This window comes from Dryobates pubescens, chromosome 2, assembly GCF_014839835.1.
Source record: "Dryobates pubescens isolate bDryPub1 chromosome 2, bDryPub1.pri, whole genome shotgun sequence".
Lineage (NCBI taxonomy): Eukaryota > Metazoa > Chordata > Aves > Piciformes > Picidae > Dryobates > Dryobates pubescens.
The window spans coordinates 43433141-43555036 of NC_071613.1; the positions used below are offsets into that span (position 1 = coordinate 43433141).

The 121896-nt window shown below is 44.4% G+C and overlaps 1 protein-coding gene across 2 annotated transcripts; it reads left to right on the plus strand.

The window, feature by feature from the left end:
* The first annotated feature begins 56741 nt into the window (after positions 1–56741).
* Positions 56742–98027, plus strand: SLC15A2 (solute carrier family 15 member 2). Of its 2 annotated transcripts, XM_009911133.2 has the most exons (22): positions 56742–57061; positions 60350–60437; positions 61057–61198; positions 62951–63043; positions 64194–64293; positions 69746–69836; positions 71950–72027; positions 74710–74792; positions 76201–76287; positions 76617–76706; positions 77055–77099; positions 79283–79315; positions 80387–80475; positions 82664–82745; positions 84656–84781; positions 85557–85721; positions 88856–88902; positions 90579–90689; positions 92030–92126; positions 94497–94643; positions 95647–95751; positions 96860–98027. In XM_009911133.2, exons 1-22 carry the CDS (start codon positions 56930–56932, stop codon positions 97034–97036), a joined length of 2208 nt encoding a protein of 735 aa, XP_009909435.1. In that variant the 5' UTR covers positions 56742–56929; the 3' UTR covers positions 97037–98027. The 2 variants fall into 2 exon arrangements, with proteins under 2 accessions (XP_009909435.1, XP_054032269.1); XM_054176294.1 differs by lacking the exon at positions 79283–79315.
* The last annotated feature ends 23869 nt before the right edge of the window (positions 98028–121896 follow it).

A 121896-nucleotide genomic window follows, 5' to 3' on the forward strand; every position in this document is an offset into this window, starting at 1 on the left:
TTGTCTTTTATTACTTATTGCATCAAAGGAAAAAGGGTAGAGGTCACCAGCACAGGGGGAATTGCTTTTGAGGACTACTTAATTCGCTGGAAAATACAGCTTTGCAGAATGCAAAGGGAATCTGGGTTGAGTTCAGTGAATTGTTTGGGCCAAAAAAGAAGAGGGAGAACTTCTCCAAGGAAGGTTTTGTTCTGACAGGCTCAGAATAAAATGTGACACATTTTGTCAAAAGTGTGGCTCACTTAAATCACCACAATTTCTAGAGAGGAAAATGAGATATTTTATGTGACATGGAGAAGTGAAAGGCTCAGTGTTGACTGTAAAAAGCCTCAAACTGAGGTCAGCCTGCTTTATCGATTATGACAGTTTTTTGGTGGTTTTTTTTGCCCCCTCCTTTTTTCTCAGCCATCATCCAAAGCTCCAGGTTCTTGTCATGATAATCCAGGATTGATGAAAGGACTCCCTGACACTTTTCTTATCTCAGAGTTACAGTGTGCAGCAGCTCTCACCTGCAGGAATAATTTGGCTTGTGCTTTGGTGAGGAACGCAGAGCGGAGTGGTAGCGATTTCTAGCCAAAGAACTACTTGAAACTGGTGGCTGTACCCTACAGCTCCTCAGCTGTATGGGCTGTAAGATACTGAGGCATTCCCCATCAGGGCTGCCCACTTTGCTTTTCCTCTAGAGTAGAAAGTGCTCATCCTCTTCCTCTACATACCTGTTCTGACACAGAGCTTTGTGTAACTTGAATGACCCTGGGAGGGAGACCTGCTTTCTAAGACAAACAGTGCAAGCTTGAAACTGTTTCCAGTTAAAATAAGATGTGTTGTATTCATGCTGTGTTCTAAACTGTTTGAATTGCAGCTAGATTTTCTTACAAAAAGACTCCTAACAGGAATATCCTGTCTATCTGTTAGTTTGGTGGTGAGCCCTAAAACCCTGGAGGAAGAGGGAGAAAATGCTGCAACTATTCCCCAAGATTTGGTGGTGACTGTGAGGTCTCTATGTTGGGAAATGCTGCTTTTGTTTTGGTTTGGTTTTGGTGTTTGTTTTTTTTTAAACTGAGGGAGAGTGCTTGGTTACTATGTCTGAGTGTGCTGATGAGGAAATTGAGGCATCCTTCTGTTAGGATCAAGAGTGATAAAATGTCTGAAAAAACATGTATGACATCATCTTCAAAGCCCGGATTATCTGTCAAATTGTGGATGTCCATGAAGAAGGAGTCTCTCTTGCATGCTGTATTGCACTCCTGTATGCCCCTGATGTGGCAGTGACTGATGATGAGCACATCTGTCACACCACTGCTGCAGTGGGCAGGTGCAAGGTTGGTGGAGCACATGCCAGTCCCCAGGCTGGCCATGCAGTGGCACTGAAAGCAAAGCTAAATCCAAGACATCAGCTTTGCAAAGGTGTGTGCTGGCTACAAGGGAGGTGCTGGGCAGGCTTTCTTGTTCTGCAGGGCTGGAGGGGATCAGCTGCAGTTTGCGGAGCACAGGGTGACATGCTCAGCCCTGTACCATTTGGGACTTTACTCTGTTAACCCAATTGCTCACAATATCCTTCTGCACTCCTGGCTGGCTTTCTGGGGCAGGATTTCACCAAGGCTGTTACCAAAAGAAAGAGAGAGTCTTTGCTGTATACTCGGTTTGCCCTGTAGAGTGACAGAGACTTCAACTTTTCCTTCTGCAAGAGAGATGTGTTTTCAGCCCTCTTTTTTGTTCTGCCTCATCTTTCCCATAAATGAGATGCTGACTTTGCTCACCAGGGTATCCGCAAAGTGCATGGAAGCAAAGAGAAGCCGAAGGCAGAACTGTTGTTAAAAGCACATAGAAAGAAGAAGGGTGTGTCTGCAGCAGCAGTTTCTTACTATAACTAGCAACAGAGGCAAAGATTACTTATTGATTTCCTAAATTGCACGGTATGCACAATGCAACAAATGGGTTTGAGCTGTTGCACTTGAAATGGCTGAAAATATTTTGACAAAATGGTTTTGCTCAGAAAACACTTCTCAAAAGAGAGGTGGTTTTGATTAAACTCTGGATCGAGGACATACAGAGAAACAATTACGTGCTCTACGGCAGTGCATAGCATGGGAGTTGCAGCATTCATCTGTGTGGCAGGAGCTGTGAGACACTGTGCATGTGAGCCTGGATGAATGTATCCCAACATCATGTACCGGGTTTGATACCAAAATTTCAGAAAACCTCCTGAGATTGGGTTTGGGGTACCAGGAGGAGGAGGTACTCTTTCTTTATTGCAGCTCTGGGCACACACACAAAGAGTTTAACAAAGGTGAGTGCACCTTATTCCAAAGTCAAGCACTTTATATAGAGAATCATTATACATATTCAGTAGATTTCCCAAGGTTTCATTAGCATAGTTACATAACTTTCTTCAAGTAATTAATATATTCATTAGTATGACAACACATGCTCCATTCTATAGTCCAAAATGAGCTGGTGATCCACTGGTGGTCTCTAGTGGCAAATTATAGTCTTCCTCACAATGTCCTGCAGTAAACCTTGGCCCTGTGCGTGCTCTTTGCATCCACTGGTTGATTACTGAAGCATAAACTGGTTCTAACTTGCTCCGGGCCACAGTCCTTTTGCTTTGGTGCCATCCATCCTCCCGCAAAAGTGCTCCAAACATCCTGTTATCTCTTGCTGAATATCGTTCAGTTCTGTGATTCTGGCAGCTATGTTCCTAAAACAATATATGCAGCACCTAAAAGTACCTAAAAGTTAAACTGTGAGCAAAGGCTCTATTTAATGTCAGTGGTTTTATTCAGAATCAGGTTCATGAATATTTTGGGACAGGTTTTAATCAACTTGTTCTATTGAGACTATTTCATTTTGTAGAAAAGAAGTATTTATTAGCCCTGAGAAAGCTGGGTTCAAGTCATGGTTTGGCTGAAGCTGTGATATTTATGGAGTGCAGTGAAGTTCCAGCAGCAGATAGGGTGGCATGCATGGTAACCTACTTGCATGAGAACTGCTGAGAAGTCAACCTGGACTTGAAGAGTCTCACCCTGTCCCAGCTGATAGCCACCTAGCTGCTGGGCTATATGTGCATTTCTTTCCAGAAAGGATTTGAGAGGCCTTGTTTTTATTCTAAAATAGGATTTTTCAAAGTTGCAAAAATCCCTGTGGGTTGAGAACCCATTTCCTGCACAGTGCTTGTTTCAGTAGAGCAGCCACAGGAGTGAAACACAAGATTTACTGTACAATGTGTTCACATGCATTCAGTAGCTAATGCAATAGGACAATTAAACTCCAACTCAAAAGGTTTCTTTAGTTTCCAGATAAGTTCTAAATTGGGAGCATTGCCCAGAAGACTTGCTGGAAATCTTTGAAAATAAATGAGCATAAGTTCACTTTCAAACTGAATTAGGTATTATCTGTTAAAGAGCTGGGTGAGCACGGAGCAGGCTGAACCCCTGACCTGCTCAAATTAAACAGTTCCCTCTGGGTGAATCTGAATTAAAATAATCCCACTGGATGAGAAGACTCCTTTTCTGCTTTGGCTCTGCAGATCAAACACTTTGAAAACAAAGGATCTCTCCAATCTTGTGACCTTTTTCAGAGCATCACTTTCCTTGTTCTCACACAATATCTTCCGCACTGGCCATGTGTAGGGAGGGAAAGGGTGGTGGAGTAGTGCAGATACAGTGTGGATTGCCAGTTGACTCCGTTGACAGATAACCTAGTACCCCAGACTGTCAAGAGTTCACATGCAATATTGTTCAGGATGTGCTTACTGCAACACTGGTTTATCATGTGCTTGCCTGTCTTTGGTTGCCTCAAAGTACTGTTGTTTTGTCAAGGTGTCTTTAAAGAATGCAGCTATTGCAACTTGACTCCCTCCTTTTTTCCAACCTCTGAACAAGAAAATAAATCTTTTTACCTTGGTGAATTTGGCCTTTAAATTGGTGAAGGAATCACAAGGCTTTTAGTTAGCAGTGGTCTGCACTCTGTGTCTACCACCTCTGCAGCAGTGAGGGGCTGTGGGATGCAGGTAGACCTGGGAGAAGCCTCTTTGGCTGGTGAGGTCCTGTGATTTTATGTAAGCAGCAGGTAAAGTCCCTGAGACAGGAAGGGATGGAACCAAATGGACTGTCCAAAAATATAAGCCAGTTTTGCTTGGGATGCAAAATGCTCTTTTTCTTCTGTCTTTGCAGCTAGCTACCATGCCTCTTGCTAGGCTGGAATGTACAGGCACAAGCCTCAGGTGCTGCCTGTGCCTTACATCAGCATTCCCCTCACCTAGCAGGTATATTTCTTTCCTCCTCTGCTGTCTGGCTCTGATTGATGCTGTCATTTTTGTACTGAGACAACCAGAACCTATAAATCCTTCCAAATACCCTATTATTAAAAAGAGATATCACCTTCAAGTTTGGGGTGGTGAGAAGGGCTCATTATGCTTCTGTTTGTTAGCTGTGCTTATGCAGCCAGTGTCTCTTGGGGCCAGAGATAATGCTCAGATGTGTGGTGTAATGTGGTCAGTGAGTAGGTTGCATCTGTCAAAAGGTATCTTGAGGGCAGGCAGAGATTTCAAAGCAGCAGTCTGCAGAGACTGAGATTTTTACAGCTGCACTGTGAGGGCTGGTGATGTGGGGATGGGCATTTGTGACTTCCAAGTGACAGCTCTCTCCAGGCGGTTCTGAGTGGTACCACCAGCCCAAAGACCCTTTGTTGCTTCCATACATATGGATGATGGTGGTGATGGGTATAAGACCAGAGGCCCTGCTTGGTGAGTAGTAAGCCTGACTCACAGGGCCTGGTGCAGTGCTATTCTGAGGGGGCAGAAACAGCCACTGTGTGAGCAAAGCAGGCATTATACTGACCCAATGAGAGGCTTCTCACCCTGCTTTCTTCCTGTTTCCTGGGTATCTCCTTTCCACAGGGGAGGGCAGGCATTGACCAGCTGTGCCCCAAGCCTCACCTACAGGCAGACTATAGGCATCTATGAGAAGAGTCATCCATGCACAGGTTTGGCAGTGTTGAGTGTCCACATCATCGCCGCAAAACAAACGCTGAGGTAAATGTCAACTGGATTGAGTTGTCCTCTGTTCTGGAGATTTCTTCCCCATTTTTTATTATTTTGCCTCAGGCTGAAGGGTCTGTTTTAGGGCCGGTGTAATAACTGTCATAACTTTGTTAGGCTGATGCATCAGTATGGTGCCAATCACAGTTATAGAGATCCTGGGACCACTTCATCACAGCAGTTTCACTCCAAGGCTCCTTTTAATCCTTCCTAATAAAATTTAAATGACAGTAGCTGTTCCAGTCATGAACCAAGAAAAGCCTCTCATATTATTTCCTCCTTTTTTTTCCCCCTTTTTTTTTCCACCCCTGGTGTTGGGTTGTCCCATTTTATAGTGACTAGTTTATATGAGAGCTGACATCTTCCAGAGCCAGCTATGTGTGTCTGAAACAAGTGGCACACCTGTTTAGTGACTGTCTTCTCAGCAGATGGGGTGTTTCCAGAGTGATGTTGGGCCATTGCCATCCTCATCAGAATCCAGGCTGAATTTCCTGATGCTTATGAGTGGGTTTGCCCAGGAGCTGTTATTGAGCTTGGATAGAGATTTGCTGCAGGTTCTTCTAACCAGCCATTAGAGATTTGACCCATGATGGTACTGAGCCTGTCTTTTGGTCCTACGTTTAATGAGGAGAGACAGTGGTTCTTCACTTTTCTCCTCTCCCCAGCAGAAGACAGTAGGAGGAGAACTTAAAAAAAGCTACACAACCTTTTCACTTGAAGCATGAGTGGCATTAAATGGCCTGCCTTGCTGGGAAATCAGCCTCACACTTGCAAGGGGAGGTTGGGTGGTTTGCAGCAGCTTTTAGGTCCTGCAGGCTGCATAGTCCACAGACTTGGACCAGACCCTGAGAAAAAAAAGTCTTTGGCAATAAGAGTCAAGCCACAAAAGCCAGTCTCAGCTTTCCTGAAGTGTGAGGGGTCAGGGAGCTGTTTGGAAATCCTGTGGCTTGAACCTCAGTCTGAGCTATTTCTAGCATTGAACACACTGGAACTGGAGCAATTATTTGGATGATGCCCATGTCTTTTGCTTATTTCCTTTAACCTGCTGATGGCTGCTGTCTTACATTGCTTTTCAGACCTACTGAGAGCAACTGCTTGTGACTGCATCAGTGTGAAAGGATGGTTATGTCTGATCCCTTGATATTTGCAGAATGCCAAACATCCCACTTAGCTTGGTTCAAACAGTTTCTTTTTTTTGTGTGTGTTTGTTTGTTTGTTTTGTTTGTTTGTTTGTTTGTTTTTTTCCTGTGCTGTTTCTCAATCTGCCTTTAGCAGAAAGCTGGGGAATGAACAGAATCACTGAGACTCTCAGGGTCTTGGTAGGAAAGGTGCTGGCACAGGGGTGGTGTCAGTCTGGTGGGGTGGATGCCATCCTTGGCCAATAAGCTTGTGCATTGGGGTTTTGTGCTATGGATGGTTTGGTGCAAGATTGCTGACCCAGACTCCAGGCATACTTAGGTTCCTTTCATGTCATTCATAGGTTGTGAAGCTGGTGATAAGGCAGGAGACTGAGCTGGTAACAGGAAGTCAAAGTGCTGTGGCACAGAGGTGGGTGACTAATGTCATGTACCGTCTCAGATAACCTCTTCATCCTGTGAATTTGCACTGGTCTGCTATGGGGAAGACCTACTCCATCTACTGCACCAGCAGAGACCTCCCCTTTGGCCTCAAGACCTCATTTCTTTCTTCTAGCAGTTGGGTAAGTCATATGTGAGGAAAGGAGCAGTGAATTATTATCAAGACATCTTCCATCTCCTTTCAGAATGTGTATCAGAGAAGGTGATTTCTGGGGCCTTATTTATACCACAGCGGTGAAATGTCGCCGACTCTGTGGCACAGGGAGGTTTTGATTTACATGAATGTAATAGAGATCAGACTGAGATCTTCAGACTTCAGTGTCAAAGGCCTGCAGGGTTGTATTACATTTTCTTTCCTGCTGAGGAAAATGAAGTCCTGGGGGAAATGAGTGGTTTGGTCTCATCTGAATTCTTTCTGGAGTAATGCTGCCTTCAGAAACTCTAGCTGGCAGTCAGTGCCTCTCTTCTTGGCAGTCTTATCTGGAAAAACAAGGAGTAAGTGGTCTGGGAACAGTATTTTTGGCATCCCTCAACCATCTGTGTTATCTCATTTAGCTACAAGAGGGATTGTTACCAGCAACATCTGTTTGTCATGTCTGGGTGGAGAGTGAGATAACACTTAGAAGACACACTATGCTTCTGAATCTTTCTTACTTTCTAGAGCTAATACCAACCAAACCATCTTTGAAGGACATGATGTCATTGGTTACTCTTTGGTTACATTATGTCTTTGTCTTTACTCAATACCCAGTGCCCTTCCATCAGCCTACACCTTTCTGCTCTTTGGCTCATACCCACTGGCATCGTTGCCCTCTTGTGCTGATACCTTTCCAGCATGCTTTGCTGGAGGTCTGGCCCTTTAGCAAGACTGCTTGTTCTTGGGAGATGTTACCTTGAATAGCTTCTGGCCAAAAGGTACCGATCTCAAGAGTTGGATGTTAGAGGGCACCATCAGCTCTTTCTATCCTAAGCTGATTGCAGTTGTCTCACTTGGAAAACACTGCCTAGATTGGCATTTACTTTACTGACTGTTTTCAGTACTTAGTACTTCTCAAATTTTAGAAAGTGTGGGGGAAAGTGAGCTAAGGGATCCTAACATGAAGTAAGGTATCCTAATCCTTTGGCCTGTGAAACCTGTATAAAGACGAGGGCTCTGTTTGCTGCTGCTGCAGGAGATGGGTGAAAAGACCCTGTATGTGGGTGCCTGGTGGCTGGACAGGCTTGGGCTTCCTTTTTCCCTGTATACCAGGTGGTTCTCACCTATTTCATATTACAGTGGTCCTTTTGGGTCCCATTTATCCTCACTTCCCTTCTGTAAGAAAGGGAAACTATGAAATTGTGGGGAAATTTGGACTGTTTTGTTTTTTTTCTCTCTTTCCAGGGGTGTGTCCTTCCAGAGTATAAGCACTTGTCCCATTCTAAATGCCAAATACCTCCTAAGGGTTATCTCCCCAAGGACAATCTTCTTGCCACTGTGGCAGAAACAAAGGTACACATGTCATACTGATTTCTGACAGCAGGCAATCTGAGTAGTTCGGGGACTGTTTTCAGGGTGGGTGAGGACCTTGCTTTTCATTTTCAGGGGACCAAACTCATCTCAGTCTAACCCATGTAAAGACTGCACAAAGTATTGAGGGCTTGCTGCAGACTAATGTCATCCAGAGACACTTTCTGCAGTCTATTGCTCTTTGGTGGATCTCTGAAGAGCATCATAAACCATCAGTTTTGAAGCCAAACCGACCCCTAGGGGGTTATTGAGGCTCAAAGAGTTACAGTAACTCTGGTGTCATCTTTTTAAATACCTTTCAAATGTTTTAAATCTTGTGCCCCTATTTCATTATTTTTGCATGTACCAATTTGTGCAGTTTCAGGTAGAGAGCACCCAAAGTTCTGTTTATGGGGGACTTGCCTATGAATTATTACTTGCATAGCTTGCAGTCAAGTAGTGGGTTATAGTACTAATTAAGGCAAATGTCATAGCAAGAGCATGCTGACGTTGTTGGAATTAATGGCCCAGAGCATTACTACTTAGCACACCTTTTGAAGTTAATGGAATCATATTAATTGGGATCTTGGAGGGACTGAGGGACACAGAGTACATCGCTCCTGAGCAGCACCTCTGTTATTACATTAGGGCTGGAACAGCATCCAAATTCTTCCTGCCTTCTGTGCCCCTTTTGCACAGCATTTCACAAATGGATGGCTTTGAGAAGGCCTGGGAGAAGGTTGTTTGGTCCCAGGGTAAAAGGTGAAAAAGTCTGTCCCAGCTGTGATTGTCAAGAATCACTGCTCCAGAAAATAGCGTTGAGAATTGCCAAACTGCTTCTGGCACAACCCTGAAGGAACAAGGAGGTGTGTTCAAAAACATTGTGTACCCTTGTCTCTGGGTCTGGTTCTGCAAGTTCAGCTGCCCTTCGCAGAGCCTGTCCTGATGAGCAGAGCCTGGCGTATTGGTGTGAGGCGCAGCGTCACAGCATTGAAAACATGACTGTCAGTGATATCATGCACTAGCTAGCTGTGGTAGCACAGGGACTGGTGCAGTGTGTGGTTTAGGCCAAGAAAATTTTAGTTCTGACATAGTAAAAAGCAACTCATGGAGGGCATCTGCTTTCTTTGGAAAAAAAACCCAAGCAAACAAACAATAGAGAGAATTGATAGAACTGATAGAAAACCAAACCTCACAACTTTTAATACAGTGTTTTGCACAGTTGAGGAGAAAGAGAAAAAAAAAAACCCATCAGTTTTCTACTGAGAATTTTGATTGCAAACCAGAATGTTCTCATTTTCATCCAAGTTTTCCACATGGGGGAAATAATTTTCAAGCATCTCTCATGTAAAGTAATTAACTATAGACAAGGAATGGATGGCTTCAGAAGAACAGGAACACATACTATCTTTAGATAAAAATACTAAATCCATTGTGCAAAGGGATAGAAGTTTTAATGGTAATGTAAATTTGCTGTGCCTTTTTATCCTTGTTGAGTCCAGATTAAAAAAACCCCCAACAAAACCTTAGCTATTATGTAGCATCTTTTCAGTATTAAGAGGAGTACAATTATTAATTATCCTTTGCAGTATTAACAGAATGTATGTTCATAATTACCACTGACTAAGTTTGTATACTTACACATTATTTCCTGGGGAGGTGTTCATATTTGCTCTAAATGATGATGATTTCATGTCAACTAAATCGCTCACTGTATGGAAGTTGAAACAACAGCATGGTTGAGTGGGTGCTGTCTGCGTGGGAAGCTGCTTGTCAGCCTCATGTTTACTTCTTCTCCTACCTTGAGCACTTTGGAGGCATGTCTACATTTAGCCCATCACTGGGGCTGAACTATAGCAGTTGCTCTATCACCTGATGACCCCTCCCCAGCAGAGAAGAGGGATCAGGAAAAGGGAAGGACATCCATGTGTTGAAATGAAAAATGATTTAAGGAGGAGGAGCACAGTAACAACAACTCTGCCCTCAACAAATGTCCCCCTGCATAACATTCGTGGTATGGGATGCCCCTATGAGCCAACTCAGATCAGGTGCCCTGGCTGACTCAGAGGTGTTAATGGCCTGCATCCCATGGCTGGCCTATGGTTTTACCCCAGTGAAACGAGGATATAGCAGTATGGAGAGCTCATCACATAAAGCACTGCTCAGCTGGTCAAGAGCTGGAGCATGTGAGCCCTAGTCCTGCTACAGACTTACTGCATCATGTTGAACACATCATGGCCTTACTGCTGGGTCTGCTGTGCAGCTGCCTGTGACTGGCTTCAAGGGACAGGCAAGATTTGCCAGAAAAACAAAAGAAGTCCTTTTGTTCAGGGCAGTTTCTCTCAGGGCTTGTTACCCTGACCTTAGCCTGCAGAACTGCTTTGCTCTCCAGTGCTTCTGACTGTTTAAATCTATTGCAGTTCTGTTTGGATTGAAAGATTCTTCTGTTCCTCAGCGGAGTGTGTTGTAAAACAATCAGTGACATTTGTTAAATGGAGAACACATAGGGCGAGGGCTCCATCAGCTCTGAGGAGACAGTGAGTAATGGTTTCTTAATGTCTGAGAGCTTTAGAGCTACTATAATATTCTTCAAAGTCAAGATAGTGCAGTGGGGCTCCACATTGCTGTCCCATGTTGAGGGGCAAGGTGGTCGCTGAGCACGTTGCCAGCCACTATTCTTCAGCAGCATCTATGTGGAGGGGAAGGAAATAGTTGCTGTGCAACGTGCATCACAGATGAGACAGATTTATTATTTACTTGCAAGTGTTGCTGTATCACCCATCACTCAGCTGCTTACCTGTGTCTGCTAAATACTGCTTTGCACGTCTGGTGGTGTCTGCTCTGCCCTCTCCCCAACACAAATCAATATGCTAAGCCTCAGTGCATTTTGGAAGGAAGTAAATAAAAGTTGTACAGCCATCACCACCAAAAGGGGAAGTGTATGTCTCTGCTTGAATGGAAACTTGCAGCACAGCTGGACACGAGTGGCCTTGTTTTGGATCCCTCTGACTGGTGGTGCAGTGATTTCTCTCCTAGGGATTTGTCGTACCCATTGGGCAAGGTCCTTTCTCCGGAGGGCTTAGAAGAAAAGGCAGGACAGTAAGTTCATTCCGAGTCCCGTACTGGGTTTGGGTTAAACTGAGTGTCTCTTGCTCTCATGTGCATAGCCCTTGAGCTGAGGGGAGCAGTTTAGCAGGAGAAGCTGTGCTCAGCACACATGAGACCTGCGAAGGCTCTCTACCAGCTATCAGTGCTGCTTCTGCCCTGCACAGCACAGGGTTGAACTCGCTGACCTCATCTCTCACCAGCACATGAAGATGCATATTAATGCTGTTTGAAACTTGGCTGAGTAGCAACTATGTGGTAATGAGCTGTGCATTTTTAGCTTCAGAGTCTCTGGGACAGACGGATGGGAGCAGAGGGATGATTTATAATCCTCAAACCTGTTATTTACAAGCAGTCATGTTCCTCATCTTCCTGTAGACAAATTGAAAGACTTGTAAGTTTGCCATGAACAGTCCCTTGAGCTGATGCTTAGGGGAGATGTAATTTAAAACATTAATTTGTCCTGCAGAACTGATCCTGAACAACATTGCCACAGAAATAGGTGCAAAACCTGAAGATAGGTGGATGGTCTCCACACAGTCCTTACTATGAAGTGTTTATTGTCCATATAGACACAACAGCAGAAGTCCAAGGGAAATAGTATCTCCTGAGTGGCAGTTCACCGTATTAATCACTGCCAGCAGTGACTAGTTATGGACTAATTAAGGGCTAACTGTGGGTTGTGAGAAATGAAGTAGCTACCAAATAGTCACTGCAGTATTGGGCATTTATTCCCCAACTGACCATACAGACCTGAAAAGGCACCCCTGTTTATAGTGGGACTGCTGACATTTTAGAATTGATCTGGAAAACAATTCTGTCTTGTTTATAAGGAAGAATCTTGAGTGATTTTTGTGTCTGGAGGAATATAGCCATTGTGGCAGATAAGGTACAGAGTGGCAGAAGGGGGTCAGGCCTTAGAATATTTGCACTTTCTTTCTGAACATTTTTATGAGGGCAGGGTTGTTCAGTGGGACTCACCCCTAGCGAAAGCAGGGGTGGCAAAGGACTATTCCTTTGCAGATGTCCAGTGTTTTAAGTATTGTCACTCCCCAGTGCCTGTCACTTACCACCCAGCATCCTGAGTTTAGGGAAAAGGTGAAATGAAGCCTAACACTGACAAGTCCTTGACTAAACCATATCCCTAAGTGTTAACATCTACACAACCTTTAAATACCTCCACAGATGAGGACTCCACCATGTCCCTGGGCAAGCTGTTCCAATGCCCAATAGCCCTTTCAGTGAAGAAATTCTTCCTAGTATCCCATCTAAACTTCCCTTTGCCCAACTTGAGGCCTATCACTTATTGGTTGAATAGACTGACCCCTACACCTCTTCAACCTTCTTTTAGGTAGTTGTGGAGAAAGGTAAGGTCTCCCCTGAGCCTTCTCTTTTCCAAACCAAACAACCCCAGCTTTCTCAGCCACCCCTCATAAGACTTGTTCTCTAGACCCTTCAGCAGCTTCATTGCCCTAAGACTTTACTATTTGTCCAGGGCTACCTTAAGTTAATATTACAAGCAGATTGCCAATTTCCTGACTGCTCCTGAGTGCTTCTGTCTTTCTTCCTGTGTCTGCATGGATCAACTGTACCTAGGAGATCTGCAATGCATGGTGAAATGGGGCTTCACTGGGTAACTGCACTAGTCTCATAGTCCTGGGGCTGTCAGGGCATCTGCTTGCCTCCCTGTTCCCTCAGTCCTGCTTGGCTATCTCAGTGCTGTGTTAATACAGTAGCAATATTCCAGTACTAATCAAAATACATTTGCCATTGTCTTCCTTTGCTAGCACTGCCAGATGTTTTAAAATAGCTTCCTTAGACCTGATTTCCTGCACAGGGGCTAGGTGTGTTTTCTCTTTGAACTGGGTGCTTCATGTATCTGGCAATGGTGAATGCCCTATATTTTCCCAAACCACTTTTGCTGCTATCTGCACATTATCTATCCTTCGCTCTCTCAGAGATATAGTCCCTGTCATGGCATTGGGTCCTCCCTTCTCCACAAAAAGGCAGAAGGAAAAAAAAAATTGCTTCATAAATTCCCCCATTTCATTGCCTGCTGACTCCAGTTCACCCCTATAATTTTTACCGGAGTAATCATCTTGTTTACTTTTTGTCTGGTACAGACTTGCCCGCAGCGCATTATGCTGCCTGGGAACCTCTTGGTAGGTCTGATACTCAATATCTCTTTCTGGTTCTTTAATAATCCTCCTAACTCACTTCGTAGGTCTTCTAGTCTCCATGCTAGATAGTTCTTATCTTTAATATGTTTCTCTTTATTGTTTGTACTCTTTTTTACCTTCTGGCCTAAACACTTTGGCCTCTAATGCCTTGGGTTTTGCTCCTAGTCCAGACTCTTGTAATTAGCACTGAGCCCACAGCTGGTAATTTTACAGAGCTGCCCACGGACCTGTGTGTGAGAGAGGGTATCCAGGGGCGGAGGCAGGTTTCTCTGCTCTCCAAAAAGCCTCTGCCCCTGGAGCTCCAAAGCCTCATCTTAGGTGGTGCTATTCCTTTCCTTTTCTGGGGCCTCTTCTAATTTCAGGTACTAACTTTGTCTTCTTTTATGGCTGTTTGGCATTTACCATAGTGGAGCAGGGCATGGAGATGTCTCTCACTTGCAGATAAGGAAGATAGCCCCCTGGTAGTACCAATAGGGCTGTTAACTCTCGTGTATGTGCTTGTACCTGCAGAGAGCACAGTGCTATCTCAGTGGAAGTGGAGGGGCGGATTTCACTGTGTGCTCTAAGGCATGTGGAAATTAATATCGGTCTCTCTGCATGGGCACTTTTCAAACCCTACATGTGTAACTTAGAAAAAAATCTGAGGATATCCCAGCATTGCACTGAAGATGGGAAGAACTCAGGAATTTCATGACTGATGGAAATGGATAATTATAATGATAGTCCATTCTGCTTCTGGACACTGATTATATGTGCAAGACTGGTGTTAGACAGCTGTAACTAGTCCCCACTTGGGTAATCTGAATCTGGTAATTTGAATCATAGTAGCGTGTTCCTCCTTTTGCTCCAGTATCAGAAACAATTCAAGCAAGGTTTCACCCCATATCCCAGTTTTCAGCCTGTTCCCATGTCAGAACTGATTCCGTCACTCCCTATGAACTGCAGCCCTGATTCACTAGCACACAGGCTGGGGTCCTGTCTCATGTAGTGTGTCCTGGGGACACTGACAGTGGATAAACGACCAAAAAAGACCTTCATCCAGTTCAGCATCATACCCACTGCCATCTGCAGGCTCTTCACAGCAAGCTGTGCAAAAAAGAGAATAAAGACCACAGATGAACTTTCTCCTAATTCCAGACAGAAAAGTTTTCCTTTGATCATTACATAGTCTCATCACCACATGCAATGCAGAAATTCCTCAGATGGACACAGGACTGCTAGCAGGAAAGGAACATCTCTACAGGCAACATGTTAACAAAGTGAAAATACAAATCCTTTCTCCTGGACATTGCTGAGATAAAATGTAGTGCTTTCCATGACCCTGACCTGTCACCTGCTTGCCTTTTTGTCGGTGGTGGTAATGGTGATAAGTGATCCAGCGGGATGACTTTCTTTTGAAGCCCCAAGAAAGGCTGGATAGCTCAAACATTAAGAGGTTACTGAGAGAAGCAAAGATCTTGAAGAACAATTACACCTTTTTTAATGCAAAAGAGCTGTGCCAGTATGACTTCATCTTCCTGGTGCACAGAAGCTGCAGATGTGCTTTTAATGCCCTACAAGTGTTGGCATGTGCATAGCACGTCTTGTGCCTAGTATGGCTCTGCTTTGTCGCTGGAATTTTGAAACACGAAAGCCTGTGCTAAAGTGGAGGAGACCAAGTAAGACACAAACTCATCATAGTGGAGCAGTCATGATTTTGGCATAATAAGAGGCAGTGAGGACTTAGGCTTTGGAGAGTAGAGTGGTGCTGAGAACTCCTTGGTTCTTTTGTTTGCAGAACCAAAGTACAGCTAGTAAACCTTGCCTTTTTTTTCCTGGATACCATTACAAAACTTAATGGGTATAGGGTAAGAATGCTGTGTGTGGAATACAGCAAAGGATTAGAGACACTGTTTCATGAGATGTTACAAGCAACATTTATTTCGGGTGTCTGGGACATAAATGGTAGCCCAAGGCTTTAGGGACACATTTTGGATGGCTAGAACGTGAAGTGTATACTAATGTCTCAGAGTGGAGTGTGGGTGTGATTTTCTATCCTTGATTATTTATATGTATGTTTACTTTGTCTTGCTGGAAGACTTGAAAACAGAAGTGGGAAGAATTCTGAATAGTTCCCAAAGCTTGGGCTTCAGCAGGATTTTGGCACATGGCATCTTGAATCTTCTGGGGTAGGGATCCTCTCTGCTGCCTGCAGACCACAGGCTGATAAGACTTATCTCCTCTTAAAGAAAGGGCTGGGGATGGCCAGATGAATTGTCTACCAGAAGAGTTGGTCTTCCTCTCGTGACTAGAGGGGCCTGATCTCAGTGAGTAAATTATACTACAAGTGTCACTTCTGCATGGCTGAAGGTAGGTGAGAGATATCTCCCATCTGTGGTCACACCAGCAGATGTATTTAGTGGGAATTACCTAACTGTCTCTATACTTAAAATTCTTGTATCCTGTAGGCAACACCTTGAAGTGCAGCAGGATTTATCTATATCTTCTGAGTACTGGAGAAAAAAAGTGCTTTCTATTTTTTAGTATCTGGGGAATAAAGTGGTAAGATAAAATTTCACCATTCCTGTTTCCCTGTTGGTCTCCATCTTCTGCTGTCAAGCATGTTCTGAAGTCAGCCATGAGAACTGCTGCCTGCAGAGTTAATGCTGCATAGTGCCTTGGAACAGAGTACACCAGCATTCCTGTGCTGCCTCTCTTTTGAGGATTTGTAAGAATATTAGCTGGACCTGAGGTGTGGTCTGGGAGGGAAAGCAAGACAGGTATCACAGAGAGATTGTCCTTACTGAAATGATTATTTTCTTTACTTCATTTGCTATCTCCAAATCATCCACGTTGTCTTCCATTCCCAATTCCTCATCAGTTTCAGGACACACTTAATTAAAAGGTTATATTCATCTGTGCTCTAGACAGCTTGTGCTTCCACTTTCACAAGAAGCTAAGATTCCCTAGTGAAGATAAATGGGGAAAGTATTAGATCAAATTGGGTAGATACAGTTTTTGTGGAATACAGGAAGAAGGAAAGCATATGTAGGAATCACATCTGACAAGACTGCTCAGGCAAGGCATTAGTCACAGGCTGGGAGTCAAATGGCTTCCTGAATAACGCCAGGAAACAGCAGCTATCATCAAATGACACATTGCAGTATGATACTTTGGGGCAAATTGCTAGATGCATATGCATTTCAGCTTAACTCACTGTGAAATAAGGACAACGTAAGTGTTCACTCATCCCCAAAAGTAAACATGTGGGGAAGGTAATAAGTTCGCTGGATATTCGTGTCATGGAATGATACATCAGGGTGTCCTGTGCACTGAAGCTTAGGCACAGCTGCCTGTTCTTGAAAAAACATGCCATTTCACATGGCATTATCTAGAAGCATCTACTTAATCTTCCTGATCTGGAGAGGCTTCACCAGTGTCCTGTGGGGTGGGGAGTACTGTCCTCTTTGTGAGAACTGCTCCTACCCTCTGACTCAGGTCAATGAAATTTGTGTGCCAGCACTCTGAATGTCATATGCACATTTTTCCATGCATGCCCTCATGTACATGCATGGTGGAAAACTAAACAGGCTCCATTCTCTTACCCCTTAAGCAGAAAGTTATTAAAATATGAACTTCATGGTTAACAACTTGTATCACCAGTTTCATAACTGATGGGGCAGTGTGGCAGGAACACCTGACCCAAATGGGACAGGGGGCCAGATTTCTAAAGCCAGCCTGAGCTGGTCACCATTTTTCAAAAGCACTGAAGGACCTGATGTCTCCTCTGAATAATGGGGAGAATTCAAGTATAGGAAACCTGGTCAGAGGGAGAGCTGTTGGTATTTGTGTCGATTTGAAGAAGGCATTTTTATGACCCTAAAGCTATTTTAATTTTCTGTTTAGGTTGGCTTATATAATGAAAGCTATCTCTTCTATCTACAAACCTTCTCTCATCAAGAGCCTTAGACCACAGCTATCAAGACAGTCACACCTGAAGTCCTTGCAGTCCTCACAGCAAAAGTCCCCTGGATTAGCAATCACGGTTGTATGGGGAATCTGCCAGGACACTGGAGACATAAATATCTTGCTTGTAATATTCCTTTTCCTAATAGATTCTGCTTCAGCTAAAAGCCCACTCTAGCCTGGAAACGTAAACATGTTTATGTCGGGATACTTCAGAACATGTTTTAGAAGTTTCCTTTAGGTGGCAGCAGGAGCACAAGAATATTCATGCCAGCTGCTGCAGTGGGACGGCTTGGTGCTGAACATAAACCCAGTTTTGCAGCCCTTTCACAGTGTAACACACATGAGGTTTTATTTCTGTTATTAGAGTAACTTGCTGATGAGCTGAAGTCATGACCCCTTCACCTGTCTGGGCAGTCCTTTAGTCTCTCTGTGTAACTGGTGTGGCAGTCTCAGCCTAGAGGTTCCAAGTCTGGACTCAGTATTGATAGGTAACACTGTGATGGAGTGGAAAAGGCAAGGAGCTGGGGAGAAGAATGCTCAGGATTACTGTGGTGGTTGTTCACCTCTTTTATGAGCCAAGGCAAAACTATCAATAGTCTAAACACAATTGCAGTAGAGCAAACTTTGCAGAATTCCCCATCTCTGAGACAGACCTCTTGCTTGCTTATCTGCAGGGAGGCTGAAAAATACTTCTCTATTCCTCCATTCATTTTCAGTCTCTTTCTTCCTTCAAGTTTGTTAGCTTTGGAAGGAAATCCCCAGCTGATATGTCCATCACATTGCCTGGGAAATGCTTTGAAGCTTGTGGTCTGCTTGTGAGACAAGGAAGCCTGCAAAGCTCTTTCCCTTTGGATACTAGTATGTCTATGGGTCTCTCAGGAAGAGGAACAGGGATCTGCAAGTGTCACCTCTGAACTCCACAGGATGTTATTCAGGCACTTCGATCCAGTTGGAAATGAGCCACTAGCTCTCAGTACTGCTGAGGAGGACCAGCCTCAGGTTGGACTGGGCTCAGACTCATGGGAAGCAAGGTAGAGGCTGAATTGTGGCTATCATCTCTCCTTCACCATTAAGTACTGATGTGGGATCTAATTAGGTGCCCATAGTTGGGGGCCTCAAGTGGTTGCTCATATGCTGCTGTATGAAAGTCTGCTCTGCTTCAGGGCCTTCCGCCTTCTGAGCTTCCTGACCTCAGACTTCCCATTTCCAAGTGCTGCTCCAAAGAAGAAGTCATGTTTTTCCTATGTGTTGGGCTCCTGCCTTGTCAGGAGGGCATTGAAGTGGCATCATCTTTCTGAAGAGCAAGCAGATAGGCCTGGTCTATACATTGCAGTCACTTGTGGAGGCTGCTGGATAGCTGATGTTGTGTCAAGCACTCCAGGTCTTGGCACTCTGTCACACTGGAACCTCCTTCCATTCATCTGTCAATGAACAACTGCTGTTGCCTCACACTCTCCTGGAGCCTGGCCATTTATCTGGCTTTTGTGGTGATGCTCAGTTATATGTCTGGAAATAAGGTTCTGTACAAATTCCTCAGGCAATCAATACACAGAGTCATTTTATGTTAGAAATAGCTTGTTCCAAATGGCCATATATATATATCTATCTTTATTATACTGTGAATTCTCACACTGCCACTGGAAGCCACATATGCCTTACTATGCAGCTTTGGTTGCAGAGCAAACTCCATCCTTCCTTCTCTGATCTCCTTCTCTCTCCTCCTGTCCCCTTGGTTCAGGGCTTATGAATTAACTGACCTCTTCAGTGCATTGCACAATCTCCTTTCTTTCCTGAGAGAAAAGTGTCCTCTTCAGATTTTTATCTTCCCTTTAAGACCCCACTTAATTTGTTTCCCAAAAAAACCCAAATCAGGCTTTGAAAGTCTTTGTCCTGTAGCCTTACTGTTTTGTTTTCTCTGTCAAAATTATTTCTCTGGAAAAATCCTTGAGAGCTCCCAGCCAGCACGGTTCCCTGGTTTTGTCAGGTCCCAGTCCTTTAGTCATCTTGAACCTCTATTTTCACCAGAGGTCATCTGCTTTCTCTGGTTAAGGTCTATCCAGATCTGGGGACTAAGTTGAAAGATAAAGCTCTGGGACCTGGGTGATCAGATAAAGTGAGAACCATTCTGGTCACATCATGGAATACAAAATGCATTGGCATTGCAGAGCAGATGTGTGCTTATGGCTCCTCAACAGCTTCAGGGCTGTTTCACAGTCCTGTGCTTTAGCTAGAAAATCACTGGCAGTGTCACAGGAGGCGGGGCTGGTAGCTGTGAGCCTTCTCTGTGGGGAAAATGTACAAAAAATCAGGCAAGAAGCAGAGAGTGGTGATACTTGCAGATGGAGAAAGAGAGCCCTTGAATACAGGCAGAGTTGACCCTCTTGGAGCACTCCCATTCTCTTTGCTGAGATGGTGAAAGTGATTTGCAGGGTTAAAGTTACAGGCATTGGAGACTGCAAAATCAAGAATGATGTCTTGCAGAGAAGACAGGAAAAGAGGCATGGTTGAGCCCTGGGAACAGTTACTGCTTGCTTGGCATGGCTTGCTGCCGTACGCCAGCTCAGAGCGAGTCCCACGTTCAGATTCTGAATTACTTTAGGGGAGGTATTTCTCTTTTGTTCTATTAGTACAACTGTGCCCAAAGAAAGTGGGCAGGACTTGTCCTGCTTGGCACATCTACATCAAAGCTCTAGCTAAGTGAGAGCCAGAGACTGCCACAGAAGAGAGGGATGGTGCTAGCAGGGGTGAGGAGCGTGGGTTGTAGTTTACTGGGGGCTCTGCTAAGCTCAGAAGAAAGACACTTCATTGTAAATCCATCATGTTTCAGCAGAAGTCCTGAGGAGCCAGCTAAAATGCCTCACTGGGAAACCATCTTTCTTTTTTTCAGGATGAGAGTGGATAATCAGGTGCATCCACATTGCAGGGTTGGGCCTGAGTGAGAGGACCAAAACATTGCCTATAGGTCTTGCATCAAGAAGTTTCTTCCCACACAATAACAGCTCACACTGAAATAAGCGTATTTCTCTAAGTCAGGGGCTTGTGCTCTGCTTAGCACAGAGATGCCCACATATTCAGCTGTGGAGTTGTGGCCAAGCCCTGACCTAGGGCTGGGGCTCCCAGGGGAGACTTGCTGTCATCTCCATGACCTGACAGAGAAAGGACAAGTGAAGTTGCTCATCATGGTAATGTGACATGTTTGGGAAGGCTTTTAGTAAAATACAGCCAGGAGGACTTGCTTCAGCCCCCTGGGACAAGGTCTGCACCTCCATGAGCATCACCTCCCTGTGCTAGACAAGGTGTGAAACCCCACCACAGTTGCCTTGAAGGTCATCACTGGTTGTGTGGGGAGGCAGAGCTCTGCTGAAAAAGCCAACCTAATCCTGCAAAACTAAGTCACAGCTGGAGGCAACAGCCACGTCCTTTGCTGCCGTAAATCACTGCAACCTGATTGATTTCTGGGCCAGCCTTGGTATTGAAGATGCTGCAAAAAGTTCTTTCGAAGGAGTCTTTGGAGAAATGCTTCCCCCTTGGTCTCCTGTTAACTTCCCTGTGATAATACATCTGCAGCACGCTATCAGTGTGGCGCTTGCTCACAAGAAAAAGAAGGAGAAAGACTGCTGTTCATCTTATTGACTGCTTATTCACTTCTTTAAAAGCAATTAGGAGTTTAATCACAGTTTCTATGGATTTTTGGGGGAATCTGTAATTAAAATCTGTGCAGTCTTCTTGCATTATATACTTAACTTTTTCCCAGAGCTGTTCATGTTTCTTTAATATTCTCACTTCCTTTAATGGAAACTGTCAAGTACCCCAGTATAAAAACAAACAGTAAACAAAACTGCTGCAATAGGCCACCAAACTGCAGCCCCTAACAGGTTATTGCTGTTAGGCAGGGTCTGATCTGTGATAACAGCCCAGGATGCAGGTTAGGAGGCCCAACTGAGTCCAAGCCGCTTTTTCTCTCATGAATGGAGATGTTTCTTTTCGTTGGTGTAAAGAGCGCAGTGTATGGAGAGGGGGAAGGGAAGGAGAAGAGAAAAAGCTGTCTCACTGTGAAGGGATGGAGCCAGTCTCTTGATAAGCTTTCAATTAAGAGCAGATTAAAATGAGGTTTATCTTCTCCTGAAAATGGCAATGACGGTAATACAATAATACAATGTAATAACTTAATAGCTCAAGTGGGAGTGACTCATCCACATTGCAAAGATCACAATTTTGCTGCCCAATTCTGAGAAGGTTAAGGGTGCTGGTCCCTTATTCCTGTGGGCATTCAGGCACATGTGGGTAGAGGAAAAGCTGGACAGCAACTCATGGCCTGGCTGCTTCTCTGCCCTGGCAGGTCCTCTCTGGTTGGATCACCTACCTTCCAGGCTGCTGGGAGATGGGAGTGGGGTCGATTGTGGCTGGGGAGATGATTAAAGGCTCTGATTTCCTTTGAATCACAAACCTCCTGATGATTATTGTGTTGCTGGAGGAATATCTTCACCTGCTGGCAGGCTTTGCATTTGGAGCGCAGCCAGGCTTAGTCCAGCTCTCTCTCAGTGGCAGACATATAGTGCTTGCTTCTTCATTAGCCACTATGTGGTGGGAGGATCCTGTGTGCTTGGCCCAGGAAGCCAGCAAGGAATCAGTGTCATCCAATAGTCCCAAGGAATGGTGAGACTTGGGTCTAAGCCACGGAAAAGAAGAATGTTTTTATCCCTGTGAGATGCAGTGTTTGGAGCAGCTGGTGCCCATGTGCAGCCAAGTGTCACCACTGCTCCCTTACATGTAGCCCAACACATGAGCACAGCTCTAGCATGTGGCTTTGTTCAGGCTGTCTCACGCGTTGCCTGGGAAAACCATTGAGATCTGGTGTCCTTGTCTCCTTTGTCTTCCAATCTGCTCTAATTTTGATTGAACTGCTTTTTGTGCATTGTTTTGAGTTCCTTGGTGCCATTCTCCACAGCTTAAGGTGATGGAGGTCTTTGTGCACACGTGTCTGAGTTCGCATTCAGATACTGAACTGCATTCAAGTCATCCAGTAAGACCAGGAAAGCTGGTGCTAAGCCAGCAGTTTTGGAGGTGTATGTTGAATCTGTGCTGACTTGGGTCACTGCTTCAGATCTGCTCCCCAACAATTTCTCTTTGACTGCTTTCTGTGTGCCACTGACTTCTCCCTGTTTCTGAATCCTGCCTGGTCCTGGAGGAGTACTTTGTTGTTATTTTACTCTCATGGTGCACAGAGGTGTGAGCAGAGCCCAAGGCTCCTTTATTCTAGCTACTCCATTACTATGCTCGTACTCCCAAGTAGTTTGGTGTGACTGGCAAAAGAGATTTGAGGTGCAGAGACACATGTGTAGAAACAACTGTTGAAGGTCAACAAGAATCCTCACTGCTTATTTAATCCCATTGTTCTACCAGGGAAAGGACAAGGTCCTAGAGCGTTGAGGTGTAGCAGCATCTGGCATTGCTAGGAAAAGATCCAGGAATCAAACATCCACATCCAGTTGTTCTCTACTTCTCAGTCCAGCACATCAGATGCATTAAGGACTATGAAATCTGCTGGCCTTAGAGGGAGTTTATCTTCTCTATTCAGGTAAAGGAAATAGATTTCCTTTGCCACAGGAGAGTGTTAGTGAAGGCTGCCCTGTACAGTGTTTGCTGCCCTGAGCTCAGGTATTGACCCTTTCAGTTAACCCAGACTGTCACCTGGGAAGAGTCTGATTGAATTGGTGTCATGGGAGAATGCAGCTGCTCATTCAGCTCATGTCTGGATGAGGCTGAATGATCTCAGATATAGCTTTGGTTTCAGGGAACAAAGCTTGTTCCTACAATCCAGCCAAGGTAACATTTTTCTGCTCTTCCTGGACAGAGACTGCATTGATTTATTTATGTCTGGGAAAAGCATGGTCTACTATTTCATAATGACCCCCTACTTGAGATCATAGCAGTCCACTTCACTTCTAATGTCTGTAATGCATTGAATGCAGGACGCATGCCTGGTTTACAGCTCTTACAACCTCTAACCCCACTGCAGAGTCAGGCCTGCTCCTGCAATAAGCTCCAAGTCCTCTGCTTATAAACTGTGTGGCTTTGTATTAAATCCCTGTGAGGCCCAGAAATCAGCCTTCCAAGGGCTTGTTTTCCAGAGCAAACCTTTGTAGGATCTTCTTCTATGAGGGCCCATTAGCTGCAATCAGCCCTGATGCTTGCCGTCTGTTTGATGCCATGGATTGCTGGTTGTCGTGCCCAAAGAGTTTTACTGTTTACATCTTCTGTTTTGTTGTCAGACGTGAGACAATGCTTACTGCCCCTTTGGAAGGCTGCTTGTGTTCTGCACACCCCGTGCAGTGATTTGGCTGATTTCTCACCATCCTTTGGCAGAGGTGACTGGTGCAAGACGCTAACACCGTACCTGGTGCTTAGCCTTCCAAGAACTTCAATGTGTCCAGAGAAGGGCAATGAGGCTGGTGAGAGGCCTTGAGCATATGCCCTATGCTGAAGGAGCTGGGGTTGTTTAGCCTGGAGGAGAGGAGGCTCAGGGGAGACCTTACTGCTGTCTACAACTGCCTGAAGGGAGGTTGTAGCCAGGAGGGGTTGGTCTCTTCTCCCAAGCAACCAGCACCAGAACAAGAGGACACAGTCTCAAGCTGCACCAGGGGAAGTTCAGGCTTGAGAGGTGAGGAGTAAGTTCTGCACAGAGAGAGTTGTTAGCCATTGGAATGTGCTGCCCAGGGAGTTGGTGGCATCACCATCCCTGGAGGTGTTCAAGAGAGGATTGGACGTGGCACTTGGTGCCATGGTTTAGTAGTCATGAAGTCTTGGATGACAGGTTGGACTTTATGATCTTTGAGGTCTCTTCCAACTTATCAATTCTATGATTTTATGATTCTAAGCTGAGATGACCAGCCTTGAAGGGAATGGCAGAAATGAGCTTCCAATGCCTGTGCTGGAAGGGGATGAGATAGCTTTATTGGTGACATTCATGGCTAAACCTTTCAGCCTCTGCAGTACTATTTGACTGTTCTTCTTCAGTTGTTTGAGATAATGAAGGCAGCAGTTTCTTGTTTGGATTTACACTGCTTTAGAAGGTTAAGGTGTGGGCTGCTTTCAGGTACTTCTGTGTCCCATCACCCATGACCCATGACAGCAGATTGGGTAAATGCTTGTTTAGCTGCATTTCTCTCCAGGTACTTACCAGTAGGACAGCTGAATAGATTTGTTTCAGGGGAGAAGGAAAAACACATGGGATATTTTGCATCAGGAGCCTGATTTTTATTGTAGCAATGATACAGGCTATTTTCTTGAGCTTTGGTCTGTATTAGTTTGGCATGATTCTGAAGTACTTGGGGTTTTTTATAGTTTTCTTTTGACTGCCACAAGAAGCTGCTTGTAAAATTGTAATGGAGAAATTCAAATGTTGCACTCTGTAGAAAAGTAAGACATTCATGTTATGCATCATAAACAGGAAAATTTAGCCTTTGACAGCAAAGAACAAGCTCAGCTGACTGTGGATGTTTCTGAGGATGCTTTCTAGCTTTGTTTCCTCTCAACAGAACTGGACCTCCTATGTGGGTGTGTTAAAGGTCCTTGTCTTTATTCTTGAGCAGCCAGGGCTAGCTAACATTAATAACTGTGTTCAGTGTTTGATAAACTGTGTTTATTGTTGTTGGGAAAAAGTAATTCCTCTTCTGGCAGTGAAGAAGGTGTGATTTGTAAATAGAAGTCTGGGAGTGGTGCTGTGACTGCAGATAGGGTGAGGGTTTGGCAGAAAGGCAGCAGAGCTGGATTACATGTGCATCAGAACAGCCCTGTCAGAATGCAGGCTCTGCTTGCCAGAACCACTGCCCTGGATGAGACCCTGCAGAACACAGATACTGTACAGCATGGTTTGTGCACCATAACAGTATCACAGTATCACCAAGGTTGGAAGAGACCTCAAAGATCATTGAGTCCAACCTGTCACCACAGACCTCATGACTAGACCATGGCAACAGTATCACAGTAATAATTCCCAGCCACGCTTACTAAGGGGTAGTTCTCCAAATTATCTGAGACTGGGAATTTGTACCTAACAGCTTCAGCTGACGTAGTTTCAAACATTAAATATGTTTGAGAAAAGTATCTTACATTGGCCATGCTGTAGATCTGGAGAAGCCTCCTAAGGCTTGTTGCAGAGGTCATAGCTGTTCTCCTTTAAACAGATGCTACCACTTGTGTATAGACATCCTGTTCTTGCAGAGGATCTCCACTCGCCTGGTATGCTTCTCCCAGTTTAAGCAGTAATGCTGCAGGAGAAGCCTCCCTTTCCCAAGGAGAGAATTCTCACAGTAACTGCTGGATGGATCCAGATAATGCTGCATGTGTGCATCTGCCTCCCTATCCTTGGCCTGGCCACTACTTAGTCAGGATATAGATGTTTAGTCTGTTTTAATTAGCTTCTCACAAATCAACCTCCCAGAAGCCTCCCAGCCATCTCTGCTGCCTTTTTCCAACTCCAGGACACTGGGAAATACCTGTTGCTAGGGATTAAACAATTTATATATGTGTTTTAAAACAAGAGGTTCCCTGCACTAAGCTCTTGGAGAACAGCAACTGAAAGTTGTGTGCATGGGGGTGGACAAGAGAGGGGAAGCTGGAAAAAGGAGGATGATCCACCAGGATGCTTGTTGTCTCTCCCTGACCCCATTGGGGACCTGCTTGGAGCCCATGCCTCATTTTGAGTCTGTCACCTCAGTCATCAGGAAGCTGCTGGAACAGGCTGGGAACAGGCTGTGCTGGTGCCAATGGTGCTACACAAAAAGGCATTCACAAATAATGAAGCTCTGAAATACCCTGAGCAAAAGTGTCAGCAGTTTGAATTTGGGTCAGTTGTGCTGTGGAGAAAAGCAGATTAGGCTAGGGGAGCAGAGAAGAGACCTCTCTTCTTCTGCCTGGCTGGGGGAAGGGTCCTCCAAGGCAGTAGGGACCAAACCTATTCCTGCTGACTGTCTGTAGGCAGTCTGGGCTCTGGCAGGGGTCTTCCAACCCTGCTGTGGATCAGGGTCTGCTCACCCTGGTATTCTTCAGGCCTCAAGTAGATACTCAAAAAAGCACCCTCCTAGCCACAGAGCCTGGCTTTCTGGGGCTGCTATAGGCAGACAGGTGCTGGCCACAGACTGGCAGTTCATGCAGACTGCTGACTACAATGCCCTCAGCAGCCACGGACAAGTTGCCGCTTTGCGCTGTACCTCAGTTTCCCCTTTTATATGAGGATAATAATGCTGATCTACCAAGGGGAGGGAGAAGGTGAGCAAGAATATTTGTGTCTTATGGCTGTCCCTTCCTGAGGGGCTGCTGCTCCCAGAGAGTGAAAAGAGTTTTTTTCTGAGACCAAGGCAGAAAGATACTTGTCCAGTGTCTGGCTCTGGCCACACTATGAAACATCTTCATGCTGTTTCCTTAAAATGGGAAGGCAGATCCCATCAGGTCTAAGCATCCCCAAGGGTTTTTTAAGCTTAGTTCTGTACCAGTCAGTCCCCATGCCTCTGGCTAAAGGAGGCTCTTCAAGTTGTAAAGACCCACCACAGCAAAACATTGGTTTTCCATGTGAATCTACTCCATGAATTAACTTTGAAGGAAGAATGAGATTTTTAAAGCTGTGCTGAGTGGGAGCAAAGCCTGCCTCTGACTCCCCAGCAACTAAGCTGCTAAAGGACTTTGCCAGCAAACTTTCTCTTCAATCTTGTTCCTAGGGTTGAGCCACCAGTCCTACCTGCTCTGAAGACATGAGATGCAGGCCTGAGGACATGTGGGATATAGAATAGAATAGAATAGAATAGAATAGAATAGAATAGAATAGAATAGAATAGAATAGAATAGAATAGACCAGGTTGGAAGAGACCTTCAAGATCATCGCATCCAACCCATCAACTAATCCAGCCCACCTAATCAACTAACCCATGGCACCAAGCACCCCATCAAGTCTCCTCCTGAACACCTCCAATGATGGTGACTCCACCACCTCCCCGGGCAGCCCATTCCAATGGGCAATCACTCTCTGTTCCCCATACTAGAATGATTAATGTGTATGCAGATACCAGCTGAATGTGTCTTCAGGGTTATTGCAAGCACAATCACCAAATGCTGTCTCTTGAAACCCTGGGGCTCCTTTGCAGCATATTCAACAAGAGAGCAGAAGTCCATATGCTATTTCACTGGTCAGAGAGGGGACAACAAATTAAAGTGCCTGTCTTAGCTCAGTGTGACAGCTGTGCTCTTCTCAAGGCAATTCCTGAGAAGACACCTATCCATACTTAATGGAGGGGAAAGCATCTGCCCAAGCAACAGCCAGTTAACCAGAAGCGGAGGGGCTGTTTAATGCGTGCTACTGAGGAAATCTTTGGATGACAGCTTGACAAAGACCAAGGGGCAGATGCAAGTCCCAAACACCCCCTGCTAAGCAGTGTCAGGTGCCTTTCATGGGACAGATGAGAAGGGACTATGATCTACACAGTGGGGCTTTTGGGGGCTCAATGGCAGTGAAGGAGAGGTGTTCAGGGAGGTTTGTTCCCTGTTGGATGTGACTCTCAGTTCCTATCAGCAGAATGAACCTGAGGAAGGTGTTGCAGGAGCACACTTCAGCTGCTTCCCTTGCAAAGGCAGGCAGCTACTTAAAGAGCCTGTTGTGTTTTTTCAACAGTTGGACATATTATGTATATCGTGTTGCCGTTCAGTCTTGGTGCACTCTGAAAACGTCTGGCATCCTTATTCTTTTGTTAGCAAAATGAGGTTTGGGAAGTTTAAGTGACCAGAATCCCAATACATTTCTGCATGAGGGGAAAATGGAAAGCTGGGAGTGTTGTGACACCTTACCACAGGCATTGGAAGTGATAATCAGATGCTCTTAACCATGTTTGGTCTTTATTTCTAACAGCTTTCATAATAGAAACAAAATCACAAGTTAGAAAAAATGTCACTTCAGTGTTACTAGATCACAGGAACCAAGTCAAGGAGGTAATCTCTCCCTGTACAAGCACATAGAAAATGATGGGTGTGTTTAACTGTTCCAGTGCCTGGAATACTGTAGGGGGATTCTCCATACTTTCTTTTAATCCCTTTCTTACAGTGTTTTATATTTCATATGAGATGATTGAGTACAATGAAACCCACCAAATCTAGGCTGGAATTTCCTTAGGTGGTATTTAGGGCTTTACACTTTGGAATAAGCTCAGCCTGTGATTAGCATGGGGTTTGGGTGCTCCTGGGCTATTCCTATGTGGGCCACAGCTGAGAAAAGTTGTTTTGTAATCAAGAGACTTTAGTTTGCCAAGCAGCACCTACCTGTCTCCTGAAAAAGTTCTTATGAATCCACAAGCAGTAAAAGTTTGCAAATGACTGTTAAAAAAGGCTGTCTACTCTGAAACAAAAGAATAGTTCCTGTCCTTTTCCAGGTGAAAACTTGTCCCAAAGATGAAGTGATTTGCTGAAGGTCTCTCAAAAAAATGTGAAACAGAGGCAGGAGATAAACCCAAGTCAAATGACATCCTATTTGATGCTCTCTTAACCAAACTGCCTGCCTGCATTATGGGAAACTCAGCAAGAAACATGGGTAATGAAGCTGCTCAGCTGACTGGAAGAATAACTGCTGCTATACAGCAGGTAATCCTTTAGATTTAAGAAATGGCATAAGTTGTAAGGAGGAAGTTTACAAAATATGTCATCTGAAGACACTGCCATGTTTAATGCATTTGGTAGCAATGATTTGCTTTCCCTTGCTATACTGTTTACAGAGCAGCTGGTGCAGAGCTGTTGAGCTTGCTATTGAAGATGAAAGGCTGGTTGTTTTTCAAAGCCCTTTGTGCCTCTTTGCTCCTAACTGGAGCTGTCAGTGCAGATGCTTTTTATTTCCTTTATCACTGGAGGTCTGAAGTCCCTTTTCTAAAGATTTCCTCAATTCAAAGGAAGATTTCTTTTGCTTGTAGTCCCAAAGGACCTGGAGGGTCTTTGCTCTTTTGTTTAGGCTGAAGACTCCACAGGCAATGCAGTGCTGGACTGCTGAAAACCTTTAACCCCCAGACAGCCAATGTCCCAGCTGAAGTCCTTTGATGAAGGCGTGAGGAATTCAGTCTGTTCTGCTCATTTCTCTGGCCTGGGAAGGAGAACACCCCTCTCCAACTATACAGAAGCAGTGAAAATTTTTCAGCAATTATTAATTAGAGATGTTTACAATGATACATGGAGGATGGAGCTTCTCCCCTCAAAAAAAGCCACAGAGGGCATGTGCTGAGAACTGTACAGATGCTCACTGAAGTAGTTGAAAATCCAGGTGATCAAGGCAACAGAATCTTCCCCATTTCAAAACTAAAGCACTGAAGCTGTGGGAGGTCAAGTAATTTGCCCAAGATCATGACAGAAAGAGGAGACATGGCTGAGAACTGAAGCCAAGGTGCTTCTTTGGTACCTTAACACCTGATTTTCCTTGTGTGCCATCTCTCATGCACTGATACAGGATTTTCTCTTTCATGTAGTCTGTCAGCTGGTGGTTCTGTTACTTTGGTGGGAGACCTGTCTTAGAAATCTCTGCAATCAGTCATTAAATCTGCATGATCTCACTTTCATGGAAATGTTCTAGCCAATGAGTTTCTCTCAGAGCTGATCTTATTTGTCTTTAAGTGGCAGACTGACGAGCAGTCTCTGCAATGCCCTTTCCAAGAACGCAGCCTTCCCGCCCTGCCTGCACCAGCAGGGTTATCTGTCAGTCAAACCAGTGCTCCTAAACGGCTACATTGCCCAACACTGGTTACACTGCAGTCTATCCTAATCTCATAACAAAGCTGTACTGAAAAAAACCTGGGTCCTGAGTGTTCTCCAAAGCTCTCCCCATCAGTGTGTTCAAGTGACTTCTCACTGATGAAATGCTCTTCAGCTAAATGTGCTTTATATCTGTAAAAGTGTTTCTGTAAATGAGTCAGAGAAGTGATTCCAAATCGTGTTTTTTCAAGTTGCCCTGTAGCCCTGCTGCCAGCACACCCCTTGCAATGTACACCATAATAACCCTGGAGGGGAGCTGCAGCTGAGCTGCTTGGGAGTTGTGTGGGGCTGAAAAGCCCATAGCCAAGCCACTCTCAGATGCAGTAGTCACAGATCTTGCTCTCCTTGCTGAGCAGTTTGAACACTGAGCGAAAGGGTGAATTGATACTAAGTATGCTGAAACCAAAGGAGGAATATCTGTAGATATATTAACACCTACCAGAAAATTATCTGGTTGCTGGGAGATCCAAGCAGCTATCCCCTTGTTCACATAAAATATTTTCTTCCTGTTTTATTTCTTGGGATAGTGTTTGCATAGCTAACCATGTGCAGAATGCACAAAAACTTCCTCCTGTGCATCCACACACAAGCTACTTCTTTGCTGTAAGTGATTAGCCATTACAGAATTGAGATTAGAAGTGCATGAGTGTCAGGAGGGCAGCATCACTGCCAAAGACAACTTGAGTGTCTTGCACCTCAAGTGTCAGGGAACCGGAGAACTGTGTAAAGAGTCATCACAATGAATATGGCTACCACTGAAGGTGACTGCCTCTTAGTAGGGATTGTAGGCCTTCCTTTCTCTACTTGGCCAAATTGCACATTGTCAGTGCAAAAAACCATTCCCCCACCCAAAGAGGAATAGCTTCAGTCACGCCAGAAATCTGTACAGAACTGGAAAGTTAATGTGACTCTTTTAAATCCTAGACCATTGCCCTCACTTCGCTTTCTCAAACTGCACAAGGGCACAAATTCTCTACTGATTCTGTTACCAACTTTGCTGGTTTCTATTTTACAAAGATTTTGTTGATTATTACTTTGCAAATGTTAACCTCTTCACATAACATCCTAAGTGCACTAAAGATGTGATCTCTTGCCACCGAACCTGTTTGGCTTAATAATTAAGAGATCGATCACCGCCGGCAGCAGGCATGGGAGTTTAAACTGTACATAACTGGTCTCTGTATTAAGGCAATAAAAGTGGGGTTACTTTTACAGTGGCAATTTTAACAGCCATCTAAATCAACACCCTCTTGATGATCAGACAAATCTGCCTTTAAAGAAAAATGCAGCGCAAGTGAGCTAGTTAGTATTATGGGCACATTATTGTCTTTACTTTCTGCAATCAACTTTTATTCATGCTTTTACAATAGGTGTAAATTTTTATATTTCCTAAGGCAAGCAGAAGAATGAGCTGAACTTCTAGAAAATTGCCTAAAATGGGCTGTGGTGATAAGAAATAGACAGTCCCACACAATGTGTGAAAGGTCAGTGGATTAGAGTGCTGAGTTCTGTAAATGGGCAGCCCTGCTATGCTGGGGCTGGCAGTTAGGCAGCTGGAAAGGAAAAGCTTGACCGAGGGGCTGTTTGAAGTGAGGTGCCTGGTGTTTCCTGTATGGATGTGTGTTAGGGAATTCGGGGGGATTAGGGAGAGGGGGAGTGATGGGGGGAAATCTCAGTTGTATGAAGTCACACCCAGTGGGTGAATTGTGTCTGAAAGAGGAATCAAGTTTGAGGTTGGAGGACTCGCTCCTGTAATACACCTGCGCTCCCTCAGCTGTGCCTTGTCCTTGTCCCTCAGCCATGGGGTAGAAGAAATGAGGGAGACCAGGGAAGTGTCTTTGTAGACAAACACTGTCCAGAGAGAAGGGCAACTCTAGAAAGCTTTGGGTTTGATGCTCTAAAGCGGTACCAAAAATGTAGGGTAGCCAATTTTAGTTTCCCATTTTCTTGACAATGTTGCTTTTAAAAATGGAAAGAAATCACTGAGATACTGCTGGCCTAAAGCTTAGTGAGTGCTCATGGCATGGAAAAGCTTGTTGCTCCACATGATTGTCTTCTCAAGCTGCACTGGTTCAGACAAAAACCATGGTGGCAGCTTACGCTTGCATTGCTTCAAAGCACAGAGTTTTTGTTTTACCTCTTTTCTAGGTCCAGCCAAAGAAGCCTGGGTCAGTCATGGGATGCCCAGCATGCTTCTCTCTGGAAATCGAGGTGGGTTTATGGTAGAATAGAATAGAATAGAATAGAATAGAATAGAATAGAGTAGAATAGAGTAGAATAGAATTAACCAGGTTGGAAGAGACCTTTGAGATCATCATGTCCAACCTATCATCCAACACTATCTAATCAACTAAACCATGGCACCAAGCACCCCATCCAGTCTCTTCCTAAACACCTCCAGTGATGGTGACTCCACCACCTCCCTGGGCAGCACATTCCAATGGCAAATCACTCTTTCTATGAAGAACTTCTTCTTAACATCCAGCCTAAACCTCCCCTGGCAACATGAGGATCACTAACATCAGGAATGCAGTTCCTTTTGGCTGTAACACATCTAGATAGGTGTGTTGTTATCCTTCTGCTCCTTTAATGTGATTGTTATCCTTAAAGGATACTCCCTGGCCAACCTCTTTTAAAACAAGGCCACCTTTGAATCACTTTGCTACATGCAATGTGTTGCTCCCACCTGACTAGGGACAGCTGTGCTGTGAGCTTGGCTGCATGATAGAAAATGCTGAGGACCTGAGGCTGACCTGTCTCAAATAGGGGTCACTGCCCTGTGTTTTCCTTTCTATAATCTTTCAAATGCCCTCTTATCTGCCTGCTGTTTTGCAAACTCTCATGAAAGTTGGCTGCAAAGTGCTATCATTGCACTTTTCGAGCATAAGGAGAGAAATGCTGGTGGCAGATTCAGTGCGGTATAATTGAAGGCAGCGACATACGTTACATTACAGTTGGCCTTTTAATCTCTGGTCCTTTCCATTTTTTATGAGTAGCAAGATGACAGTAAGTCAGCTTAGGTTGACTGCACCTTGCCTGAAGGACCGTATCAGTGCATCAAGAGATAGCTGTGTGATGGCCTCTCAGACAATTCCAGTGTTAAGCCTTGTATGTTCGCTAGTCTGAAAGATTCCTCGTTAAAGCAGCTCTTATCAGTGCAAATTCAGATCCTAAGGTAGCAACAGCTTCCTTTGCAAACAACAGAGGCAGGCTGAGCCATGGCCTGGTTATAGGTCTGATCAGGTGCACCTGTTTCCCTAGTCAGAAGTTGGCTGCACCTTTGCCATTTGCATAGTCAATTTGTTTCACTTAACAATGGTACGATGAGTATAGCAGTCTGGCTTCCTTTGTCCTGGAGAGCTGTGTCTGCAGGGACTTGAATCAGTGGCTCATTTCAGATGGGCTGCTGGAGAGCTGCTGAATGGCAGTGCAATTGGTTTTTTTATACCAATAGGGAAATCCAGGGCTGGTTACCCTATTCATTAGGCCTAGAATGAGCACAGAGACTTCCATAGCTGATAGAAAGGGAAAAGACCATGAACGGAGAGTCTGTGGCTCAACTGACTTCTACATATTGAATAACTGAGAAGCAAATCCATCTATCAGCTGATAGTGATAGTCCATCACCATGGTTCTGGAATGACTTGGAGGACCAGAACTGCATACTGGAAGCAGAAGGTTCAATGAAGTGAGCTTCTGTTGCAGGCTCTGAAGCCAAAGAACATTTGTTTCAGGAACAAAGCAATCCTAGCAGTGACCTTTCATATCATATCGTTTGGAGCAGGTGCTTGTCTCTGGTGCTCTATGTAAGCCAATCCTATGGCTTGATGTTTGCTTTCCTTTGCCTTCCCATTTATCTCAGCTTGGTTCATCACATATCCAATTACTTTGATCCTTGCTGCCTACCAGGGTGAGGCATGGGCCAAAAATGCAGTAGAGCAGAAGGTATCACATGCATATCCTGCTTTCACTGGCCAGATACAGCTGTGCAGGCCAAGCCTCTGATGCCAAAGCTCTTTTCTTAGCCCATGGGTAGGGAGCCTATTGCCTTCAATGGCTCTTTTGCCTATAAAACACTTTGTGACCGTCTTACAGTAAGATGTTAAGTGATGCAGACCTGCCTCTCTCCAGGCCATCCATCTAGCCTCTGATGGAGAAGTAGAGCTGCTCACTTTGCTGTCTAAGCTGGTTTTGGCCATCCTGCTATTTGGGCAGACCTGCTGCCCAACCCTGGTTTACTCGTCAATATCAACTGCCTCAGGCATCCACCCAATGAGTCTGCCACAGCTTTTGAAAGCAGTCACAGCTTTCACTGGCATGGCCAGAATCCTCTGTACTGCATGAATGGGTCTGATCAGCAGTGACAAATCTCTGCACCACTGGGATCTGTTGTAAAGAGGGGGACTGAGTACTCTAATAGCACGACTATATTGCAAGATTTAGTCACTTAAGCTATGGCTTTGCCCTGACGTGGTTGCCTTTGAGCTAGAATGAGCTAGGCTCCTTTCCTATTAAAAGAGGCTAATGGCATCCTGGCCTGTATCAGGAGTAGTGTGGCCAGTAGGAGCAGGGAAGTCATTCTGCCCCTGTACTCAGCACTGGTTAGGCTGCATCTCAAGTACTGTGTCCAGTTTTGGGCCCCACAGTTTAGGAAAGATGTTGAGTTGCTGGAACGTGTCCAGAGAAGGGCAACAAAGCTGGGAAGAGGCTGAGGGAGCTGGAATTGTTTAGCCTGGAGAAGTGGAGGCTCAGAGCAGACCTTATTGCTGTCTATAACTACCTGAAGGGAGGTTGTAGCCAGGTCGGGGTTGGTCTCTTCTCCCAGGCAACCAGCACCAGAACAAGAGGACACAGTCTCAAGCTGCACCAAGGGAGGTTTAGGCTGGATGTTAGGAAGAAGTTCTTCCCAGAAAGATGATTGGCCATTGGAATGGGCTGCCCAGGGAGGTGGCAGAGTCACCATCACTGGAAGTGTTTAAGAAGAGACTGTATGAAGCACTTGGTGCCATAGTTTAGTTGATCAGATAGTGTTGGGTGATAGATTGGACTTGATGATCTTGAAGGTCTTTTCCAACCTGGTCTATTCTATTCTATTCTATTCTATTCTATTCTATTCTATTCTATTCTATTCTATTCTATTCTATTCTATTCTATTCTATTCTATTCTATTCTATTCTATACCACCTGAACCCAGTGTCTGGCAGAGTCACAAGATCTGTCACACAGATGCTTTCTTGGGTGCCCATGGCTTTAGCTTCAGTGATGAGTACTCTCTCCACTGAGAAGTTTACTCTGGGAGCTCGCACATAGCTGAGATATCTGAGAATCTGCCCCAGTAAGGTAGGGCTGGATGGAGTAGATAGGTGTGGAGATCTGGCCAGTGCAGATGGTGAGTAGCCATCTTATTTGTTCTGCCCTTCACTAACAGCAAGCACAACCCCTAAGCTTGTCCTCTTTGGCTGGCTGGTAAATGACCCATGTTACTGTAGAGGCAACCAAAGCAGTGCAAACCTGTGTAGCCACTCACCAGCAATAACCTGCCTCACTAGATGTGCTTTGTCTGTGCCAGTGCCCGATCAGCAAGGTGGAGAAGTAGCAGGAGAGTGCACTGACAGTGGTCTGGCTCTAGAAGATCTGGGAATCCAATGATCTTAGAAAGCCAGGAGATGCACATTTCCAACCTGCTAGAGTATATATAAGATTTAGAAAGTCTTCCTATTCTGAAGCAGAACAAGCTGCCTGCATTTTGAAATGTACAAAGATGTGAAAAATGTGGCCTAAGCCAGTCCAAATGGTTTTGACATGTTTTATTTCAATTGTGAGCTTTTACTATGTGTTTGCAGGTTTCTTAAAGTTAATGGCTAAAATCTTGGGAATGACATACTAGAGTAATTTGCAAATTTTTTTTTCTGTCTCTCCTTTCTTATATAATCTTCTCAGTTCCTTTCCCCTGCAAGCCCACATTTTTTACCAGTCTAAGTGAATCCCTGCTTCTTGCCCTGCCCCCAAACTCCAAAAGAATCAGTTTGTGTAATCTAAATCTGCTTGATTCAATTAGGAAGAGCTTTTGTGGAGCTGCAAAGTCAAGGAGTTTATCTGTCAAATGCTGGATGCTGGCAAAGAGGTCACCACTGGGCATAAAATTAACCTCAGAACCAATTTTCCCTGGCTTCTAGCTCAGTTTTAAATACTGGTAATTCTGTCTTTGGTTTGAGTCAGAAAATTGCAGTAAGAAGCCTCATAAAGGACCTAGGAGTTACTTGATAGTGAAACACTAAACGAACAGAGATGTGCAGCCATATGTTTTACAGTCCTAATTGCAAGTGAAGACATTAGCTACTCATTCACTGGCAGTTGATTCCACATCCCTGCAGAAGGCTTTAAGAAAACGTATGTTCTTGAGTTTTACCCTCAGCTAAGCCTCCCCTCAGTACTACTTGACTAATAATATGAGGCACAAGGGCACGAGCCACTGAACAGCTTAGCACCACTGTAAATCTCCTGTATTGGCTTTTAGCTAGAATTTGCTCCAGCTCAGCATCCCCAGCACACAGAACTGTCTTGATGGTGACAACCCACTGAAATCAGTGGAGTTACACTCTAATATCAGTGCATCTGGTCCTCTAGGCTCCTCTTGGTCATGCCATAACTTCATCCTGTTGTGCAGCCTGCCCCTGGGCAGGACAATGCCTCCTCCAATGCTGGCAATATTAAAATGTCTGGATGTATGCATACTTGTATGTACTTTGATCATACATGATACCTGTAATTGTTTTAACAGTTCAGCCTGAGGAGGGTTGAACTGACGTGCAAAGAAATCAACCCTGTCTAGCCAAGATACAGCAGAGGAAATCTCTGCCACAACCAGTGATGATCAACCACACCAATTACTCAATTAAAGCTAAACCCATTTTTGATCAAGACAGCGAATTTAAGAGGCCCTTGGGGTTTTTTGAGGAGGAACTCCTAATCAGTGCAAAGGGAATTGTTCCTATTTATTCCAAGGCTGAAGTTGCCCCTAAATTTGGAGATGCAAATTTTGAAAAAGAGAATAAATAATCAGTTTTTAATAAAGAACTTGCTGGTTGGCATGTGGGTGGAGGGACTGAAAGCATTTCCCCATATGGTTTAGAGTTCATTAGTGCACTGATCAGGGAAAGTGTGCAAGAAAAGTGCAGTCAGATGAATATTCCATATTTAACCTCCAACCAGTAATTCAGAAAAAAAGCAATTTCTTCTAAATCTGAGTTTCAAGTGACTGCCTTTTATCTGAAATCCACTAAATTATTCCCCTTCTAAATTCTCATGAAATAGGCTATTTGCTTCAGCAGCCATTGACTCCCTGAGATCATTTTGAAATGAAAACATTCTGGGTTTATTAGTAATGATCTGTCTTCCACCCTGATGAGATGAGGGGCTTGAGGAAGGTGTTTACACCTAGGTAGCAACTTTCTATACTGAATCCCTGTTTCTTCACTGATACAGGGACAGGCTGGGTGAGCTGGTTCTTGCTTATGTCCTTGGCTGTGGGTAGCACTGAGGTGCAGTGAAAAGACATGAGAGAATAGAATAGAATAGAATAGAATAGAATAGAATAGAATAGAATAGAATAGAATAGACCAGGTTGGAAGAGACCTTCAAGATCATCATGTCCAACCCATCAACCAATCCAGCCCACCTAAACAACTAAGCCATGGTACCAAGCATCACATCAAGTCTCCTCCTGAACACCTCCAATGATGGTGACTCCACCACCTCCCTGGGCAGCCCATTCCAATGGGCAATCACTCTCTCTGTATAGAACTTCTTCCTAACATCCAGCCTAAACTTCCCCTGGCGCAGCCTGAGACTGTGTCCTCTTGTTCTGGTACTGGCTGCCTGGGAGAAGAGACCATCATCCCCCTTTCTGCAACCTCCCTTCAGGTAGTTGTAGACAGCAATAAGGTCACCCCTGAGTCTCCTCTTCTCCAGGCTAAGCAACCCCAGCTCCCTCAGCCTCTCCTCGTAGGGCTTGTGTTCCAAAGCCCTCACCAACTTTGTTGCCCTTCTCCGGACTCGTTCCAGCAAGTCAACATCCTTCCTAAACTGAGGGGCCCAGAACTGGACACAGTACTCGAGGTGTGGCCTAACCAGTGCAGTGTACAGGGGCAGAATGACCTCCCTGCTCCTGCTGGCCACACTGTTCCTGATGCAGGCCAGGATGCCATTGGCCCTCTTGGCTGCCTGGGCACACTGCAGGCTCATGTTCAGTCTACTGTCGACCAGTACCCCTAGGTCCCTCTCAGCCTGACTGCTCTCCAGCCACTCTGACCCCAGCCTGTAGCTCTGCATGGGGTTGCTGTGGCTAATGTGTAGAACCTGGCACTTGAATGTGTTAAATCTCATGCCGATGGACTCTGCCCATCTGTATCTGGCAGAGGTGCTACTTCCAACCAAGTCCAAAGGCAGTGTCCTTGGTCTCACTACACAAGCTTCTAGCTAGATGTCTCTTGCCCTCATTCCCACTGCAGTGTCTCAGCAAGGTCTCCTCTCTTCAGTCTCAGTTACAATAATTTCTTCTTTCCTTGATTGCTCCATGCTATTAATCCCCAGGATTTATTGCTGTGTGGCAACCACCAGACATAATTTTTCTACAGTCTCCTGTTTATTCTGGACATACACACTGCAAGTTTCCTACCCTGCTCTTTTAAAAATCAAATCTATTTGATTTTACTGACTCTGGTCAAAGTGGTTGTTCTGAAATACCATTGGGATAGAGCATTATAGGCAGACAGATGTGATGAGCTGTGGCTGTTCCACATACCAAATGCAGGTGGCTGAAAATAGCCTTGGCTTTTTTAATAAGCTGAAGTATTGCCCAGCCCTATTTTCAATGACCTGACATATAAATGTGCTGAGGGAAATGGGCAGGAGAACTACCTCAGCATTTCCCAGGTGATGTTTACTTGGGGCATGTTTGCCTTGACAGATTTCTTCCCATGCATGAATGCTGAGGCAGAATGAATCATTTATAAAGATTGTTATATGTTTATGGTTTATATGGCAAAGGTAGCTCCCCTCATATTGTATTGCTTCTCTTCCTTCCTCTCCTTGGTGAACTCACAGCCACCAGTGCCTGAATTCCTGCCTTTGTATACCTCATTTTAACTCTCCACTGTTTCTGAGGAAGGTTCCATATCCATGACCCAGTTTGACAGCAGTTACTGGGGTCTGAAGGGCAGCTCACATGGCTTGAGCAGACTCATGCCTATCTAGGTGTGTAGAAGACCCCAGAAATCTGGAGTTCCTTGACAGGAACAGCAATGGCAACTCCAGGTTTTTCGTTGGACTTTCAGGTTCCTGCTTCCATACCAGAGAGCCTGGAAACCTCCAGATCCCAAGGTTTTGCAGGGTCTTTGCTGTGGAAATGAGTTGTGTTCCCTGGGCAGCCAGGTGGTATTGAAATCTGGGGACCCAGAGATCCTCACTCCAGTGCAGTTCTGCCAGCCCCCAAGGAGGAGATTCTTACTGTCAAACCATTTTACTGCAGGTTTAGTTCCACAGACAATGCAGCTCCTCCTGCTTCTCAACAAAATAGGTGAGAGTGTGATAATCAGGGGTTTAATCTCAAGGGATCCAATGGCATCTTATCACAGAATCACAGAACAGTAGAGGTTGGAATGTACCTCTGGAGATCATCTAGTCCACCCCCCTGCTATAGCAGGTTGGCCTAGATCAGGTTAGAGAAGAATGCATTCCAGCATGTTTTGAAAGTTTCCAGAGAAGGAGACTCCACAATCTCTCTGGGAAGCCTGTTCCAGAGCTCTGTCCCCCTCAAGGTAAAGAATTTTCTCCTTAAGTTCAAGTGAAGCCTCCTGTGTTTTAGTTTGTGCCCATTGCCCTTTGTCCTATCAGTGGGCATTACTGAAAAGAGCCCAGCCCCATCCTCTTGACTCTCATGCTTTAGATATTTATAAGCATTGGTAAGATCCCATCTTACCAATGCCTCTCCTCATAAGATCCATGGTTCAGTCCCCTTACCACCTCTTTGGCCCTCTGGACTCTCTCACATAGTTACTTGTCTTTCTTGAACTGGGGAACCCAGAACTGGATACATTCCTCCAGTTGTGGCCTCAGTAGGGCAGAGCAGAGGGGCAGAAGAACCTCCCTCAACCTGCTGGTGAGACTCCTCTTAATGCACACTCGGAGACCATTTGCCTTCTTGGCAATGACAGCACGTTGCTGGCTCATGGTGAACTTGCTGTCCACCAGGACTCACAGGTTCTCCTTTGCAGAGCTGCTATCATATTGTTTGAACTATTCTGTCACAAGCATCTTGAAAGTCTGGTTTGTATCCTCTAAAATGATCGGCACACTGGTCATCAATCAGCCTTATTTAACAACTAACGTGCCACAGGTGTTTTAGTAACCTGAGCATTTGGGCTGAAATAATTGCATTCTCTGGAGCCTGAAGAGGTTTGGTGACTGTGAAGATGGGAGCACAGGGTGCCTGGGTGGATAGCCAGCCAGACACATGTGCCAGGCCTTGTCTCTTTGTAGCATACCAACCCTTGGGAGCATCAAATTTCATTTTTACACTGTATTATGACAGCAAGGTTGAAGAAAGTAAAAACTTATCTCTTTCTTGAGCAATTAATGAATTCAGGTTATTTTGCCTTAGGAGTACAGCTATACCTGCCTGGCTTGCTCCTTCTTCACTTCAAGCTGCACTTCAATGGCAAAGTGATTATTACATGTGTAGAAAGTGGGGCCACTTAGGAAGTATTCAGCACGTAGAGGAGGACCAGCTTTTAGAAGAAGCTGAGTGGTCAGTACAGTTACAGTGAGTTTCCCTCCTGTTTGCCATTCACCAAAGCCTAAATCTGATTTTAAGCATTAAGCTGAATATGAACTCTTGAAAATGTGTGGCATCAATGCTCATTGCTGATCAGTTTTGGTGAGTTAACTTGGTACAGCCACATCCTTTGAGTTGCTCTCCATTCCACAACAAAGAATGTGAAGAAAGGAGGAAGCCCTAGGGCTGAGAAAGACCAGGTCTAGCCAAGCTAGTTTCGACAAGATTCCTTGTTTAGCTGTCTATCCTCCCTGTAGGCCCAGGTGCTTCTACATCTCTGCTCTGTAGCACATGCAAGTCAGAAAGAGACCACACCAATTACTCTACATTTAGAAAGGCATTGCGTGGTGCAGAAAATATGAAAGACTCCCCTGAAATACATGAAAAGAGTTAATGAATCCTCAAGAAGCTCTAAATTTGCACACAGAAGTGAGAGAGGGGAGGTTCACCAGTACATTTCTCTGGCCAAACCCACTGATGAAGATTAACTGAAAGCCTTCAGGGACAACAAGCAGAACAATGTTCCTGTGAGACCAAGAGCTTATTTCGCCATTTGTCCTCTGGATGTCACTTGCATGGAATGCAAGTGCTGCTGCGGGTACAAGAATAAACAACTTCCATGCATTCATCTCAGATACCTCCTGAAGTTTGAACAGTTCATAGGCACTCCTGTCTTTTGCTTTGGAACACTTTACTGCTTCCTCCATGGAAATCCCTCTACCTAGGGACGCCCCACCAACATCTTTCCTTGAGACCTGCAGTAAGTATTTCCGTAAGTAACCTGCTTTGATCGTGTTTCTGTTTGTTCTGTGTTCCCTGGCTGGGAGTGCTCCAGCAGACAGACATTGTGTGAGGAACGTTTGTGGGAGTGGGCTGTCTTGAGACAGTTGTCCAAAATATCCATGAAAAAGCTTCAGCATGACAGTTCTGCAAATCTGCACTTGGAACCTGTTTCTAAGGTGTGTGCTCATCCAAATAAAAAACCCTCTGAAGTGCACAATGTAACCTATGTGTCCTGTTGTCCCTCCTTATATTGCACATCACTGATGCTATCCAAGTACCTGGAACTGTTTGCAGAAACTATGTGACAAATAGCTCTGAAAACCCAAATAAACCTAAGAAAAAAGAAGGGGAAAAAATAAGCACCTCTGTTCATTGGGGGGGTGGGGGGAAGCAAAAGGCAGAAAATGAGCAAGCTGCTTTTATCTTCTGTGAATTAATTACCCATCTCCAGATCTGAGAAAATAACGCGGGAGGCTGGAGTCTCTTTTAGCTCTATTCTCAGTCAGTGATGGAAGCCAAACTACCAGAAACCTCTCTGTAAAGCCTGTTCTGATGAGATCTCCAGTCAGTTTCATGAATCAAGGTGGTTTGGATTAACTGTGAATAAGCCCTTGGGCAGAACTAGCAAATCATGGGTTCATTGATCACAGACACTTTTGTGTACGGGGTCTGACCCAACACTCAATAAAGGCAATGAGAAAGCTACTGGGGCATCTTATCTGATAGCTGTGAAGCCTCTTTGTGGTTCTTTCTAAAGCAGCTGGAGTCAGCTGTTCCCAGACACTGGAAACTGGATGAGGGTGAATGTTAATTATGGTCCATTCACCCAATTTATGGGGTTTTCATCAGGCCTGGGCACAAGTTCACTGTACACTGCTCATTTCAAAACCTGGTGTAGCAGATGAGAGAAGCAAGCTCACCACTTTCTCCTGCTGCTATGATGGCTAATTTCCCAGCAGTAATTAGCAGGGATGGATACCTACTTCTGCTGGGATTGTTTAACTGTGGGGACAGTTGCAGGGCTGTCCCTGGAGGCTGTCTCCACAAGTAACATGTTTTTTAAGTTATGTGCCTGTATTGATCTGCTGTCTGAACAATTTGCAGTGGTGTTTGCTCTGAACCCAAAGGTGTCTGCAATCAAACCCGTAACGATATTCAAGGAGAGTACTGCTTTAAAAGGCTGCCTGTCCTGAAGCGTGCTGTGTGTTTGAAATGTGACAGGCTACATGAGAGAACCTGAAACAGGGACCTGTGAGAATGCTTGGGGACTTTTAATCCTTGAGTTTGAGCCCAGCCTTACTTTCTGACTTTGTTTTTGGAGCCTCTGATTCAATCACAGCGTTTTTTGGCATCCAAGCCTGGAGCAGATTCCATGTCCCCTTTTTGGTCCAGAGGAGGCCAGAAGTCTAAAAAAAAAATCAAATTCTATCAGAAGCTTTTTGCCTCAAAATGAGTTCTCCAAGAGGGTAAGAATGACTGATCTTGTGAGATTTCACCGCGGTGGAAGTCTTGTGAGGTTGTCCCCGACCTTGCTTTGAAATGCCCTCTGTGCTTGGGTTGTCCTGTGTCCCCTAATCCCAGTCTCAGTCTCAACTAAGCAGAAAGTTGCAGCCACTGCTTCAAGTCGTGGATAAAACCTTTCAAACTGCTCTGTGTCTTAAGGGTATTTCAAAAACAGAAGAAGAGCTATGATCTGAGATGAGGAAACGTGTGAGTTAATGAGGTTTGGGTCTTCACAAAGTGATTGTGGGATAATTAATTTAACGAGATACATCTGTTAACCCAGCTGATCTGTACATGAATGGTGAAAGGCAATTTAAAAGACAATGTGTCCTACACATCTACTTGAGCAGTGTTGCTGTGGGGCTTGGATTTGCTGGGCATTCCTCAAGGGTGATGCATCAACCTTATGGGACAGGGGTTAGCAGCTGTTTCTCAGGTTTGCATGTAGCACAAGAGTGCTGTTGTACTGTGACTGCAACATGCATAAGAACTGCTTGCTTTCTACCTGCTTCTTATTACCCTGTTGCCCTCCAGCTTGTATTTGCTGTGCTGCCCTTGAATGCAAATACTGTGAATTCTCAGTGGACAGGGAATCCTGTGGGGATTTTGGGCTTATGAGTAAAGCTGGGGTGTGTTTGAAGGGCTAGTTTGTATCATAAAGGGGGAGAAAATGCAGGTTCTAGATTCCCCTTGTATCACATCTTGACAACCTATCCGTGCTTTGTAGGAATGGAGAGGAAAGCTCTCCTGCTTCTGAGGAATGGAAGAGTTAATGGATTCTCCAGCATCTTTATCATTCCTGCAGAACAATCACTGTTTTAAAGATGCTTGCCTTTATATTATCATCTAACACTCTGCCTGACTAAACCCTAAAAATCTGGTGGCTGGTAGATAAAAATCATTAAAGAACAGTCGTTTCATTTGAGTCATCAATAATACCAATAAATTCAGCTGCTGTTAGGGCAGCAGCTCGGTTTTTCAGATAATGGCAAAGAAATTTGTGTGAAGTGGCTCACTTTGCTTGCCCTGCAAACTCCAGCTGAGGCTCCTGGAGGTCAGATTTTCTGGAGGCGGAAATCCAGTGTTGAGCGTCTGATGGGGTATCAGGGATACCAATCCTGCTTGTGAGGCTGTAAGAAAAGGTAATGTGCGTGTTGAAAAGTAAAAGCAATGACTGAATGATCATTTAGGAACTGTTTGTGTAGCTGGCTTTCTGTACAATCTTGGGACAGTTTGCTGCTTCTCCTTGCCCTTACATCGACTCAATTGCCGGACCAGTCTTGCAGTAGGTGGGAGAGAGCAGGAGAGGTCAGACCTCCCATCTGCTTCTTCAAGCAATTTGGACAGCCCCACATCTGGCAGGATTTCTGTCTGGAGTCAACCAAAAGCCAAGACAGCAAGGCACTATGATCTCTGTCTCCATGTGGGCTGTTGCTGTGCTCCTGAGCAGCTGTAGCACCAAACTGTTCTTATGGGTCCAGATGTTGTGGTGGAGATGGGACTTGCAGGGAGCATCCTCACAGCACTGGTTTTCCTTCAGGGCTTTTCTTTTAGAAGGTGGATAGTCCTCTGTCACTTCTTGCCAGCCTGGTGGCAAAGTTACTTGGGCTGGCAGCCCTCAGTTTGGAGTCTGATGCTGCTGCTATTACCATAGGGACAGTTATCTGGTGGGGGGAGTTATGAATAGACAGCAGGACATCTCTCTCTCTCTCTTTCTAATTTTCCTTTCCTCCCTGTTACTTAGGAAAACTACTGAGAGGAAGGCTGAATTTACTTTACTTTTATCTTTAATTCTTCAACTGCAGTAAAAGCCAATATTGCAGAAGTCACCGAGTATAGAACTGGTTCTGTAATAACAATAATAACTTGTTTTCCTTCTTTGAAAATAAATATAGTCTTTAGTAAAAAGATGTACCCATTGCTGGCAGTCAATCAGACAGGACAATCTGGGCTCTGAGTACTTGATTAGAATAAGGAAAATTGCCTTCCTGAATCAAGTGAGGATCCATTAACCTGATGAAATGGGGTTTGCTTATCTGCAAGGTTAAGACTCAAAACACAGCCTGGGCTGCATTAGATGAGGCCTCTTTTAGACTGGCATAAAGACAGAAAGTAATAAAAACACCATCTGTCATGTCTAGTCAATCAGATCTAGTGTAACAAAGGAATTATTCCTCTGACTTTGCCATTATAAGATCATCTGTTTGTTAACAATGGGAAGCATCAGAAATGCTGAAAACTGGTTTTATTCCCTCAAATTATTCCTAGCTGTCTTTGTCCTGAAGAGAATTAATATTAATCTGAGTTTATACAGCAAAAAAGTATTTCTAGATGAGTACAATGTGGAGGCATTCTGTGGTGAATCTCTTTAGTTGTTTATTGTTAGAGGTAAAAGTGAATGGGAGATGGAGGAAAAGTGCCATGTACACTTTGCTTCTGAAAGGGATTATTTCTATAAAAAATCTTTGCAAGCTGCTGAGCACTCAAAGGTTCTTTCAGGCCAATTGAATATATACCTCTTGAGTGGCCCTTTGCATCTTAAAGGACTGGCATGGCTAGATCTAGCTGGATTTCTTGGAAAAGGTGACTGGGGTTTTTTGGCATGGATTTATTTAAGCTAATAAATGTTGGCATGAATGGATTTCTCTGTCAATGAGTACCAGTGTGCTCTCCTCTGTTTACTGAGGGCTATACAGGCGCACTCGGAGACATCTAAAGGCCGAATGCCAAACAACAAAGGCATGCCAGCTGTGGGCATGGGAGATGAAAGGGGTGGTGGAAAGCCTATAGCAGCATACTCCTGGCGCTGCTGTTCATCAGCTGGGGTGGGAACATCATCTCTCCTTGTCACACATTGCAGATGAGGCTGCAGTGGATGTAGTAACTGACCAGAATGGGCACATCATCATCTTCTAGCAACTTTTACTGTAGCTAGTATGTGCATATGCTGTCTCACAATCCATCTGCATCATTTGCTTCTTGCTTTTGCAGCTTTTCCTATTTGCCAGGCAGACATCCTGTCCAGGGCAATAGGTTTAGTAGAGGAAGTGCTGGAATGAGTGAAGCCTCTGCTAGATCTGGGCATTCTGCTTTGCTCAGACAGAGACGGTATTGGCTGCTGGTAGGAAGGACCAGATCAATAGCTGGTAGCTACTGGAAGATACTGGAAATCTGCAGAGGGTTTGTACCCTTACAGTGTTTAAGGAACTGATGAGAAATAGCTTAGGAAATCAGAAGAGCTGGAAGTGAGTATAGTAGCCTGAATAGTGAATGTGGTTTCATTTGACTGAGTTAAGCCTCCTGCTGTTGGGTAGGACTTGTGCTCTGAGGCTCTGTCTGCAATCACTCAGAATGCATGCAGCCGGCTCTGCTCCTGGGGAAGCCAGCACAGCTCTGGTGGCCTGCAGGTGCAGTAAGAGTGACATACCCCATTGCCTGCTGCTTGGGCATGTGCTGTGCTGCGCTGCAGCCCTGCATGTTCAGCACTGCTCTATAGCTTCTGTAACGCCACAAGCTGAAAAACACCAGATGTGAGTTTTGTGTGCTTGTGGCAAAAGCATTTCTGTGTTCTACGGGCAACTGACTTCACAGGCTGCCGAGACATGACCAGATGACTCATCCTTAATTGGCCTTGCTTGGTGTGCAGAGATCACTGCTGTTTGCCCAAGTGAAGCATGGAGAGTGTTTACAGGTGTGCAATGCAGGGCTTGCCTGTTGTGTGATAGGCACAACTCCATGCAAGATCCCAGAAGGAAGGAGACAGTTTGAGGACAGTAGAGATTTAGAGCATAGCCAGAAGATGTGCTCCAGATAAGTTACTGAAACACGAAAGGTTATTTCTGGGGGAAAAGTCATCTTGAGCAGTGGGAAGTGAATATGGGTGGCATCTGGGAAAGGCTGAACACCCCTGGTCCCACTGATGTCAGGTGGATCAGATGCCACTCGGCTCCTAGGAAAAGCAGATCTCTTTGGGGGAAGGCAGTGGGTTTACACCGCACAGAGCTTGGAAATTTACCCCAAGGAGTAAATTCCCACACTACAGAGAATTTGGAAATAAAATGAAATTATTAGTTACAAACCCAAACTAAATATAAAGAGCATAAAAGGTAATAAACATATACAAAAATATATTTACATATAAAATTGGACAATGGCCCAGCTAAACCTCCCTCCTCAATAGCTCTAGCCCCTTGTACAAATCCTGCAGCCTGAAGGCCATGCTGCCTTACCTCCCCCACCGCACTACTGCAGTCTCAAGCTGTGCCAGGGGAAGTTTAGGCTCGAGGTGAGGAGAAAGTTCTTCACTGAGAGAGTCATTGGTCATTGGAATGGGCTGCCCAGGGAGGTGGTGGAGTCACCATCCCTGGAGGTGTTCAAGAGGGGATTGGATGTGGCACTTGGTGCTATGGGGGTCTGTGGAAACAGGTTGGACTTGATGATCTTTGAGGTCTCTTCCAACCTTACTGATACTGTGATACTGTGATAATAGCCTAAACAATTTGTCAGCGCAGAAGAAAAACAAAGGCAAAGGCCAGAAAAGTAGCAAAAGAGGGGGAAACAGGAGAAGAGAGAAAGAGTGTTCCCAGACTGTATAGACATTTCCAGCACCAATGACATGGAATCAATGTATCTTTCTATATTCTGTTCAGCCCCTGTAAAGAGTCCATGCCACTTGGACTGGAATTCTCTGGAAAAACTTATTTACAATTAGGAAACTAGGCCCTTAAACCTGTAACAGGGACTTAGCCTAATGAGCAAGAGGAACAGATGAGTGTAACCTTTCTCCCTGACAAACCCAGAGGGGATTTGCCGCAATTGCCACGAGAGAGCAGACTGCCCAAGATGACCAGGACAAAACAAATTGTGCTGCAAAGTGCCAGGGTCTCTGGAGACCCAAAAGCTGTATGTGTAGATCAACATTTTTAAAAAAGAAAAGTCTGTAATTTTGTGCCTGTTCCTCTGGGACCTGATGAAAAGAAAACCCACATGACTGTGCTTCCCCCTGGAGCTGGTGAGAGATACATTCACCGTGTTAGCAAATTGATCCCCATGGTCACTGTAGGGGGAGTGGGGCTGAAAAGAATGGATGTCACTGCAAGCTTGTTATGAGAACGCAGGGAAACGGAGTTAGTGAATCTTGGATGAGCTCCTGATCTGTCTGTGCCTTGGTGTGGCAGTGGAGGGAGATGGTCAGGGAGGATCTGATCGACATCTCAGTGGAAATGACAGTCCCTAGAATGCAGACAGTTGTATCGTCTATCTATGCTTGCATCTGGGAGAGGGCACTGCTGAGAGATGAGATCTCTCTGGATTAGATTTGCAAGTTCTTTTTATCAGAACAGAGGTATTTCGGGGATTTACATGTTCTCTGTCCCTGGCAGCTTGCCCTGATGAAATACTGATTACACAACTGCAATCTAGCTTAAGATGTAGTCAAAACCTCAGCTGTGTGCTGGGATATGGCGAGACTGCTCTCTCTGTGATAGCAAAGATTTGGAATTGTGCAGTGCATTGTGTCTTCTGACACAGAGGAGCTTGCCAAGAATAAAACAATCAGAATGTGGGTGCATGGAAAAGAATGGAAAAGATGAAATTAATGTCTTTTCTAAGATTCTCCTGGTCCTGCAGCTGGATTAATAGAATAACCCATTTGCCCCAGATGTACAGGAGATTAGCACTGCTTGACTCTCATTTTGTGGCCAGTGGAGTTAAGGTTAGGAAACTTGAAATATACGCTCAAGGTGCCTAACAGTAGTCAGACTTGAACCCTGGGGTCCTGATGCCACATCCTGTAGCTGTGACCCCTCCTTCACTACCCCATAGATCTCTGGCATCCCTGTGAGCTGTCTGCAAGGAAATAGGATAGTTACAGGATTCCTTCTTTCTTATTACCAGCTACCTCTTGGTGAAGGAGAGGCTAGCAGTGAATAAAAGCAGCTTTTTACTCCAGGGCTGGATGGGAGAGGGTATTGGACTCACCACCAAAAAGGAATTACTGACCAGCCAAGGATTCAGTGCAGAAGGAGAAGTTCTCAAGGCAATATCTGTCCCAGAGGCTGGAAGTGAGCATGGAGAGGTGGGCAGTGCACCCAAGGGATGACTGAAGCACTGCATGAGACTGTCTTCAGCATTCCTCCAGATCCAAGGCTGCTGCAAGCTGTGGCGTCTTCCAGAACTGAGCTATCCTTCAGAACCTGTGGAATAATAAATCAGTAACTGTTTTTCTGTTGCTGTGATAATACTACAAGCAGAGCACCTTAATGGATAGACTACTGGGCTGGCATGCAAGAGGTTTCAGTGATGTCCGCCTTCATCAGGATGGGTTTTCCCTCTTTTGCTCGTCTCTGAAATGGAGATACTGATAGCTGCTCAGTGAAATGCCCCAAGACCTGCTGCTGAAAGGCAGTTTGTAAGATCCTGCTTCTGATACTGCTAGGGAAAAAAATGTGCTTGGGACATCAAATGATCTTCGAGTGCTTTACCTAAGTCCTTCCACATTACATCCATCTTTATTCCAGCTTCAGGGATCTCCCGCCTTCTCACTCCATGAAAGGGAGAACCCAGCCTCAGCCCCAGGCAAGTGGACCAGGTAAACCTTCGGGTTTTTCTGTTTCCAGGATCTCTGTTATGTGGATGTTTTGAGCACTTATGCCTGAATCAGACAGCTGTGGAGTTGGGTGTCTGAGAACCTAGCACACCTTGTTTTTCGGGGACATAAAAAGACATTCAGAACGGATCGGTCGCTTACACCCTTGCAAGTCAAACAGCGCTGACTAGCGTGATAGAAACTGAGCTCATGCTCCCTTTAACACCTACCTCAGCTCTCCCCTTCTGGATTTGTGGTTTTGTTTTTTCAGAGTATTCTTTCTGTTGCTGATTCTACACACATTTGTCCATAGTAAAACTATATGTTGTTTTAACTAGGCTCTTGTTTCTAAGAAGTGGGCTACATTCATAAAATGCTTTAAATAATAGGATGTAAATCGCTGTGATGGAGAGACAAAGACTAAGCAATAGGGCACAACATAGAAACATCCCAGGGACTGGACGTGTTCCCAGGGCTTCAGATTGCCTGGGGCACCTGGATGACCATTTTCTCTGTCTTGAACTTACTGAAACCAGTGCTACCAGTCAGCACTGGGGCAGGGTACAGTACCTTATCATATAGCATTAAGTACAAGTTAGAACTGGAGGGGGTAATAGCTAGAAAGGAATTGAAAAGGTCACTTAACCTGTCTCCTTACTGACAGTCTGAATAGCTAAGTAATTCCTGATTTTCTGTACGATATATAGCTTCCTTGGTATCCGCTTGCTGTTAATCAACACTTTGTTCTGAAAGAGCAGCAGTTTTATTCTGGAGCTGACTTCCAATTTTTTGCAGTGATTTTGTGGTACTCCCATCATGAGACTCTACAAGGTAATTTAAATTTGTGCTTGTGTTTTGTGCTGAATTGTCTTCATTTCTTGCCTCAGCTGATCAGCTCTATCTTTTCCTCGCTTTTGCCAGGACACTCCCTCCAATGAAGAGAAAAACCTTATTTTTTTTCCCATGCTATGGCAGTCTCTTTTAAAGTTCTTCAGAGAGGAAAGTCCTTTCCTGCTGTGCTTTATTCCTCCTAATCTTCCAGCAGAAGTCACAAGCATTACTAAGTAAAGCTTTTTATTCTTCCCAACAACTGTTCTCCCTCCAGCTTTTCTTCCCTATTGCATTGTCTGGCCTGCAGTGCTGGTACTTCTTTTCTACTTGTTTTTCACAGTGCTTGCCCAGAGTCTCATACTGTTAGCTTTACCGTGCTGTGCTTTGTACTTATCTGTGCTACATCTTCTTACAATATGACTAAGGCTCCCTGGATCCTGGCCATACATCCTACATTCTGGATTTAAATCCTTCTTACCACCTATCTCTAATGCATCTTGTGTGAATAGGTTTCTCTTTTGTATCCATAATTAAAGTTTTGCTTCAGTCCTCCTTCCCCAAGTCACTAACAATTTACCATAATCTTTTTGTAGTTGTTTGTGCTGTTCTTCCTTGTGCATCTCTTGTTGCTCAATCAAATGACTCAGCACCTGTAGGAATTTATTCCTCATTTCATTTTGGAATTTGATCTGTGATTTGCTTAGGCTGCTCACTATTGCACATATAAATAGCTATTGCTGCCTGTATTTCTTCACTAGAGTTTGGATGTCTCTCGGTGCTTTCCTAGTGCATCATTCCACTCCTCCTGTCCAGTTCCACTGGGACAACTTTTGTTCAGCTAATAGCAGAGTTCAGCAGTAACTATACATCTGTTTGTGGCCTTGACTGTATATTTTGTGTGTTATGAGGTGATGATGAGAGATACAGGGCCATGAAGCAGGTGAGACTGGGATTTCAGTGCAATGAACAGGTGAAGATTGCAGGTGGCTTCAGAGCCATGACTTGTGCTGATGGAGACCCCATTTTGCTTTGCTGCTGCACATGCAAGAATTCACTCTGAGACATTCCTGTGAAGAAAATATCTGGGGTTTTCCCCTGTGTGAAAGAAATGCCTTAGAGCCTCTCTGAAAGGAAGTCACACCAGTTTAGAGGAGGTTATGTGGAGAAAGCTGAAAGAAGTAAACAGCAGGAGAGTGGCAGAAAAAATTGTTGATCCTCTTCAGGCAGCTCATGGCTTTATAATGAAAAAGGGTTTGGGAGAATGACATGGCAATGTTATGTCTGCATTCTTGTGTGGCACATGAAGAACCAGGAATTGAAGCCAGTCCTGTCAAAGGTGCTGAAACTGTCTTACAAGCTTAACTACTAAAGGATGTGTATCGTTAAGGCCAGCTCTGTAGCTGGTGTGCAGTGTTTGGATTTATGTCCAACTGTAAATTTTGTCTAGTCACAAGTCCAGTCCTTTCTCATCCAGAAGTAGTAATTTTATTGAAAGATAGTGTGGCTGCAGCACAAAGTCATTGATTCTGAACATCCATGAAAGATGCCATGCAGCCTGTATTCAACGAGAAAGGCAGATTCCCTAGGACATTTGCGAGCTGATCAGAGATGACTTCAATTTCACTTCAAGATCAAAAATAAATGAAAGTTTAACTGGTTTTTTTAATGGCCAAAGGACTTCTCTGGTGAAGTGAAACATTAACAACCGAGTGAGAGCGAGCCATGACTGCTTAACGAGGCTCATCTTCAGGCTCCTCTTCAGGCACAACAGATCTGGAGTCATCCAATGCGCAGGAAGCAGCAGACATGGCAGAGGGGGAGAGCAGGCTGCAGGCTGCAAAGAAAGCCCAGGATGGTGAGAGGAGTGAAAAAATATTTCTGCTTGCTAATCATAGAAGAAACTGAAGGCAAAAAAGCAACAGGGAAAGACAAGAAGTTTCTCTGATTATTATATGTTGACTTGGGACCAGATGACAGACACTTAAATACAGATTAGGCACTTGATATTGTTAATGGTACTAATGTAAATACCTTGACCAGTTTGAGTCTGTAAGGGCTGGTGTGTAGAGCAGAGATGCAGGTCTGAAGACTTCTAGCATATTTTTCAGGTTGCTTTAGTGATTTGATACATAATTTTCTTAAATTACTTTGAAGTTTGGGAGAAGTCTGCAGGCAATGGAACCCAGTCTTGATCTGTCTAAATCAGTTAAGCCATGCTCTTTCCTGTAATTAAAGAATGGAAGAAAATAAGCCAGAAGAGACCTGGAGAGGTTATCTCGCTCATCCAGGGCCAAGTCATTAAGCTCAAGGTATTGCTGGCACACATTTATCTAGCTTCTTATAACTTACCTTGGAAAGAGAGAAAGAGGAGAGAAACAGAAACATGGTAAAAGGGCTATAAAAATATGGCCAGTGTAGATGATTTCAAAACAAGAATCATTATTAAGAGACCAGTGTGTGCCTGAGCTGAAAACCAAGAAGGGATTTTGCCACGAGATGAATGGAGATAAAAATGAAGAGATTAGTTGAGTATAAACAGATTAATGTGCACAGTACTACAGCAGGAAGCAGCGAGAATGCGAGGATTCTAAATGCAAAGGGAAAATGCAGATTGTCTTCCTGTGGATGTGGGAGCCAGAAAAAATTAAATTTATGAAATGGAAGTCATAGAAAAATGTATTCATGGGAACTTCTGCATATACAAGGCAGCTAAATATTGCATTTAAGCATGAATCATCCTGCAGATTTGCCACTTGCATAAAGAATAACTCAGAAAAGAGGAAATTTTGCAGAAAGTAGTCCTTGCTTTTAGGCTCAGAAGTTGAAATTGTTTAATACATGGTTTTCAGAGAAATTCAAGAGGGTCCCTCATCCATCTGCCTTCTCTGGGACAGGAGCTGATATTTTGCCAGTGTGTAATCTGTTTTTATGTAACAGACACTAGAGATTGCCCAAATCATGCAGGCCCAGCCACACTGTCTGTGTTCCAGTGCTCACCTGTCCTTGCAGAAAGGGAATTTGGCCAAAACCCAGCCCCAAATACATTTTTTGTTGAAAAGAGTCAGTTATTTTTCTTACTCCCAGAGAAAGCAGAGAATAGGTGGTCTCTGGGGGTGCTTTTCCTGTCATTGGGTAAGGGTACCATTTGGTAGCATCCTTTTCTTCATTCCAGAGCTGCAAAGTGGTTTCTCTCATTCAGCAGTATCATTTTGAGTTCATAACCCTGTTCTCCCTCAGGCCCACTCCATCCTGGTTTCAGACACAGACATGAGGAGCATGTTAGCTGTGTGATGTTCTCTTTGCTCATGGAAAAGCTCAACACCTGCATGTTTCACATCCTTCTAATCTGATAGAAAATAACTTATAGCTGCTTTTGGAGGGATTTCCCAGTTGCCCACTGTGTATGTGGGTATTTCATCTGGACCTTCTTTTCATTGAGACACTGGGGCTAGGATACATGACATTGTCAGCTGCTCTAGCCTTCACACCACACTCTGTTGCCAAAGAATAAATCAATCTGGTTTGAGAGCATTTTTTTTCTAATCCAAAATGGCTGTTTTGTAATCCTTATTCTCTTTTTGGTGCTCTCTGATTATGGAGGAGCACATCTGTCTTCTCCTAACTTGCCTTTTTAAAGGCAATGGTGATGCTTGTCCTGCTTCTGCAGGGAAGTAATTCAATATACTACATTCAGCACTTGAAGGTGAACTTTATCAGGCTCTAATGATTTGAGCACATTTGTGGTATCCAAATATTCTTTAAGTGGTTTTTGTCTCATTTCACCCATATTCCTCCTGGGTCATTTTAGTGATGTTAGGTATCTTGTTGCAATTTAGTTTTTTTAGCAAAGACAGACAAAAGGGACACAACTTTCCTGGCTTCTCTGGATAAGCTTTTGTTTGCTCGTTTTCTAGTTTAAATAACAGACTTTCATTTTCCCTCCTCTTTCTCCAATATTGACAGCATTTCTAACACCTTTTCTTATTGCCTTTTGTGTCCCCCTGCTAGCTGTAATTCATTTTGTGCCTTTGCTCTGCAGCCTCTATTGCTCCATGCTTGATCTGTTTGTTTATACTTGTCTTCAGAAATGTCACCCTATTTCCAATTGTGGTACAATTCCTTCCTGATTTTCAGCCTGGCTGCACAGGTCTCCTTCTATTGAGTCTTATTCTGAATTCATTTGTATCTGAGGTGCTTGTAGATTCACTCTCTTTAACTTGTTCTTGCTGCTTGCCATGAGTTGCCATTTATTACCAGGCATTTGAATTCCTTTTCTCCCTTTCATTTTCAGAAAATCTTCTGGCAGCTAATGGCCTAAACATCTCTGCAGTGTATTTGACAAGTAGTACGTTAATCCCATCAACTGATATGGTTCTGCATGCTGGTATTAAACAAACGAACAAACAAAATTCATTTAGCTTATGTGACACACAGGGCTATGTACACACTCAGGAAATTTAGCTGTGGGATGCTGCAAATCTTAAGGCATCACATTACAGCAGTGTGAGGCCTCTGCACAAGGGATGATGAAACCTTTTCTCCCTTTTTGCATTGCTCCTTTAATAACGTTGCTGCTGTGTTTGCTCTGCCCACCTGTGAATGGCAGATTACACAGATTTTTACCAGGAGTTTTCTAGAGACACCTGGGGCAGTAAGAGACACCACCAGAGGGTTCAGAAATTCCGGCTGCCTCTAGCACAGGGTTGGACTTGCAGGACATTTATGCTGTCCCCATTGCTGGGTATGCTTTTGAGTCACTCTTGCTCATGAAATGGGCTTAAACCCCCAGTGTCTGTGGCACTAGAAGTGACCCAGGTGAAAAGCAAAGTTACAAGTGTGTGCCAGTTACTGGAAGGGCTGAAGATGAGGACCTGGTCTGTAGCAGTGTGGGGGAAGTACTGAACTGTTGCTTTGTCATTGCCATTGACGTCTGGGCTTCATGTTTAGGTGCCCATTTACCAAGACTGAAACAAGATCCCTGGGGATCTTCAGAGGAAGCAATACCCAGAGCATGAGGGAATGAGGAGGGTAATCATGCTTCCTGTCTGCACTCTGTCACATTTGAGTCCCTTATCTAAATATTCTCCATGTCTTGTTAGCAATAACTGATGCCAAATGAAGAACCTGTGGTGTGAGCAAAGGCCCCTTTCCTGATCTGCCAACTGCAAATCTGGCTCCTGTGATATCCAAGCACTAGCAGCAACTTGGTACTGGAACTAGGGATGCGTTTGTGGAGACTCCTTGCAGCAGCTGTAGATTCTGGGTGTGATCTGTACTTTTGCTGATAAAGGTGAAATAATTGAGCAAATTCTTTGAACATTTGTCTTTTGTAGAAGCCAAATGTAAGGGGAAGACAAGACCCCTGCACTGTATCGAGAATACTGCAGAGCCATACCCACTGAGGATAGTTTATGGGAAGGTTGTGAATTTTACTCTGTAGTTGAAACTGGTACTGGAATAATACTGAGGAACTCTGTTACCATAGGAAGGGCATGAGAAGAGGGACAGTAGAGTACTTGCAGGGATCTGAGCCCACCTAGCTGCAGGGGAATCCACAGGCTTCCACCACAGCATATGGTGTGTCTGCTACATAAGGCCTCCTAACGTGGCCTTTTGGGTAATAGGAGGTAGAGACTGAGCTAGGGCTACTTCTGGGTGCTGTCTGTGCCCTCTGGATTTAACTATCCCACAGGAAAGGGCAAGGTCATTACAGTGAATTGGTGCAAGAATGAACCCTGGGTCACTTCACTCCTGAGACAGCAAAGAAATGATTTAACACAGTGCAGACAACCGTGACATCCAGCGCCTGAAGGTTTGGCTTGATGAGCATTTTAGTAGTTATGACTTGGGATTAATTTGTGGCTTTTCAGTGGAATGGGATGCCTGCAAAGTAAACCTGTGATTGCCACATAAGTAGGGAGATGCACACTCTGCTCTTAAATCTGCAGGCTGTAGGGGTATCTGGGACCTGGGATTCTTATTCAGCTCACATCTGTTCAGCATACAGTGCTGTGCTGGGCTGGTGCATGTACAATAGCTGGGGGCATGCCAAACAAATAGGAGGTCTGTGCCACAAAGTGCCCACAGCTCCAACCTGTGAAAGATTTAGACTGTGTTCCCTAACTCTTGTTGAACTCTGGAGCTGGTCTTTCCTGGTTGCATCTCCCTCCCCTTTCTGCACTGGCTGCACAAATGTGCTTAATTAGGGTTAACTCAAACTGAATCAAACTTCATGCCTGAGGTTGGAAATCTTCCCAGTCAACTCACCACAGCCTCATAGCATGGTGGGAGACAAGGCGAGAGGGGAGATGAACGCTTTTCAGAGAAACGAATCCAAGGAAACTTTGTTCACTTTTATTTCTGCAGGAGATGATCCTCCCAAAGGAGATTTCCCTGCTCAGAAAAAATCCCCGGTGAGTGTTACAGCTGGTTGCCTTTTTTCTGCTTTCTGCTCAGCTTGCTCTAAACATTTCAAGATCTCTCTGTTCTTTCCTCTGTTGTGCTCTGGCTAGAGACAAACACCCTTTCTTGCAGAGGGTTGAAATGAGCATTAACAACTGAAGGCAAAAATCCCTCCACTAACCTGATTAAGTTAAGAAAGTGCAGCTTAAAGGGAATAAATGAACTGTCTGAATGTTTGGGGAAAAGGGTAAGAGTTTTGTTTGCTGCCTTTTTCCTCAACACTACTTTCCTTGTCAGAAAGGACCTTGCTGAAGTGTAGGAGGATGTTGTGCATGGGAAGGAGGGAGCTGACCTGTACATTTGCTTAGTTGGATGAAGCTCCCCAGGGCAGGGTCCCCAGATGCTGCAAAGCAGAAGGAAGAACAGGGTTTGAGGACAGGTCACTGCTGTGTGTTACAGAGCCCAACTGTAGTGCCAGAGCCTCTAGTTCACATATTTGTCTCTGATTTATAGCCAGATTCAGGTCAATATTTTTGCCTTGCAATTTTGATGTTTGTGCAGGTTTTCAGGCTAATTCAGGTTGAGTGTTTGACCCCGAAAATCTATACTTGATATTGACTTCAGAGAGAACAGGACTTGTATTGCACCTGCTTTGAATTGCAGGACAATATGGTAATACTTGCTCTTAAAGCTCACAGCTGTGACATTAGCAAACCAACTATTTAACTCTCAGTTTTAAGTACTGTGCACTCATTAACTATTGGATATCCAGAGTCTTGGATATCTTTGTTCCATTTTGCAGCTAATGGTCAAGAAGGAGAAGTGAAAACAAATGTCTCCAGTAGCTGGCACTTTAAATGACATTTCTTTTTCCCAAAGACACAAATTATCAACTTCCACAGTATCTTTAAGAGCTCTCTAATCCTGCAGATCCAAGGCTTGCAGTGGTAGTTAAGCACAGCAGACTATCTGTATGCTCATGAATCCAGACTTAGCCTCTTTGCTTTTGCTGGGGCTCTCTGCTGAGCAAGGTCCTCCTCTGCAAAAGCAAGTAGACTGCATCTGGCTCTCTGCATGGATGAAAGCTGCCCACTTTTGGATGTCCAGGCTGAAGACAGGCAGGTCAGTGTTACAATGGAGAGAATGCATGAGGGTTTCTTCATGTGCTGATGCCATCTCATGACATACAAGCCAGATGGGAGTACCCCTGCTTGTAAGTCTTTGCTATATGTTTATGAGCACTTACTAGCTTAAGCATCCGGGGGAAAGTGTTTAGATGGGAAGTCACAGCCTCCTGCTCACCCCTGCTCATGTGCAGGAGGTTCCCTTCCCAGGATAGGTGTGAATGAAATGGGTCACTGCCAGGTTTTCTGTCACTGCAGGTTGCAGTGTAGCAGTGTGATACCTTACAGTGCTGCAGCTAAATCCAGCATCAGGTGCTGAGGGGTGTGCTCAGGCAGCAGGGTTCCCACACCTGTCTGTCTGAGATTGAACATGGTCTGCAAATCCATCAACTGTTATTAAATCTCATGAGTACTGATAGCTAGGTCTGTTGGAAGAGAGGAAGAAAAATATCCCTGTTATTATACAATTTCACTTCCAAGTTGAGAAAATGCCTCCAAGGACCCACAGGAAACATAATTTGCTGCTTGTGGCTTTTCTTTTTTATTATGAAAAAACTGTTGGAGAAAGGTATTCTATATGTGTGTGTGTGTCTCTCTCTGTGCATTTACAACTTGTGTCACCATTTTTAGGCTAGTCTAAAAGCAGTAGGCCCCAGTGTGGTTGCCAAGGGAGCCCACTCTGTCTTACAAGCCATATGCTAAGCATGATGGTTGCAGAGTGAATAATAAATGAAATGGATTATTACACACTGACTTCAGTAAAGCAAAGAGGCCAAGGGTTTCTTAATAAACACTGACCCATTTATAGTGAGAGAAATATATATTAAGAAGAAGAAATGTCTTTAGAGACACTTGGTTAAGTAATGGAAAGGACATTTTGGTGGTTGGTTGGTGTTTTGTTTGTGTCTTCTCTTTTTTTTCACTGTTGTATAATGTTGAACAGGACAGCATCATTAAGCTAGACTCTTCTAAATTTGATGCCATTTCTTTGAGAATCTAAATAAGCTCAGGTCTCTTGGTGGGTGAGATAAACCTGAATAAACACATCTATTTTGGTATCTGTATTTGCATTTGGGACTCTGGGAAGAAATACAGGAATTCATTATTTCTGACACGAGACACAGAAATGCATGTGAAGAGTTCACCTCACTTCACTGGCCCATGCCATGGCTGTTTAAAACCATAGGTAGAAATGCAGCTGTTAATATCACACTCTCCCCATCTCTCACCAAGTGCAGGGCCAGCCCCTCTCTCCCACTTATTGGCAGAGGCTGAGTAGTGCTATGCAAACCTGCTTTCCCTGTTGTGAGGCAGTGGAGCTAAGCAGCTGGAAGCTGCTGGAAGCTGCTTAGCTCGGACCACAGTGGGGTATCAAGAGGCCCACATTAGGTCGTGCCAAAACTCATCTGTTTATATACCTTATGTTTTACTTGGAAACCACTGATTTCAGCCAGAGTAAAGTCATGTTCAGTGAAAAAGTGAACATGCTCAAGCAGGTTTTACAGTGCCATTGCTGTTTTGATTAATAAATTGAATTATCCATAGCTATGCCAGCATTCCTGGAATATGAAATGGATGCCGTGCCTGAGGGAGTGCAGGGCACAGGGCTGGTGCTCCACTTCAGTGAACACAGTGGCACAGTTCTGTGCAAGTGAGGTAGAGGGATTGAGGGCAGTTGTCACACAGGAAGGGAGCAGCATCACATGGAAGCAGACAGCCGCTCCCTGGAGTTCCCTGGCTGCTGAGGCAAGGCCTAATACTAGGAGAGGGAGCAGTTTTGAAGCAGGGCAGTGGCTTTATGTGAAGTGTATAAGAAAAGACATCCAAATGTGTTTTTCCATCTTGGTGTGCTTTTGCATTGCAGCAAAGAGGTGATAGGGCACTTGTACTGGAGCTCCTCCTGGAGCTGCAAGTTTTGAGGGGCTGCTGACAGCCCTCAGATCCCCATGGCATTTCTAACTGGGCCAATGTGGCCAGGATGATTCACTGGGGGGCCTCAATTAAAGTAAGAAAGTGTGGGATCCCCTTCTTCCTTTGAGTCTGACCTACAAGTCAAGCAGCAATGGGTTTCTGAATTTTGGACTGGACTCCTTTGCACTGCCCAGGCACTGAGATGATGTGTTGCTGGCATGAAGGCTTTCACATAGCTGATACATTCCTGTTTGTCTCCTGCAGAAACTCTGTGGCTCCAACTACCCCATAAGCATTGCCTTTATTGTGGTGAATGAGTTCTGTGAGCGCTTCTCCTACTATGGCATGAGAGGTATGTGGCCTGTGTCTTGGGGATGTCTTTCCCATCCCTGGGTTTCTGTACACACTGGTCTGGTGTCCCAGGGCTGTGCTGTATGTGGTGTCAGCTGTCTTTCAAAATAAATTGGCATTTTGGATTGCAAGTATGAGCAATGTGCCCTCACACTGATGCTATAATTGCTGTGAGCAGAAGCTGGGACTAGAGAGCTCCAAATGTACCTTCCAGTTTAAATTTGTCTACGATTCTCTGTATCAGAGCTGGTTTCCCAGCGTGTGACTGCTTTCATAGTTGTGCACGATTGGTGTGTTTGGGAATTGAATCATACAGGCACCTAATTTGCAAATAGAAAATGTGCATTAACAGAACTACAGGTTACAGTAAGATAAGCTAGAAAATATTTTTTTCCAGCTGAACATAAATGTTTATGAGCACAGAACTTCTGATACTCATATATCTCATTTTAGCTTTCCCTGTGTTGAAGGTTGTGAGGAACAGATCTCAAAGCACAGACCTTTCCACTGCGGTGTTCTTAGCTGCTGGGCAAATCAGTGATTTTTCTTGCTTCCCCAATCCTGCTTACCTGCAGAGATACACATTAATTATCTGATGTAATTTGTTTGTTTCCTTTTAGCTGTCCTGACACTGTATTTTTTAAGCTTCTTCCACTGGGATGAGAATCTCTCCACTGCTGTGTACCATGCCTTTTCTGCGCTGTGTTATTTCACACCTGTCATTGGAGCCATTATGGCAGACTCCTGGCTGGGGAAATACAAGTAAGTGAAGAGATCTCTCTAATTCAGACAGCATACATCTACACCGTGCAGCCTGTGCAAAGGCAGTGCTGTGTGTGCTCCCAGTTTTGAGCTAGCTCAGACTGCAGCAAAGCTACGCTTGCCAAGGTCAGCTCCTCTCTGTTAACGGATGAACAGCTGATCTGTTTGCTCATGCTGTTCTGTGCTCGTCTTTCACCCAAGGGCCAATGCGCAGCAAAATTGGAGCACATTAAATGTCACAAGCACACTTTTCCTCCACAGTCCTTCCTCACCCACCTTGAGGAAGATGAGGGTCAGGGTGATTAAATCTAAGCTTGCCAAGATCTGCTTCTGAGGAGGATTCCAAGATGGTGTGGAAGTGGTGTCATCCTCTAGATCTCACGGTTTCACACAAAATCAATCACAGAAATGTCACTAACTGTACTATATTTATGCATTCACAGCATAGGAAATGTGTGACCACACACATTTTTGTGCCAGGGAAATGTGGGTTCACTCAAAACACATAAGCAGGTAAACTCTCCCTAAGTTAGGCAGTCTTCCTTTCCACCAATAAGTTGTGGGGCCATCATCTGCTCCAGAATGGTGGTGAGCAACTTTGCTTGGCAGTTTGTTCATTGTCTGAGGTGGTTTGGGTGTCAGAATGATAAAGTGCAGCTGAACTCCTCTCTAGGGCTAAGCACATCTGGCAGAAGAGTCTCAACAGGCGAAAAAAAAACAACAAACAGCTGCCATATGCCTTGCCAGCAGAAAGTTCTTGAGGAGATATCAATGTTCTTTATTGTTTGTGCTCAATTTTAGTCATTCTCTTGTCTCTTTGAATGAAAAAAGTAACAGTGGAGGTTTATTAGCTTCATTATTCCAGGTCATCTAGCAATGTTCATTGGTATTTGAGGATATCTGTTTTGCAGTGTGATGTTGTGAGAAGATAAATCCTTATGCAGGCTTTTGTGTGATAGGCTGGAGACTTTCCTTGGAGTAATCCCTATAACTTAATGGGAGGTGGCATTTGCTGTAGTTGCTGGACCTCAGCCAATACCAAGGACAGGAACACCGATTAGAGGGGCTTTTAGATATGATCTAATGTGACTCTAAATTAGCTGTTGCAACCAGGACTTGGATGTGTTGAGGACTGCTTCTGTACTGAAAGCTCACAGGGCTTCTTGTAGTGCCTCTGTCCTAACAAGTCCTTCCATTCCTTCTGTATGTGTCTAGCCTACACATAAATCTGTTATTTCTTAATCCTGAATGTAAAAAAGGAACAAAATACAGTCAAAAGCTTGATGCTCCTAGTTATATTTCTTCTGCCTCACCAAGACATTGGGAGGGGTGGGTCGAATGTAGACAGCAGCCTCTATAGACATCTTCCAGTCAAGGGGTTAGGCCTATGCTACAAAATGCCAGTTTGTATTGATCTGGAAACTGTGTTGGATCTGAACAGTACTCTTCCATTTGCAATCTTTCAGGCATGACAAGACTGGAGCAATTTTATTTTATTTTGCTCAGCAAATCTGCAAGGAAAGCAGGGGCTATCCCTCCTTAATCTGAACCCATTTGCCTGTCTCTTTCTTCCAGTGCGCTCAGTGTTGACACAAAAGACTTGTTGCTGCCTGCTGTAGCAGCCGTATGAGCAAAGCAGTTCCCTGTGTGTCTGCCAAGTGGACCTGCCGTATCAGGAAGCACAGACACGCTCTGTTTTTGGATTGTACGTCACCCAGCACCTTCAGTCACTACTGTTTGCTTTCCTCACAGGACCATCATCTACCTCTCCATTGTGTATGTGGTTGGCCATCTGATAAAGTCAGTCGGTGCAATTCCATCCCTAGGCAACCAGGCGGTTCATGTGTAAGTAGCTGTTGAAGCTGCAGTGCTGTAGTAGGTTGTGGTGGTAGTTGGTCTGCCCAGTACTGTTACTTGTTTCACCTGCATCAGGTCAGCAGTTTGGGGCTGTGCATGGGTTGCTTTTATTAGGGAAGGATTTGGGATATCTGAGTAAGAACAGAAGGGCAGAGTGAATGCACCGGAGAGAGCTGAAAACTACCACAAAGACTCTAAGCCCTTTGAGGTAGGGACCTCTGATCACCCCTCTCTGCTGTACAATGCTCCTGGAGTTTGGTCTCCTCCATCTAATAGCCTGCATTTCTCCCTCATTTCCTCCTCATCATAGCTGCCCAGCTCAGCAAGGTTCCCATGTACACATGTGAACACAAAGAGACTTTTTCTGATGCGATAGAGTAAGGCTCTGTCTTTCCACAGGGTACAACACTTCTTGCCCTCTGGATTCTGAACTGTTAGGCTTGTCAGAATAGTTTCCCAAACTGGCATCTCTGAAACCACCAAGGTTTTTTTTTCCTAGGTGGCCTCTGCTCTAAAAATATGCACATGCAAGCAGGAGCACATTTCATTTACAGAACAGTTTTCTTTAGTTGCAGATTTGGCAAGTCCTATTCCCTACAGACATAATCTGTTGGGCCAACAATAGTATTTTGAGGAGTGCTGGGAGGTAGAAACCATCCAAGAATCAGCCTAATTCAAACAGTTTCTCTGCACTTAGCCAGGCTGGAAGGCTATAGAAAAAGGCACTTTAAAATTATTTTTTAATCCCTTCCCCCCTTTTCCCCCCTTTTTTTTTGTTTTTTCTTGTCACCTTTTGTGTTGGTCTTGGTTTTTCTTTTTTCCCCCTTCCCCTCAAATGATCTCTGCAAACTTTTGTTCTCGTATGAGAGAAAAATAATCCCACGGATCTTTGATCTTGAGTACGTCCATTGGGCCTCAGAACAGCAAGAATCTGACAAAAGTACTTTGGTTAATTGACTGGTACTGACTGCAGAAATTAGGATAATTAATTTGTTTTTCATGCTTTTCTGGCTCATCATCACTACCCATGTGCAAATGACAGTGATACCAGAGGAATCATGGTTGGGTGGCACTCTAAAATGCTCTCATAAGCACCAAAAAGGTTCTGCAATGGTGATATTTTTGTTCTTGCATGAAGGATCCTGTCTATGGTTGGTCTGTTTTTGATCGCCCTTGGAACGGGAGGTATCAAGCCCTGTGTCTCTGCATTTGGTGGGGACCAGTTTGAAGAGGAACATGTAAGATTTCTTTTCTTTCCTAAAATCTGCAGTGTCTGCTTACTTTATGAGGATATTTACATGATCAAATCCTACCATACTAGAATAAAGGCCAGTTTGCTAGGAGAAGATGTAGTAAGATCTGAAGTAGGATGATATGCATAAGACTTGAGACAGTCTGGATGCTTCAGGAAAGGAAAATGACAACAGAGCAGGACTGATATTAGGAAGGATAGATCCTAATTGCATGAAATCATCTAAATGTTAATTAGATGTCAGAGTAGTTGGAAAATCCTGTATCATGGAACTGTAGTCATGTCTGAACCATCTTAACAGGGATGCTTATAATGTGCTGCGATGGAATAAAGCGAATGAAAGAGAAAATCCTATTACTGGACTATGTTTCCTTGGGAATTTCAGCTCAAATCAGTCATAGTCTGTCAGGTGTTGTTCAGACACTCCCATTATGCAGCATGATGGCTCAACCAGGGATAAGGTGGGGCTTTAAAAAGCGAAGCAGGTCGGGAAGTACTAATCCACAGGCAAAACGTGTAATTTTCAAATTGACCTGAAATAAAGCACTTGGATTTATGCTGACCTAACACACAAATAAAACCCTCAGTTTTCTCAATGGCACCATTCAAATCAGCAACTTCTGTGCGTGGCTTAAGCCCTTAAATATGCAGAAAGCCACTGCTACATGAAAAAAAAAAAAAAGTAGTAAGTATTTGGATCTGTGATGAATAGTCTTAAATTCAAGGAGGATTTATTAGGGCTGGCAGGGAGGAAAATTTTTCCAGACACAGATATAGAGATGTGCTGTAAAACATTAGGATCTTTGGGAGATGGTAATTCCCATCGATGGAGACCCTGAAGAAGGACTTTAGCTAATGGCCTGTCAGGACAGGTGCTGGTAGCGCTGGATAAGGGATGACCCCTTGGCCTTAGACAAGGGATGAGAGCTCCATAAGGCAGTTTGCTGTCTGTCTTTTGCAGTGTTCCTGCATGCAGCTTTATTATTAATTCATTAAATTCTAGAGTGCTTTATTTTAAAATTTTGGGAGGACTTGTGCTTTCTGCACAGGAACTTTGTGGTGTTCAAGTGATGTCGCTCATGGTTATTAAGTAGTTTAAAACACAGTATGTTTCATGATCACTTGTTCAAAACAAATCCTTCTGCAGACACATCCATCCTGTGCTGTTGGTTGGACCTGATGCTTTAGAGGATGCTGCAGAAGAGGGAGCAGCAATCACCTGGTGCTCACCAGCCTCCCCAGGCTGGCAGTACAGCATGTGTGGGAATAGTCAGCATGCATACCAGCATGTGGGCATCCCAGCTTGCAGTGCCGGTAGTTGTCCCAAAAGGATTCTAACAGGTGTCACAGCAGCATTTTCAGAAGTGCTACTTCTATGAATATTAATGATTAATAATGTTTATCCAGCATCTTTCAATTACCACCTAATTACAGTATGATAATATGTACCACTTATCTTCAGAGTGGTTTATAGACTTCAGCTAATGAATCTCAGCACCTCAGTCAGGAACAGACATACTATTTCTCCTAAAATTACAACCACAGCTGAGTCACAGAGGAAGAACTTGAATTGCTTGTGGTTCTGTGGGCCCATGCCCATTCTCCAGCACTCAGACTACACCTTCCCAACAAATCTATCAAATACTAAGGCTCAAACATTCACCTGTATGTTGCCTTCAAGAGAAAAAACTAATTTAGAGAAAGGAAACTGTAAAATGCATTCTGAAAAGGACAATGCATTCTGCCCTATTTATTCTTTTCAGAATTGAAAGTTTTGTGTTTTACCATTTTGAAATGACTTGGCCTTTCAGAAAGAAAAAGAGAAAAGGTTTGATGCTATGTGATAGGAAATTTAAGTCTTCAAAACTGGAATGAGAAGTTTTGATTTTTGTAAGGAATGAAAGGTTTGGGGCCAGTCAGAATATTTCACCCCTCTGGAGTGGTGTCTGAGAAGACTTCTCCCTCCACCACTCCCCCCCCCCCCCCCCCCCCCCCCCCAGGTAGAATAAAATTCCTAATGCAATGAAGCATTTGATTTCCCCTTCATTTTCAGGATACTAAAAAACTTCCTCTGAGTCCCTAAGGACATAGGCTTAGTTGTTCCACCTGGAAACTAGGGATGTGGTAGTTCTGTATATAAAATGAATAAATTGTCCCTGCTGTTCCCATATGCAGACAAATTGGTGTTTGGGGGTAAATGCACACCATTGGTGTGGTTTTCTCTTAAGTACTTTATGAGTATGGTGGTCTTGGATCTGCCACTTTGAGAACAGTACTATTCAGTGAATCAGCATGAGTTCAGATATGGAAAGCAGATTTATCTGCAGGAGATTTCCAAGCATCTTTGTCTGTGGGATTAGGAGTCTAAACTAAAAATGCCTGAATAAAATGATATTTATGATATGTTATATGAATGCAAAGGTTCCTGTGCATGTTAATTAAGGCCCAAAGCTTCTTTCAGTGTGATGTGGTGTTTAAGGTACTAAGTAGCTTGCTTTTTGTTTCTTTATTTTCTGGTTGCCAAGGAGATCAAATTAGCTAATCCAAATCATGTTGCTAATGTATGTCTGCTCCAGAAATTAAGAAAATTGGGAAGGAATTATTATTTTCTTTCTCCCAATCCATATAACTTGCAAGTTGCTGGGTCATTATTTTTGTGTTCACTTCTGCTTTTCTTTGAACATTTTTTTTCCATCACTCAAACTTGAAAATGTGTGAAATAGGATACTCCAAATTCTTTTTGCATCATTACTCTCTTCTCTTACCAGCACATTCCTTTGGTAATTGTTGCTCTAGACTTTATCATGTCAAGAGCTGTATGTCCGAGTGTTTCTCAGCTCTCACACATTCTGAGTTGCTCAGATGCAAAGGGTTAAAGGTATGTCATGGGAATTTGACTAGGAGAGGGCAGGACAGGAATAGAATAGAATAGAATAGAATAGAATAGAATAGAATAGAATAGAATAGAATAGAATAGAATAGAATAGAATAGACCAGGTTGGAAGAGACCCTTGAGATCATTGTGTCCAACCCATCATCCAACGCCATCTAATCAACTAACCCATGGCACCAAGCACCCCATCAAGTCTCCTTCTAAACACCTCCAATAATGGCGACTCCACCACCTCCCTGGGCAGCCCATTCCAATGAGCAATCACTCTCTCTATGAAGAATTTCTTCCTAACGTCCAGCCTAAACCTCCCCTGGTGCAGCCTGAGACTGTGTGCTCTTGTTCTGGTGCTGGTTGCCTGGGAGAAGAGACCAGCCCCCACCTGTCTACAACCTCCCTTCAGGTAGTTGTAGGGAGCAATAAGGTCACCCCTGAGCCTCCTCTTCTCCAGACTAAGCAACCCCAGCTCTCTCAGCCTCTCCTGATAGGGCTTGTGCTCCAAACCCCTCCCCAGCTTTGTTGCCCTTCTCTGGACACATTCCAGTAAGTCAACATCTCTCCTAAACTGAGGGGCCCAGAGCTGGACACAGTATTCAAGGTGTGGCCTAAGCAGTGCAGTATACAGGGGTAGAATGACCTAGGGCTACTCTGGGTTTGGGAAAGAGTGCTGAGGCTACCCATTTATCTAGATTTCCTTATGGTGACAAATAACTAGTCACAAAGGTAGAATGAAGAAGAATATACACTTTTTCTAGCTTAGCAGTAGAAAGTTCCAGGTAATCAAAAATGCTGGTAAGGAGGGGAGTATAAGAGATAGTGAAGCCCAGTGCTGTTTGTTCTTTCCTATGGGAAAAAGCTATAGAGATGACTATTATAAGGCTTAAGAATCCTTTAATGCAGGATAAATAATTTATGAGTAATGTATGGATTAGATTGCCTGGGACACAGTAAGAAATAAAATTGTAAAAGAGCTGAAGTTGATGGGGTGGTCATTACTGTACTGGGGCAAGGCAAAAAGCCTTTAATCCAAGTGAGGAGACACTCAGACTCCTTGAGGGGTAGCAGTGGAAGGCAATGGGTGTCACACCCTCACCCTCCCAGTACCTACTTTTAAAGGGAACATAAAGAAAAGCCCTCCTACCTGCCTGCCTTCCCTGCAGTAATCCCTAAGAAGCTTCTTGCCATATGAAGTAGCAATATTTTCTGTTGGCTGCACCATCAGTCACAGAAAGATTGGTTGTATTTTGGATCCCAGGTTTCATTCCTTAAGAGCTGTCCTCTTTTAGCTGCCTGCAATTTTTCACATTTTCATCTGTTTTCTAGCCTTGTGAATATTGTTTTTCCAGGGAGCAGGAAGAAGCAGGACATATTAGAAGGAGAGGGAACAGAACCGGGTCCCCAAGGAGCTTCCTCAACTCAGTTAAAAGATTTACATTCAAATGATGCTCAGTTCATAATGATGCGGCTCAAGGTGCCCTAAGGACTTCTCTGCCCGGCACCAAGCTGTGTCTCAAGCAACATTCCCACTACCTTTACAGGCCCTGGTGACAGCTGGGAGCAAAACCTAAATATGTATGGAATTCATTGGCTTCCTGGGCTTGGGCTATCCTTAAATGCTGATTTCCCTTACTCAAGTGTCTCATAGTTGGTGACACAGATGAGTGTGGGGTAGGCCAGGTAACCTGCTCTTCTTTCTCCTCTCTGCTGTCCCAGCCCGGCACAGGGAGATGGTTTAGAGATCTGTCTGTGCATGCAGCTGTGCGTGTGTCTCCCCCACAATCAAAGAGAGACTGCTCCCAGTTGAATGCCTTCACACATCACTCCTACAAAGAGACCATACTCTGCATGAAGGTCTTGATTCCTTCCAGATTATGAATGATGCAGGAAGAAAGGTGATCAACAGGAATCTAGTGACTGTATGAGCTATGTGTTACAACATCAGTTAACTTCTGAACTCTTTCTCTTAGAGCTTGTTTCTCCATCAGGCTCTTGAAATTGCTCCTGGAGATTTAATTTACTGTATTAGTTCAAGGTTGACTTGCCTTGGTTTAGTAAACTCCTGTCTCATGTATACCTCTTATTTGATGGCATTCTGTCATCTATGCTGCTATTACTAGCTCCTCAAAATACACAGGTTTCCTTTTGTATTTCTGCAGAGGAGAGGAGGAAAAAAGAGCTCAGACATGGGAAGAAATTATGAGCTTGTCAAACCATGTCAAATTGGATTGAATTAGGTGACAGAGCATCTGAATCATACTACTTGTTCTGAATAAGTAAATTCTCTCCTGTCCTTCCAGTCTCACAACACCTTGGAAGCAGTGGCTTTTCCTCTGAAATGCCTAAAAGCCCCAAAGCACTTCCCAAGTAACTTGAGCTGATTTGTGTGAGCATTTACCGTCACCTGAACTAAAGCTTGTTTACTTAACATTTTATGCTGTGTGTGTCAATATTTAGCCAGCCTTCCTAACAAGAGAATTGATAGTGCTCAATTTGCAAGCCCAATGCTGTGCATTAGCTGTGACATTGATATTGTCTTCTCTTGTTTTAGACCTCAGAGAGAAGCAAGTTTTTTTCCATCTTCTATTTATCCATTAATGCTGGAAGTTTGATCTCCACGTTTGTAACTCCTGTGTTAAGAGGTCAGTGCTCAATTGGAATAAAACAATAAATTAGCTGCCCTCTGACTACTTTGCTGTGCATAGTTAGGCTCTTATGACAACTGAATGACAGAAATTACAGATCTGTGGAGTGGCCAGTGTATTGCATTTACGCCTTGTTAATCCTGCCATAGCAAGCATAACAGATTTATAGTAGTAGCAGACAAGTCACAGAAACTATATTCTTGGTTGTATTTCAAAGCCAATCTGAACTGCTGAATTTAAATGAGAAAGGTGGAAGGACCTATATGGTTGTCTAATCCTCCTTGCCAGTGAAAGATTATTCCCCTGTCTTGCCTGCAGGTAACCTGTGGATGGGAACTGATCTCTGCTGTCCTGTGCAGATGTCAGGGCCAAAAAAATTGGCAGAGCTGGTTTTGAAGTCCTGCTGTCCCCCTCCCACAGGGTGCTGCCAGCTTCTGGAGGGCTCTGTCCTGTCACTCAGGCATGTCTTCATGGGTCTGCTTGCAAGATTGTTGCCCTGAACATCTAGTCTTGGAAACAAAGAACAGGCCTATGTCCCACTTAAGACCTACTTTGCATTCTACCCAGTTTGCACAATCCCTTTTAGTTCCTCAGTCTTGCTGCACTTACTTCACTGTATTGCAGCGCCTAGAAGCCGAGGGGATTGGCACACTCTAAATACAGGCACAGAGGCAGAGCTGCAGGCCATAAGCAATGGGGACAGGGACAAGGTAGCCTTCACACTCAGTAACACTTTTTTTTTCACTATGTCCCATCGCCTCCAGGAAGCTTTCTTTGTTCAGAGAGCGTATTCCAACAGGCCATTCATTCCACAAGTGTGCTTGTTTCAGATTTACATCATGTGTACGAGAAAGAAAAAACACTGTATCTCTTCCTTTTTTCTCTTGCTGGTGTCCCTAGCTCGGCATTCTGTTGAGAAGGGGCTTTTGCTCATTGCAGTCAATGCACAAATGAAAATCCAGTCCCCTTCAAACATCAAAACCTGTGGCAATATAGCCTTGCAATAAACTACTTGCAAGGTGGAAATGAGGTGGAGAGGATGGGGAAAGAGTAAAATTGCTGCCAAGTGTGAAAGCCTGTCATGCAAGAGCAAGAAGTGCAGTTTATAAACATTTTGCAGAAATTTGGAAGGCATACTTTTAGGTGGAGAAGTCCAGCTCGTTTTGCATGTCACAAGTTCAGTGTGCCCATAGTGTCTCACTGCCAGCTTTGTGGGATGTCAGCTAATTTGCTGAAAATAAGTGAATAAAAACTATGCACGCACAGGGCTATGTAGCTGACCATGACTGCACAGGGATATCAAACAGGAAAAAATGAAGGCTTCATGAGTTGGTTTGCTGTTAACTAGGTTGGCTTGGTTTAGCCTTTTTGTTATTACCCCATGTAAGAATGCAGTAATTTGTAGCCACTGGCATACAAACACAGACCCCACTGCAGGCTTGCTGTTTGCAACTGGACCTCTAAATTCATGTGGTGTGAGAACTGACCAGGTCCAAGAGGCACAGTTTCAGCAAACCATAGCTCAGATTGATCAAAGCCATGCTGTGACAAACTTGGCTTTCTGATGTGTAATTGCAAGACTGTTTGGAGCAGACTACCTTCAGTAAGATTGGGAAGGTGGTGAGAAAGAGAACTGGAGTTTTAAGAGTAAGCATGTGACCCCATTTTTATAGTAGGGGTATTGGCTTCTATTTTGTCCACTGTAGGTTGCTATGAAACCAGATTCAGGTTTGCAGCTCTCACAAATAGTGTGGAAACACAGTATTGGTTATTTAGATCTAGGCAAATACAGAATATCTTCAGTTTATTTTTAGCTTCGTGAGGTTTTACCCCCAGCTGCAGTTTCTACTACTTCTTTCCACCTATTATGTCTATCTCCTCCCTTCTATCATTCCCATCAATATCCTATTATCAGCTGCTTTTGCTAACCCTGCCTCCAAATTGTTATCATCAAGGGAGGACAACTGTTTCAAGGAGATTCAGTTCATGGTGTCAAGCACCAACAAAGATTTAAAGCCAAGGGAAGTGACTGATTTAGGGAAAGCAAGTCAAAGGCTTCAGCAACATAACTCTGACTGTAATGAGGTGCTTTTACTTCTGACTTTTTCAGGGGATGTGAAATGTTTTGGAGAGGACTGTTACGCACTGGCTTTTGGTGTCCCAGCAGCACTAATGGTGTTGGCACTTGGTGAGTGGAAACAATAATGCTTGTAACAGGAGTTACCGTTTTTGAATCCATGGATAGATGAGAAAATGCACAAATTCACTAGCTCTGAAGGGGTGCTGCAATGGGAAACCCAAGGGTTCAAGGTCATCCAACAATTCCACAGTTCAGAGCAACAAGGAAAAAAAATCCCTTCTTCACTTAGCCATGGGCAGACCATGGTTTTATTGCAATCCTTTGTTTTGAAACTGATAGGAGGGTAGTCTGGTGGGTGTTTCACAATGCACTTGCCTTGCTCTATAAAGCACAAGAAGGCAGCAAAATGCTTCTCCTAATGGCTTGCAGCTTTGTCTATGAACTGTGGTCTACACAGCCTTCACAGTTCCCCAGCTTATAGAAGAGAAACTTAGGATGCCACTTCTAGCCTTTACACAGGTGCTTTGCAGCCTGGGGCCGTCTTTAATGGCTCAGACCTTTGCATCAGAATCAATGCACTACAGAAATCGCAGAAGGAGCTGAATGAGATGTTACTTTATTTTGTTATGTCTCACTTAGCTTGGGTGAAGTAATGCCCACAATTACAGTGACAACTTATTATGTTGCAACAAAAAGCCCTTACTGTCCAAATGTCAGGAGACAGCTGCAATCGCCCTCCTTCCTAAAGCTTGCATCTTAGCCCTATTAATGTACTTGTCAAGATTTCTTCTTCAACCCTTATAAAATACTTCACATTCTTACTTCTTCTTTGCCAATACAGAGGACACCCCATTAGCTTTAGTTTCACAGATGTAAGCTGCTGAGTGGAACATTCCCCTTATTACACTACATTCAAGAGTATTTGGCACAGCATGGGGTGACTTCTTATTCAGCTTGTTAGCTTAATTGAGAGACCAAGCAATTGTGTGATTTCACCACAGCATCTGTGATTTGAAAAGTTCATCCCCCAGAGAATGTGGATGTTGCTCTCTCCCCTCAAACTTCCATCAGAGACAAAAATCAAGACACTGGAGAAACATCATTGGGCCACAGCTGATGTTACAGCAATTATTTTCAAAAATGTGCATGGTCACAGGCTTGAGAAGCTTCTCTTTTCCCCTGTGGCCTGTTCCTATCAGTTTAAGGCAGCACAGGCTCCTCCGTGCACCATCATGATGAATGTTTCTAGCCGAATAGTAGTTGCTCAGGGGAAAATGGACGTGTAAATATTGCAGTTTTGGTGAGGGCATCAATTGAAATGTGTTTTTAGCTAGTATCCTGCTGCCAGGTTCCATGGCTTGCCCAGCAAAGCAGCTCTGTGTTCTTTTGTATCGTGCTAAAATGCTGTTGCAAGTGATATATTTGACTATGTGAGCAGCATGCTCAAGTAGAGGAAATACCCTTTCAGCCCTGACTGGCCGTCTCCCTGTGATGGCAGAAAGCAAGGATAGATTGAGAGGCAAAATGGGCATATTATAGAGCAAGGCTTTTTGGGCTGCTTCAGTTTCTGAAAGAGGAAGACAGATTGGTTTTATTTAATTTCAACTGCCAAAGCTAGCACTGAAACCTCAGTTGCCAAAGGAGTCACTTGTATTGCCAGAAAGCATTACAGCAAATCTAATGAATCACCTTTTAAAGGCACCAACAGGTCCACGGGTTGATGCTAAAAATTAGGTGGTGCACCTACCCACTCTGGGTGACATTGGGCAAGTGTCTTTCAGTGCATCTCACATAAAGTGACTTCAGAAGTCTCTCTGACAGTTCTGCAAGTCAAAACTGGATGCAAAATGTCTTCATAGTCAGAAAAGTGCTGAGCTCCCTGCAGTGTCTCAGGCTTCTTGAATTAGGACTGAGGTACCTGCATTTCTCCACTGGCTGTGGATTAACCCAGACAATTGGGTTACTTTCAAAAGTTGAGGTTGGTTTGTTATAAGGATTTCATGGTTGGCTTTTATTGTACTTCTCCCTGCTAATGTCTTTGGAATTGCAGTGTGCTCAGAGGCACTCAAAGAGCAGAACAAATAATATATAATCAGATAGCCTCATCTCTGACAGGATTTTGAAGCCTTGATCCAATATTCTTTGTGCTTCGAGGGAGAAAACCAAGAGAAAACAATATCTTAAATTTTATATTTCTTCATGGAACCATATGTGGAGGTAATTTCTGTTAACACCAGGGTGTGATGCAGTGACCTTGGTGGCCATTCCCATTGAAATGTGTGCGAGATGCAAGTACACAGAGCGCATGTCTGATCTGGATTAATCCTCACATGGTTGCTATGAGTCAAGGCTGATTTCCAACATCAGCTGCAGCAATTCAATATGGCTTGTATTTTAAAATTAGCCTACAAAAAGACCCAAACCAAACAAAAACCAACCAACCAACTAAACCCAAACCAACCAAAACAAACATCATAGATGGAGGCAATTTTCAAAGCTTTGATTCCCAGTATGAATTGAATGTGGAGGTACTTGTACCAAAACAGATCATAAGATGATGATGGTGACTTCCTAGGGATCACACTGCCTCTTGGTAGGATTCTGTATTTTATTCCATCTGAAGGCCTTAAATGGATTTTGTATGTTTATTATGTTAAAAGTGCTCTATCCTGTAAGGCCCAAGAGCAGAGGATTCCTGGTGAACACAGGAATGGGCGATCCTTATCAGAAAGCAGTGCAGGGTTGAGTCTCAGTCATGTGAATTCCCACTTGGATTATAATATTTTCCAGTTGTGTTCATTGCTGGAAGTGGACTGTACAGAAAAACACCACCACAAGGGAATGTCTTACTGGAAGTGTGCAAATGCATTGGTGTAAGTATGTGCCGTTCCCTCTCCTTCATGCATGATTCTGAGGTTGCAGGTCAGAAGAGTGCAAAGGGAAAGGAGAGGTGACATTTGGAGTTCTTCTGTGTCCTGCTCCTGGATGTCTTGTTGATTAGCTATAAGGAATAAGAAACATATTTAGTTCCTAGGTTATTATTTCTGTTGTTTTTACTTAGCTCCATGAGATTGTTCAGTTGATGTCAATATAATCACTGGTGGCAGACTAAACTGACAGAAAAATTCAGAAACTTGGGGTATTAGATGTATGACTCTTTTTTTTTTGAGCTGAATAATTTCACTGAAGTTTATCAGTTCAGCAGACAGTAAATAGTACACATTCCTATTATGCACATTCAGCATGTTCATGTAACAGCAAGAAGGACTTGCTGAAGTTGCATTATATCCTTATCAATTATTTTTCAGTGTGTGAGCTGCTACAGTATGTGGAAAAAATACTCTCTTATTATTAGGTGGATAATGATGTTTCTTTTTTTAGGAAACCAAACAGCAGATATTTTCTTTTTACCTAGTGAGAGATTTGCCTTGGTGAAACAGGCCAGGTCTTAAAGGCAGGGTTTCTAAGTGGGATCTGCCACTCTTTTTGCCAGTGTAGCTGTTTTCAGTGTGTTCAGTGACTGGAGCACACAGCATAAACAAATTACAAATTCAGTGTCACTGATTTCTCCTTCAGTGAGAAACCAACTTGAAAGCTGGTCTTGGAGTGAATGAAGCACAGGCTACACTGGGGATATGCAAAGAAAGGTCTACAGAACAAGAAGAGAGTGAGAGTTCTGATTTTGACATTGCTTTAGATGATGAGGCATTTGCTCCCCAGCACAGTGGTCAGTCCAACTGGTGCTTTTTGGAAGAGAACTAAAGAAATGACATTTAAAGCTCTATGATGTAGCCTGTTTTAAATCAAACATGAAACAATCTCTGGGGGCTAGTGTCAGGTTTGTCTCTAAAAGACAAGCCCATGAGATAGCACATTCCCACATCATACCTTATGTGGTAGTTTTAGGCTAGGCTTTTAAATTTTTTTTTCACAGATCTTGAGCAGATTTTGTACATATTCATTGCATTCCATTGCAGATTGTAGCTTTGCCTGGAAATACAGCTTTCATTTGCTTCCACCTGGGCTGGGCTGGTAAATGTAATGTTGGAGGGGGAAATTTCAGCCCACCACACCTTAATCAAGCAATGCCACAGCAACTTCCCTGAAGAGAATTAGTCATGAAACACCCAGTCTGAGAGTTTGGAAATTTCCAGCAAAAGCACTCCAATTCTGTGCCATTTCTTAGATTTGGGGATGAGAAGGGAGGGCAGCCTTGAGTTGGTAATGTGACAAGGGTGGGTACACAACACAGGGGTGTTACTCATCTGTTTTTCTCCCTAGTTTGCCATTAAAAACCGGCTGAAAAACCGCTCTCGTCAGATTCCAAAGAGGGATCACTGGCTGGACTGGGCGTCAGAAAAATACTCAGTAAGTGATGCTCTATCTGGCAGGTTTGGAGGGGAAAGGGGAAAGATGGGCAGACAGACAAGGGAGAGAATAACACTAGCCTGGCCTCATCATGTGTCACACGCACCAGGCTCTCGTTTGTCCTGTCCCTTCCCACATCTGTACTCTTCTGACCCTTACTGGACAGTTTAGGTGCTGCACTGAAATGCAGAAAGGCAAACGTGTCCAGTGTCACAACTAAGCACGAATAACTGCCATGCAGAGAGAAATAGGAGCTCTAGTGTTTTGTGGCTTGACTCACCTGTTGGCTTTTCACCCCCATCTGACCTTTTTGCCTGTTCCTTTTACAGAAGCAGCTGATTGGGGAGGTTAAAATGGTGACGCGCGTTCTCTTCCTCTTCATACCGCTGCCGATGTTCTGGGCCCTGTTTGATCAGCAGGTACGGTACAGTGCGTTGCTGGCCTGTCTGCCGGCTTGCATTTACACCCCTGTCCTTCCAGGGTAATACCAAAATGTCCTGGGGACACAGAGCACCACACTACTGCCAGTTGTCCAGGGGCTCGCTAAGGCAGCAACCACCATCACCACTGGCCATCCCTTTGTGGTCCTGCTGGGTGTCTAGCACAGAAGGTTAAGAATGAATGTGTTCTGTCTAATGGCAGGTGAACAGAGAAGGGAAGAAATAGAGGGGAATAAAGACCTCTGGCACTTCCTTCTTCTCTCTCCCCACGTTTTCTAGTCTCATAAGAAACCTTGAAGGTTTCACAGCTGTCTGTTTCCTCCTTAGGGATCCAGATGGACTTTGCAAGCCACAAAAATGAATGCTGATTTTGTAAGTACTAAATGTCCCCAGGACTGGTAAGGCTAGTACTAACATCACTGTTCTTGCTTTTTAACTGGAGTCTCACAGTACTAACAGCTTGATGAGTCTGGGTGAGTTATACTTTTGGTCATTAGAAACACAAGGCTCTGTGCAGCCATCACTCAATTCATCACAGCACATCATGGCAAGGAGCCAGGGCTGGGGAGTCCGCAGCAGCCTGAAAGGTCAGGAGTGCTGCCCTACTGGCACTGGTCACTCTGTGACCTTGAGCAGGTAGTTTCCAGCCTGCTACCTCCACTGAAGACAAAGAGGTCAAGCAAAGTTCATACACTCCTTGTAAGGCATAACTAGAGCTATAGTAGTTGTATATTTGTTTTCTGGTTTACTTGGTAATACATTAAGCCTCTCAAAACCACCAGGAATGTTGTGTATAGGGCTGAGATGTGATGAGGATTAATTAGTAGCCATAAAGTTTTCCAAAGATGTAAATGGAAAATGGTGCAGGATGTAGATAAATGTGGATTAGCTGTCTGCCTAAAAATACCAACATACAGGGCTGTTTTCCAGAAACATATTTTAAAGGACCATCTATCTCTTACCTGTGAATGCTCACATCAGAACTTAGGATTGCAAATATCCATTTCCCAGTTTTAAATTGACTTAAGTCCCAAAAGCTGAGCTTTTCCATTTCTCTCCTGTTAAAAGGGGGCCCTCAGTATGTGGTACTCATTAGGCTTAATTAATTCAAATAAGGCATGAAAAAGACTACACCTTGGGAAATATTCATCCACCTCAGAAAGGCAAAACAATGAAAAGTCATTCAGTCTTTGTGATAGATATATAAAACCTTTGTTTTCTGCTCTTTTAGTCTCATACACTTAGTGATCCATTAGCAGAAGATCTAAGAATCAGCAGGTGTCACTTACCAAACTCCCTGGAGGAGAAGGACATATTCAGGGCTTTTTTTGTCACACTGACTGGGATGGGTTTTTGGGTTGTGTTTCAGTCTCATCTGCTCTCTACTGGTGAGTTATCCCAACTCTCAAATGTGAGGATTAACTGCAGCCATGGGGTGATCCCATCATTGGGCTTGCTGGAGTTCATATCTGTACCATTCCATGCTTTCCCCTTCAGCAGAGAAGGGGCTCAGCGATGAAGTCTGGAGTCAACAGGGAATTACTTAGTATGAGATTAAATATTTGCAGACTTGTTTCTTAGTGGCAGATTTGCATAGTATGCACAAAGTAGCAGGAGGGGATGTTTGCCTCCTTTGCTGTGACAGGTGGTTTTCACTCTCCCAGGAGGGAGCTGCCATCAGAGACAGGTAGCTTTTCTAGATTTAGCTCAGGGTAAGCCTGGCAGGCAGGAGAGAAACCCCAACAGTGTTTTTCTGGAAAGATATTATTTCCTTCATAATTTCCCCCACTCTTCATCTTATTTTCAAATGAAAAGCACCATCTGGAGTTCAAAGAAACACCATCCCCTCCCTGGAGACAGCTCATTGGTCCCTTTTGGGGATCTGGGATTCCACCACCATCCCTATTGACCGTGTTCTATTGTGGGGGCTGGGTACAGTAATGCACAGGTGAGGTTTCTTTTACAGCCTTGAGGATTCTTGGCTCAAACCAGGAAGTCACAGTTCACCAAGGCCAATTACGTGCCCTCGACATAAGGAAGGAGGAAAAAGGAGGTTGTGCAGCCCACTGGCTCAGGCATGGTCTTTTGATACTCTTTTTGGAGTGCTTGGGAGAAATGCCAACAGAGCTCAGAGAGTCCTGAAACTTTAGAGCACTCACTTGTAGGATTTGAGCGTTTCCTATTACAGAAGCAGGGAGGGAGGACGCTCTAAGCCTAACCCCCAGCTTGGACACTAACATGCCCATTCCTCCCCAGTCACCTAGTTTATGGCTCAGCTATCTGAAAGATAGGTCTCAGTGCCTCTCATCGGCTGTGTCCCAGATGCTGTATATCAAGGTCTGAGTGGATCTTCCTTCTGCAAAATGATTCTCATCAGAAGCAGTGTCCGTAGACAACAAATGTCAAGAGCACAGTATCAGCTGCTAAAGCCAACATAAAGCATTTGAGGAAATCACCTCTGCTGCTAAGGTCTCTACTGGACCACTTGCTTATTTACCAGATGTGCTGTTATCTTAAGGTGTTTATGAATCACCTGAAATATCTTTTTGTTTCAGGGAATATATGTCCTTCAACCTGACCAAATGCAGGTAAAATACACTCTAGGGTGGGAAATACCCCTTAGAAATGTTTTTTCTTTTTTCCCCTCATTTTTATTTTTCTCATGGAACAGTGGCCTTGCTCTGCTGCTTTTGAAGGTAATAGCAGTGCTCCTGCTGACTGCTGTGGTGTGGACTCTGCCTTATTGCTCACTGTCCGCTTTGCAAGCTTAACCTTGGGATTCAGGAGACCCCAAGGATATCTTAGCGTGGAGGCCGAATCCTGCTGAGCAGTGCAGAGCTACAGGGAGAGATGCACCATAATGGTGGTTGAACCAGTGCTGGCATATAAAGGATACAAGCTGAGTCTTCTTTTAAAGTGCCCCTGTGCTGGGGTGAGCATTGTACGTGAAATACGTTTCCTTTCTCGCTTTCTGCAGGGCAGATGAAAATGTGAAGGCTCCAACACAGCACTGTGTTGTTGTAGTTGATTATAATTCGTATGCTGAACAGCTCTGGAAAAATTCAAAGCTGTTCTGTTCTCTGAAATCTTCCTTTGAAAGTGAAAGAGAATTTCTCTCTGCTTGTTCTGTGTCACTATTTTCTTACTTTGCCACTGCTGACTGGCAGACACACTGCCCCTCCCAGCAGAAATTTAGTTTCCTAGGGGATTGCCAAAGTGTGTGGAAGTGCAAGAAATTGCCAGTCTCACAGAATAGTGCCTGTTCCTCTGGGATTTTGCCAGAGTCCCAAGATGTGTCTAGCATTGCTAATTTGTTGTAAGGTCCCAGCACAGCCACTGGAAGTCACCTGCCTCTGTTGTCAGTGGGTTTTGTACTCTTTAAAAACATAATGCTTCAGTTCTCTTTTCAGGGAAACTGGACCAATGATGCTGGCTTACCTCCTGGAGGGGAGGATATAAATGAAATGTATTCATGCCTGTGAAAATTAAATATCAGAAGCTGTTGAAGTGCAAACTATGATTATATTTTAAAACAAGGTTTTAAAGTGTTTGTTCGTGTCCTTTCTGTAATGGAATTATTTCTGGAGGACAGTGCTTTATGAGTTTAATTACTGAAAGTTGCTTTCTAGTCACTAAACTCCCATTCTTTTGTATTGCAGTTCTTAAATCCACTTCTTATTCTTGTCTTCATCCCAGTTTTTGACCTTGGGCTCTACCCCCTGATAAACATGTGCAAATTTAATTTCACGTAAGTACTTGGGGACAATGCAGATGCCTCAGTGCTTTTTCTTTTACTGCAAGTGTGCAGAATAGCTTTTAAGGAGCAGAAACAAAGATTCCCATTCACCCTTCCCATTACCTGACTCTACTCCAGCTCCAAGAAGCTGAAGAAGAGCATCAGCCTCTTCCAGAGGCCCTGGAAATTCCAGAGAGGAAAATGCAGTGATTCTGCTCTGTACAGATTTTCCCTGGAAGCAGATATGAACAATGCCTCTTTGAATCTGATCAATGTGTTCTTCACCTTATCACCAACATCATCCTTAAATAATTACCTCCCTGAAAGGTCAGGCCTTGTGGGGCCAAATTCAGTGTCCTGTGTAGACTACATATGGTGCTGTGAAAGCAAATTCCATGCTACAACCCGATCCACTGGGTACATAAGGAAATTTCCATATGGCCCAGGCATTCTATCTTTAGTCTATGTTAGCAAGAAGTGCAGTGCAGTGCAGTGGAAGCAGACCTCCAGGTTGGTTCTGAGACCCATTTAATGCATTTTGGGAGATTTTTTACTTCAGAGCATCTGTAGTCTGCCCCTGTGGACAGATGCCCTTTAGCAGTGGGACTATGTTATGTGCACTTGTGGAGTGTTTCTGACAGCGCAGTGTCAGCTGAAAGGATCCAAGTTTCTATGCTTCAGCACCACTTCTCAGTGCAGTAAGGGGCACTGAGAGATTGGCTTAAAAAATCATGTTCCTAATCCACACTAAGCTGCTGCCTAGACAAAACCACACAAACTGGGGATGGAAGGAGCCTTAGAAGCCTACCCCTTACCCTGCTGATCCCTCCCCATCACACCAACTTACTTGCACCTAAAGACTTACCAAAGAATATTTCTTCACTGAAAGGGCTGTCAAGCATAGGAATGGCCTGCCCAGGGCAGTGGTGGAGTCACCATCCCTGGAGGTATTTAAATGGCATGTGGCCATGCTGTTTAGTGGTGACCTTACAGTGCTGAGTTAAAGTTTGGACTAGATGATCTTGAAGGTCTCTTCCAACCAAAGATATTATGTGATTATTTGACCTTGTCCAGCCGTGCTATGGTGCCCTTTGGAGGTCACATGTCAGAAGCTCTGCTTCTCCATGCTATGTTAGTATGAGCCTGTGCCTTGGACTGGGCCCTGATTTGACAGATGCCATGGTGTTGAGTGACTGCCCAGTGACCAGTTCCCAGCCTACACAGCGCATGTTCCCAGACAGAGCAGCACAAACTCGTGATCAAGACTGAATGCCATGTCGTTCCATCCACTGCATGTGGGATACTAACAGGTTGCCAAGCAGTTCAGCTGTAGAAGTGGCTGTGGAAACATTGTAGCCTGCAGGGTGTTCACCTATGTGGCTGCAAAATTTTGTGCTATAAAATCCTAATGCAGCATTGAAGAGCAAACTGGTTTGGTTTGGGGCTGGTGTGGGGTTCTTGTTTTGTTTTGTTTTTATTGCAAGATGCAATCAGTAAATGTTTTCTCATCCCAGGGCAGAATTTGGGTTCCTAATCTGGAGCATGAATCCAGACCACAACGAAGAGCAGGGACCACTGAATCTAGAACCAGACTTGTTTCAAATCTCACTAACTCGATACTCAATTTGGACAGGCCATTCTGGACCTACTTTATTCTGTGACTCTGGTAGAATTGTGCTAGTTCTGCTCCAAGCTCAGAGGCAAACTCTTTATTCTCTCGAAATGTAAATGTATTGGCATACAAAAGAAACCAGAATGATGCCACAGATGGTCAGAAACACTGATGACACAAACTACACATTTTCCTGCTCCTCATTCCTACTGCTGAATAACATGCTGCTTTGCCTTTGCCTTTCCCAAAAGGGACTTAAGATACATCATTTCTAATGCTCCTTCCAACACCGCAGTTTAACATAATGCCGTGAGCTATTCCCACTAGAAGAGCTAGGGACGAGATAATATGAAACTTGCAAGCAAAGAGCTTTTTTCCATGGCATATAATTTTTAATTGGCCTCAGTTCTGGCCTGATACAAAATACTAGAATAGTTTAAAGTTAAATGATTGGCAATTTAAACAGCATGTCATCCCCAGTGCCACCTGTTGGACAGTTTATTACATGGATTTGGCACATCTTTGGCTCTGAGGAATGGTGTTCAATGAATTTTTTTCTTAATGGCACCTCTCTCATTTACTCCATAGACCTATTAGGAAAATGGCAACAGGTATGATCCTTGCAGGGATGGCATTTGGACTTGCAGCTATTATAGAAGTCAAAATCAGTGTAAGTATAGCACATGGGATCCTTCAGAAACATGTTCTTTCCCTGGAGTATTTTTATTGATGCCTGTTAGTTAATCCTTTTAACCATTGCCTTCCTTGATATATTTTTTTATTCCATTCTTTACAATTGAGCATACTGATCCGGTGGCTAATGATAATTCTCTGTCTACTTTTCCCTCTCTTTCTCTTTATCTCTGTCTCTAGTCCTTACAGTTTTGCTGTGCCGGTCATCTGTGTTGGTCTATATTCTAGATTTCCATCATCAAAGTGCTTGACAGACATCTAGTTAATGATAGTGATTAATTCTCAAAAGGTAGTTTGTTCTCTCTCCTATTTCTTGCCTTAGCTTGCCTGTATTATGCTCTTTGGGTGTGGGGTTTTTTTTGTGTGTGTGATGGTTTGGGTTTTTAAACCAAATTACTTTCCTAGTTTAGCATGGGGATGTGGGTTTTTACAAGCCAAATTGTTTCTCCAGTGAGGCAGGTGAATGTGATTACTTCCATAGTAACAGGCATCAGGGACTGATGGGCATCCCTAGACAGAATGGCAGCAAATGTCTTGTAAATCTGATGTTAGCCCCCACAGTTTTGTACCATTTGTTTCTGGCCCAGTACCAGCCTGGTGCAGGCTTTGGCTGACATTTGTCTCACAAAAGTTAGTATAGGATTAATTTTTAAAGCTTCCATGTACACTTGCAATGTTCTGTTAGAGTGATTGGCACACAGCCCTGGATTAACATCTGCTGGTTCCTCAGGTGAATCCACTGACAAGTCTCACACTGAAATGAGACTTTGTGGGTTCAGGTCATCTTTCTTTACATGAGCAAAGAAATCCTCTCATTGCCACCAGCAGCAGCTGTGGCTGAGCACTGAAAGTCTGCTCTGGCTATGAGTGACTCCTCCAGGCAGAGGCAAGGTGAGTTAAGGATACCTTAGTCTGGCATGGAAATTTGACTCTGAAGGCCACTAAAAGCTCTTAGCAAAAAGAGGTATAGGATGGCCCACCTTGGCTTGGCTGTGGATAGCACAGGTGGAAAGCCAGAATAATGGAATTTGCTAGATAACATTAACAGAGCACCATGTGGGTACAGGGAAATCAAGGCCACTTTGTTCTCTATGACAGTGTGTCTTCCCATGGGGTTAAATTCAAACTGTCCTACCTGCAATACCCAAATTATAGGATGAGATAGCTCTGAAGTATTGCTGGCAGCTACTTTAAAGTAGAGAGAGAGGGAAAAATGAGAAGTGTGGGGAAAAAAAAAATTCATTTTAGATCTCCAGGTAGTACAAGGGTAACACTGATTGATGTATTACTCCTAGAATATTATTCCTGACAGAAATAGATACCTCTGTGCTGGAGGCATCCTCTTCCCTTTCTCAGAAAACTGGCAATAAAACCTATCTGGTTGGCTCTTAGCATGGTGGCAAGTAATGCAAAAGCATCCATTACAGGCATGGAGCTGGACTGGGATTTTCAAAACTGCTCAGATTCTGGCCTAATCCTTTGCCCAGCCATGGACTACAGTGGGAAACAATTAGCCTGGCCACTGCTTTTGAAAGTTAAGCACATTTTTTTTTCTGTGCTGATATGGCATTTGATTAAATCAGGCACTAGGGAGCTATGTAATGAAAGCAGTGACATTGTTCTACCTTCCCAGCAGTTTTGTAGTCTGCATGCTTAGTGGTGTGAAGAGCAATTTTTGGGAGGAATGAATGGTTGGCTATTGAGCTACTATGAGAAAACCTCCCCTAAATAAGATTTATGGTCATTTTTCTCTCAGTGCAACTTCTGATGAGGAAGGGATGGAAAAGTGTCATTACAGAGAGGAAGACTATTATGGCTAAAAATGAAGAGATATTAAAGTGCTAATAAAGCATACAGATAGCACTTAAAGCCTTTTACTTTAATTAGGAAACTGATATGCCTCGGCTCGTCCCAGAAGAAAGTTTAATTCGGGTCCTGAATTTGGCAAAGGACCCTGTCCAAGTGACAATCCAAGACCGGGACCTGTTTCAGCAGCCTGTGGAAGCTTTTCAGGTAAGCATAAATGTGTAGCTGGTAAGGCCTGCCTTGCCTCCCACTGAAGAAAGGTTGGGCTTTTTTCCCAGGCATTTGCTAATAAAGACCACGGATGCTCTAGCTTGTTCACTTCCAATGCCTTGGAAGTGCATGGGAAGAGCTTATTATCACCTCTGTTCATGAAACAGAAGTGGACAGTCTGGAGACATATTTCTGTGGCAGAGGAGGAAATGGCTAACTGCATGGACATGTAATTAGAAATAAAGGATAACTGTCTTAAGGAGAATGTGTAGAGATGTTCAGCTCACATCTCTCAGTGCTCAGAGCATGTATTGTAGATGGTGTTTACCTGCAAAGGAAAAAAGAAATGGGGAGACAATTAAGTGGTCATGGGGACTGTGTCATTTCCTATTTCAGATTCCAGGTTACTTTACAGGCCTGGCTAATTTGGGACTAATGCCAGCAGTCCATTGGCCACCAGCAGCTTGTCATGTTTTAGATGTGGTCCCATGGAGTAGAGCAGGGCCATGGGAAAAGGTAGCTGTGTGGGCAGAAGGTGTTCTCTCTCTTATGGGTTGCATCCTGCAAGAGAACATACTCTAAACTCTGTCTTGACCAGCCCAAAACCTATAGATGAGCATAGGTCCTTTGCTGTAGAAGACAGCTCTGACTGTTAACCTTTCTTTGCAAGCTCCCTTGAAGAGAGGATAGGGTTACACTTGATGGGAAGAGCGAGATCCTTTCTCATCTGAAAAAAGTGCAACAATATTTTTCTTGTTTGTTTTTTTTACAGAACCCAGCTGAGTACTCAAAATTAATATTGAATGGAGAGCAACAGAGCCTTCGCTTCACCCTGCAACATCAAGGATTGTCTCTTGTTTTTAACCACACCGTGAAGGAAAAATCAGTATACAGCTTAGTTGTTTTTGAGGCAGAAGGAAGCCTATCAAGCCACTTAGTGAGTGTGGGAGTGAAGTGTAAATACAGTATTAATTCAATGGCTGTGATGATACAATGGGGTAATAGGCTCATTAATTCATTTACTCAGTGCAATGTCTGTCTGATTGCTCTCAGATGCTCTAAGCCTGACTTCATAGCTAGCGGCACTGGATCTGTGCACTTTTCTGCTGGCTGATTAATAGAGGTGTTATGGCATCTGAGAGATTCTGGGCACACTTTAATCCAGTGAATGCTGCACTGGGAGAGCAGAGTCATGCCTGCTAGGCAGCAGAGCTTGAGAAAGCTGAGGAAACAGAGAGCCAGAGATTTTCCCCAAAGATGGTTCTATAAAGCAAAGATGTTAAAGAGGCTCTAGGGCTGGGCACTGAATAGAAGCATCAGAGGAACGATTCTGGGTTTAGTTATTGCAAGTGTTTAGTGAAAATGCACAGAAGGCCCATTTGTTTTGCTGAGCAGAATAAATGATTAAGCTTGTCTCAGGCTCTGCAGCAGAGCTGGCTGTGTTTGGACTTTTGTGTATTGCTGCAACAGAGAAAGGCATATGGGATGAATAGGGATGGATTCTGATATCTTTGCTGTATAGTCTTATTCAAAGAATCTGTCTTAAAATGAATGGGGTTATTACATGCTGTGGCTGGTGTGTAAATGCCATAAGAACCAGTCCTCATGCTAAAATAGCAATTATCTTTGCAGTTCCTCAGGCTCCTACCTTGCATGGCTACCACGCTAAGCACTCAATATATAGTAGAAATCACTTAGCTGCTTTTAAAAATGAGGAGTTTTAAGAATTTGGGGTTTTTTCCTGACATTGTTTTATTGTTTGAGGGTTTTTTTCTGCTGTATGGTGTAGAGCCAGGGGCTCATTTTCACACAGTTTTGTTACATTTCCCTGTGACCCTGATGACTGTGTGCTGTTAACTTAAGAAATGAGTACTTGTACAGTGATTTCCATGCAACCCTTAAGAACTGAAAGCCTGGCTCGAGCAAACAGGCTGGAGGAAAGCAATCTCTGAGCTTCAGTACATCTCTGTGCTCCTTAGAGATCTAGCCTGTGCTTAAATGAATGCCCACTGGGCCACAGGCAGGTTTCCCATGTGCTGTAGTGTGATGCTATTGACCTGTCATTCTCAGCTATAGATAAGTACTTGTGAAAGACAGCATCTTAAAGCAGGCAATGCCTGTGTTGCTGGGTTTGCCCTGGAATAGCCATGACATGTTGGCCTCCCTCACTGCTGAGTTTGGCCCCTTCACTCAGGTGGGGTTGTTTTCCTGGAAGAATCCAATCTGAAATTGGTTTCTTTTCCTTTGTGGCCTCTTGAGTAGGCAGGAAATGAATTTGAGAGCTCTAGGGATCATCAATGAAAGCAAGTAATAATTTGGCTGGCCTGTCTGCAACAAACTAGAGTATTAATCCCCTTGTGTCTCCCATGGAAAAAAATGATGGTGTCATTTATTATTTATTGCTCTGATAGTTGTTACTCACTGTGGCTATTTATTATTTAGGGCACACTTTTTATGATTTGTGGGTCAGCATATCACACTGAAGTATAACAGACATTTTTTAGGTGTACTGAAATTCTGGCTCCTTGGACTCAAAAGCTGAGGGTTTAGCACCAGAAAGAAAGTGTGGAGAAAGGGCTAGAAAAATGTAAGAGAAAGTTTCTGAGGGTAGGTTGAGTCCCTTTTGGCTTGCCTGGGTTCCATCTGTGGGGAGTGCAAATTGAAGTTTCCCTTCCAGGTGAAGGGACCAACTGCAGATTTCTACCAGCCAAGAACCTTGTTCTGTATTCTTTTTGTGACATACAATCTTCAGGGCAGAGCTATGCTTTTATTGTCTTTTTTTTTTTTTTGTCAGCATTGTACACCAAATAGGCCCTCCTCAAATGAATGTAGATTGTATTAAGTGTTGAGCTGTGATCTCCAGGAGAGGCACTCTCCCTCCCCAGTGTGCCCCACCAGGTGGATATTTCAGGGATGTGTCTGCAGAGACTGAGTGCAAACAAACTCGATGCATTTTGGTTTCTCCTGCTCTCTCTGCCAGCACCATACAACAGTTTTATCCCTTGGGTATTGAGGGTCAGGGAAAATAGGCAATACATGATGATCAAACTAGCAACCAAGAGGTTCCTCTTGGCCTTAGGTTTCTGTCAAGTGGAAGAATTAGAATTAGAATTAACCAGGTTGGAAAAGACCTTTGAGATCATCAAGTCCAACCTATCATCCAACATTATATCAAGAATCAAGGTCTGAGAGTTAAGCAGTTGCAGGTTTTGTAAGAGTAAGGCATTCATGTTTAATTGCAACTAATAATTGAAAGAGACTAATGCGGGTAATGCTCTCTTATAGTATCATAGTATCAGTCAGGGTTGGAAGGGACCACAAGGATCATCTAGTTCCAATCCCCCTGCCATGGGCAGGGACACCCCACACTAGATCAGGCTGCCCAGAGCCTCATCCAGCCTGGTCTTAAACACCTCCAGGGATGGCACCCCAACTACCTCCCTGGACAACCCATTCCAGGGCTTCACCACTCTTGCTCTCTTCAGATCTGCTTCTTTGGAAGGGTGTTACATGCCTCAGTAGCAGAATGACTGCCTGTAGCCTTTGTTACACAGGACATGAGAAAAAACCCTATGATCTTATCTTAAGCCCTTGGTGGAGCTAAAATTTTGGCATTGGCTTCATTGCAGAAGGACTTTACTCCTGTAGCCTGATGCAAAGCTTATCATAGAATCATTAAGGCTGCAAAAGACCTTTGTGATCATCAAGTTCAACCATAACCCAACTACCATGACCACTAAACTATATTCTGCATATTTGTTGAACACCTCTAGGGATGGTGACTTCACCACCTCCCTGGGCAGCCTGTTCCAATGCCTCACCACTCTCTCAGTGAAGAAGTTTTCCCTAGTGCCCAATCTAAACCTGCCCCGACACAACTTAAACCCTTTTCCTCTCATCCTATTGCTAGTTACTGTGAAAGTCCAGTTGATTTCCATGGGCTGTGCAAGATGTGTAAGTCCACAAGCACCAGTATTTTCTGCTGCATGTTATTATAAGGCAGCATTAATAAATATGTTTGCCTTTTTTTTTCTTTCTTTCTTCTTCTTTCTTTTTCCTTCCTCTCTTTAGATTACTGACTTGGAAGCAAAGCCAGAAAATGGTTTGGCAGCTGTTAGGTAAGAATGGCTTTTTTTTTCCTGAGGATTTGGAGATGAAGGGGTGAGGGAAGTTGCTTTTGTCTAATGCAAACTGTGTGTAACGTAACCCAGATGTTCTCAGGTTGGAAGCTAGTCCACACTTCTCATTCAAGGCTTGGGTGTCATCTGCAGAGGCTTGACAGCATGTCACCTCCTACACTTACCATGCAGCTCTGAGTGTTATTGCTACTTACTGGGCTAAGATGGCAACATAAAAGATCTCCCTTGGAATTCATCTCACTGTATCCCACCTTTTTAGGAAAGAAAGGGAAGAAACAATCTGGAAATCAGCTGTTGCTGGTTGTTGTCCTCTGGAAACTGACTATCCTTTGTCATTTGTCTCACCCAACTTCATGAACTAAACTGCATACAGAAATGATTTTACATCCTTGTAAACAATTCAGCTGGGCATTGGGCTCTGCTTAACCAGCTTAGTCTGCTGTCCTAATTTCTCCACGTTGAGTCCTTGTGCCAAGATGCTGACTCACTGAGGTGCCAGTTATCTCCTGCATCACATCACCAGACCTGTGCAAGGCTACTGAGGTGCAGAAGAAGCAGATTTGCCAAGAAAAGAGTATTCCAGCTGGACTTTCTGAAGGATTTGGGCAAACTGCAATTAAAAGAAAGAAAAACAAAAAAAACAAACCACCAACGCCCCGCCACAAATTACACAAACAAACAAAAAACCCAAACCAAAACACAAAAAACCCCAACAACCAGGAAAAAAAAAAAAAAAAGAAGAAAAAAGAATATTCATTTCCCTTATCTGAAAGGCTGTGTTGACAGAGCAGAAGAGCAGTATCTTCAGAAGCCTTCAGTGAAGGCTTCTACTGAGTAGATACCCCTTTGAAATCTTCATTACTACCTGCAGTTAGGAATGGTTTATATTTCCCAGAGGACTGTTCTCTACAAAATCCCCAAACTTGCCCTTCAACAATTTGTGAAGAGGTTTCACTGGAAAGAAACTATTTTTCCACTGAAAATTTACTTCTCTTAAGCACTTGAGCATCTTCAAGGAACTCACCCCCATTTTAGCAACTGAGGACTAAAGTATTTTAAAACATGGTCAGATCAAATAAAAAGTACTTGCTTTTACCAACAATTTCTGACATATCAAAAGGAAGCAGTCTTTTGTATATGAAAAAGCATATAAACATTGGGTAAAAAATAGCCAAACCTGAACATTCCCATGAATGTTTTGGTTTCAATGAGTATATCTTATTTTGCTAGAAAACTCTTTCCCACTGGTAGAAACTTCTTATAAAGTATGACAGCATGGCACACATGCTCATCAGGACACCCAGCTTTATAGTTTGCTGCAGTGGGCTGTGGCTCTGTCCTCTCAAAGAGCCACAGAACTATCTTTGAAGGTCTATTAGAAGACATTGCGTGGAAGTCCTAAACCCACAAAGAGTGAGGGTTGCTTTTCACAGGAGAGCGAGTAAGAGGGTAAAATTACACAGCAGGGAAAAGTGATCTTATATTGAATAACTGAGCAATGAATCAGGCAAATATTTTGGTAGCTTACAGGAGATGCTGTCATAACCTTATGGAGTTACAGTATGCTTTGGGAGAGAGAATGCACTTCTACAGTGTATGATATTATGCTTCTCTTGCCCTGTCTGACAAGCCAATGAAATATGCTTCCTTTGCAGATTCATTAATGGTTTGAGCCAAGATGTTAACCTCACCATTGACAGCAAACAGTTCATTGCTGTTCAGAAGAACTACAGTGCTTCCCAGTACTTGCTTCTAGAGAGGGACAAGTAAGTTTCCCTTGTGGTTCTGAAGGTCCTTGCTGAGGGCTTTCCTTGCCTACAGTGAGGCTTTTCTCAGTTGAATAACGAAACCTTCATTGCTGTTGTCTTGGTGTTTGTTTGTGGGCATGGATGTTTGGGAAGAAGCAGAATTGTTTGCTCCATGCAGAGCAGGTGCTCCAGCCCACTCATGTGTCTGCAGAAGCACCGTGCATTTAGTTCACAAAATGTCCAAGACAAAGGGCAGGAGATCTGTATCTCTGATTTGCAGTAATATGCAGTTGAATAGACTCTGCTTCCAAACAGTGTCTGGGACAGCTCCTTTCCTATGGCTGTTATTGCTTTGGTAAGATAAAATCAGCAGGGATGAAGCCTGGAAACTCTACTCCTATGACATGAGTATAATAACATCCTAATTGAGGCTATAATCTGAGTCCTGCAGGCAGATAGGGGGAATCTTGGAAACCCAAAATGCCTTTTGAAGAAGCCCAGATGCAGCACTTTCTCTGAGCTCTTGTTCACATTATGTGGAGGCCTGGGGGGAAGAGACTGTTCCTGTACATCTGCCAGCAGACTAGGTGGGACATGATGAAGTCCTCTCTGCCATTTAATGCCTGCTCTATTCTGATATTCTCTCAGGCCAATTCGTAGTCCATGCTACAAAGTGTTGGTATGTGTGCTGGTAACATCAGGTAGCATTACATGGCTTTGCAGGCTTGGGCTTGTTAGACAGGGGTTCCATATGGCCGGGATTTGGCAGCATTGAAGCTGGCTCTTATAGGGTATTTCTGGCTTTTGCAGTGTTTCCAAACAAGCTTCGTAGCTTTTCTCTGCATCAGCTCCATCCAAAATATTTATTGCTGCAATTTAGTGGGATGCAGCAGGCGTTGTGGCAATGCTGCTGAGCCTCTGTGCCATCTCACTTACCCAAAATCAGAAGAGCAAATATCTAGGCTAATTTGCTTTACTGAAAGGAAACACAGTGGCTTGTGAGTGCATATCTCAGATTTCTTGAAGACTGCTTGAGCCTGGCTGACTTACCTGGCCCACAGTTCCTGATGGAGTAGAGAAATGTTTGGAAGGAAAATAAACCTGAGAGAGGAAAAAAAAACTCCCAAAAGAACACTGTGAAGGAAGAAGCAGAAACCATTTAAACATGTTAGTGGTAGCCCAGGTCATTAGTCAGTGCCTAAGTGTTTATGGAAGGAAAAGACGGCAAGAACTCTTGTGGTTGACAAAAAACGTTACTGCTGCTTTATGTCTTACATCCTCCACGTTTGATAGCTCTGCTTTGTGCTCTTTGTCTGTGAGACTAACTGGGAAATACTGTACTTCCTCATTATATCTAGGTATAATAATGGAAAATGCATAACTGAAATAGGAGAATTCACCCTGGAGCTAGGGCTGCTCGACTTTGGCGCCTCATACACCATTGTGATAACTAACGTAAGTGTCCCTATGACAGTAATGAGTTCCTTCTTTGCTAGTCTCCAGCAGTGCCTTTTGTTCCTGTGTTTGACTTCCACTGCCTTTCTCCACCCTGCAAGACCTGGGCAGTCCATTATATAAGGGCTAGGAGAAGGTTTGGGCACTTTCATAAGCATTCTACTTTACGTTCTAATCTTGTCTGATCTCATGGGTTAAAGAAGAATATACTTTCCTCAATGGAAACTCTCCATGGAAAATCATGTGACATGGTTTGTGCTGATCTCATGCCGTCCTTGTTCAGTTAACATTGACCCAGTGTGCTACAATGAGTTATTACAGTCTGCTTTAAAATACTGTACCTGGTGGTACCTGACACCTGGGGAAACTTTACAGGACTAATCTGCTGTGTCCTCACATTTAACTACTGATCTAAAGGCTAATCTTTCAAGACTTGTGGATTATGCATGGAGGGAAGAGGGACAAACTGTTGAGTGAGGAGGTTGGTGAGATCATGCATCTGTTTTTCCTCCCCTCACTGTCAGTACAGCTCATTTGGAGCCAGTGTGAAGTCAAGGCATGATTTCCTGAACAACCTAGCCCTGATGGAGTGTGAGCACTGCTGAGAGGGTGGATTCTTTTCCTTGCCTGCCAGCCTCTTAGGCATGCTGCTTCAACTGTGGTCCAGCTGGCAAGAGCCACAGAGATGAACGTGATCAGCTTAGTTCCCATTTTAACCTTTCCACTGTGCAGGCACACAGACAAACCAGGTCTGACAGGACACTGCTAAGCTGTCCTCTGGGACTTTGACTACTCTGTTGTGATGAGCAGAGCAAAGTGCTGTCAGCTACTACCTGGCAGTAACATCTCCCTGTTGGGCAATTAATGGGAGCTGTTCATGTCTGTGGAGTCCAAATACATTTGGGGGGAAAAAAATGTTGCTGCAAAGCACCTGGCTTTTTTTTTTTCCCTAACTCCAGTAGCTGGCATGGGATGCACAGTCCTGGAGGGAATGGGTAGATGCTGCTGTCTGTGAGTGCAGGGATTTACATACATATAACACATGCACGTTTGAAGTGATGTTGGCCAGACCCTTCCTCCATGGCTGCAACCCTCTTTCACCAGGTGAGAAACCAGGGAGAGAAGTTGCATGGAGACTATTACGCTAAGAATATTGCTTTAGAGCCTCTGAGGCGGTCAGGACCAGAAGAGGTAGATGTCACTGTAGGCAAGGATTCATTTTGGTGGTCCAGTCTACAAAAGTCTCTCCTGTAGCCATGGCTGCTAGGGGGTGGTTCTGTCTCTCAGCTCCTCAGCACTTCAGAACCCTGTTTTTCCATCTCTCTCCCTGTAGTTTCCTTCTTCTCTAGAGAATTACTTTGCTCCAAGCCAAAATATTTTTTAATTACTGCAGTGATTTGTACTGAGCTCTGCTTCTCTGCCAGGAGTGCTATATAGAATAACCAAGAATGCAATGCATTAGTCTGCTAATGTAGCTGAATTGTGATACCTAAATCATGAGGGTGCTGCCTTCTTCCCAGCCTTCCTCAGTGTGCAGTTATAGTATGGTGCTTGTGACAGTTCTTTATGAGCTACAGAGGAATGCACAGAGCTATCCCTCTCACCCCTTTTAGCCTGCTAAAATACATTCTCTTGATTTGCCTCCTTGCATTGTGACTAAGTACATCTCATAACCATCACTTGTATTTTCCCAAGTACTATCCTTAACTACAGCGTTTTCTGCCTGAAGTAATTTTGGCCTAATGTTTTCCTGGCTCTTAGTCAAACCTCTTTCTGCCCCTAAGTCTGTGTGCATCAGAGGAGGTATTAATTACACCTGGGAAAGCAAACAAGAAGAATGGAGTGCAGCTACCATAACAATCGGGATACATCTGATATGTGGCAGTATCTGCTATTCTTGGTGTTCCTGAGCTGGATTTGTTTTAGTGTCCCCATTATAGTGGGGGAGTTGTGCTGATGAAATGGGGTTGGTGGCCACATGGCTGCAATGAGCACTTACCCTCTTGTCCTCTTCTGGCCTTGGGAACAACAGCAGGTCACAGGCTTCGTGTAAGTACTACATAGGCTTTTCCCAACCTCACTACAGAAGGCTGCTTGTTGTTTTTCAGTCACTCCTGCAACTTCTGCAGCACATGAATGAACTGGGTTGCTTCCATCCTGCCACCTCTGCCCTCTGCAGCAGGAATCAGTCTACACCCAGCGAGGCTGGAAATGACAGGGGTCAGACCCAGAGTTTTGTTTCCAGGGCAGAGCTTTGCTTTCACCTTTACTTGAAATTTCATTTTGGTAAAGCTTTTGGAGAGCAGGCTAAGAAGGATCTGATCTTTGAACAGCTAATCAGTGTGCCTTTTTTATTTCTTTTCTTGCTAGATTTCTGGAGGTGCTGTTAAGACATGGAAATCAGAAGACATCAAAGCCAACAATGTCCATATGGCTTGGCAGTTACCACAGTACTTATTAATATCTGCTGGGGAGGTGATGTTCTCCATTACAGGTCTGGCCTTCTCCTATTCTCAGGTACTCAAAGATTAAACTTTAGATTGGGCTTACAATTAGACTTCAGGATTTATTCCTGCATCTGCCATTGACTTGTAATACATCCTCTGGCATGATGCTTACTGACAGTGTTATCTGTGGTTCAGCTACAAGTAGGATTATAACCCAGTTTACTGGATGCCCTCAGGCTAAATTAATTCATGCTCTGAAAATACCTATTCTCACTTACACTCAGGAAACTCCTTTTGTGGTAAATCTGAGAACACAGAACAGAAATGGATAGAAGTTTATTTTAATGTGAAAGCTTTGAACACTGGTTGAAATAGTTTGTGTTAGCTATTTTTCAGTGAAAAAATGGCAAAGATGTCTCAAGGACTTCAGGGTGGCACTGGGGGGTTAGAACCTGCTTTAAATGGAGAAATTGCAGGGGTCTAAGCCTATGTGAGTCTGTAACAAGAGAGCAAAGGGTAACAAGTGTGCAAGAGATGATTTGATTGTTGCCTGGGGAGGTTTATGAGAAAAGGGGACTGAGACACTATAAGACCAAAAGATTTATCCTTAGAGTAACATACAAATGTTTATTAATGAGAGGTATTAATACAGTGGGATGATCTGTCATGGGATGTGCAAGATTTGTCAGCAGCAGCACATTTAACGTCAATATCCAGTCTCTTTTCCAAAGGTGAACATCTACGTGTTACCAGACACCAAGCTGCAGGGCTTGTTTTGTGGCTTCTTGAACTTCCTGATTGTACAGTTTCACAGGGTGCAGGTTGGAGACAGTCAGGGTCCAGCTCTGGAACAACAGCGTCTTTTTCTTTATGTGTCCTCCTGGAGGACATGTTTTGAAAGCTCCTTATATGCAGCTGTTGGAACTAACCACAGAGGAGACTGTGAAAAGGAAATGCCACCATCTCCTAGGCTGAGCTCAGTGACACCTGCACTGGGCAGGACATCACAGGGTGAACCAGGGCAGAAGGGCACAGAGTGATACCCACTGACCAGGCCCTTCTCCTCTTTTCAGTCTCCAGCCAGCATGAAGTCGGTGCTGCAGGCAGGCTGGCTGCTCACAGTGGCTGTTGGGAATACCCTTGTGCTCGTTGTTGCACAGGCTGCACCAATGGCACAGGTATGGTTCAGCTCTTAAAACAGAAGTAATGTTTTAAAACAGACCTGGAGGATGCTTCTGGATGTCCATGTTCTGGAGGAACAGCTTCTCTGCACAGCCCCAGGCTCCTGCCAAATGATTAATGGCAGCCCGCACTGAGCTACCTCCCAGACAGGGCTCTGTGTTGCCCCTCACAGGGTTGCCCTCAGGAGCACTGGTGCTTCCTGAGCCTGCCACTGGCAGTAAATATTAGTAGCCTGCAGTGTGGCAATGTTGCTGGAGCTCTGCTCTGGGCAAGTGGGCTGCATTTGGACCTGGAGCCTGGGCATGATGCCAACCATGTGTTGCAGTTGCCTACCATAAGCAGCTTGCTTTCATCCAGCTAGCCCAGTAGGCAGGCAGCCTAGTTTGGGACTCCATCAGAGCCAGCTGCCTGTGGCACCCCTGAGATGTTGGGCTTGCAAAGGAAGGTTGTGGTGCAGTTTTTTAATTCAGGCTGTCAGACTCCTGGGATGTTGTCATGAAGGTGTGAAATGGGGCTTTTTTTTTTCCCTGGCCAACATAAAACTGCCTCTTCTAAAGGCATCTTGTAGGCAAAAAGCTCAGGCAGGTATGTCCCAGTCAGGACAGATTTATAAGGAAAGTAGCCCAATCTAACTGTTTTGTTTCAAGATATCACAGTATCACAGTATAACTAACGTTGGAAGAGACCCCAAGGATCATCAAATCCAACCTGTCCCAACAGACCTCGCAACTAGACCATGGCACCAAGTGCCATGTCCAATCTCCCCTTGAACACCTCCAGGGACGGTGACTCCACCACCTCCCTGGGCAGCCCATTCCAATGACGAACGACTCGCTCAGTGAAGAACTTTTTCCTCACTTCGAGTCTAAACTTCCCCTGGCACAGCTTGAGACTGTGTCCCCTATGCCACATATCATAATTACATTATGTGTATCTGAGCTTACCAGAAGGCAGGATGAGAAAGTTTCTATCTTGTGACCAAGCTTGGAATCTAAAAAGTAATTTTCATCCAAAATGTTAAAAAAAAATGCTTGGAAGTGCAGAGAAAGCCTTTGGACTGAGAGTCTGGGGTCCCCTGACCTACTGTTCTTTTTTCTTTCCTAGTGGGCTGAATTTGTCTTGTTCACTGTTCTCCTCTTTGCTGTGTGCATTATTTTCTCCATCATGGGATATTTCTATGTCAGTGTGGATCCAGAGGACCTAGAAGAAAAGGAAGAGAAGAGAGAGACCTCAAGCAGAGGAAACATGATTAGTCTTGTTACTCAAAAAACAAAGCTCTAACACATGGATTGGGATTTTTGTTTTGGTTTCTTCAGTTTTTAACTCAGTAGATGGGAGAGGAAAAAAAAGGCTGGGGACAATGTTATATTTCATAGCATGGCAGTCGTTATTACTCAAAACATAGCCACCTTCTAAATGGGACCACATAGCCCTTTATAAAAACAATGGGGGTCCTGAAATCAGGGCAAAACTCCTTGGGAAAGCTCCTCTGGTATTAAAAGCCTTTATAAGTAAATACAGTGTAATTTTAACCCTGCCCCTCTTTTTAAGCATAGAATGGTTTGCCATGATTTTGTTTTATATATGCCTTTGGGGCAGCAGGGATAAAAAGTGGAAGGAATGCCATATGACAGCAAAATCTGGAGGTGCTGGGATAAAAGAATGAAAACTCAGTATTGGAATTAGGGAAGAATAGATGTTACCCGCAGAAGAAGTTTTAATGCTGTCATCAAAGACTGCAAGCGTGGCACACAATCCCAAAGGATTTCATCATGTAACTCTCCTTATGAGTATTTTTACCCTGTTATTGCATGTTATGAACTGTCCTGATTTATGACGTTCACCTCTGGGCTTGGAAGTAATAATGGGGAATTAAATTCTGCAGACTAAATTATTCCCCAAACACTAGTGAAGAAGATATCCATGCTACCAGCTCTCTGCTACCCATTTTTCCCTAGGAGTTTTTAGCAACTGATGATATTCTTTGATTAGACATGATTAGAGAATTAGTTTGTGCTTTCTTACTTCAGAAATCCAGGCGGCTATTTGCCATCTTCCTATACATTAAGCCTTTATTGGGCATTTCCTTTTACAGCACCTGCCACTGCAAGTTAGGATCTGTGTGATTTCTTATCTCATGCTTGAGTTGTTCCCCACTGGGAGATGTGTTGCAGCGGTTTCCATAACATTCTGGGCATCCTGCAGTGGGTTAAACAAGGATGCACTTCATCATTTTTTTGAGCCCAGAAGAGGAGACCATGACACAGGAGGTGGTGGTGGTTGTTGTTTTCCTCTCCGATTTTGTGTCTCTCTACCAAACTTTGGATATAGCTATTTCCTTGGCCTTGTGATATAACTGTCTGATTTTGCTCATTTGTGTGAAGCTGTGCTTTCATGTTCTACATAGAAGTAATTCAACTGTTGCTTATCTAGTAAAACTCCTAAGAGAGTCCCTGCCTTCCTCTGTCGCTCCAAGGCTGCCAGTTGTAACAGGTATGGCCTAATTTACAACAGTGCTGTCAATAACACCGTCAGGTTTACAGAGAATGGATTTTAAATGAAGCTTTCCTCTTGCATTGTGGCATTGGCATTGGGTTCCCTGATGTTTTGATTCAGGCGATCATGGAATGCATATTTAATTTCATTGCTGTTAGGGACAGTGCTAGGAGATATGCTTAGCTTGACACCTTTGCTACTTTAATGTGCTGTCTTGTGGGTGTGCCTTCTTGAGTTAAGACTGAGAACCCCCCACTTTTTGGTTTATAACTGGAAGACTCACAGCCTCAGATTGTTTGCTGTGCTTCCTGTCATAAATGGTCATGAACTTCCACCACTAGTTCTGCATAAGTTCCTGCCTGCTGTGAAACAGCATCTGGGTCTTGTGCCAGAGGGGCAACCATGGTCTCAGGTAAATGGCAGCAGGCTTTGGGTGTACACACAGAAACACTTAATGTGGTTCAGTCCATGCAGAACCCTTTATTAAGCTGTGGTGGCTGGATCCAGGCAGCTGAACCCTGTGACTCAGTGGGAAACGAAGGGCATTGAAAACCCTCTATTAGGTCATCCGACCTGCACCTCAGAAGCCAAGTGAGGATTATTCCCTCTGCTCCTTTCTGGTATTGTTCTCCTGCTGTGATTATTTGTGTGGGCTCTTTCTCCTCTAGGCATTGTTGTTTTCCTAATCCTGTTTTATGATACACTGCAAATAAGCTCAGAGGCTGCTGAATCATTCTGCTATGATGCTGTTTGACTGGCTTCCAATTTGAAGCACTAATAGAAAGCATTTCTTCCTCCCCCCCAACCAAACCAAAACAAAAATCCCCAAGCTGGAGGAATGGACAGGCTCCAATAGCACTGAGCAAACACAATTTAGAATTATTGGAGCATTTAATTTTTTATAATCCTTGAATTTGGAAGTGTGTTGGGGTTCGAAGGCATATGTGGTGAAGAGACAATTGAACATTATTGGAGCACTTTCCTTGGGAAGCACTTGGTACATTGCAACTCAGAGTGGCATGAGGGAAAGCAAGGTGTCCAGAGGACATCATTTTTAAGCCTACATATGCTCAAGACCCTCTTGACTTTGTTTTATTTCCTCACTGGCGGCACTACCAGAAACTGTCACACACTCTGAGCTTAATTTAAAGGAATCATTCCAAACTCATAAAAGATACATTTAGGATGTCATCTGTATCTGCTTTTTAGACTCCTGGTGCCAAAATTGCCCCTTTCCAAACATCTCCCTGTTCCAAACCATCACCATAATGCTGGGGGGAGAAAAAAATTGCAATTCACAATTCACAGTTGGGAAGGTTACGAACAGGAAGGCAATGCTATAAATAAAGTGCTAACATGAGGCTGGGGGCTGCTCCTGCAGCCCTTCCGGGGAATCGCTTGCCTGAAGGCTCTGTTCGCATTTCTCTTCCAGCTGACACACTTACTTCTTCCCACCTGCTCGTCATCACCTATTGGAAGCTTTGTCCTCCTCCAGTCTTGCTGCTTGGTTGTTGGTATGATCCTTCCCCACCGTTTCAGCTGCACTTGTAAAGCTTTGCTAATTGGACCCATTTATTTGAAATGCACCAGCAGTTTGGAGGGATTTCCACTGGGCATGCTGACAACCAGCCAGGAGCAGGCTGGGGGCTGTGATGAAGAGCTGCCCCTGCTGTAGCAGGTGGCAAAATCGCACATTCAGCATGGTGCCTCCCCAGTTCTAGAGCCACACTCTCTCCGTGGAGCCCTTTCACGGCTTTCAGATGGGCTCAAGACTAGACTGAAGATCCAATTCCTGGTTCTGTAGGCTGTTGAGGTCTTTGAGTTTTGATTTGGTTTGGCCCACTCAGAGATGGGATCGTGCACAGCTCTTTACATGCACTTGTAGAATAATGTTCCTTATTGTTCCCAATTCTTTCGCTTAGGATCAGAGGGAGAATCAATAATAATAATAGTGCATGTAAAGCTATGTAAACCTCTAGAGAAAAACAGCAGCCTGCTGCCTCTCCAGCTTTGACTGTCACTGAAGGGAGTGTCAGCTCTTGATGGAGTTTGCCCTGGAGCAGATCAGGGAAAACTCACACCCACTCACACGCCTGTTTTGGAGGCTGACCTACAGAAATGAGCATGTCCAGCTAAGGCACAGTAATGAGCTGGTGGGGATCTGTAGGTGTGCTGCTGCAGAAGTCTCCCTGAGCTTGGCTTCACTGAGAAGTATGTGTATTTTACCTGACTTCTGATGCTTTCTGATAAAGATTTTTCATGCAGCAAATTTTCTTTCAGTTGCCCTGGCTGTTACTCAACAATTTTTTTCTCCTTAGCAGGTTCTAAGTGTGGCCAGTGTTATTTCCAGCTTTGCATGAGAAAAGCATAAAAATGAGATTTCAAACTCAGCAAAACAACTTCTTGGCTGTGGGTTCCTTAAATTCACCTCTTCTTTCTGAGGCAATCATTTAAATGCCTTTAAGTAGCAAACTGCTCTGTGCAGCTCAAGGGGCTTGCATTTCTTTCCCCACTCTCCCGTTCCCTACAGCCCTACAAAGTTTTGGAGGATTCCAGAAGATGATCCCTGGGAGTGCTGCATGAGACTGGCTCAGATGCAGCTGATGTGTACTGTGGAAAGCTCAGATGATTGAATAGTTGGATGACTTCAGACTTTTCAGAAAAGCCCTCTCTCAACTGGTGCTGAAAGGCCATCAGAGGCCCATCAGAGGAGCCATGGCTCATAACTGCTTCATTGTTCCAGAGTGTTGCAAAAAACAACTTACAGATCTGCATCAGTGGGTCTGCAGTGGGAAGAGGAGACTGACATGCTTCTGGTGATGTCCTCACCGTTCATGGTAGTCACCAGCTTGGCTTTCCCTTGGGACAGAAAAAACAGCTGAAGGTGGGAGTAGCACAGGAGGGAGAGCTACAGGTGGTTAACAGGCAGTTTTAGCCAGGGTCATGCACAAAATAATCTTCTCTTCTATGTTGAATTTCTTTGCCTAGTTACACAAAACACTTTCTAGCACCATCAGGTTAAACCTGGGAGTGTAGCTCCATGGCAAATATCACAGCTGCTGAATTTTGGATGGTACCAGACTACACATTTTAGTTCCTCTACATTTGTTATTGTAGCGTCATTCTAAATCAGCGTTTAAGAGATGCTTCTGGTTCCAGATGTTGATATATCTGACCAGGGTTATGCATGCTGATAGGTGGATTTACACAAGTCTTTCATATTAACACGAGTGATAAACCTGCAATGTACAAGTAGATGTTGTGGGGTCTTTGATTCCCCCAGCAGTTTGGAAAAAAACAAAGTCCCCAGTGAAGCTGGCTAAGTATTAATATTGCTTCCTTGTGAGAGGTGCCCATGTGCTTTGTAAAGCAGGGACCCTCATACACCTCTGAAAAGTGCTTCCCAGAAGGACAAAAAAGAGAGACACTCATATATTTTGCCTTGGGAAGGGCTCATGCTGGGTTACAGAAATGGTATGAAGAAAAATAATTGCTTTGCTTAAAATCCCTCTTTCCTCACCATCTCAGCTGCTCAACAAGGAATGAAACAAGTTGTTTCTTACTGAACTTTGAATCAAGGAGATGCTGCATCTTCTCTAAGTCTTTCCATGCTGTGTTTTACCAGTAGACTGACATTAACCAGACCAGCCATACTTCAGGGTCCCACTCTTAGCTGATCTACTCTGACCTGTTCATTTTTAATGAAGTTTTGGCAGTTATGGTTCAGGGCTTTCAGAACTGGTCCAAATGTAGGCCAAAATGAAGGACCTGAGAGAATTATAATCAAAACGATAAATAACAAAACTCTCAAAAAAACCCAGCTAAAATGTGGTTTAGTGCTTGATTAAAATTTTAATATCACAGTATCACCAAGGTTGGAAGAGACCTCAAAGATCATCAAGTCCAACCTATCACCCAAGACCTCATGACTAGACCATGGCAATATGCTTACAGAAAGTAAAAACCTAAACCAGAATGTGACAATTCAGTTGGAGCAATGAGGACCTGCAGTTGGAATCCAGCAACGTGGCAACTGGCAGCCAAGCTGAAGATGTGAAAATCAAGCAAACATCAATCTTCAGATTATTTTTTGCCATTGCATATGTTGTTCATGCTGCTTGCCCTGTCCTGTTCAATCTCCCCATGTGTGTAAGGAAAGGAAGCTGAACTGAATTTTGGAAGACGCATACCCTACCCAAGATACAGCTTGGTTTTCCTCTTGTGCAGGCTCCCAAGTTAGCTCCAAATTACTCCCTTTGAATCATGGAATCATAGAATCAATAAGGTTGGAAAAGACCTCAAAGATCATGAAGTCCAACCTGTCACCCAAGACCTCATGACTACTAAACCACGGCTCCAAGTGCCACATCCAATCCCCTCTTGAACACCTCCAGGGATGGTGACTCCACCACCTCCCTGGGTAGCATATTCCAATGGCTAACAACTCTCTCTGTGAAGAACTTTCTCCTCACCTCCAGCCTAAATTTCCCCTGGTGCAGGTTGAGACTATGTCCTCTAGCAGTCTAGCAGTCAGCCCCCTCGGTCCCACTTCCCTGTCTGGAAGGCGCTCAGACTTCTCCTCAATGATTTTACCAACCCTCAGTACCTTCCTTATTCCTCCTCTCATACAGCTTCTCTGCTGCCAGCAGCAGCATGTCTTTGGGATTGTTCTGGGTAATGACCACTTTTCCTGCAGCCAGGAAAGCTTCTCACCCATGGGATTAACATATTTGGGCAGAAATCATACAGAGCCAAATACCTGGTTGATAACAGGGTACCTGTCCTGGTTTCCTTTGACTCTGACTCGTTGACACAGCCTTGTATGGCTGAATCAGTTCAGAAGCACTGGGTAACCCAGTGTCCCAGTGTGCCCCTCCAATCTATCCTCTTCCCATTTAGCTGCCTACAGTCAGGTTTTCTATTGTGCCATGCCAAGCTTCAAGGACTTCTAGACCAAAGTAATACTGTTACCAGCCATGAGGGGTCCATTTGCACTGTCTGTGGCCCTAGCCTGTTTTACCTGGCCTTGGTTATGCACTGTTTATGGTCATACAGCTCCTTCCAGCCTCCCACTTGTGAAGCCTTCCCCTGCCAGTCAGTTTGGAAGTCTTTCTCTCGTGAAGTAGTTGGACAAAGCTGCTCAGGTTGTATTCCTCACAGCACTAGTGTGTGGTCAATGGGCTGCATCTGCAACCAAAGATCTCCCATCAGTGTGGGCATGGCAGCTGGGGAAATGGGGCCAGTTCCTCTGCCAGCAGTGCCAGAACTGCTTGACCAGGACATTTTAAAAGCCGGTGTCCACGTTTTGCTGGGACACCTGTGTTTTTAGTGTGGTACTGCCAAACTTGTGAATCTGCTGGGCAAGGAGCAGCAAGCTGTGTGCCTAGGTAGAGCTGCTCCTCCTGACATAGTGATCTGTACCAGTGCTTCTTGGCCATGGTGGAGCACTTTCCACTCCTTTTTCATCTAATTGTGCAGCCCCAGTGACCATTTCTCAAGTAACTGCCAACTCCCAGACCTTGCTGTGTTATGCACCCACCCATAAGGAAAGTTTCTTCAAGTCTTAGTGAATTTGGTTGCTTTGAGGTCTGACCATACCTAGATCTGCTTGGAGCCTTTGATTGGGCTCTTTCTTTGTTTAAATTGTGCTAAAAAAGCTCTCCAAGTAGGCTTTCACACTGTCCTCACCAAAGCCAGAAAGCTCTCAAAGGTACTGTGACAATATGGATTTTTCCTGCCCAGTTTAGAGGTCAAACAGGCCAGCAGGGATTCAGCAGGTGCCAGGAGCTGCTGTTTTTCAAGAAGGTGACCCACTGTCAGTCACAGCAGCTCCCCACATGTGTGGCCATGCAGTCCAGCTCTGACTGTACTCTGAGCTTAGCAGAGGCCAGCAGATGCTTGGATGCCTCTACGGAGGCTGCAGGTCCCAGCATTGACCAGCCTGTGTGTCACTCATGGTTTGTCAGTGCCAGCCTTGCTTCCTGGTGCTTTATACAGTCCAAAATCTGCAGAGCGCAGAGAGAAAGGTTTCCCTTTTTCACAGAGTGTATTTAATTTACTTTCCCACTGTCCTCATCCAGCCAGTGTGTCATTAGCTGCCCTGTTATTTCAGGACTGCCCAAGGCAGCCTCTGCAGTCCCCCCATCTTATCACTCCCTTGCAGTAAGGGAGGACTGGGGCACTCCCACTCTGCCTACTCAGAGAATCATAGAATTGTTTCAGCTGGAAAAGACCAAGTCCAACTGTCAACCTAAGGCCATCATGGCCATTAAACCATGTCCCTAAGTTCTGTGCCCACATGTTTTCCAAACACCTCTGCAGACAGTGGCTCCACCACCTCCCTGGACAGCCTATTCCAGTACCTGGCCATAAAGAAATTTGTCCTAATATCCAATGTAAACCTCCCCTGGTACACTTTTAAGGCATTGCCTTGTTCTATCATCTGATACTAGGGAGAAGAGACTGACCCCCAGCTCAGTACAACCTCCCTTCAATTAGTTGTAGAGAGCAATAAGGTCTTTCCTCAGCCTTCTGCAGACTAAATCCCCATTTCCTCATCTACTCCTCATAATGCTTGTTCTCTAGACCCTTCACCAGCTTTGTTGCCCTTCTCTCCTCAAATTCAGGTCCTTCACTTCTCTCTCATCAGACCAACTGACATGCTTTTAACCAGCTAGTCTGTTTGTGGGGATTAGCCATTTTAGGTAATATTTGCATTTCACCCTTTGCTGCCTGCTGGCTGTGGCTTTCCTTTTGGAGCCAATGTTACTATTTTTCTTTCCTTTCTTCCCCCCAGAGGCTGTCCTCAGCAGCTGCACTCTGTATAAAATAGATGGCCTTGCCTGTTTGCAGGCAGATCACCCATCCATTTTCTACCAAAACTTTGATAGTGCCATGAAGAATTCCTTTGTGCTAGCTGTGACAATATTGCCCTACCGGAGCACTGACATCCCTACTGGAGTACTTCTTTGGTCCTTCTTTGCACCACCCTTTTGTGCACACTGCTTAAAACCAAAGGGCTCGTGCTCTATTTCTCACAGCCCACCGCACTTCTCAAGCTTCTGTAGTGCAGGCTCTGAGTTCCCTCTTCTGTTTGAGCAGGAAACTATTAAAAGCCATCGAGTACTTCAGAAACAGCTGGGGTTTGTCTAGTAGAACTCTTTTATTTTTCTTTTTTTGCATATTTTACTGTGTTCACTTACAGCTATGAAGTAAAACCCTGCTCCAGTCTTCTCCTGCTGATCCTCACTTTTCTGAAGAAGGTTGGGCTTTTAGCTTTTCCATGAAAACCTTCTCTTCAGTGCCTTTAGTTCTAATGGTGTTGGCTGTTCAGCATTCCCTTGAAGCCAGACATTTGGCCTCCTTCCTCTGGGTTTTTGCTTTTGTCTGGTCAGCATTTCTCAGCTGTCATCACTTCTGCCACACCCCCTTGGGCCTCCTGACCCCCTGGAAAGGAGCAGAGAAGTCACCCTGGTCATTCTAAAAGATGCACCTACGTCAAACCTGCTCAACTCTGAAAGTTTTTGATCCCCTTTACAGCTTGTTAGAGGAATAGCAAATCATTAGGGTGGACTTTGACCACTCCTGTCTCCATCAAAGACTGGGATTAAATTAGGTCTCTTTGATAAACTGATCTGATGGGCCAATTTGGATTGCACATGTGGTATTATGAACCTCATGGGACTTATGATGAAAAGACATGAGAGAATGCAATTATTTAGAGAGCTACTGTGAGATTGCTGTAACTCACTCCACACTTCTTTGTCAGAACAAAAGAAAAGCCCAGTTCTGCAGGGTGGCAGGCAGCTTATGGTAAGTGTCTGTGAGCCTCTAATTGCTGAGGGAGGTGAGAATCACGTTTGTCTCCTACAGGTTTTGACATGTGCAGTAACACTGAGATGCAGGGCCAGGAGTGGCACTCTGGCCATTTCTGTCCCCAAGGCACTTGCTCCAGTAGTGAAACCTTTCACACAGGTGGCTTCTTCATCTCTTCCTACAGTTGTTTTGGATTTTTACTCCCATAAATTACAGTTCTCTTTGCAGCAAGGCAGAGCTCAGCTGGGCTTCTTTGCTGGATGCTAATCAAATCCTGGCATTTACAGGGAGCTCAGTGTGATCTAGGCTGACTCCCTGCATCAAATCCTCAAGCCTGGGGCTGGATCCTGACCCAGTAGGAAAAGTTCTGTTAGCTTAGGCACTACATCAAACCCTGGAGATGAGAAATGTCTGACTGGACACAAAATACCATTTTGGCTGTTTTTTTCCCTCTCAGGTTACTGAGCCAGAGCTGGATGGCATGTGTAATTATAGTAAGGCTATTCTTCTCTCGTTTCTTCTTCTTTTTTTTGAAGGAACATTCATGCTGCATTTTAATTACAACATTTAGAATAGCTTGAGCTCAAATTGATCTTGTTTTTCAGCCAGGAAGCTTGTTTTTCATTTATTATAATAACAAATGTGCCATTGATAATAGTTTAGGTGCAGTACAGCAAAGCTTTGTGTTATGCATCAGCTCTGGAGGGGCAAAATTTTCTTATTATCCATTATTGATATGACAGTTTGCAAATATTTAACAAACAAATTACCAGGCTTCCCTTGTTCCCCTCTTAGTTTGCAATCTCAGTCTTTTTGACAGCTGAATTTAGGATTAATGATGATCTTGTTTAAGATGATCGTTTGCTAGCAAGTTTATTCTCTGGACCTACAAGTGCAGTAGGAAAACCAGAGCTGGTACTCTGAATTAAATCTCCTCTTTGAAACTTTTTTTTTTAGCTTTATTCCATCCAATTTGCCTAAGAAGAAATCAGATTTGCCTGGTAAAGTGCTTAGACCTGTTACTAATTTCTTAGTTTATGCAGTCATTTTAAATACAGAAGTTTAACATGAAGGGCTGGAGAAAGGAGCTGAGCTTGCTGGGTCTATTCAGATTGTAAGTGCTTTAAGAGACAGGTCCTCTCTGAGCATGAGCCTGGGAGCAAGGAGACCACTTTGAGCCTCTGTAGAAAAGAGAGGTCATAGAATCATAGAATGGTTTAGGTTGGAAAGGACCTTAAAGACCATTTAGTACCAAGCCCCCTGCTGTGGGCTGGGACATCTTCCACTACACCAGGTTGGTCAAGGCTGTGCTCAATTTGGTCTTGAATACCTCCATGGAGGGGGCACCCACAGCTTCCCTGGGCAACCTTTTCCAGTGTCTCACCACTGTCACTGTAAAGAATTTCTTCTTAATATCTAGCCTAAATTTCCCCTCTTCAGCATAAAGCCCCATCCTATCACAACAAGCCCTTGTAAAAAGTCCCTCCCCAGATTTCTTGTAGGCACCATCTGGGTACTGCAAGCCCTCTATAAGGTCTCCCTGGAACCTTCTCTTCTTGAGGCTGAACAGCCTCAACTCTTGCAGCCTCTCCCCATACAGGAGGTGCTCCATCCTCCTAAGAATCTTTATGACCCTCCTCTGGATTCAGAACTACATGCTGGATTTGCTCCTCAGAAGAGCTCTGGAGGCAGCACTGGGAAACATCCAGTCCAGCTTCTTCTCTGCCTGCTCCAGGTCTGAGCACAGCATAAAGGGTACAGAAAGTGCTGAAGTATCAACATCTGCCAGGAAAGGTTGTTTCTGGTGTAGATGCCTGCAGGTGAGGCAAGGGGAAATGATTCAGCCCATGGGGAAAGCCTTATGCACCCCCAGGGGAACCAGGAGCATCTTCTGGAGAAAAACACAGCTCCAGAATAGAGACTTAAAGAAAGCATGAAGCATCCCTGGGCTCAGGGCCATTTCTGCCCTGTGGTTTCTGACTGTGGGCTTTGCACACACAATACATGAATTCACTAGTGTGTGTGAGCTGGGCTTTGGAGATGAGAGGTGAATTTGTTCTCAAGTAAAATCATCTTTTGTTAGCAGAAAAGCCATGAGCTGAATTCCCCATGGAAATAGTGTTTGAAAATCACAGATATTTAAAAGATGACACTTTTGAGGGGTTCTGTTTGGTTGTTTCTTTGTTGTTGGTTGGGGGTTATTTTTGTTTGCCTTTTGGGTTTGGAAAGCTGGATGCTACACATAAATCTCTCCACAACTGATCTGGCCACAGATTTTTTTTTTGTTTGTTTTAATGCAAGAAAATCTGAGACTCCTTAAAAAAGGAGACCACAGGAGTTCTGAAATACTAAATGCCACACCAGCAAAAATAACTGGAGTTGGCAACTCTGAGTGTAGTGTATCACGTTGGTCTTAAGCAAAAATAAGCCAAACCAAACAAGACTTAATTGAACAGAATAAAAGCAGGCAAGCAGCACAGCTTGGCTTGGAATAATGTGTTAATAGAGAGTGTTTCTTCATTACTTTTTGTTTGATAAGCATTAAAAACACAGATTCATGCCAATTACAGTTTGTCTGTGCCCTCTGCTAATAGCCCGTTCCCTTTTGCAATGCAAACACTCATTACTCACTTCCCTTGGAACTAGTGATGGCCAGCATGAAGCAGCAGGGAGAGGAGCACAGCTGTCCATTTCAGCATGTCTGAACGTGTGTTTTCAATCCTGGAATAATCCCCATTATATGGGCATCTTAGTCTGGTATTTAAGCCTTCATCTGAGTTCTTTTTAAGGCTTGCTTAACACTTTTCCACTTGATTGACACAGTATCAGTCACAGCAATATGCCAGCTATGATGTTCCCCTTAATAACTACAGAGAAGCTGAGTGGCTTGGGGCCCTGATCTGAGAATGGGCATTCTCTCTGTGATTGACAGAAGGGATTTGCTGCCCAACAACACTTAGAGGGTGTACAGGGTAGCAGAAAGCAAATGCTCTTCATTCAGTCCCCAAGCATTTCCAAGCTTGGGAATATGGCTATCAACGTGGTCACATCTGCAGCTTTCTTCTACTGTTGGGGATTAAGGCTTTGAGAAAAAAACAGCCCTAAAAGCCATGTTCATGAAGTGCAGCTACCAGCTGGACACACCAAGGGTAAAGTGGTTCCAATTGCCTGCTTTGCTTCCACCAACTGCCATGTATTACAAATCAAATGAGCCATAAGGAACCAAACTATTAAGCTGCTTTTTCATGATCATTAATTATGAAGATACCATCACTCATGTTTGTAATCCATGAACTGTCCTGTGATAACTGATTTATTTTATTTAGTTGAAGGAATTGTGATGGTGACTGCAAACAGTGTTGGCAAGGGGTTCCTGCAGGGACCCAGTCCTGCAGGTCTGACCTGGCGAGCCCCCCTTTCTGTGACATGAAGCCAGTGCAGTGACCTTGCACATACAGATTTATGCTTCCCCATCCTTCCGGCCACCCTGCCCAGTCTCTGGGAAAAGCCCAGCCTAAATATGTTGTGCTTAGATGGTCTGGCAGGAGAAGAAATGGCAAGTATTTGATACCCTGGCAGTTAGTTTAAGGAGAATTTTTCAGGCCAAGAGAGTGTGACCCCAAGGACTTTCTCTGGCACATTGAACACCCCAAAACTTTTCTGATATCCAAGAGTCTGGTTACTAGTTCACCCCCTCCTACTCTACCATATCTGTTGTGTTTATTCTCCATGTGGAAGCACAGTGAGAGGGGCTTTTATATAGCAGGGCAAAGGCAGCACGTATGGGGCAGACCCCATGCTTCTTCAGGCCTCCCCCAATTCATCCTGCTGGCATTTGGCCCTCCTTGGATATGTCTGACCTTTCCTGTTGCTGGGAAGGGCAGCAAAAAGGGTCAGAAGAGGAAAAACTCTCCATAGTTACTTATCCTATCAGGATCACTTCTTGCCCAGGTTGGCCATGGTCTGGAGACTGTTATCGGTGCAACTTGCTACCAGAGCATCTGGGACAGTCTTGCACTATTTTCTCTTGTCACTGCTTTCCAGACAGATGTCTTCCAGCTGGTCGGTCTCCTCAGATGTGCACATGAGTCCATGCATGTGATTGGATCACTGATGGATGCTCTGCAGCCATCTGGATGTAGGGAAGAAATGACAAATCCCACCCCCCCAAACACCTTCCATGAGATATTGATGAATGAGATCTTTATTGGCTGCTGGGCTAATTAAATAGAAGTTGCATCAGCTTCTAGCTGACAGGCTGTAATTGCTCCTGAGCAGATTTTGAGAGGACTAGATGAATAGGAAAATAAAAGGGAAGACTATGGATTGGATCCAAAGATGTATCTGGCTGCATTGTATTTCAGACAAGCTGGGAGTTTGTGCTGCCTTTCCCTGGGGAGCAGAGAAAGGACAGGGGACTCCTGTGCTGTGAGAACGCCCAGGCAAGTGCTACCAAAAGCCAAAATTAATGCAGATAAAAGGGAGAAAATAGTGTCCTGGTTTTAGAGAAGTTCTCATGCCTTTTCTTTTTCCCAGTCTCTAACTTTGGCCTCAAGCAGCCAGTACCCAAGTACCCATTGCTCTGTGCTCCTGTTTCCCATCTGTCACGCACGACTAACAATGCTTGCTGTCGAGGGCTGAACCTTCTCGGATGCTCTGGCTCCACATGAATCCCCCAGCTGAACCTAGCCCTATACAGCCCTGCTGAGGGCTTAGGAGAAGGATGCTCCCATCAAGCTCAGGGCTATTTGGACATTGAGCCTGGCCTTTCATGGTGCATGGTCCTTTGAAGACAGGAATTGTTGCATGTGTGTGACACTGTGTGCTAGTTGCCAGCATGGGATGCAAAACCATTTAAGCCCCTTGTTGCCATTCCTCCATGAGGGAGCATGGCAGGGGTCCAATTTCTTCTCTCTACCAGGCTTCTGTCTAAACTTCCAAGAGGGAAATGTGAATGGTTCAACAGGAGAATCACTAACAGCACAAGTGTCTGGGTACCCAAGTTTCAAGTTTGTCCAGGACCAGCAGAGGTGAACTTAGCACACAGCAGGTCCTGGCACTGAAAAAAAATAACTGCAATCAATGTCCAAGCCCTCAGTGACTTCAGTGGTGTCTTGTTTTCCCCAATGGACTCTGTGGGTTATATCTGGGCACATCCAGCTTAAGAGGCTTGTCCTATGTTTAATTTATAGGGTGATGAATGAGTTCTTAGCATACAATGCATTTAATTCCATTTTGGCCTGATTTATGATGTGATGTGAACTGCATATGAAGTTTTTAATTCAGTAGGTGGTGACTCTGATTCAGTATATGGAGTGTAACAAAAAAGGTGATAAATTTGATTCCAAAGGTGATGCATCAATTTCAGTGTGAAATGCATCGAATTTATCACATGGCACATTGGTTTCTGTGCATGGCACCCCAGAGATGGCAGTGGCAGGCCAGTTAAGTGGGATACATTCTCTGCATTGACAGTAGTCCCTACATCCACCACTTCCTTGGAGGAAAATGGTCCTTGCTGTTGGTTGTGTATTTGACCTTGAAGGACTTGAGGAAAGACGGTAGAATGGCCCACCAGATGCTGGTCAAAATATTTGTCTTCAGTTTACTGCATGCCCTAGGTAAGGGCTTCTGATATCTCACCTAATTTTACGTCTCAGGGAGATGCTGCTGCTTATGGGAATCTCAGCACCAACCCACAAATTCGCCTTGTTTTGGGTCCATTTCATGGCTCGGTATCTTTGCTTTTCACTCAATGTCTGGCTGATCCACATTGCTGAATGAGGATGTGGAGGTCGAGTCCTGTCCAGCAGAGAGAGATTGGCACTCTCACATCTATAACCTTTGAAGGGTATCTAAAATCAGAACACTCAGAGAAGACATGTCATTTTCTCCCTCACTCTACACTGGAGATACTTCTGGGATAAGACTTGCTGTCTTAGGGGATCCTAATGGCATTCAAGCAACAGCCATTTAGGGTGATGGGAACTGGTGCATGCAAGCAGGACAGCCTAGAGTGTGCTGGGTGCTGAGGAGGCTCCCAGTGCCTGCAGTGCCCATCCCCTTTCCCATCCTGTTCCATTAACACCAGAGTTACTGAATCCAGCCTGGGCATGGCGGAGCAGAGTGAGTCACTAACATAGTGGAGAAAGATGTGAGAGGGCTGATGAAGGGATTTGGTGACAAGCAGAGCGGGAAGTAATTACTTTTCTCCTTCTCTTCTGCTCTTGCTGCCACAGCCTCTGCGGCAGCCAGGATAAATGCAGTATATTAGCAGCAGTGAGTGGCAGATTCACTGAGCTGTAATTTATAACTCTGTCCTCCCTAAAGCCTCATTGCAGGGCATTATGAAGGTAGCTTTGTAAGAGGGGATAAAATGATGAGAGGGTCACTCTGGGAAAGCATTTGGAAACCCTCAGAAAAAGAGCTATTTTCTTCTCTCCAAGCCAGCTATGTCTCATTTTGCTGACCCCAGTGGAGCTCTGAGGGAGGTTTACTGCTCATACACCAGATATTAAATTTAATCCAGTGAGAAGGAGCAGATGTTGATGTGCCAGGCCTGTCTGCCACCATGTCTAATGCATAAAGATGGCTGAAAAATGTTCAATCAAAATGTTTTGATTTTTCTTGAAGACAAAATAGAAAACTTCTACTGGAAAAATGCCTGAACCCCCAAGGCAGAAAACTTACTGCTGAGAAAACTTTGACTTCAGAGTGTTGATAAAGGCTTGCTGCTGTCAGAGGGGATAAAGAGGAGGATGTTTTTCATCAGCCATGTTAATCTGATCTATCCCTGCATGCAGGCTTGTGTGGGCACATAAAATAAAACAGATCCTGATATGCTGCTGAGCCAAATCGTATTGCACTTTCCAACAAGGGACTCTGAGCTGCCTGGATGAAGAGGCAGAAGAGGGTTTCAAGCCATGGTGAAGGGTGTCAAGCACTGGGGACAGACACTGAGCTATTCTGCATCCGAACTGCCTGGCGAGAGTTGTAAGCAGGCTCAGTTCATGCTCAGGGCTCCTGAAGCCTCTCCAGCATGGAGGTCATATTGTACCTGCTAGCACCCACAGGGAAAGGAAGCTTTAACCCCAGCCCTTCATTTTCCAAAAGGGTTAAAGAACCCCACCTAGGCATGCTTCAAATGGTTTGAAAATTACAAGAGAGAGGAAACACTAAAACCCACTTTTTCATCAGCCAAAATGCTCAGGAATATGAACTTAGTTTTCAGCACCACCTTGTAAATAACTTCTTTAATGATCAGAGTAGGAACTGTTTGGTCTGGGAATTCACTGTGCCCACTCCTCTGTCTCCAATGCACCTCAGTCAGAAGATCATTGCTGTCTCAGGAATGCTGCCATCATTGCTCTCCACAGTGAATCTCAGTGCTGGAGCCTACTGGGAGCTGGGACCAGGAGGTTGGCAGCAAGGAGCATCCCAAGCAAATTGTGTGGCCTCTGCTCCTGCAACTTGACTGCAGGGCAGTTCACTCAGCCTCTGGCACAGGTCCTCCCTCAGCACTATACAGCCATCCTGCAGAGCCTCTCGAATGAGTATGAGAACATCTCTCAGTTGTGGAGAGAAGCATGTAATTTATATCTTCTTTTATTTGTTTTGCATGAGACGAGGCTGCTGGTTTATAATGTTGAACAAGTACTTTAGCTGAGTGCAGTAGGTCCCATAAATCAATCATCCTCTACAGAGCATTAACCAGTTGCCAGGAACCAGTAGTTTTACAATACCTTTTTATGTTATTCTGGGGGGGATGCTGGGCCAGTCTCAGCTGGTGTAACTTGGCCTTGCTCTCCAAATCCAGATGATTTACATCTACAGCGACCTGATGCTGCTAAGAGCTACCACAAGTCTTCTCATACAAATAGTTTAAAAATCTTATTTGGCCTAATTTTTAGTGAAGGATGATCATGTGTTACTTCATGGTGTTTTAAAATGCACTTGATAGAGCAGTTATTTGCCTTAGGTCCAAATGAATGTCCTGAACAAACACATCTGCCACTCTGAAATAGTTCCTGGCCAAAGAGTTAGCAGAAAGGAGGACCCTCTCCAGTAGTACATACTGCAAAGACAACAAGTCCCAATTTACCAGGCCTCCTAGGGGCCCAATTTCCATCTGTTTACATTGCTGAGGGTATCAGTAGGTACCATAGGTTTCCTTCAAATCCTTGTCTATCATCAGTTTAACAGCAGTGAGGCTGCTGGCACTGCAGTTGGGATGCCTTCTCTCTTCTCCTTGGTTCACTCTTCACTATCCCCATCCATTTGTTTGTCCGTCCATCCATCCATCCATCCATCCATCCATCCATCCATCCATCCATCCATCCATCCCCTTTCATTTAAAGGGCAAAATCCTGGGGCAGGGACTGTCTTCTCTCTTTTATCTCATCCCTTGAGTGGCACTTTTTTACTGACGTTCCAATACACACAAAACATATTTCTGTCCATGATCAGAAGGAAGCGTTTGAGCTAATGTTTTTCTAGGCTGCTTAAGCTTGAGCCCTTATTTTTATTTTAAACTGCATTTTTTAATTCCTGCTGACTAAAGAGAAGTTTTTATGCTGTGTAAGCCTGTACTGAGCACCCTCATGGCCTCTCAATGGGGTGGACATCACTGACGAGGATTCCTACGGTACCCATCAAGCTTCTAATAATCAGATGGTCACTCTGTGCTGTTGAATTTCCTGGAGATGTTTGAGGCCCTGGCAATTTGCACCATTATTTTTTTTCTCACTTAATTTTCTCACACTGCAGGGAGAAGGAGATCAGGTTAGGAAAGATGTTGAGTTGCTGGAACATGTCCAGAGAAGGGCAACAAAGCTGGGGAGAGGTCTCGAGCACAACCCCTATGAGGAGAGACTGAGGGAGCTGGGGTTGCTTAGCCTGGAGAAGAGGAGGCTCAGAGGAGACCTTATTGCTCTCTACAGCTACCTGGAGGGAGGTTGCAGCCAGGTGGGGGTTGGTCCCTTCTCCCAGGCAACCAGCACCAGAACAAGAGGGCACAGTCTCAAGCTGTGCCAGGGGAGGTTCAGGCTGGGTATTAGGAAGAAATTCTTCACAGACAGAGTTGTTGGCCATTGGAATGTGCTGCCCAGGGAGGTAGTGGAGTCACCATCATTGGAAGTGTTTAAGAAGAGACTTGATGGGGTGCTTGGTGCCATGGTTTAGTTGATTAGATAGTGTTGGGTGATAGGTTGGACTTGATGATCTCAAAAGTCTTTTCCAACCTGGTTAATTCTATCCTATCCTATCCTATCCTATCCTATCCTATCCTATCCTATCCTATCCTATCCTATCCTATCCCATCCCATCCCATCCCATCCCATTCTATTCTATTCTATTCTATTCTAATATGAGGCCTCTCAGTGAAACTCACTGAGTGAAATGTGCAGCCAGCTGGCCATGGGCTTGTCCTGGCTTTTAGCCTATTTTCTGTGCAGACAGCAAAGCTTAGTTTTGTGTGTAAATTTTCCCATTCACTTCAGAGTAACAAATGATCTATGAACTATAGGACCCGGGAGCCTTGAAGAGAGCATCTGAGTATGTCTCTCCTTTTGGCATGGTGCTTTCAGGAATGGCTGGGACCAGGCTGCTCTCAGTACCTCCACTTTAAAAGGGTTTAAATTATAAAATTTAGGCAGTTCCTTGTTTGTTTTGAATCAGCTTTTCCCAATTTCCACCAGCAGCAGCAGCAGCAGCAGCTTCTGGCTTGGCACAATTTTAATGTACAGCTTCAGACTGCAAATAGAACTGAAAATTTTCAGACATACAGTGCTAGCTTTGTAAGTGGTAATTGCATCAGCTTAGGATCAATGGAGCAGAATAATATCTGTGCACTAATAATGGCTTAATAAAATTAATAGCACTGGTCCTGCCATGAATTACTTTGAAATAGGGATTGTAGAATAGTAATGTAAACATTCATTGATTTTTCGTGGGAGAGTACTGTGCATTAGATATGGCTTTCTCCAGTGCATGGCTGGTACCAGACAGTGCAGAACACCTATCTGACTGCCTCGAGGGTGGGTGGAGAAGGAAAGAGTGAAGGGGGCCCCTGTGGCACTGGGGGAGATGATTAGATAAATGAAATGAGGCTGGACCAGAAGATGAAATCCCAGAGCCGCACGGCACTTGATATGGCTGCCGACCAACCTGACCCAATTAATAACATATTAGCGTGGAACAGGTCTGCTCAGTGGCTCAGGTCTGTTAATTGAAACAGTGAGATTAATGGCACTGAAGGTGGTGAGGAATACTTAGAAAAGAGACTGGAGCCTGCAGCTCTGTGCCACAGCCAGTGCATCACTTGGGGACGAGTGAGGTGGGGGGCAGCCATGCTCCTCACAACAGCCAACCCTGCGTTTCAGTAGCCTGTGGCTGGCCTCTGGCTCTGTTTTTATCCTCCTTGAGATCCTGCCAGCACTCAGCTTGATGTCAGTGCCTGAAATGAAGAAGTGGCGGCTGAAAGGACCAAATCCATCCTCAGTCTTTTCCATGGGCACAGAGGAACCATGTACACTTGATGGCACTGATGCCTGTGGGGTTTCCCCACCAGCATCTTGGCTGCATCTGGATGCTGAGGCAAAGGTGCCTGGGGTTGGGCTGGACATAGAGCTGCTGCTCTCCTGGATGCTGACACCCACTCCTACCACACAAGAGGCCACTGGGGCCCTGGCAGCAGCATGGATCTGTTCCCACTAGCTCATGCACATCCTGCATCTGCTTTGCTCCTTCCAGCAGCAAATTTTCCTGTCAATGCCCATTAACCCCAGTGCTGGCGTCTCAAGGAGGTGGCTTTGCAGAAAGGCAGCAACTTGGAAATGTCATGGGGCTGCAGTGGCACCTTGGAGCCTTACCTAAATTACAGCAAATGGCCAGAAAGAGATGTAAATTGATTCAAACCATTGCATTCTGCAGAATGGCATTGCTGCAAGATTAATTTCAGGTTTGCCCCCACCCTACCATCTTTGCCTTAGACCTGTGTCTCTTCTGGAATGCAGGCGCCTGTGCTGCACATCCTGGGTGTTTTCCTGGCTGTTGTGGGTTGAGTTGAATCTGCTGCTGATATTCAATACCACTTTGCTGTCATGCCAGCTTCAAAATGGAATTGTTGGCTCATGGGGCTTGAATTTCAGATTGTGACACGAGAAGCTTCCTGTTCCAGTTGATGCTTTTGGTTTTCAGGTTTTGGGGTGTTGGTCTTTTCTGCTGAGCTGGCTGTGGGTTGGGGAGTGGGGGAAGTCTCTGGCTTCTGCTGCTTCTGCATTTGGCTGCACTCTTTCTGCAAAGAGGCTAGAGTAATCATACATGATATAATTTCCAGTAAGCTCTATCTCAACTCCTTTTTTTCCTTTGTATTTTATTTTTTCCCCCAGGACACTGGCAAAACCAAGTCTCCCCTTTGCCCTCCATTTTAAATATGCACCCTACAGCTGGTACATGAGTGTGCTGGGGAGGGAGGCAGTGGGCTTCATTTCCAGGGAGTCAGGGCAAGCAAGCAGCTCATCCAGAAACATTGCTTCTAGGCTGCAGGGAATGAAGCATTATTGCTCCAACATCTACTCTGCCCTATTTGCATTGTTGTCATGAAAGCTGGAGGTGAGCTTGTCCCCTTTGCCTTGAGGTAAGACACATACCTGTACCAGGATGACTGAGCCTGAACTTGCAACTCTGGGAATTTACACTTGGTTCAGAATGCCCAAATCCACAGATCTTTGGGGGATGGTGTGGCTAATGGGGATGATTGGGGCACCTTTGCTCTTGGCAGAGGCTGTGTGAGCTGTGCTTGGATGTTTTGTTTTGGTTGTTAGAGGCAATGGGACAGTAATACAAATGCATCGGTGACACCAGGGAGAATAGGGTTCAGAATGATAAGTCAAAGCATAACTATTAGCGTGGGGAATAATAAAAGAACAGAAAGACCCACAGTGCTGCAATGAGACATCCCTTTAAACCCTTTGTTTTCATTTTGGATGATAAAGGAAAATCATTAAGTCTCAATTAGTCATGAAAGACAGACGTCCTTCTGCATTGCACCGCTTGAGAAAGCAACTCCTGCTCAAGAGCACATCTCCCCATCCAGTGCAGGGATCATTAAATAACAAACACTTTATTTGTGCTATTTGCATTGCTTATTGCACCCATGAGCAGGATGAGGACCCTGCAGTGATCCTTGCTGTGAGTGGGTTTAAAGGTGCTTGGCTCTCACACGAAGAGGAGTGAAGGAGAAGCTCTGAAGGGCAGAGGCTGCCTGTGCCACTTCAGCAGCACAGTGGGATAAAAGAAGAAAGAAAAAGGGGAAGGAGAGACAGATGAGTTTAGGTGATCTTGACATGTGGAGATAAGGGTCTTTGGTGCATTGCATTTCCCTTGGGGTGGAGAGGAGGGTTAGGATGGGGCAGGTGACAGACACTGTGGTCAGATGCAGCTGTTCTGTTGTTCCCATCACATCACTGCAATGAACTCTTTTCTTGCTGTGCATGGGGAAACTTTGCTGCAGCAGGCGGTGCAGATGTACATGAGACCTTTAAGTATTCATAAAGCAGTAAATGATGTTGAGAGGATGGTGAGGGAGACTCTGAACTGAGAAGGTTCCTGAAGCCACTTGCACTCTGGCCTTGGCACAAGCCCTTGATAAGCAACTTGTGGGTCTCAGCAGTGTCAGCATGAGGCTGTGGTTTGGGCTGAGCACATAGAGGACACCCCAAGAAGAGACAAAGTAAACAGTCCCTAAAAAGAGAAGCCAATGGAGGACACAGAGGATGAACAAGCACCTGAGCCTTTGCTGTGTTTTGGCACATGAGAGCTTGTGTGATAAGACAGAGCAACCACCTCCAAGCAATCCCCTTAGGGACAGGTTGCACAGTGGGGAAAGGCTCTGGCACAGAGTTTCATCAGGGTCAGGTTGGGCATGGGATATGGTCGAGTACCCACTCCTCTGCCCACAGAGAAGGAAGATGCTGATGCTGCCACAGGTACTTCAACAGCTGCAACAACACAGGGAGGAAAAGCCAATCAGATCCTGGGCTGCATCAAGAGAAGTGTGGCCAGCAGGTCAAGGGAGGTGATTCTCCCCCTCTGCTCAGCTCTGCTGAGACCCCACCTGGAGTACTGCATCCAGTTCTGGAGCCCCTATTACAAGAGGGATATGGACATGCTGGAATGGGTCCAGAGAAGGGCCACAAGGATGATCAGAGGGCTGGAGCACCTCTCCTATGAGGACAGACTGAAGGAGCTGGGGCTGTTTAGTCTGGAGAAGAGAAGGCTCCAAGGTGACCTAATTGTGGCGTTCCAGTATCTGAAGGGGGCCTACAAGAAGGCTGGGGAGGGACTGCTCAGGATCTCAGGTAGTGATAGGACTAGGGGCAATGGAATGAAGCTGGAGGTGGGGAGATTCAGGCTGGATGTGAGGAGGAAGTTCTTCCTCATGAGAGTGGTGAAGCCCTGGGATGGATTGTCCAGGGAGGTGGTTGGGGCCCCATCCCTGGAGGTGTTTAAGCCCAGGCTGGATGAGGCTCTGGGCAGCCTGATCTAGTGTGGGGTGTCCCTGCCTGTGGCAGGTGGGTTGGAACTAGATGATCCTTGTGGTCCCTTTCAACCCTGACTGATGCTATGATACTATGAAAAGCCTGTCTGAACCTCTCCAGACTAAAGTAGAAGGGGCCTGCTGTGGCTCTGTGATTTGGAAATTTCATTCCCTCTCCTCTGTGATGATTTTTTTTTCCCCCTTCCTGCAAGCAGGGACTGCAGCAGGCTAAACAAACAAGGGGCTGTAATGTAATTTTAGATATCTGCTCTTTTAGAAAATGAAGTCACACTTGGAGCGCCAGCCATAATATTTTGGTTTATTATTTAATTACAGAGTTTGTAAATGTAAATGGATTTATACTCATTTTAGGAGGCTTGAATTACCTCCCATTTCTTCCTTACCATTTCATGTTTAGTATTTGGGTGGAAAAGCTTCCATGTCTGGCTAGTGCACATTTTGGGGTGTACAAGGCAGCTGGGTGAGAGCAGGGTGTCTCTGTGTTTTTAGAAGGAGGGCCAAATTGTGGTTCACTGTAAAGTTCTTAAAAATAATTAAGTGGCAGAGCATAAGGAGCTGGTTTCAATCCTTATTTCTCCAGCACCACTTGGCAAACCATGAGAGCTTCCCCAGTGAAAACCAGGAAAAAAATTGAGCCCTCACTCACCAGCTTTTCCGCTGTACCTGAAAATTCAAACCCTGTCTTTCTGGGGATGTTGCCCTATTAGAATTTGTTTGCTTAATATTAACCATGCCAGATGAGCTGGTACAAGGCCTTCCTGGCTGGAAGCCTGAGCTCTATTCCTGCATGGAACCTGGAGCATATGTCTCATTTTAATCAAACTTGTCAAAAGGCTTGAACGTGTGCTTGGGGCTGGTGTATTCTGATTAGCTGTCCCTGTTCAAGGTGCCTGAGGCCCTGAAACGCTGAAGGCTGAGCAGAAACTGCTTTTGAAAACTCCCATCTGAGTCCTCTTCCCACCTGGGGGTTTGATCTTCATGTTCACTCCCATGCCAGGTGCCTGCTGGACCTGCCACTCAGTGTCTGTTTATGTGGAGAATCGATTTGCTGCCCAGGCAAGGTGCCACTCGGGGGTGAAGTGTTTTAGGGCAAACCCACCCCTGGGTGTTTGCATACCCCTCCTGCTGAGGTGTGGGTGCTTGCTTGAGGAGGCACAGAAGTGGTGTGGGAGTTTGGGAGGTGGTCCTGGGGGGTCTTTCCCTTCTGCCTCCCTGGTGACCAGCTCCACCACAGGGTGAGGCTGTTTGTGGAAGCTCACTTGTTTCCTATGAGATTGAGACCAAGTCATCTTCCTGCTTGGATGAAGCCCCAAATACACTTAAAGCCCCACTGAAGGCAAGCCTGAGGCTGGAGGCTGTCCTGGCTGGTGTGGCAGTTTGAAAAGCAAGCTGCAGTTTTTTCTTTCTTTATCTGCTTTGAACTGCGTTTAACTCAGGCTGCTCATTCCTTGCAGTTCCCATCTCCTCACACTCCCCCCTCGCCCAGCACTAGTGATGTCTGCAGGCAGCTGGCCAAAGCTGGGAGTGACTCCACAGAGATGCTGCACACACAGACATTTAAGGCCCCTATTTACCATGCAGGAAGACCCTGGTCAAAATCAGGGAGGGGGTCTGCAATCTCTTTGGTACCTTATCAGGCTTTCCCCCACCTTTTGAGCGGAACATTATGGATCATACAACCTCCAGGTCTTTGTAAACAAGACTCCCACTTCTTCAACGCTGAGGAAATAATTTCTCTCTGAGAAGAGTCTGTGGAGGGCAATTCCAAGAGTGGTAACATAGTCTTTGGATGTACACTAAGGAATAATATTTCTCCCTCCTGCATATTGTGTTTTAGCAACAGATTGGTTTGGTGATTTTTTTTCCCCTCTCCTTTTTAACGTTGGATGGTTTTAAACTGCTGCATTCAAGCAGATGTACATTTGGCGTCCGGAGAGATGATGCAACACAAAGTAATGACCATCTCCTTCCTATCCATCTGGATTTGCCATGTAAATAATTAGAGCAAAACACCCTTAGAAAGGAGGCTGAGGATGCTGAGCCCAAAGTGCAATAAACAACAAAAGAAGGTGCCAGAGTGTGCACGACGTGCCAATCATAATGCCTCGCTGTAATCCAAGAATGCTATAAATACCCCCCCTTGGAGGCTGGGCTGTTTACACAGCTGTAGCATAAATATTTAGGTTTTTAGGTTTGCAAGAGAAATGCTTGCTCAGCCAAAATCGCTCCGAGATCTCTGGAGTCAGCAGCAGGGGGGGTTTAGAGAGGCCCG

Bases quoted from the DNA above. Each gene is read 5' to 3' on its own strand.
- SLC15A2 (XM_009911133.2), top strand. From the start codon at position 56,930: ATGGTGGGAGACAAGGCGAGAGGGGAGATGAACGCTTTTCAGAGAAAC. The intron at 76,288-76,616 runs GTAAGTGATGCT...TTCCTTTTACAG, and splicing joins GGGCGTCAGAAAAATACTCA to AAGCAGCTGATTGGGGAGGT. The intron at 95,752-96,859 runs GTATGGTTCAGC...TTTCTTTCCTAG, and splicing joins AGGCTGCACCAATGGCACAG to TGGGCTGAATTTGTCTTGTT.